This window comes from Rhinolophus hipposideros (genome assembly GCF_964194185.1).
Source record: "Rhinolophus hipposideros genome assembly, chromosome: 20".
NCBI lineage: Eukaryota > Metazoa > Chordata > Mammalia > Chiroptera > Rhinolophidae > Rhinolophus > Rhinolophus hipposideros.
The window spans coordinates 33,752,356-33,891,032 of record NC_138066.1 but is presented as its reverse complement, the minus strand read 5'-3'; the positions used below and the strand labels follow the sequence as shown (position 1 = coordinate 33,891,032).

The 138,677-nt window shown below is 38.1% G+C and overlaps 2 protein-coding genes and 2 pseudogenes across 6 annotated transcripts; 3 read left to right on the top strand and 1 right to left on the bottom strand.

Annotated features, from left to right (window-relative positions):
* Positions 1 to 2,408: 2,408 nt before the first annotated feature.
* LOC308488290 (phosphoglycerate kinase 1-like) lies at positions 2,409 to 3,655 on the bottom strand (annotated as a pseudogene). Its single transcript has one exon. The product of its transcript is annotated as a phosphoglycerate kinase 1-like (transcript).
* A 15,310-nt stretch (positions 3,656 to 18,965) lies between these two features.
* On the top strand, positions 18,966 to 91,029 carry NPEPPS (aminopeptidase puromycin sensitive). Of its 2 annotated transcripts, XM_081027896.1 has the most exons (23): positions 18,966 to 19,495; positions 27,957 to 28,041; positions 53,072 to 53,149; positions 61,226 to 61,347; positions 62,876 to 62,983; positions 64,260 to 64,460; positions 64,917 to 65,013; positions 65,125 to 65,158; positions 65,997 to 66,111; positions 68,458 to 68,622; positions 69,451 to 69,555; positions 69,977 to 70,037; positions 72,476 to 72,585; positions 74,333 to 74,396; positions 76,986 to 77,125; positions 78,576 to 78,710; positions 80,006 to 80,225; positions 82,127 to 82,269; positions 82,716 to 82,772; positions 85,737 to 85,844; positions 86,480 to 86,635; positions 86,910 to 86,957; positions 89,428 to 91,029. In XM_081027896.1, exons 1-23 carry the CDS (start codon positions 19,244 to 19,246, stop codon positions 89,578 to 89,580), a joined length of 2,757 nt encoding a protein of 918 aa, XP_080884022.1. In that variant the 5' UTR covers positions 18,966 to 19,243; the 3' UTR covers positions 89,581 to 91,029. The 2 variants fall into 2 exon arrangements, with proteins under 2 accessions (XP_080884022.1, XP_080884021.1); XM_081027895.1 differs by having other exon boundaries at positions 64,917 to 65,158.
* LOC308488291 (large ribosomal subunit protein eL34-like) lies at positions 47,898 to 48,245 on the top strand (annotated as a pseudogene). The gene has a single exon. The product of its transcript is annotated as a large ribosomal subunit protein eL34-like (transcript).
* Positions 91,030 to 110,941: 19,912 nt separating the features above from the next.
* On the top strand, positions 110,942 to 137,133 carry KPNB1 (karyopherin subunit beta 1; the record flags this gene model as incomplete). 2 transcript variants are annotated; one of them, XM_081029366.1, is made up of 22 exons in its annotated part: positions 110,942 to 111,386; positions 111,487 to 111,545; positions 113,618 to 113,800; positions 116,830 to 117,030; positions 117,938 to 118,090; positions 119,777 to 119,836; positions 120,454 to 120,543; positions 120,898 to 121,008; positions 121,780 to 121,881; positions 123,381 to 123,605; positions 124,427 to 124,618; positions 125,377 to 125,507; positions 126,392 to 126,539; positions 126,878 to 126,949; positions 128,808 to 128,952; positions 130,116 to 130,198; positions 130,553 to 130,660; positions 131,079 to 131,222; positions 131,335 to 131,440; positions 132,114 to 132,228; positions 132,833 to 132,994; positions 134,119 to 137,133. In XM_081029366.1, coding segments are annotated over exons 1-22 (2,631 nt in total). In that variant the 5' UTR covers positions 110,942 to 111,346. The 2 variants fall into 2 exon arrangements, with proteins under 2 accessions (XP_080885492.1, XP_080885491.1); XM_081029365.1 differs by lacking the exon at positions 134,119 to 137,133 and having other exon boundaries at positions 111,007 to 111,386; positions 132,833 to 132,998.
* Between the last annotated feature and the right edge of the window lie 1,544 nt (positions 137,134 to 138,677).

The following is a 138,677-nucleotide window of genomic DNA, read 5'->3' as shown; positions in this document are numbered from 1 at the left end:
TTTGGGAGAGAGGGAGGGAGAACATGTCAGGCCTTGCATGTCAGCAGACACGTTACAGCTGCAGGGCAAACCAGGGTGAAACCGCAAGCCAGAGGCCCCAGGGCAGGCAGCTGTGAGGCCCGCCCCTCGGCTCCTTTCTCATCTGTGTCTCACCCCAGAGGTTTCCTGGCAGGAGTGGGAGAGGTTGGTATTGAGTCCTTGAGCCCTGACTCATTCCCTGACCTAGTTGGGTGTTACCCAGTTATCTCCCAAATATCTCTCCACGGGCGGGTCTTTGTTAGCCACACAACAGTGTCATCCCAGAAGACAGAAGAGACAGAAGAGAAAAGCAGACCACCTATTTATTTCTTCCCCATCCAAGGATTCCAACAACAAACAAGGGGTTTATAGGCCTCATGGTTCTGTGGACCTCCCAGGACATTGGTTATACAATGAACAAAATCATCTCACGTTGCTACACTCACAGATTGGCTATTTTCCAGACTGCTTTATAGAAACAATCAAGTTTAACTTTCTCAAGAAAGAATAAAATTGTTATTTTATTTCACTTGAGCAGAGGAAGGGGCTGGGGACAGAGGGGACTGGGACTGAACACTGAGCCAGGAAGTGACTGGCCACTATCACACAGTGAGTCAGGGCCTATCTAGGCATATAACTCAGGTTCCCAACCCCACCCCAAATTCCATTCTCCTTCCCTCAGCCATGTTACTTATGGATTACAATAATGTTCTGGGCTTTCTGGATTTTACAAAAGTTCTTATAACCCCCAATTTCCTGAGGGTCCAATAAGGAATCAATTGCATTATGCTTATAGGCGTCATGTGTGTCCCTTTCACTATATGTCCTCTGGAAATCTGAGACCTATGTTTGTTGCCTCCTCGATAGGTGGTTGAAAACACTGTAGTTACCTAAGATTCAAGGAAAACCAATGCAGTGTAATAGTCTGTGATCCTGAGGTTAGAGCTCAGAGAGAGAAGATTCCATTTTTAAATCATTTGGTGGTATTCACATCCTATCCTTGTGAGTCACTGTACCTAGTCCTCCTTTATTCAAAGGTCCCAATCTTTCCCTAACTGGGGTCATGCTTCCTAAAGCTCTAACTGGGGTCATGCTTTCCTGGTTTCCAGGAAAGCAGATTTTAGCTTTATCCCTTGGCAGGGAGAAGGGTGTCATTGCATACAGGCCAGAGCATTCTTTCTGCCAGAGCTCCCCATCTGGAAGAAAAGAGAAAAAGTTTCATAGTTTCCATTAAGGCTGCCTAACGGGGAAGAAGGAAGAGTGAGCCATAAGGAGGGAAGAAGAAAGGTACAGGACTGGAACCTCAAGCTCCATAGTCTGAAAAGAATATCAGATCAGCAGGCCTGAAATCCAGGCCCAGCAGCGCTGCACCTTTCCCTTCCTCCTAACCCTTAGCCAGGATTTACTTTGCCCCCCCCCCATTCCTTTATCTTTCACATGTACTTCTCTGTCCTGCCTGTCCCACCTCAGAATTTTCCCTCTAGTCTTTGTTCTTTATGTACCTCTCTTCCAATTTTGTGCTTTCTCTACGGATGACTCTTAGATGCTCCTAGACAACTTCTTAATGCTTCTCAGAAAAATAGCATTGCAAAATTAGGAGGAGCTTTCTCATAACCTATGAGGTACGGAGGATGTTAGTGGGTCCAGGGAGCCTCTGAAATTGAATGTCAATTTAGTGTATATATACGTCTTTCTGGCAAGAAGGCCCATAGCTTCCATCAGGTTCTCATCCCTTCCATCCAGATCCTTTCTCTTGACCATGCAGTTCAGTGTTTTTCAGAATAAAGCTGGAAACCTACATTAATTTTGGAACCCAGATTATGACTTCCATTTTTAAAAACGAACAAAACAGAATAGAAAATATCAATGCCTATCACACATAGTAAGGACATTAGGTTTGATTAATTAATTGATATTTGATTAAAATGTACATATTATTTTTCCCCCAGTTTTGATGGATACTTTTGTTATTTATTTCATAGATCACCAACTTCATCTCCCTCCCTCCTTACAATGGGAATTTCATCTTATTTCCATGCTGAGTAGCGAAACAGTGACAAAGCTAATCAGAGTAAGCTACTCCAAAAACAGAACTAAGCCAACAGCTTACTTTCTTTCAACAGGCAAATATAAATATGTGCACTCTAGAATGCACAATGTTTTAGTCACTAAGAAATTCAAATGGGATCTTGGAGAATGTAGGCAAATCCAGGGTGTGGCAAAGATGAGCTGAGATGCTGTGCAGCTGATTTAAGGTTCCTGGTGCTGCATCTCTTGGCCACTAGTTGAATCTTGCCATGGGGGAAGATTTTAGCTAATACCGAGTAGAGATGCGGAAAGCACTAACTTGACTTAGGGGATGAGCGCAGGAACCAAAAGGCAGGAAAGTACTAAACATTGCTGAGCGTGTCCACCCCAGGAAGGACTTTACCTTCTAGGAGCTCTAAACTGGCACCACCACCGGTGCTCACATGGCTTACTCCTCCGTGTTCCATTTGGCACAGCAAGTGGCTGTGTCTCCACCTCCTCTGATGGTGATGGTGATGCAGCCCCTGGACGTGGCTTTCACCACCTCATCCATGAGGGCTTTGGTCCCTCGGGCAAAAGCTTCCCATTCAAATACGCCCACAGGTCCATTCCACACAATCTGCTTAGCCCTGGCAACAGCCTCAGCGTACTTCTTGCTGCTCTCAGAACCACAGTCCAAGCCCATCCAGCCAGCAAGTATGCCTGAGGCCACAGTGGCTTGGCCAGTCTTGGCATTCTCATCAAACTTGTCAGCAGTGACAGAGTCAACAGACAAGGTAATTTTCACACCATTCTTCTCAGCTTTGGACATCTTGTCTTTGACAGTCTTGGCTCCCTCTTCATCAAACAGAGACGTGCCAATCTCCATGTTGTTGAGCACCTTAAGGAAGGTAAAAGCCATTCCACCACCAATAATCATCTCATTGACTTCGTCTAGCATATTATTGATCAGTTGGATCTTGTCTGCAACTTTAGCTCCGCCCAGGATGGCCAGGAAGGGTCGCTCTCCAAGGCCTTGGCAGAGTAGTTCAGCTCCTTCTTCATCAAAAAACCTCCAGCTTTCTGTGGCAGATTGACTCCCACCATGGAGCTGTGGGCCCGGTGAGCAGTGCCAAAAGCGTCATTGACATATACGTCCCCTAGTTTAGAAAGTGAAGTTCGGAAGGCTTCTATTTTAGTTGGCTCGGCTTTAACCTTGTTCCCAGAAGCATCTTTTCCCTTGCCTTCTTCCTCCACATGAAAGCGAAGGTTCTCCAGCAGGATGACAGACCCAGCAGCTGGGTCAGCACAAGCTTTCTCCACTTCAGGGCCCACATAGTCCTTCAAGAACAAACATCCCTGCCCAGCAGAGATTTAAGTACTATAGCAACTGGCTCCAAGGAGTACTTGACAGGCATGGGGACGCCATCAGGCCGGCCTAGGTGACTCATAAGAACAACTGACTTGGCTCCATTGTCCAAGCAGAATTTGATGCTTGGAATGGCAACTTTGATCCTCTGGTTGTTCGTTATCTGGTTGTTCTTCATAGGAACACTGAAGTCCACTCTCGTAACGACCCGCTTTCCCTTCACTTTCAGCTTGTCCAGAGTCACTTGTTAGAGAGCGACATCTTGACAATATATCAGCAGTGAGAGGCCGGAGGCTCTAGACGGCGGTGGAGACGGCGGCTCTAAAATGTACATATAATGTTTGAATGCTACGTATGTAATCAAAACATCCAGCGCCATTCATTTAATAAATATTAAATGAATGAATATGAAATGAAGCTATAGATCTTCTCTAATCACTGGGGATCTAAAGATGGGAGAGACATGTTTCTGGCCCACAAGCAGCTCACATTTAGTAGGAAAGAGACAAGTCCACAAAAAATTGCAAAAGAATGATAAATGCCACTACAGAAGTAAGCACAAGGTACGAGGTGCAAAGGAGAAAGTATGACAGACCATTTGGGGAGTTCAGATGGGCCCACACTTGAGTTGAGTCTGGAGAGATGAATAGGAATTAACAGGGTGCATGGTAAGGAGATGTGAAATTCTAGACAAGAGGATTTTGATGTGCACAAAGACACAGCATTTTTTTTTTCAGGGAGAACACAGCTTTATTACGCCAGCGGGCTCAGCAGGATCCTTCCCAAAAGACTGAGAGACACAGCATTAAGACAATACAAGAAGGCCCGGGCACTCGCAATATAGCCAAGTGTGTTGTCTCTGTACAGTGGGGTCTAGCTGGAGAAGTTGGAGACTCAGGCTGGATCATGGAGAGTCTCCCACTAAATGTAGAAAATTCTAAATACCTTTAAAAGACAATCACCCAGATCTGCCTGGGCTCTCCCAGTGACAGGGAACCTAGAACTTCGTAAGGCAGCTCATTCTGTTCTTAAGCATCTGATTATGACAAATTTCTTCCTATATTGACGTAGTCTTTGCTTCTCTCTTTCACCCGGTGATTCTCATTTGTCTTCTGCAGCATTACAGAATGAGTCTATATCCTCCTCTACTAGGTTGAACCAAATGAAATTGCCATGTTAGAGATCAAAATGGTTGAATATTGGCAATTTCATAGTGTTAGCCTTATGCTCGACAAAATCAGCTATTTGAGGACAGCTAATATTTATCCACCTTAATCTTCTCTTCCCCATATTTAATATCTCTAAATTCCACCCATTCTTCCTCACCTGGTAAGTTACTGGATCCTTTTCCAACTTGATGTCTCACTGGGCATATATACTTGTTCATCAGTATCTTTTTTAATATGGGGCACTCAGAACTGGTCAGTTCACAACACAGTGAGACTATTGCCTCTCTGTTGATCTGAGCTTGTGTCTTTTCATGAAACTATGACTGCACTGGGCTTAGTGAGACTCAAACCTTTTTCATATAAAATGCTGTCAAGCCAGTCTCACTCCTTCCTGTACAACTAAATGTAAGTCTTCACTTTATCCCTGTCAAATTTCTTGTTGACATTTGGTACTTTGTTCTAATCTGTCAAGATGATTTTAAATCTTGCCTCTATCATCCATTCTACTAATTATCTTTCCGAGCTAGATCATCATCTAAGTTATTGATTTTAAAAAAATGTTTCATAGGACAGTGAAGCCTCTCTCTTTGTTGATATCAATCTTTTAATCAATATCCTTGAAAAGCTACTTTAAAATCAACAAAACTGTGATTACTCACGCACAGCTCCCCAGGCTCATTTTCCTAGCCCCATATTCCTGCTCTTTTACTACCTTTTTCTGATCTGTCCCTGGCCTAACTAAGCAAACCAGACCCACCCAGTTACCACACAACTGCAGATTTCTGTATAGGACTTACAAATACCAGGTGCTTTTGAAGAAATTATCAAGGACCTTTCCCTTTGCTAATTCCCCACCTTCTGTCATGCTGATCTTCCCTACATGCAACTCTGTGGGAGGCTTTGTAATTCTCAAGCCTCATTACCTCCACCAGCCACTCCAAACATGACTGTCTCTACATTCTTTTAGGTGTTTAAACTCTGGCTTGGACTTTGGCATTGGCTCTTCCCATTCGCTCTTTGTGTTTCTCCTCTGACTAGGATAGAAATCTGCTTTGGAGCTTGGCTATTAATCCATCAATAATATGTATAACCTTGCCTCAATCTTTTTAATGGCCACATAGTATTCCACTGCATAGATATACCATGCTGATGGACATGGCTAAAGGTGGTTCCCAAATTTCTGGTTTTATAAACAAAGAGGCCGTGAGTCTGTTTGCAAATACCAAGGTAGGATAAATTCCTGGAAATAAAATTGAAGGGTCAAAAATATGTCCATTTTTATCTTGACAGATAGTGCTAACTTGCTCTCCAAAGATTTGTACCATTTTACTTCCTTGGTGGTTTAGATCTCAGCAACAGAAGCAATTTTGAATTAAATGTACCTGTTCTTAAAAGATATCTTGCTATTATACTATAGGACATTTGAAATTGCTTTTAATTTTTCTTTTCTCCCTACTTCTCCCTCTTATTTTCTTCTCTGATTGCTCCACTCTGAACTCCAAATTCTTTGCACCCATTTAAATAAAGTAACTCTGCGATCTCTGGACCCTACTACTTAACTCTACCTCAGCCCTGCATTTGCACATACAAACCTCAGTACGGTAAACTTGTTGCCATCCAAAGCCATTCTCCTTAGTAATAACAATACTGAGCACTAACGTGTATTAACCTAGTTAATCCCTCAACAACCTAATGACACAGGTACCATTATTATCCCCACTGTGTGGGTGAGGAAACTGAAGTATAGAGAGATTAAGTAGCTTGTCCAAAGTTACACAGTTTAAAAATTGCACATAAACTATTTGAATCTTGACAGCAGGTCTCTAGAGAATGCCTTCTTAACCCATCCCTATAGGCAGACACCTCTAGTCTAGCACTTAGGTCCCTCTCAGATTCTACCCTAACTTTCTCAGTGATTCCTGTGATATGATTCAGGCTTTAACATCTATCCTGATCCTTATCTGGCCCAAAGCCTGTTCTATTAGCAGTTCGGCCCCCACAAAAGTGTTGGGGTGGGGGGAAACAAGTTTGAGGACTGCCTTACTTAGACTGAGGCAGAGGAGAAAGTGTGGGGTGGGATCACAGGCAGAGGGGACATCAGCCAAACCCTCCCCCTCTGCAGAGGTGTGGCCTTCATGTTCTGATCTTTGGGTGGGTCTCCCCAGACAGGAAGGGAGCAGTTGGCTTAGTCTAATTTTCCCTGGAACTCAGCATGCTGTGAAATTCAGGAGGTGGCTGAGGCCAATTTAGGCAAGTTCTATTCAATAAAGATTGACTGGGTCATAACAATGGGCTAGGCATTACTGCTAGGTTAGGGTACAACATAAATAAGTCACATTCCTTAGAAGTGAAGATAAGCACTTCAATTGCCAATTACCTACAGGGTGATAAATGCCTCAAGAGCTAGAGGCCTGAGTATATTGTTTGCAGTGAGAGAGCACAAGAGGAGAAAGGGGAAAAGGAAAGCAAGAATGAGGTGTTTATCCATAAGGGTTGGATTTGAAGGAAACAATCCAGATTAGAGAAAGAAATAATAACTCACTCTTAGAAAGGGTTTCTGGCAGAAGGGAGGAATCTTCAAGAGTACTAGTTCTTCAACTACAGGTGAATACCTTGCCTCTTTATCTAGAATGGTGAGGGGAAGGAAGGAGGGTATGTAGGCAAAGAGCAGTTAGGAAAAGTTCCAAGATCCATAGCAGTGGGGGGCAATGTTAATTACTCCTTTTTCTTGGCAGTTTTTCTGGAAATTGTGATGACAGCTGGTGGTGGGGAAAACCACTGAAATCACCAGTGACCACAACCATTTATCTGTTTCTAGGTGGCTGGCTATCACCTGAGCCATTCCAGATGACAGGCTGTTAGGGATATTTTTTTTTTCTCTTGTTCATTTAAAATAGTGAGGCTTTTATTGTTTTTTTGTTTGTTTATTTGTTTCTCGGTTTTGTTTTTTGAAGGTAGGAGGTAGGGAGGAATGAAGAGAGGTTCATTTTCCAAGAGCAATGAATAAGCAAGCTACCGCCTCTACATTAATCAGACATCTTCTTGCAGGATAAAAAGCTATGAACAAGAGACTCAGCCAGCAGAGAGACTCAGCTTCTGGTTTCAGATCTGGTGCAACTTACTGTGAGCTTTGGAAATTCACAACCTATCTGTACATCCATCCAGTTTCTCATTTATGCTGTGGGAACCATAAATTCTTGTCTCTCAATACTGTGAAAAAGGAAAGAAAGAAATAGTAGATAAACATTCAAAGGCGCAGGAAATAATATTTTGCAGATATGTATTTTATTATCCAATAACTTCTCAGACTGTTCCAGAAAAGTGAAAAGACGATGGCTGATATGCTATTTTTTTAAATGGATGCTGAGTGTTGCTAAGGGGCTTCTCTTGAGTAACTTCCTCCTCTTACAGAAATTCTGGCCATTTACAAATGTAGAAGGGCCAAAATAGAACCTAAGCATTCTACAACTTCTGGTTCTCAATAGACTCCACGTACGCATTTGGTTCTATCTAAATCATTAAAACATGGACCAGTTCTAATGAAGAGCATACTTATGAAGAAATATGGATAACACAAAGAGAAAGAAAAGGCAAGGACAGAAATCAACTGATGAACTACAAGTGGCCATAAAATCTGGAAACATAAGTGAATATCCACAACAAAGGGCGGGTATATGGATGTTACAACACAATACATGTTATGTTCAATAACGTTACATGATATAGTCAACATAATGTCCCTCATTAGGAATGTTTAGTTCAACGCGATGCACCATCCCACAGGGCATGCAGTGCTAGCAGAGTTTCTATTACTCCCTGCAAATGAGTCTGTGATGCTTTGTCTCATATAGTTTATCTCTGATTTTCATTTTCACTGAATAAACCTATATAGCCCAGAAGGGTTCAATCTGTAAAAAATAATCTATTATCTATGTTTCCAGGCTTATGGCTATCTTGTAGTTTGTCTACAAAGAAAAGCTGCAAAGAAAACACTAAAGAATACAGAGAAACATAGAGGGGGAAAGTAGAAACACAAAGGTTAGGACATGGGAACAAATTTGGGGAGGAAATTTCCAAATCCAGGGAAGAGAGAGAGAGAGAGTCCTCAGGAAAATGATGCAACATATCAAGGGGAAAAGACAATGAGAAAGACAGAAGGGTAGGTCAGGGAGAAAAAAGCATTCTTAAGAAGAATTTCCTAAACTTCACAAACTGTTGAATGCAGCCCTTATTAGCCAAAGCTGATGGATGTGAGCATAGTCGATTTTTCTACAGAAAATTAATAGAAAATAATAAGTTAAGACCTAGAAAAAACTTCAAAGATTATCTAGTCCAACATCTAATTTTTTCTTTCTTTTTTAAAAATGTATTTTTCAATTATAGTTGACATACAATATTATATTAATTTCAGGTATACAGCATAGTGATTAAACATTTGTATACCTTACTCCAACACCTAATTTTGTAGATGAAGAAACTAAGGCACTAAGAGGTCCTAGAGAGAGATGAAGGATTTGGGTGGCACTATTGGAAAGCCAGGAGGTCTGATGACTATCAAGGGAAAATAAGGCCTTTTAATTGTTCTTAATATGTAAATAAAAAGCATGATGGGAACTCATCTGCTCTTGAGTGGGCCACATCACATTAGGGAAGAGCTGAAAAGAAACTCAAGCTCTGTTCCTCCTTGTCTTGTTCCATTCTTTGGGTTCAATTACATTAGCCCTGAAGTTTAGAAAGAGATCACGGGAAGATCAAGTGTTGAGGAGGAAAGAGTGCCTGTTCTGAGCCAGACTGACTTGGGTTCTGGCACTGGCTCTGCCAGTTACTAGCCACTGAGATCCCAGGAAAGTCATTGAATCCATACATTTCTCAGTTTTCCAAAATGAGAATAACAACATATACTTCATGTAGGACTTGGGGGATAAGTAAAAGAATACATAGTATAAAGTGTACAGCAAGTCACCAAAGCGATAAAAATGTCCAATATGAAGAAAATTTTCCTTACCAGGAATCAAAGAAATAATTAAAAAAAAAACATCCATGAGATGCCACTTTCACCTACCAAATTAACAAAGATTAAAAGAAAATGAAGCTAATAATGCTGGAGGGTATGGAAGGCGATATCCCCATTTATTGATGAAAGGAGTATAAATTGGTACATTCGTTTCTGGAGGTCAGTTTGGTAATGTATATTAAAGCCTTAGAATTGTTCACACTCTTTGATCCAGGGCTTTACTTCTAGATATTTAGCCTAAGAAAACAGTCACATATAGGGGACCAAAGATCGATCGATCTATCTATCTATCTATCTATCTATCTATCTATCTATCTATCTGTCATCTATCTATAGATTTGTTCATACAGTTTCTTGATATGATAGGAAAAGATATAGTAAGTATGAGTTTTTACAACCTTCCTCTCCCCACAGGGCAAAAAAAAATGTTTTGCTGCTAAATCAGTGAAGTGAAGGGATTGGATCCTGGAGAAAGTGAAATACAGCTTTAAATTAATTTACACTGAAAAAGGCAGATATTTACGGGTGAGAAGAATTTTATCAGAATGTTTGGGGTGGAGGAGGAAGAGATGATGGGAAAAGAAAGGGAAGGGAGGAAACAGGAGAAAAGGGGTTAGTTGGGAGAGAAGCTTCAAACAATTGTCCTATTAACAAGTATTAAGAGAGAAAAAAGAGGATTCTGGGAAGTTTTGCTATATCTCATTAATATAAACCCTTTGTTTTCATCTTGAGAGAGTAAAGATTTACTTTTTCTTTTCCTCTCTCTCTCTTTCTCTCTCCCCTTCTTTTTTTCTCTGTTTCCTTCTCATCCTCATCCTCTTTTTCTTTGATTCTTATTTTTCATTTTTAAGTTCTGGAATGATATTTCTTTAAAACCTTAGCTTAAGCTACTTATAAGCTTGGTTTTATACGGTTACATTTAAAACAGCAAAAATAATTAGAAACACTAAATATCCAAGAATAGGAAATTAGTTTAAAAAGTTAACTAATTTATAAATTAACAAATTAAATAAGTTAACACATATCTATAGCCATTAAGTTGTACTGAAGAATATTTAATAATATAAATACTTGAATAATATGTGAAATGGACAATGATCCCAACATGGTAAGGGCGTGTGTGTGTGTGTGTGTGTGTGTTGTGTATATGTACGTAGAAACAAGACAGGAAGGCAGTATACTAAATGTTAACAGTGATGTTTCTGGAATTACTGATTATTATTTTTCATTAAATTTATTGGGGTGACAATGGTTAGTAAAATTACATAGGTTTCAAGTGTACAATTCTATAATATATCATCTATCACATTGTGCATTTTTGTTTTCTTAATGCTCATCTAAATTTTCTGAATTCCCTACATTGATCGAGTAACATTTTTATAATCCGAAACCCCCTCACAATAAACTCAATAAATGTTTAAGAAACAGGTAAGAGGAGATGATTTTTCTAAAGGACCAAATTATTAATAATTATGGAAAAGATTTCCTTTTCTTGGATTATGTTAAAAGGTGAGATTCTCTTGGGATATTCCTTGAATAAAATTCTATGACGATTTATTCTTCACAGCTGTTGGTTTTTTTTCCTCCCCCATTAAAATGGTTAAGTTTTGATATCTACAGGAGTGGCAAAACCAGGTCTATAACGCCTGCTTGCATCATTTACAGGTGAATGGAAATGCTGAAAGTATATTAAGAAAGTAACAGAGGTGAGAGAAAGAACTCAAAAACGATCATTGGTTTCCTAGTGTGGTAGATCAGCATTTGGCTGCTACTCCACGTAACCTTGCCAATATCACTTGCACAGCAATTTCTCTTATAAAATATGGCACAATCACCACCCTATTTTGAACACGGGTATTTAATCTCAGAAAAAGTATTTAAAGCATTTGAAATATCTGAAGAAACAAGTTGATTTTTATGGAGCCAGTTGATATTAAACTGTGCTGTTTTCCACTAAGGTTAATACCCTGGGGTATATGAAATTTAGAAGAGAGAGAATCCTTTAGGAGTTTCATAGTCTAAAAAACTAAACATGACAGAATGCCAATTGACTCTCAAGAAAAAGATTTTTGCAAACACACGAAGCTATTTTAAAATTCCCTTTTGTATAATCAAACAGTTCAAAAGCCACTGGCTGCCATCTTCAAAATCTGAAAGCAGACTACTGGTGGGGTTGCTAGATTTAGCAAATAAAAATACAGGATGTTCGATTAAATTTGAACTTCAGATAAACAATGAATAGCTTTTAGTATAAGTATTCCCGCCTCCCCAGTGTTGCATATTTTTAGTATGAGCATGTCACGTGAAATATGAGACATATTTATACTAATAAACTATTATTTATCTGAAAATCAAATTTAACGAGGCATACTGTAGTTTATCTGGCAACCCTAGGGAAGAGTTACTTGGATTACTTTGCAGAACCAGAGGCCTCACCTGGCTGATGACAACGTGTCTTCAGAGTTACTACATGGAATTACAAGGTTAGCAATGATCTTGGTAAAAGAAGAATTGAACCTTTCTTCTGCTCCTTGGATTTTCTTCTTTCTTTCACACTGAAAAGTACGTTGAAAAGCATTTAAATGTATTTCCAGTTATTTAGAGTAGTAATGGATAAGTTGTACTAAATAAAGAGGATACTTCAATTGAATCTCTAGGGTTTGTTTGTGTAGTGGCTAAGAGCCCAGGATCAACCATACTAACCATATGAGCCTAGAGAACTTGTTTCTCTTGCTAGGTTTGCTATTCTTAGTGAGGAAGGAACAGACCTGATTTTGTAAAGCAGTTTGAGGACTTTAAAATTGCTGCATGAAAATGTATTTTTTTCTAATGAAGTTCTTCCTCCACCCCTTTCACTAAAAGATTACTCTGATGGTTCTGCTTTATAGGACTTGTCCTACTATGTGGGATCTCCAAGGTGGAAGCCTGCTTCCGATGGAGGCTGGAGTACTAGTGCTCCAGTGGTGGGTTGGAAAAAGCAATACTGCTTTGGGTCTGTTTTAAGCACTCATGCAGAGAGCATTCTTTTCAGCATAAGCTGATGTTCTGCAGCATGGGATTCTATTACCCTCATTTGAGCTGCCTGGTTATTCTAGCAATCAGATCTTTCTGTCTCCTTCCTGTTACCTTGTCTTGACACCAGCTATCATGTGCCCTCTTTGCCTTGACTCCCAGACACACAATTTTTCTTTCATTTTCTTTAAACTCAAATGCCGGAATATTGGAATTTCTAGGACGGGTTCATGGCTATGACAACAGTGGGGAATATGTGAAATCAGGACTGTCCAGTAAAATCTAGGGCATATAGTCCCCCTAATATTTCAATACTTGTCCTCTGACAGTTACCCACAACTATAAGGATATGTGGAAAAGAGACAGGACTAGAAGTCAGAAATTCTCATCATGGCTTTAGTCACTGCTTTGCAGTTAACCTTGGGCAAATTACCACTTCTATCTCTGTCTCGTGTCAGTTTCTGATTCTCTTTTATTTAAAGCCCCCTCTAACAATAATTTAAAAAGAACAAAGCAAAAGGAACCCATTTCCAACTTACTCTGCCTATCCTTAAAAAGATAAGGTTGAATCCTAGTGTTTATAACGTGGCATACTGGGCTTCTCTGTCCCTTTACCAGGGAGAGGGGAAAAGTTAGGGAAAACAAAGGCCTTAAAGAAATTGCCATTTTAATTCCTTGATTAGGAGGATGAAACGTGTGTCTGCTTTCAGGACTGTAATTTGTAAAAATTCAAGTCTGAACCCAACCTGGATAGAACTATAGTGTTCTAGTTCCTGGACAAAATGAAAACCAAAGAAAGTGATTTACCTCATCAGACAGTAAGAATAACATTTTACGTAAAATAGTGACGCCTTTTTTCCCCTCTTCGATTCCTTTGATCCTGTCACCCACCCCTTCACATGCTGATATCCTCTTACATTGAGATGAACAGTTATGAATCACTTTAGCAAAAGAACATAGGGCTAAACAAAGATGTCATACTTTGGCATCTCTTGGCACTGAGACACATCAGGACAGAGCCCAGTAAGAATTCAGGGTTCCCCGATGCAAAGTTCCTAAAACTGGGGCTTCCTCTTCATAGTTATGTAGGTTTAGGGCAAAAAAATATAAATCTCTCTTGAATGTCTGAATTGTGCCTTTTTGCCTAAAGGTTTTATCTTTTTTGGCCTGCCTTAATTCCTGATGTCAGGTCCCTAGGGTAACTGTGCTATGCCTTATTCTCAGTGAATGTATATTTTATACAGTGTGATCGCACTTTGAACTAAAATAGACCATATCTAGAAACCTGCTGGTACAGCTTCCCAGGGCTAAAGAATATGAGCAGTTTGAATTGCTTTTTGTCCCTTTTGCTTCTTCTTGAGTCAATTCATAAAACAGATTTGTTACCTTCAAGATTTTGTTTACAAGGAAAAAAAAAAAAGATACCAGATCCCAAAGATTAGCCTCCATACTGAGACTATTTCCCTAGAAAATGTGGAATATCTGAAAATGAAAGGGTCCTACCTTACAGTCTCTCTTCAGCTCTGGCATTATTAATTTATTGGGGACAAAATGATTTTCAGTTCAGTTCCGTGTATAAGCAGGCCAACAAACCAACTTTTAGCTTCCCCTACACTTTTTAAGTGTTTATTAATCTTGACTCCCAAGCAAATTAGGGAGGCTGGCAGCAGCAGAAATTCATCCTCTGTTATTTAAGATATGTGGCTAAAACTCCTAGGCAGATTGCTCTCATAAAATCACAGCCTGTAAGATGTGATTCCACCAGGCCGGCAGGCCTTAATGTCTTAGGTATCTTTCCTTCACCCCACCCTTAACCCAGGGTTGGACAGAGATTGGAACCATTCTCTTTGCTAGGCATGGGATCAGGTATTGAGTGAGAACTAATTCAGATGTAAATCCTTCTTGTCACTGACTTGAAAAGCAAACAGAAACAGAGCCAAGGGCGGAGAAACTGAGGCTATCTGACTGTTGCCAAGCTTCTGAGACTTCCACGGGTCTGGTTTAGTTTGAGCCCTCATCTATTCTTTTGAATTTGAAGTCAAGGCAACATCATTGCTAAGTCAACTCCAGCATGCCAGTTCCAGAACACTGTAACCTTTAAAGACTTGGGATTCCACAAGAAATGTTGTAGCAGCATTCCAGAGACCCACGCATCAGACACAGACATATGCATTCTTGCCTACAGCAGGGGGTGTTGGCTTTAGTCCCTAACTCACGTTCTGCAAGACTCTGATGGCTAATCCTTTACAAGAGGGCACAGCCAAACAGGCTCATCTCAATTTGAAGACCATCAACAAAGAGCCTGGGTTTAGTCATGTAGTTAGTTGCCAGTCACTTGGGACTGGTAAATAATCCTGGGGTAGTGGTTGTGAAAAAGGAAGCAGAAGAACTAAACAAAGGGGTGGGGAAGCCAGAAAGGAAGTAAGACAGGTGGAAACGTATGACTTTTTCAACTTCCTGATGGAAAGATACCAAGAGAAATAAAACTCTTTCTGACTCTGAGGACCTATCTATGACCACATTTGGATATACATAATGTCACATTACCACCTTCAAACATACATATATATATTATACACATATTATATCCCCTGCTATATTACATATAGTTTTTTTTTTTTAAGATTTTATTGGGGAAGGGGAATAGGACTTTAATGAGGAACAGTGTGTACTTCCAGGACTTTTTTCCAAGTCAACTTGTTGTCCTTTCAATCGTAGTTGTGGAGGGCGCAATTCAGTTCCAGGTCCCTTGCCGAAGTCCAACCAGCAACCTTGTGGTTGAGAGCCCACTGGCCCATGTGGGAATCGAACTGGCAGCCTTCGGCATTAGGAGCACTGAGCTCTAACCGCCTGAGCTACTGGGCCGGCCCAGTATAATAAAAACTATTATATAGTTTTTATCTATCAGTATATATGCATTTTAAAGCACATGGAATTAATCTACTGCCCTTTCATGAAGAACACAGGATGGGTAGGCAAATTCCATCTACTCCCTACATTTCCTATGGTCATTCCAACAGCCATTTTAAGTTACAGAAAAGAATCAAAGCCGGGATCTCACAGCATCAACTTCCTATGGAATGCTTTCCAATTTTCTGTGTTCTTGGTTTTTGGAACCCTTTTACCATCTTCTGCAGGTAAGACTCATATTAGTGGAATCAGAGTTATAATTTCCATGCTTGATTTTGTCACTGAAGGCCATAATTTCTAAGTCAGGGAGGCTAAATAATAACAGTAAAGCTTTGTTTTGATCCAGTGTGGTGGATTTTATAATGGTCTTCCAAACTCTTCCATATCTTTCTTTTCTACTTTCAAAGTTTAACAGCCAGTATGTCTTTCCCTCCTGCCTGAATATTTTGGCTCCCTAATCCAACTCCTTTATATTCTCTTTACATTGAAACATCTCTTTCAATGACTTACATTTACTTTATAAAGTATATACTTTATACTAACTCTTTATGTACCACTCTTGCTATGAATAGCATTCTGACATTAAGAACACGATAGACTTTTTTTTTTTTTTAGAAATTCCCAAGCCACAGGTAAAATAATATTTTTCTTTGAGAAAAGCATATATTATGCACTTACCCACTTTACAAATGGGAAAACTGAAGCAGAGAAATTAAGAAGATTTGCTCTAGGTCACAGTCAGCGATAAGATTGGGACTGTGACTCTCAGACTAGTGCTTGAAAACTAAAGATAAAAGTGCCTAAGATTAGAATGACTTGAATTCATTTTTTTCTTCCTTAAGTTTTTATTGAAGTACACAACTTGCATAGGTATTTCATTTGCAGATTTTCAAGGGTTTCTAAACAGAGAAGCCTGGAAATCTATTAGAAGTAGGGCTAATGATTTTGAGACATTACTGACTTCCCCACTCCTTCTGAAGCACCATGGAGGGAAATGAATTTTCACGAGTACTTGTGTTCTTCATTTCAGTGATTCCAGAAAAGCCTGTCTAAAGCACATGTCGGATTGTTCGCTGGTGTTTTTTATGGGAACTATACACGACCTTTCATTTCCCTATGACAAGTTGTAGGAGATCTGGTTCACTCTGGACTTGTTGGATCGGAACCTCCTGGGTCATGGGATTAGGAATGGGGCCAAATAAATTTTCCCCATTTTTCCTCAGTAGGGTCACAATTACTGCTGCCATGAAGTCTATGCCTCTAGTATTTTCAAAAAATAATTTTCTTTGATTTTATAAAAGAAGGTTGATCTAGTCTTATGTTCACATAGCAGGGCACTGTGGGTTTCTGTGGGGCACACAACTGTACATAAAGGAAAGGCTACAGACTGGGTAAAATATTCTCTCTTGGTCATTTGGGTCAATAACAACTAAGGTGTACTTTGAGCAGCACTCAGTACTGACAGTCATAAAATAATTAGAAGTCAAGCTCTTGCTAGTAATACATCTTGAAAATATATCCATATAAAAACATTAAAAATACAATTAAGGAATAATAGAACAAGTACTAACAAATCAGCAAAAACCAGTACTTGGGAACTGATGGGAAAGGGGTTAGAGTTGAGTGGAGTTAGTCAATGAAAACTTTCCGGTAAAGGTGAGTTTTAAAGGAAGGGAGGGGCATGGGTTTACTGAAAAGAATGAGATCTTTCCAGCAATAATGCATAAGCAATGGTAGAGAAGAGAGAATGAGCAAGCTGTAAGGTCCAAATGGCAAACAAGTTAGGTTGCTAAGACTGGAGAATCTTTGTCAAAGGATAAGGAGAAACAAGTCTGAGAAAATGGGAAGATCAGTTCATGGAGAGCCTTATGGGTTCTTGCATAATGAAAATACATTTTAAGAAGCTGAGATACAGATGTATTGTAATAAAACAAAATAGGAGAGTTAGAAAAATAGGGAAGCTTCTGTAAAATTTTCCAGGAGAGAGAAAAAAAAGGCTGGTTCTAATGTCAGCTTTGCCACTTATTAGCTGTATGACCTTGGGCAACTCACTGAATCTCTGTGTGCCTGTTTCCTCATTTGTAAAATAGGGACAATGGTGTCCACTTAACAGAGTTGTTGAAAGGATTAAATGAATTAACACATGAAAAGTGTTTAGTAAGCACTCAGTGCATTATTCTTCAGTTATTAAATTATATTATTACTCTGTTATTAAAATTGTCATTTCTATGACCAAGAAGTGGTCATAGAAACGCATCCATGTGAAAAAAAAGCCCCATCTCACCTGCTAGTTGGAAAGGATTGCAGGTTTTCTGTCTGTCCTAAAAGGTATGTAGGATTCCGATAATAAGATAGGCCCAGTGTCCAATAGCCACTAGTCACATGGGGCTATTGGGCACCGGAAATGTGCCTACTCAGAATTGAGATGTGTTGTAAACGTAAAATACATACTGGATTTCAAAGCCTTAGTACAGAAAAAAATTTTCATTAACATTTTTTCTATTGATTACATGTTAAAATGATAACATTTTGGATTTGTTGGATTAAATAAGATATACCAATTTCACCTGTTTCCTTTTTAAAACTTTTGATGTGGCTACTAGAAAATTTAAAGTTACTTAGTTGGCTCTCATTATATTCCATTGCACAGCGCTGGTCCAGTGTAACATTCATTACTGAGCTCTGAAATTAAGGGTTTCAACATGAGAAGGTTGTATAAAGACGTGTGGGGATTATGGATAAATCTCCTTGCCCTTAACACTTTAAAGTAATACACATTTACATATGATTAATATATACTTATATTAAATATATATCTCAATTTGCGAGATATCAAAAGAACTGAGGGAGCCACAGCTAGGTTACCTTTTCAAGAGGCCACAATTGGTAAAGGGTCTTCTATTTTTTTTAAAAAGGCAGAAACAGATGAAAACGGGAAAAAGATCAAATATATCTTATTTTGAACATTAAATCATGGAAACAAAAATCTTCTTAACTTGAAATCTCTCCCTCAAAGATCCAAATCGCATTGGTTTAAGTAACGAGGATTATTAAAGGTTTTCGGACAAAATTTTTCATATCCCTTGAAGTTGCTACTTAAAATAACAGGAATAATTATGGCCAAAGAGCCTCAGGTCAGGGCTTTCCACTGATCTGGAGGTAAAAATCCAGTTTGGGCTTTTGCTCTGAATTTATATTTTAACATTTAACCCTGACGGCACTGACTGACTGCCTCGGCTTCAATTTCCAAAGACAGGTGGGGGGACTGGGGCTTACACCTTTCCCTCGGCTTCTCAAACCCTTCTCGACTCCTTCCGCTGGTTCCTTCCAGTCGTCTATCCTCTCTCCCCAGCAGCGCCAACAGGTGCAGCGCAGCAGCCAGCCGCCTCCCGCCCCCAGCTCGCGCCCGCGAACCCGCGCCCTCCGCCCAGCCAGCCGCGCCCTCGCCGCTCCGCCCCCTGCCCTGGCGCGCGCGCGCGCACACACCGGCGGCTGCGCGCCCGCCCGGCGGGGCCGCGCACGCAGCTGCCGCCGCTGCCGCCCGCCCTCCCTCTATCCTCCCTCCCTCCCTCCCTCCCTCCCTCCAGGCCCTCCTCCCCTGCCCTCCCCTCCGCCCCCTTCCCGGTAGGCAGCCAGCCCGCCCGCACTAACTCCCTCCCGGCCCGGGGCGCTTGGGCTGGGTCTCACCCCCGCCCCCCACGCTTCCCCGGTCGCTCTCCTCTGGCGATCGCCCGCGCTCGGTGGATGTGGCTGGCAGCCGCCGCCCCCTCCCTCGCTCGCCGCCTGCTCTTCCTCGGCCCTCCGCCTCCTCCCCTCCTTCTCCTCAGCCGCTCCTCTCGCCGCCGCCGCCTCCACAGCCTGGGCCTCACAGCGATGCCGGAGAAGAGGCCCTTCGAGCGGCTGCCTGCCGATGTCTCCCCTATCAACTACAGCCTTTGCCTCAAGCCTGACTTGCTGGACTTCACCTTCGAGGGCAAGCTGGAGGCCGCCGCCCAGGTACAGCGACCCTCCGGCGCCGGGGGCGAGCTGCGGGGCAAGCAGTTAGGCCGCGCCTGCGGGCTGGGCTGGGGGCCTGGCCGGGAGGGCCTGAGCGTTGCGGGCCTGGGGCTGGGGCGGGCGCGCTGTGCCCTGCTGGGCTGGGACCGCGGGCCACGCTGCGGGAAGTGCCGCGGGACCGGCGGGCCCCCCCGGGGCGCGCACACCTGTGCGGGGCATCCCTCCCACCCCCGGCCCTTCCCGGCTGGATGGTGTTCTGGGAGAGGCCGGATTGTGTTGGCAGAAGCCAGAGGGGTCACGGAGTCTCAACCTCCTGACTCAGTTCTTTTCTCTGGTTCTCCCTGCGCCCCACCGAGGACACATTGGCAGGGGCGGTCATCGGGGACTCTGGCCGCCGCGCGTTAGCGAGCAGGGGAGATTCTAGAAGCGGGGAGAGGGCGACGAGAATGTTAATCCCCGGCAGCCCGGCCGAGTTCTCTTCGCCTGCTCTGGCCCAGGGGCTGGGTTTCCGAGATGATCCGCCCCTCCCCCTCCCCTGCTCCTCAAGTGACAGTGCAGCAGGGACTTTATTCTCTCCTAAGCCCTAGAGAAGCGGAAGGAGGACCCCATCTCCGCTGCTTTCCCGTCTTCCTAGCTTTGCAGCCTTTGAAGCAGGTGGATTTATTGCCACAGCGATGGTTGCTTAGCAGTACCCTCCTCCGAAAGAAGCGATTAGTTGTAGCATACCACTGGTTAAAATATTCCATTACTCCTCATTGCAGTTTTCGGTGATTCATGCTGTCCCCACCTCCCCCCACCCCCTCGCAGCGTTATCTGAGGTATTGTTTGATTTTGGAGACCATTAATAGTGATGTCCAACAAAGGTCCGGAACAGTAGATATTTGTGACAACCATGTTATATGATGTATGATGTGAAGTTTGTAATGAAAAATGGGAACTGTTTAGTAGTTATCTTTAAAATGAATGATGGTAAATGTATTTTGTTTCATTTCTTTTCCTCCTGCACTTGGGGAAAAATTAGTAGGCCTGAACCTTCAAGAACAGGGTGTGTTATGTACCAGTGAAATGAAAGAAATGTAGTCTAGTGTTTGAATGAATTGAAAGTTGGCAGTTGTCTTTGAAAGCCGAGTACTCAGATTAAAAATATATCTAAAAGTATAGAATTAAAAAGTATACTGTCAGATTTAGGGCACTTGTGTGAAAGGGCTCTAGGGTCTGGTTGCCTCAAAAAGGCAAAACTTAACCCTGTGAAACTAAGGTTATTTAGAATTTTTCCATTAAGAATATGAACCAGAATGAGGGCATCTTGGGTCTAAATTCAGATTTGAGAGGGTTATTTGAGAGACTATATTTGTTTAAGCCAAGTGACTAGAGTGTTTGATATATATTGGCAGGGGGCAGATGGGAGGGATTGTAAACAGTAGTGTGTCTTGTGACTTGGCGAAGGAAGAAGGACCTAGCGATGAATGAGTTCGCATTATGTGAAAAGACTAACATTTAAAAAAGATCATTTGTTTCTTTATCCCATTAGGTGGCATAATGGGTTCATAATTCTGAGAGGAGTACATATTTAGAGAAAAATTTGAGGGAAAAATTGTCAGTAAAGACTTTTAAATGATTATTGTATTAGTGACAGTCTTATTTAAGTGTTAGGATAGAACAGCAAGCCAGTAATGTGCTTCTCCTTACCCCTTTTCTACTTACTTTTTCAAAGAAATGAGAAATATTTAGGAGACTGGCTTAGGCCATTGAGTAACCACGTGGTAATATTAGGGATTAGATATTAGCAGGGACTTAACCAATTTTATACAAGGAAATAAACGAATCTTTTTTAGTAACATGAGCTTTTCAAAGCATTTCTTTTCAGACATTCTTTTCAGGCTAGGTGGCAACACAAATGAAAGATGGCATTATAGTGAATTCTAACAGGTGTTATTAAAGGATGATTGGACTTTTTAATTGTATGCATTGCGACCTTGGTAAGTATAAAGAGGAATTAACATTAGTAAAAAGTTAACAGCAAGAAAAAACATGTTAATGTTTTTGAAATTCATGGATTGGAGCAGTAAATTTGAATTGTGGCATTAGATGGTATCTTACCTTTGAAATCTAAAAATGTGGACAAAATTATATCTCTGGAAACCCAGATTTATAACTGGTATTGGGTCAGTTTTCTAATAGTTGAAATTACATTACACAAAGTATGCAAGTTGTTTGGTTGCTTTAGTTGCAGAATTTTATGATAAGCGCAGAGTATTTATACAGGTTACGTATTAGAAATTTAGTGGATTTTTAACCTGGCCTGGGTGTGTACTCCTGGGGAAGGTGAAGAAATTAGTGTGTGCTAATTTCAAAAGTAGTTTGGTCTATTTCAGCAGGTTTTGAAAAGGTGTTATCATGGGCCTAGAGAAATGGGACATTCCCTTTTTTCTCCCTTTACTTTAGGATATTTGAGAGCAACGGATTTTTGTAACTATTTTAAATTCTAACTCTCTTGCTTTGTGGATAATTAATTTAAAAATAAATTACAAGTTTAAGTGAGTGGCTACAATTCCTTGTTATGATTGTGTAGTGGTTTATACAGCAGTCAGGCTTTTTCTTATGGAAATATTATACCTGTGCCAGGGAAATTAACTTCATTCTTCAAGGCCAGAAGTCAGGATATACTAGACAATCCCTGGCCTCCGCCAACAAAATATTATGTTGGTGATGACTAAATTGGCATTTAGAGGAGAGTTACAGATATAGTAGTTTGTTTGGCAGGCTAAAACTTGGCATCAAAATGGATGTTATTGTCAACCCTGTGTTATGGAATTTTCTGCCCAAATTTTGCTTATTTTCTAGGCAGTTATTTTGTTTGTTTCTTGTTACTTTAGAAAATGATAAAGTTAATAATTTGTTCAGCATTGAGCTAGATCACTAAATGGTCTTAAGAGATTAAATTTGAAAGATAGATAAGGAATTGAATTTGTTCAGATTTTCTATTCTGTTTCTTGAAATGTATCTATGAGGAAACACCTAAGAAATTTTTTATGTTAAACTTTATCTAATGTCATCTGTCAATGAATTCTGTGGTGAATTTCCCAGATAAATGAAGCTTACCCTTTAAGGCACTTAGAATTTAAAAAAAACATTCACTGATTTGGATGGAAATATTCCTAAAATGTATTTTTTTTTAAATTGGGGAATATTGGGGAACAGCGTGTTTTTCCAGAACCCATCAGCTCCAAGTCAAATGGTTGTTTTCAATCTAGTTGTGGAGGGCGCAGCTCACTGGCCCATATGTTGGGACTTGAACCAGTGACCTTGGTATTATGAACATGACGCAGGGCTCTAACCACTGAGATAACCGGCTGCCCATCAGGGGCTCAGCTCCAAGCTCAATCAGTTGTGCCTGTTTTTTTCAATCTAGCGGAGGGGAGGGCGCAGTTCACTGGCCCATGTGGGAATTGAACTGGCAACCTTGTTGTTGAGAGCTCAGGTTCTAACCAACTGAGCTAACCAGTGGCCCTGTAAAATGTATTTTCTTAAACTCTGTAATTACTCATGATCTACGTTATTTCTTTTCTTCTTTTTCAAAATACTAGACATTATTCTGAATATCTGTCATTGATACTTATAACCATAGATTACCTAAAACTGTGTTCTATGATTTATTAATTTCATTATCTGTTCTTTAAAGTTTTCTTCTTTGTTTTCCTTACTCTCAGGTTATTACTTCTTGCTGCTTACTGTGCCTTGCTGCCTGTTGTGCAATTTCTTCCCTCTTCTATTTTACTGAACTTGATCTGAAGAGGTCTAAGTAACCAGATAAACAAGCTTGTTTGAGCTTAAAAATAAATTTCTAAGTGAGGGTTTGATGGATTTCTTTTCTGAGTGAAGGGTATGAGCTTTATTGTATGAACTTTGTATCATTTATTCTGGCTTTCCATACAGGCTTTTTTTTTTTTTTAACTTCCTGGTTCTGTATAATTGATATGGTCCAATACAACGTGGATAAATGTGGTCTTAAGTAGTAAATTATCTATGAAACTTCTCTGAACTTTGCTACATAAATGAACCTGTTCTTATTGTAAAGTAAGTCTTATTCTAATCGGTATGTTAGTGGCAAAGGACTGAATCTTCTGATAGCTGTTTTGTTGTTGACGGAGATTAGTTTTCCACATCTTGGACATTTCCTTTTGAACACTATACCAGTATGTAGTTCTTAGTTTACTTGTAATCTCTATAAAATTTTATTTTAAATTAGGAAATATTTTAGAAATACAGAAAAGTAACCCATTACCCAGATTTACCAGATATTAATGTTTTGCCCCATTTGCTTCAGACGATGCATGATGTTATTTGGGAAGTAAAATATCACAAATACCACTAAAGCCCATTTCCATCTCTTCCCACCCCTACCCCCAGAGATAATCTCTCTCTTTAGGTAGGTGAGTAGTATTCCTATGTATAGTTTTAAAGTTTTATTACATATATAAGTAGCCACAGACAATAAATACCAATGTTCTGTATGTTTAACATTTTTACATTAATTGTACTTATTATGACTTTCTGTAACTTTTCCAGTGTCTCTTTTCAGTGTCTCTTTTGTTAGAAAACTTGGCTCAACTTTGTTTACTAATTATTTGCTCCTTATTGTCTTTAGAAATTATAGCCCTATTCCACAAAGACAACACTTATTACAAAATTTTAATGATGAAATCACTTGTTAGGCAAAGTGACTCAGACTTCATTCAGACTGGCTGGTATTTGTAATTGTCACACTGGAGATTTCCTTTTACTAAAATCTCAGGATTTTGGCAATCATAAAAAAACCCTTTGAGTCTTACCATAGTACATGTAAGGTGCATTCCTAAGTGATTGTAGTCAAGACTCATTCAGGAAAAAAAAAGTCTCAGATTACTGCCTTCCTAGCTCATAGGAAACTTCCATTGTAAAATTGTTACCAATGGTCAAGCTGCCTCTTCCCAGGAGCCATTACTTGGCATTGGTTCAGCTGAAGTATAGTCTGTGTGGGACTCCAAGAAGACTTAACCCTGGGTTTGAATCAAACAAGGACACACTAACTTTCCATTCTTTAATAGCATCAAATGGAAAAGTTGAAAATGAGCTTGTTATTAACCCAATTTATATGCCAACTTTAACATTTTGCTTCTCTTTTAAGCTTGGAAACTGAAAATCTTAAGCTGAAATTCCTTTAAATTATTACCTGTGTTTTTGATAGTGGAACACACAGGTAATATTCACTAACATGATGATTTTAATAAGTGAGAAGTCACATACTGAATCATCAGGTCAGTACTATTGTTGGGAAAGCATCAAAAAGAGCAGTGTTACACAGTGTGGTGTCAAACACTGAAGCGTCCGGTTAAGTCTATAAGGGTATTTGGAATTATCTTCCTTGAGTGGTACACATGTGCTGATATCCAAAGTGCCATACATTATTACAGCACATAGTTCTTAAATTTTATATCATTCTGATCAGGCACTTTATAAACTGTTAGGTGAATGCTGTTAGATGACATTTAGAGTAACATCTTTATGATTAGAGCACATTTAATCTTGATCTCTGTGTATCTCTTAATAATAACATCTATTAAGTAATTACTATGTATCAGGCACTAAATGCTACAACAAGCACTTTCTATGGATTATCCTGTTGTTTAAAATGTGTCTCTAATATGAGACAGAATATACTGTCCGATTTGTAAAAATAGAGTGGAGTTTATTACTAAGATAAGTATTTTTGTTTCTTTGGTTCTTTCCTCCCACCCTTTCAGAAATGGCAGTATTCCTGAAAAAAAAAAAAAATAGTAGCTGTTCAACAAGTAACTTGATTCATTAGTATAAACAGGTGGGTTTTCCTCACAGGAGGAACTGAAATATACTTGTAATTGGATGTAGCGCACGGTGCCTTTCCAAAGTACACACTTTCTTTTAGAGTGTTACAGTAGTGGTGAGAAAAATGTAATTTGGCATATGAGTATGTAGTGTTGTACAGGTATCTTTACAGTGGTAGATTAACTGCTCGGCTACCATGAAATTTACTGTAGATGTTGATGGATGAAAATATGGTTGCCTAGATAAAGATTAAGATGCATAACTAAACCACTGTTACTCTGTTGGCATAAATTTCAAACTCTGGAAGGTTTTATTCATTTTACTTTGGAGCACACCCAGTATGTGCTTCATTTCTCTGTTTTTGGATTTTTTTGAAGTCATTTTTTGAACAAGCAAAGATTTTTTTCTTTCTGTTCAATTGCCGTGCTAAAAAAGGCCAGTTGGGACATAAAAGTTTTAAGTACTGTTTAGGTATGTTCTGGTGAAATAAACACTGTAAAGGAATATTACCACTTACTAAATTTAAAAAATATGCACATTAAATGACATTTTTGTTGAGAAACAGGAAGATTTTATTTATGAGAAGGATATTTTTCTAATGAGACAAAATAGATTCACTTTATATGTTAGAGATTTTGACAGTCTGTTATAGGCTTAATAACATATTACATGTAACATGTCTGACAATAGTAGTTTACAATTAATCATGTGTATGTATTGATGGTAATAAAATGATTACTCTTAGGTATAGCTTTTTCATACAGATATTACATTATTCCTGTATCCTTACCTAGCTTTGTGGTCTGTTCAATGATCTCAAGGCATTATTGACCTACATGTGAGGTTTTTTTTAGTCTACACAGTGTTTTTGAAAATTTTGAATTAGTTAACCATCCATTAAAAATTGGGAGGTTGCAAATGAAATCTGAATTTGTGGCTTTTTTTTTTTTAAATTGGAAGATCTGTCAACAAACACTAAATCTGCTTTTCAGTATAGCAGTAATTGGTTGGCTCCACGAAGTGGCTACTCTCCACTTCCGTTATGCATACCTTTCACCTGGAGTTCTGCACTCACCTTAGTTGGCCTCTACAGGCATTTGTTTGTGACTTAGGACATCTGTATTTTTGTTATTTTAGATTTAGACCTTTCAAATGTCTAAAAATGAATTTGAGGTATTTTTTGTTTTTTGTTTTTTGAATTTGAGGTTTTGTTTAATGTAGGCAGTATATAAAAATAAGATTACAATCAAACTGAAAAATGGGCAAGAGTTATGAACAAGCAATTTGCTGAGAAAAACTTAGTGGCAAAAAAAAATAGTGCTTAGTAACCAGCGAGGGAAATTCTAATCTAAACAACAATGGAATACCATTTAATACCCATCAGATTGTCAACAGTTTTTAATTTTTTTGGAGAATGCTGAAAGTGGATTTCTTTATTCTTTGCTCATGCGAGTGTCAGTTGATACAACTCTTGAGTATAATTTGACAATTCTTGGTAAAGAAAACGAGTGCACAAGAAACCAAGGACCAAAATATGTATTACAGTACTATTTTAAATATTAATAACTAGAAAGTGAAAATAACCTGTCTTCTTTCAGGAAGGAAATGGATAAATAACTGGTTTATTTATAGAATGGAATACTAGTATGCAGGAGTTAAAATGAATGAATTAGGTATACATCTATCAGCATCTACCCATCTCAGAAACAGTATTAAATGAAAACAGCAGACTGCAAAAGATTATATGCAATTTGATACCATTTGTATAAAATTAAAAACATTGTTTGCTGATCTTCATACATGTAGCAAAAGTACTAAATTTACATAGGAAAGATATACATTAGCCTTAGGATAGTGGTTAGCTCTAGGGAATGAGGAAGAAAGGAAAGTGCTGTTATTATTTCTATATTTTAGTTTTTTGGACTTGAAGCAAGTAAGACAAAGTCCTAAAACTTTATGTAATATTCACCCCAATAAATTAAAAAAAAAAAAAAAAGAAAAAAACCTTTATGTGATCTTGGTGGTTAGTTATTAGTATCTGTTACATCCAAAATGTTTCTTTGGGGAAAAAAGAATTTAAAGAGTGTTTTATAAAGTTTTGACATAGTTTATGATATCAGCTTTCTTCCTCTATCCTTATAAAGGGTCTCATGATGGGTATGATGTATGGGTTATAACACATAATTAATTGCGACATATAAGAAATGTTTCCTAATTAAAAATTTTTTTCGAAAATAAAAATTAATTATGAAGTGGTTATAAATTGAAAATAGATGGTGCTGCGAGGTTTTTGAGTAAAACACTTTGCTAAATGAGAAAAAATGGTTATAAATCAAGATTTAAGTAGGAAAATTGCTTTTATTTTAGTTCATGGCTGAGATGTTTAAGTTCTGTGAAATACTTAAATATGTATTTTTTTAATATAATTTGAAAATGTGAATTGCTTTGGATTACTTAAAACTCATTTATTTCTACCATTGATGCATAAATACTCAGTTTAGGTTTTAGTGATGTTTGGGTTTTTAAAAATTGCCTGCAACATACATTAGGCTGAGATGAAGGTGTACATATCATTAATGTAGGCTATTTCTGACTGCTGGCTTTTCTTTCCCCTTAGGTGAGGCAGGCAACCAATCAGATTGTGATGAACTGTGCTGATATTGACATTATTACAGCGTCATATGTACCAGAGGGAGATGAAGGTAGGAGCTGTTTTCCATTTTAACTTGCTGTCTCTGTTTTGTGTGTGATTATGTATTTGTGTGTGTGTGTAATATGTACATTTTTAGGGTAAGATGTACATGTTTATTAATTTAGAAATAGGAAAATTCTTTAGATATTCATGGGAAATATTTGAGTAATGTAATCTTGAGATAAAGGAAATGTCACAATTTTAACTCTACTTTAAACATTAACTTACTTTGTGACACTAGACAGATCACGTCTTCATAAGAGTAAAATGAATATAATACCATGTGTATAAAACTGAAAAGTTATTTTAAAAAGTAAGGACTTTGAACACAAAAGGTTCATCAAGGGGTTTAGTTCACATGTGGTTGTCTTAAAGATTTTATTTCCTCTTGAACTATAGATTAAAATTGAGATGATAAATTGCTCATAATTGGGAGAACAATATTTGCTTTATGAGTTCGAATATGAAGGATAGAAACTAGATGATGTAGTTAGTTACAGGGGAAGAATGAATATACTATATTAAAAAGAAACCTGGTATAGAATGTGTAGGAACTCAACAAACATCTTTAAAATGAGAACTATTTTAGACCTTGTAATTACAATAAGGATTCAATTAAGTAATCAGTTTTCGCCTGAATTGTTATTCCCACATAAGCTGCATTTTCAAAAGTTATCAAGTTTGGCATGTATTCACATATATAATGCTGGAACTGACTTGCTTTTTGCTTTTGACTTTACCTTGACATTCCTTGTCAGCATGGTTTATTGATTAGTCTCTACTATTACAATACTTCCTCTTAGAAAGTCTTCTCATTTGATATAAAATAAGTTAGAAATTTGACCTTTAAATTTATGTTTTGTATTGCTGTTTCCCTCTCCTTTACATTATACTGAAAAGAAACATACAAATAACATTTTAAGGCCTGGCAATATTTATTCTATGATTTTTTTCTTAAATTATCTTGTCCATAGAAAGAAAGACAAAAAACAAAGTAAGTAGCAGTTGTGCATATTATTGCCAAGAACTACTTATGTTCAATTGGTTGTAAATGAGATAAACTGGTACAGTTTTTTTTGGGGGTTTTGATTGGGGAAGGGGAACAGGACTTTATGGGGGAACAGTGTGTTCTTCCAGGACTTTTTTCCAAGTCAAGTTGTTGTCCCTTCAGTCTTAGTTGTGGAGGGCGCAGCTCAGCTCCAGGTCCAGTTGCCGTTGCTAGTTGCAGGGGGCACAGCCCACCATCCCTTGCAGGAGTCGACCCCGCAACCTTGTGGTTGAGAGGACGCGCTCCAACCAACTGAGCCATCCAGGAGCTCAGTGGCAGCTCAGCTCAAGGTGCCGTGTTCAATCTTAGTTGCAGGGGGCGCTGCCCACCATCCCTTATGGGACTCGAGGAGTTGAACTGGCAACCTTGTGGTTGAGAGCCCACTGGCCCATGTGGGAATCGAACCGGCAGCCTTCGGAGTTAGGAGCATGGAGCTCTAACCACCTGAGCTATGAGGCCGGTCCCCAAACTGGTAAAATTTTAAATTAAATGACCAGATCCCTCAAATGGACTTTGAATGCATGCGAACTTTAAAAAAATTGTTTGGTAAATGAAAGAGATATCTAATTTTTTTTTTACTAAAGAAAAATGGAAGCACCTTAGCCAAGCAAGCTCTCTTTATTGTAGGTAGAGCACATTTAAATTCAATGTAGGGTTTTAAAATGGTGTCCAGTATAGATAGGTAGAGATAGTAAAAGAAATGTGAACCCTCCAGCTGGCATGGTTTCAGCTCAGATTTCTTTTTTATCTTTCTCTACTAAACTGTCAAAAAAGAAGGATTCAGAAAACTTTTTGAATAAGTATAACCGACTGGTGCCAAGCTCATAATAACCCGAATCTCAAGGAAGCAGCGTTAGAGTTCTCACTAAGAGGGTCAGAAGAGAAATGAAAACTTAGGGGAAGTGAAGAGAATTTGGAGAGAATTCAGATAAAGCATTAAATATTTTTAGAGACATAAAATGTTTTTCTTAGAACCAGCTAAGGTACATTTCTCAACTCATTTCTCCTACAGCAACAGGAAAAACTTGGAGTTGTATGTAAACCCATTTAATTTTAGTGTCCAAGAGAATGGGCGCTATTAATATGGTATTTTAAGGTTTCAGTCAGAAACAAAGATAGATTTGGCTTTCCAGATGTATGTGTATATCTTAATTTTGCCCTTGGACATAGTAGCATTTCTTGATTTTTTTACCTTATGGAAGAGTATAACATGTTGTTTCTTTAGAAACTAGTGGTTGTGAATCTGACTGCCAGCTCCTTCCAAGGCTGTATGCTGATGGCAGGGGAACAAATGAGTCAGTAGGAGAGAGACGTTTTATTAACCCAGCTAATCTCGTGTAGTACCTATTAATACTGATGATTACCTTCTGCAGTACCTATTTATATATCTGTAGCCACCAAATCTTGGTGGTTTTAGGTAAAATCAGAAAGTTATTTGAAGGCGTGAAATTGTTGCTTCTCTATGTAAGTTTTTAATTGATGAAAAAGGCCATCTTGTGATAATGTGCAGTAACTCCAAAAGACCTATTGGCATGTGTCTCTTCAAACTAAGGCACTGTCTGTTAAACGGAAATAATTTATTTTAAAACCTATTTGAGATCTTTGTAATATATTGAAAATGAGAAATCAGTAAGAAAAACGGCTGAAAACTGTTTTTTTACTGTTCTGCATTTCAAGGGTTGGTGAAATCACTAGCACTTAAGCCAGTGCAAGGAGTGCACCTCCCTACATAGTGCAGGCATTAGTATTGTCATCAGCTTCTGCAAGAGAAATACGACACTTTTGAGTGCCTGAACTCAGGTCCTGGCAGGTAAAGAGTCTTTTAATTTATCATTAATAGATGGCTTGGGCATAACCACATAGACAATGATCACTTACAAGTTTTGTACCAACTTTTCCCTTAGTATACTCTGTCAGGTATATGTAGAATTAGCTGTGTAAGAAAAAGTTTTTCCCTCAGTGACATCATATTTCATACAAAGTTCTAATGTAAAGTATCAGATCCACCAGCATCACTTTGGTTTATCCAAATAAGGCATGTCAATTTTAACATATTTATTCTTGAAGTAAGATTGTTTTTTTCAGTGTATGCATATGTACACGTGTGTTTAATGAAAGAATAAAACATCTTAGTCAGAAATACTGCCAAACGTTAATAATTTCAAGCAAAACTATTAACTTGAAAAAAGGAAGTTTTTTCTTTTTTCTTTTTTTTACCATCCCCCTCCTCCGTTTTTTCAGAATAGTTTTTTAATTAAAAAGTATAAAAAGGAATAGTTTCTTACACTTGAACATAAATCTTTATCCAATTATTAATAGTATATAGTCTGACATACAATTATGTGTGGATTAGCAATAGTATTGATAAACCACCATCTCTTTGTAAGAGAATTGCTTATATCCTCATTTTGAAAATACGCAACTAATTAAATTCTAGCCCTCAAATCAGGAAGATTGAAACAGAAGGGAAAATCATCCATTTCTAATACAAATGTATTGAAATGTGATATAGAATTTCATAAAGAAATTTTGAACCTGAGTGTAACTTTAGTTATACTGAGTTTATTTATACTGAGTATAACTTTAGTTATAAAAATATAATAGGGGCCTCAAATCAAAATTACTGTTAGGGTTAAGCAAATAACAAACATGAATGAATTGGGCTGAATATAGGAAAATAGAAATGTTAGGACAGAGGCTGAACCAGAGAGTACAAGTCTCACATAAATATATTAAAATTAAAAAAAAAAAAAACTTTTCTGGTCAAACAGAACATATTTGTGGGCTGTATTGAGTTCTGTTGAATTTGCAACCTCTGAAGAGGGATTCCTGAGAACTGTGATGTGTTATATGTATTCTTTATTCCTTGGGCATGAAGATAAGACTTGAGCATAGCTGTCTCATTAAAAAGAGGAAAAACCCTATGAGATTCTTCTAGGTTCTATATTGAAACTTATATAATGTATAAAATGCCATATTAAATATATTAAGCAAATTGTTTTAGTTTGTTGTGTGTACATTTAAAAGATTCAGAATATAGCACAATAGCTCTTTTTTAGGTAGCTTTAAGAGTTTTTCAAGCACTGAAATGGACTTATGTCTGAGGTCATGTTTTTATTTCTGGTTTATTGACTGTTCCCAAGTATATTGAGTTTTGGGAATTTTGAACATAAAGTCTGTTATGTGCTATTACCATTCTGAAGAATGGGTAAATTAGTGCACAAGCTAACCACTATTCCAGGCTACGCTGAGGAACCAAATATCTTCCCAGTTCTTTTTAGAGCAGTTTTAAGTTCACAGCAAAATTCAGTAGAAAGTGGAGAGGTTTCCTGTATCTCCTCCGTCCCCACCCAGGCACTGCCTCCTCTGTGGTCATTCCAAACCATAGTGGTACATTTGTTAACGGTCGGTGAACCTCCATTGATACCTCATTATCATCCGAAGTCCATAGTTTACAATAGGGCTCACTCTTGGTATTATAAATCCTATGGGCTTTGACAAATGTATAATGACATGTATCCACCATTATAGTATCATGTAGAATTGTTTTACTACCCTAAAAATCCTCTGTGCTCCTCCCCAACCCCTGGCAACCACTAATCTTTTTACTATCTTCATAGTTTTGTCTTTTCCAGAATGTCATATAGTTGGAGTCATACAGTATGTTGCCTTTTCAGATTGACTTCTTTCACTTAGTAATACGCATTTAAGTTTCTTCTCTGTCTTGTCTTTGCTTGATAGCTATTTCTTTTTAGCTCTGGATAATATTCCGTTGTCTGTATGTACTAGTTTATTTATCCATTTGCCTACTGAGGGACTTCTTTGTTGCTTCCAAATTTTGGCAGTTATGAATAAAGGTGATATAAATATCCATGTCCAGGTTTTTGTGAGGATATAAATTTTCAGCTCCTTTGGGTAAATACCACAGAGTGCGGTTCATGGATCTTATGATAAGAGTGTTTTTTGTTTTGTAAGAAACTGCTAAACTATCTTCTAAAGTTGTTGTGCCATTTTGCATTCCCACCAGCAATGAATGAGAGTTTCTGTTGCTCCACATGCTTCCCAGCATTTCTTGTTGTCTGTGTTTTAGATTTTGGCCATTCTAACCGGTGTGTAGTGGTATGTCATTATTGTTTTAATTTGCAGACTCCTAGTGACATGATGTTGACAAATCTTGTCAGATGTGTTCTTGCCATCTGCATATCTTCTTTGGTGAGGTGTCTGTTCAAGCCTTTTGCACAATATTAATTGGGTTATTATTTTTCTTTTTTTTTTTTTTTTGTTTTTTTTTTTTAGATTTTTTTGTTGGGGAAGGGGAACAGGACTTTATTGGGGAAGAGTGTGTACTTCCAGGACTTTTTTTATTTTTCCCAAATCAAGTTGTTGTCTTTCAATCTCAGTTGTGGAGGGTGCTGTTCAGCTCCTTATATCCCAGTCCAGTTACCGTTGCTAGTTCCCACTATCCCTTGTGGGAGTCGAACTGGCAACCTTGTGGTTGAGAGCCCGCGCTCCAACCAACTGAGCCATCTGGGAGCTCAGTGGCAGCTCAGCTCAAGGTGCCGTGTTCAAACTTAGTTGCAGGGGGCAGAGCCCACCATCCCTTGTGGGACTCGAGGAGTTGAACTGGCAACCTTGTGGTTGAAAGCCCACTGGCCCATGTGGGAATCGAACCGGCAGCCTTCGGAGTTAGGAGCATGGAGCTCTAACCTCCTGAGCCACCGGGCCGGCCCGGGTTATTATTTTTCTTATTGTTGAGTTTTAAGAATTCTTTGTACATTATGGATTATAGTCCTTAATCAGATGTGTCTTTTTTTTAGGAGAACAGGACTTTATTGGGGAACAGTGTGTACTTGCAGGACATTTTTTTCCCCAAGTTGTTGTCCTTTTAATCTTAGTTGTGGAGGGTGCCGTTCAGCTTCAAGTTGTCCTTTCAGTCTTAGTTGTGGAGGGTGCAGCTCAGCTCCAGGTCCAGTTGCCGTTGCTAGTTGCAGGGGGCGCAGCCCACCATCCCTTGCGGGACTCGAGGAATTTAACCAGCAACCTTGTGGTTGAGAGCCCACTGGCCCATGTGGGAATCGAACCAGCAGCCTTTGGAGTTAGGAACATGGAGCTCTAACCACCTGAGCCACCGGGCCGGACCATCTTCTCATTCTCTTGACATCATCTTTCTCAGAGCAGAAGTTTTTAATTTTAATGAAGTCCAGATTATCTTTTTTTTTTTTCGTGAATCATGCCTATGGTGTTATAACTAAAAAGTCACCACATAATGACAATTCTTAATCTGCCTTTGTAATAGTTTGCATTATAGAGAAAATCCTTTATTCATATTTTAGAAAATGTTAGTGCCAAAATATTTAGAATATTATTCCCCCTTAAATAAAGATTTAAAAATTCTGGTTAAAAATAAATAAATAAATAAATAAATAAATAAATGAATAAAAAGTCATCACAATTTCCAAGGTCAACTAGTTTTTTTCCTGTGTTATCTTCTAGGAGTTTTATAGTTTTGTATTTTGCATTTAGGTCTAATCCATTTTGAGTTAATTTTTGTAAAGGTATAAGGTCTGCATCCAGATTAATTTTCTTTGCATGTTTACATCCAGTTCTTTCAGCACCATGTGTTGAATAGCTAGTTCCATTGTATTGCTTTTGCTCCTTTGTGAAAAATCAGTTGACTGTATTTGTGTGGGTCTATTTCTAAACTCTCTATTCTGTTCCTTTGATCTATTTATCTGTAATTTCTCCAATACCACACTTGTCTTATTTACTGTATCATCATAGTAAGTCTTGAAGTTGGGTAGTGTCAGTCCTCTGACTTTGTTCTTAAATATTGAGTTGGGTATTCTGGAATGTTTGCCTCTCCATATAAACTTGAGAATCAGTTTTTCATCCACAAAACAACTTTCTGGGATTTTGATTGAGATTGGCATTGTCTTCTTATCCATGAACATGGATTATCTCTCAATTTGGTTCTTTGATGTCTTTCATCAGAGTTTTGTAGTTTTTCTGATTTGGATCTCGTATATATTTTGTTAGATTTATACCTAAGTATTTCATTTTGGGAGGTGATAATGTAAATAATAATGTGTGTTTAATTTCAAATACCACTTATTCATTGCTAGTATATAGGAAGTGATTTACTTTTGTATATTAACCTTGTATCCTGCAACCTTGCTATAATTGCTTATTAGTTCCAGGACTTTTTTGTCAATTCTTTTGAATTTCTATGTGACCATGTTGTTTGTGAACAGACAGTTTTATTTCTGCCTTCCCAATAAGTATAACTTATTTCCTTTTCTTGTCTTATTGCATTACCTAGGACTTCCAGTATGACATTGAAAGGCAGTGATGAGAGGGGACATCTTTGCCTTGTTCCTCATCTTAGCTGGAAAGCTCAAAGTTTCTTGCCATTAAGCATGATGTTAGCTGTAGAGTTTTTATAGATGTTCTTTATCAAGTTGAAGAAGTTCATCTTTATTCCTAGTTTGCTAAGAGTTTTTATCATGAATGGTTGTTGGATTTTGTCAGGTGCTTTTTCTGCATCTGTTGATAGGATTGTGTGATTTTTCTTTAATAGCCTGTTGATGTGATGGAGTACATTAATTGATTTTTTTAAAGTTTAAAGAGCCTTGTGTACTGGGATAAATCCTACTTGGTCATAGTATTCTTTCTATACATTGTTGGATTCAATTTGCTAATAATTTTTTGAGGATTTTTTATCTATATTCATAAGAGATATTGGCCTTTAGTTTCTTTATAATATGATTTTGATATTAGGTTTCCATATAATATGGATAATATGATTTCCATATAATATGACTTTGATTTGATATTAGGATATTAGGATAATGCTGACCTCATAGAATAAGTTAGGAGATATTCCTTCTACTTCTATCCTCTGGAAGAGATTGCAAAGAATGGGTATAATTTCTTCCTTAAATGTTTGGTAGAATTCATGATTGAACCTACCTGGGCCTGGTGCTTTCTGTTTTGGAAGATTATTAATTGTTGATTCAATTTCTTTAATAGTTATACGCCTATTCAGACTTTATTGTGTAAGTTTTGGCAGATTGTGTGTTTCAAGGAATTGGTTCTTTTCATCTAGGTGATTAAATTTGTGGGTATAGAGTTGGTCATAATATTTATTCCTTTATTACGCTTTTAATGTCCGTGGATCTGTAGCGATATCTCTTCTTTCAATTCTGATTTTAGTAATTTGTTTCATCTCTTTTTTTCTTAGTTAGTCTGGCTAGAGGCTTACTGATTTTGTTAATCTTTTCAAAGAACCAGCTTTTGGTTTTGTTGATTTTTCTCTACTGATTTCCTGTTTTCAATTTCATTGATTTCTGCTCTGATTTTTATTTCTTCTCTTCTGGTTACTTTGGATTTAATTTGCTCTTCTTTCTCTAATTTCCCAAGACGCAAGCTTAGGTGATTGACTTTAGATCTTTCTTCTTTTCTAACATATGGTTTCAGTATTATAAATTTCCATCCAAGCACTGCTTTCACTGCATCCTACACATTTTGATAAGTTGTATTTTCATTTTTGTTTAGTTCAAAATATTTTAAAATTCATTTTGAGATTTCTTCTTTGACCCATGTGTTATATAGAAGTGTGTTGTTTAATCTCCAAGTATTTTGGGATTTTTCTAGCTATTTTTCTATTATTGATTTCTAGTTTAATTCTACTGTGGTCTGAGAGCAGGCGTTTATGATTTCTATTCTTTTTTTTCTAATTTTAATTTATTAGTTTCAGGTGTACAAGACAAGGTAATACTTAGACGTCCATCATTTATATCCCTCACACTGAACCCCCCTCCCTCCAATGATTTCTATTCTTTTAAATTAATTAAGGTGTGTTTTATGACCCAGAATGGGGTTTGTCTTGGTGAATGTTCCATGTGAGCTTGAGTAGAACATGTAATCAGTTGTTGTTTGATGAAATAGTGTAAATTATATTGTATGTAAATTATATTGAATGTAAATTATATTCAGTTGATTGATGATACTTTTGAGTTCAGTGTATCCTTACTGATTTTCTGCAGTTGGATCTGTCCATTTCTGCTAGAAGGGTGTTAAAGTCTCCAACTATAATGGTAGATTCACCTTTCTCATTATTTTGTAGATCTTGCCTCATGTTTTTTTGACACTCTGCTGTTAGACACATACACATTAAGGATTGTTATGTCTTCTTGGAGTATTGACTCCTTTATCATTATGTAATGCCTTTCTTAATTTTCCTTGCTTTGAAGTCTGCTCTGTATGAAATTAATATAGCTACTCCCACTTTCTTTTGATTACTGTTAGCATAGTATATCTTTTTCCATCCCTTTTAATATATATGTGTCTTGATATTTATATTTAAAGTGGATTTTTTAAATACAACATGTAGTTGGGTTTTGTTTTCTGAACTATTCTGATAACTTCTACCTTTTCATTGGTGAATTTAGACCATTGATGTTTCATGTGATTATTGATATTGCTGGATTATTCATATCTACCATATTTGTTGCTCTTTTCTACGTGCTGCCCTTGTTTTTTGTTCCTGTTTTTGTCTTTCACACTTTTTCTGCCTTTTGGATTTTAATTGAACATTTTATATGATGCCACTTTCTCTCTTTTCTTAGCATGTCAATTATACTTCTTTTTTAAAGTTTTTTTTAGTGGTTGCCCTTGAGTTTGCAATATACATTTACAACTAATCCAAGTCCACTTTCAAATAACACTATCCTGTTTCATAGGTAGTGTGAGTGCCTTATTACAGCAGAATATTCCTAATTCCACCCTCCTATCCCTTGTATCATTGTTGTCATTCATTTCACTTACGCTTGCGTGTGCACACACACACACAAACGCACACAAGCCAACTTAATCAAATACAATGTTGCTATTAATGTTTTGAACAAACTATTATCTATTAGATCAATTAAGAATAGGAAAAATAAACTTTTTTATTTTATCTTCATTTCTTTTCATTCTCTGCTGCTCTTCCTTTCTTTATGTAAACCTGAGTGTCTGACCTGTATCATTTTTCTTCTCTCTAAAGAACTTTTAACATTTTTAGCAGAGCATGTTTACTGGTAAGAAATTCTCTCAATTTTTGTTTGTCTGAGAAGCATGAGGGGAGTTGTCTCATAGTCACTGTTAGGGCCTGGTAGAACTTCTGGAGGTAAAATAAAAGCATACAAGTCCCTCTGGGACTGGGTCCTCCGGAATTTTTAACTCTCAGGCTTGTCCACACTGAGCTTCCAGCAGTTTGTCAATTATAGTTCAGGTGTTCCTACCCCAGCACTGGTTGCCAGAGGTGGTTTCTGCCCTGGTAAGTTGTGATGCTTTGTGTCTGACTGTCTCCAATTTTTTTCACAGCAGTTTGCCTCTGTGACCTCATTTCTCTGATGATCTAAGGAGAGTTGTTGATTTTTCAATTTTTTCAGCTTTTTACTTGTTAGGATAGAGTGGCAACTTCTAAGCTCCTTACATGGAAGACTAAATACCAGAAATCCAATGATTTTATTTTTATTTCCAATATAAAAGGTTACGTTTTTTAACATCTGTACCTTTTTGTGGACATATGCTTTCATTTCTTTTGAGTAAATACCCGCATCATATGGGAAGCGGAGAATTTTTAAAGAAAGTGCCAATTTTCCAAAGTGGTTATACCATTTTATATTCCCATCAACTGTGTGTGATGGTTCCAGTTGCTCCATATCCTTGCTAACACTTGTTATATTCTATCTTTTTAATTTTAACTGTTCAAGTGGTTGTGTAGTGGTATATTGTTACGGTTTTAGTTTATTTTTAGGAAAAGATGTCCTAAATGCTAACAATGTTGGACATCTTTTCATGTCCTTATTTGCTGTCCATTTATCTCCCAAGGTGAAATATCTATTCAGACCTTCGCCATTTGGAGGTGGGGGATTATCATCTTCTTACTGAATTTTAAGAGTTCTTTATAAATTCCAGATACAAGCCTTTGGACATGTTTTTCAGATACTCTCTCCCAGTCTTTGGCTTGCCTTTTCATTTTTGTTACAGTGGTTTTTGAAGAGCATAAGTTTTTAATTTTAATGAATTCCAGTTTATTGAATTTTCTTTTATAGTTCATGTTTGTTTTGTGACCTACTTAAGAAGTTGTTGCAAAATTCAAGGACATTAATATTATCTTATGTGTTTTCTTCTAGAGTGTTATAATTTTAACTTTTATGTTTAGGTCTTCTATCCATTTTGAGTTAAATTTTATGTATGGTATAAAGAGTCCATCTTCATTCTTTTGCACGTGTATATCCAGTTCTCTCAGCACTATTTTCCTCATTGAATGGTCTTAGCACCCTTGTTGAAAACCATCTGACCACATATGCAAGAGTTTATTTTGGAGCGCTCCATTCTATTCCATTGATCTGTATGTCTCTGTCTTTACGCCCGTACCACACATTTTTTGATTACTGCAGCTGTGTAATCAGGAAATGTGAAAACTGAATTTCGTTCTTTTTCTCAAGATTGTTTTGGCTCTTTGGAGTCCTTTGAGATTCCATATGAATTTTTGGATGTTTTTTTAAATTTCTGCACAAAACACTATTGGGTTTTTAAGAGGGATAGAATCTATAGATTGCTTTGGATATTATGGACATCTTAACAATATTAAATCTTGTAATCCATGAATAAAGAATGTCTTTCCATTTATTTATATCTTCTTTAACTTCTTTCAGCAACGTTTTACAATTTTCAGTGTATAGGTCTTTCACCTCCTTGGTTAAATTTGTTTTTAAATATTATGTATATATATGTATATATGTGTATACATATGTTATTATAAATGGAATGGCTTTGTTAATTTCCTTTTGAGATTGTTTGTTAGTGTATAGAAATGCAACTGATTTTTTCTCTAAGATTTTATTGGGGAAGGGGAACAGGACTTAATTGGGGAACAGTGTGTACTTCCAGGCCTTTTTCTAAGTCAAGTTGTTGTCCTTTCATTCTTAGTTGTGGAGGGCGCAGCTCAGCTCCAGGTCCAGTTGCCAGTTGCTAGTTGCAGGGGGCACAGCCCACCATCCCTTGCGGGAGTCGAAGCGGCAACCTTGTGGTTGAGAGGATACACTCCAACCAACTGAGCCATCCAGGAGCTCAGTAGCACTCAGCTCAAGGTGCCGTGTTCAATCTTAGTTGCAGGGGGCGCTGCCCACCATCCCTTGCGGGAGTTGAGGAGTTGAACTGGCAACCTTGTGGTTGAGAGGATGCGCTCCAACCAACTGAGCCATCCTGGAGGCAGCTCAGCTCAAGGTGCCATGTTCAATCTTAGTAATGCAACTGATTTTTGTCTGTTGATTTTTGTATCCTACAACTCGCTGAATTTATTAGTTCTAACAGGGTTTTGGGTGTTTTTGTTGTTGTTGTTCTTGTTTTTTTTGTGTGTGTGTGTGTGTAAACGTTAGGGTTGTCTACATATAAGATCATTTTGTCTGTGAACAAAGATAATTACTTCTTCATTTCCAGTTTGGTTGCCTTTTATTTCTTTTTCTTGCGTAATCACTCTGGCTAGAACCTCTAGTACACTGTTGAATAGAAGTGGCAAAAGCAAGCATCCTGTCTTGTTCTGGGTTTTAAGTTAAAAACTTTTAGTGTTTCACAAAGTGAGACCATCTTGATCCAGTTGAATCTGTGTGGTTTTTTTTCCCCCCTTCAGTTTGCTCTTATTACTGGTTTGTAGTCCTGTCAATGATCTTTACTAAGGTTTTTCATTCCTTTTGGACCCTGAAATCCAGTTTTTAGTTCTCTACCATTATAAAACTGCTTAAATGTAGGAGTCAGCAAATGTCTTGAGGGAAAATTGAATGAAAAATGTCAGACTTTATCTGTTATTTCATTTTTCTGGGATCTTGGCCTTTAAATCCTGGCTACTTTGGTAGTCCTGAATTCCATTGTTTTGTCTCCCTAGCCCAGTGAGACTGCTGCAAACTTTATGAGTCTGCTTTCTTCATTAACCTCAATGTTCTGCTTAGAAGTCAGTAAATGCAACAAGAGAATAAAGAACCTCTGAATATAGAGCTGATCTTTGTGTGATTCCCAAACACTTAACATTTTCTTTACCCAGTTTTTATAGTTGTTCTGATACCAGCTAAGCTGTCATAGCCAGAAGCAGAAGGCTAGATGTGTCATTTTAAAATGTGAAATGTAATTCATTGTGACATCTGTAGCAGAAGATATTTCATCCAACTATTTGTAGGACAAAGATTACTGGCCTAATCCAGATACAGATTATCATTAGCAAGTATTAAGATAATAGTGTTATGATCTGAAGATTGTTATTAAAGTTTAAAACACTCTTGTAAACACTTCACAAGAATAATTTTTAAAATGTGAATAACTATAAAACTATGGTTATCTTCATCACATGGTATTTAATATATTGTTTTGCTCATATTTTAAAATTATAAAAGAAATATATGCTGGTTGTAATAAAATAAAACTATAACATATAAGATGTGAAAGTCCTCCTTTTTCTTCCCTTTATTGTATTACTTATCCCTCCATTCCCAGAAGTAACCATGTTAATACTCTGATATATGAATTCCTTTATACATGCTATTTTCTCTTTAATTACAGAAGTGAGATTATAATATACATAATTTTATAACTTGCTTTGATAACTTAATGTGGTGTACATCTTTTAAGGCAATATATGTAGATCTGTCTCACAAAGGCCTAGGGTTGCTTTGTGTAGATGTATCATTTTACAAATCCATTTCTTAATGTTGCACATTTTGGTTATCCCTCTCTTTTTTGGCTATTATAAACACTAGTACAAAGGACATCCTTTGTGCACCAGTGAGATTGGTATACCTATAAGTTGCATCAAAAGTAAGGGTATGTTAAATTTTAAATAGATATCAAATTATCTGTGATAGGTATAGATTATCAAATATCCCTCCTAAAAAGTTTCATCATTTTACATTCCCATCAAGAGTGTGAGAATGTTCATTTCTTTCCTGCCATTACACTGGGTGTTATTAATCTATATTGGCATTACACTAGATATTGCCAATGTTTCTATTTTCTAATCTGAGAAGTGAAATACATTGTTTTTATTTGAGCCTTTTATTAAGAGGGTTGAATGTACTTTTTATATACTTAACTGGCCTTTTAATTATTTTTTTTGGGGGGGTGGGAGGGGAACAGGACTTTATTGGGGAACAGTGTGTTGTTCCAGGACTTTTTTCCAAGTCAAGTTGTTGTCCTTTCAATCTTAGTTGTGGAGGGTGCCGTTCAGCTTCAAGTTGTTGTCCTTTCAGTCTTAGTTGTGGAGGGCGCAGCTCAGCTCCAGGTCCAGTTGCCACTTTCTAGTTGCAGGGGGCACAGCCCACCATCCCTTGCAGGAGTCAAACCGTTGTGGTTGAGAGGACACGCTCCAACCAACTGAGCCATCCGGGAGCTCAGTGGCAGCTCAGCTCAAGATGCCATGTTCAATCTGTAGTTGCAGGGGGCACTGCCCACCATCCCTTGTGGGATTCGAGGAATCGAACTGGCAACCTTGTGGTTGAGAGCCCACTGGCCCATGTGGGAATCGAACCGGCAGCCTTCAGAGTTAGGAGCATGGAGCTCCAACCGCCTGAGCCACCGGGCCGGCCCCCCTTTTAATTTTTATAACAATTATACATCTGTAATTTTTTTGCTCATTTTTGTATTGCTTTGAAGGTACATTTTATATATTGTAGATAAACCCTTTGTTTTATATATTGCAAATGTTTTATCAGGTCTGTCTTTTGTTTTTTAACTTTGTTATGATATCTTTTGCCATACTAGTCAAATCTGTCAATTGAGTGAATTTTAAGTTAGCTTTCTACCTCAGCTTACTGAAAAGATATTTTGATTTTGCATTTTGAGTTTGAATTCTCTTTTGTGGTATCTGGCTAGATTTTATATTCTATTTAGTATTTCTGCACTTGATTTAGTATGTGGTATTACAGGTCTACAGATTAGAATTCCTAATTAACATTCTGTGACCGTTTGGTCACTGCATAATCTTGGGACTTATTCCAGAAATATTAGAACTTGCCTAAAAATAATCCTTAATAGGATTTATACTAACTTAATATTGAGTATGAGTCATCTACTTCTCTGCCTTCTCTCCCTTGGAATGATGAAAGTGAGACCATTTCAAACAGAAAACAAAAACTTTCTCATCCTTTTAGTTCAGATATATTAATAGTTGATCTATGCTAGTTATAAGCAAACTTGCCAGTAGTTTAGATTTCTGGAATAGTGTCAACCACACATGAAGAGACTATTTTACTTTATTGTAGAAGTCATTATCAGTTTCTTGTTAGAATTGTACCTTTTGTTATAGATTCTGTCTTGAGATGCTTTGACAATAGTAAACAATACAGCCACAGTTTTGGAGAATAGATTGTTTTTCTCTCTCCATATTTTCCTATTTCCCATTTTAATGTAACTTTACTTTAAAGGTATATATACTCTTCCATCTAAGTACTGGTTGCAGACCAACAAGTGGCTGCTTTATAAACATTTAACATTTTGGTTTATTTAAGTCCTGTTGATGTATACATAAGTAATTATTTATGTAAACATCATAATTATACTAGAAGCAAGTACCTTTGATTGTTATGGACCTTCAAGTACTATTGTGGAAAAAGTCACCTCTGTCTCCCAGATTCTGCCTCTCAACTCACTTTTCAGATAAATTAGCTCACTTTATATATATTATTGGAAGTTTATTATTTATTTAAACCTATCCCTCCAACCATTTTTTTTTTTTTTTTTGCTAAGTGGTCATTTCTGTAGTCATTCAAGGAATTTTATTAAATACTTATGTTTAAGGGATAGTTTGGTAAGTGTAAAAACATGTCTGAAATATTTATCTACAAGAAACTTAAAACCAATTGCAAAGATAATGGAGACAAACAGAACACACATTTTTCAAAAAGGAAGAGTTTATATAACGTTAACATTAAGATAAAACTTTAAATTTCTAATTTCCAAGCTTGTTGGGATTTCTAAGTTTATCCATGAACTGTTCTTTCTGTGCAGAATGGATCCATTTTTAAAAAGTAATGTATAAGTACTGTTAGCTCAAACTAGAGTCAGATGGAATAAATCCTTGCATTAGAAAGAACAAATGATACTGTTAGCCAACCCATTTATTCCTTTTTGGTATAAGTCAAAGATAAAGGACATGAAGTTTGCAATTGTACATACTGGGATTCTTTCACTTTCACTTTAATTGGTTTTGAATGATAGCAAAAGACTCTGATAAGGAGTAGTCAAGTTTCCATATGTTATATTCCAATATAAAGTATATGAGTAAATAATAGTTTTTGAATTTATCTTATTTGTATTTGTGAAGTTTTCAAATCATTATTTAAACACCTTTAAGGTGATTTGGATTGCTTTAGTGACTGTTGTTTTTTAAGAATTTAGATGACTTATCATTTGATTATAGAAAGTACATTTGTCTTCCTAAATTAGGTTCCCTAATGTCCAGACCAGGTTTGGTGCCCAACCAAGTGTATTATTTTTCATAATAATGATAGTGTTTAATAGTACTACTAATAAAAATAATGAGGAATTCATTGCATACTATATGCCAGACACTAAGTGTATTGCATATTCGTATAGACAACAACCCTAGGTACAGAGAGGTTATGTAATTTACTGTAGGTCATAAAACTGGTAACTCATTCAAACTCAGGCAGTTTGGCTTCTAGGGTCCATGGCCTTAATCACTACAGTCTATTGCCTGTCATTAATTTAACCACACCGTATTATAATGATCTGTTTGTGTCTATACTACTACTTATGAGAATCTGGGTTCCTTAAGGAACACCAGCCATGATTCATTCTTTTTCACGTGTGTTCTTCCATGGTATCTGATATATAGTAGGTATTCAGTAAATATTATATGTGGGATTATTTTATCAGCTTTAATTTGTATTTACTTCCTTTTGAGGAATACAATCAAGATACTAACTAATTGGGGGCCCTCCCAGTGGCTTAGGTGGTTGGAGCGTCGAGCTCCTAACGCTGAGGTCACCGGTTGGCTTCCCACACGGGCCAGTGAGCTGCACCCTCTACAGCTAAGGTTGTGAACACCGGCTCTCCCTGGAGCTGGGCTGCCGTGAGCTGCTGTGAGCAGCCAACTGGCGACCGACAGCCTCAGCTGGGGGAGCGCAAGGCTCATACCAGCATGGGCCTGGGAGCTATCGTGGATGTAGGATGTAGGAGCTATCATCCTACACAGATAGACAGTGTTTTAAATAATAAGGAAATGGAGAGTATAAAAATTGCAAATTATGTAATTTTTAGATTAAATAGAGAGGAAAAACTTATTCTGTAATATTATATGATATTATATTACATGTTATTGTTTTTTCCAGTTTTACTGAGGTATGATTAACAAATAAAAAGCATATGTATTTAAGGTATTCAACTTGATATATTTGTATACATATATGTTATGAAATAATCATCACAAGCTAACATATCTATCATCTCACATAGTTACCATTTTCCTTCTCTCTCCTTCTCTCTTTCTCCCTCTCTCCCCCTCTCTTCTGTCTCTCTTTGTTTCAAGATCTACCCTCTTAGCAAATCTCAAGTATATAACACAGCATTGTTAACTGTAGTCACATTGCTCTTCAGTAGATCTCCAGAGTTTATTCCTCTGGCATAACTGAAACTTTGTACACTTTGATCAATATCTCCCCATTTCCCCCTCCCCCTAGCTTCTGGCAACTACCATTCTAGTCTCTGCTTCTACAAGTTTATTTTAGATCACTTATATGTGATATCATGCAGTATTTATTTTTCTCTGTCTGGTCTGTTTCACTTAGCATAATGTCCTCAGGTTTCATCCATGTTGTCACAAATGTAGGATCTTCTTTTTTAAGACTGTATAATAATTCATCTTGTGTATACACACATACCCCACATTTTCTTCATTCATCGATAGACATTTAGATTGTTTCCATATCTTGGTTATTTAAAATAATGCTGCAATGAGCATGGGAGATAATGATTTCATTTCCTTTATATATATACACACACCCAGAAGTGGGTTTGCTGGATCATAAGGTAGTTCTATTTTTAATTGTTTGAAGAACCTTCGTACTGTTTTCCATAATGGCTGTACCAATTTACATTCCCACCAACAGTATACAAGGGTTTCCTTTTCCACATGTCCTCACTATCACTTATTTCTCTTTTGTCTTTATGACAATACATGTGATGATCTTTAATTCTGAGCTGGAAGAATTAGTTGTTCTTCAAATCAATGCTTCTTGACTTCCCCCCTCTCCAAGAACTAATAGGAAATGATAATATTTTCTGGTATACTGGAAAGAAGAGGCTCACACGAGGAGGGTGTCAGAGATCTCTCATTGCTCAGGCCCTATGTGGCTGACCCAAGGGCCAAGGAGATCAGTATTTTGGCAGACTGGTAATTCATATTTGGAACTGCCACAGAACGCTGTTTGAGAAACCTCTGCTGTAAATAGTTTCACATTACAATTATAAGGGATCTTAGCTATCAAAACTCTTAAAACATAATTTTACTTATGTCTTTATATTTTTATATAAATAATTTAATAAATTTGTTATATTTATTTGTATGTTTTATTTGTGCCTTCTCTTTTTTCCCTCTAATCCCCAGATCTTTGTCAATATTATCAGTCTTTTCAAAGAACCAACTTGATTTTTAAATCCTCAATTGAAAGCTTTTTCTGTGAATTTGTTTTGTAGTTTTTTAAAACTTCCCAAAAACAAATTAAAAAAAAAATTATTGAGGTGGATGCCTTGGCTTATTAATTGCTCTTCTAGTATATTAATTTAAAGCTATAGATTTTACTCCTAAAAATTTACTGCTTTTAGCTGCATACCAAACTTTTTTTTCGTATCTTTGTTTTGGGGAAAATTCTCCAGGCTGTGACTGTTGCTGCTGCTGCTCCTCTTCCACCTCCTCTTTCTCCTTTTTTCTTCCCTTTTTTTATAGCTGTATGAAGGTATGTGCAATATTGACATACAACAAATTATACATATTAAAATGTATAATTTGATACTTTTTGACCTATGACTACAACCAGGATAACTCACATATCCATCACCCCACATTTCCTCATGTCCCTTTGTGATCCATTTCTCCCTTTTGCCCCCATCCCCAGGCAACCACTGATCTGCTTCCACATTTTTTGATACGTAGTATTTTTCAGTATCATTCAGTTCAAAATGTTTTCTGATTTCTGATCCATGGAATTTTTAGGTGTACCTGGCGATTTTCTAGATTTATTATGGTCAGCGAACACACTATATGATTTCATTTCTTTGGATCTCAAAACTTGCTTTATGGCCCAAGATATGGTCAGTTTTTAAAATGGTTTGTGAATGCTTTAAAAGAGGTGATTCTGTATTTGTTGGATATAATGTTTTGTATATGTATTACTAAGTCAAGTTTGTTAATTTTGTTTAAATCTTCATTTTTACTGATTTTTCCCCCTGCATGTTTTGTAAATTATTGGCTAATGTTTACATACCATATTTTTTCTAATTCTTTCCCTTTACCTTTTCTAAATCGTTGTGTTTTAGGTTTAGCTCATGTAAATAGCTCATAGTACTTTTTTTTTCTTTTCAGTTCCAACCTGGAAAATCTTTGTCTTCTAAGTAAAGCATTTAATCCACTTGTATTTAATGTAATTACTGTTATTTGGCTTTAAATCTACAAGTTTTTCTTATGTGCTTTCTCGTATCCTCTTCATTAGAAAGGTTTTTAAAATTTTTTTTTGTTGGGGAGATGGTGTCTACAGGCATTCAGGATGGGCCAGCGTTTGACATACCATTGGAGGCTGTCCTACAATACAGCTTCTAACAAAACTAGGCTTTCCCGAACCCCTGGTAATAGAATTGTTTACCTTTATACCAAGAAGGTTGGGAAAGCACCACAATTTGCATGTGGTTGACTTCATGGAGTTCGTGGAGTTCGTGCAGTGAGACCTAAAGTTCTGATGAGGTTGTCTAAAACGGAAAAGCATGTCAGCAGGCCCTATGGTGGATCCATGTGTGCTAAATGTGTCTGTGGCAGGATCAAGCGTGCTTTCCTTATCGAGGAGCAGAAAATCGTTGTGAAAGTGTTAAGGCACAATCACAGTCAGAAAGCTAAATAAAAAAATGAAGCTTTAGTTAAGTAATAAAAACAATTAAAAGGCTAAAAAGAATAATCTTGTTATTTGGATATGTATCAGTACCCCAGGAATTACAGTAGCCATCCCTGACTTTTAAAAAATCCAGTGTTCATCGATCATTTTACCCTTCTCCTGGATAATACAAGGATCTTAGAGCACTTATTCTCTATTTATCTCCCTCCGACTTACGTGCTATTGTTGTGATAGTTTAATTTTTTATATATGTAGTTTTATTTATTTTAAAATCATAAGGCATTGTTATTGTGTTATATGGTATAACATCCATTTAGCTTTACCCAAATATTTACCATTTTTGTTGGTCTTCATTCTAGCAATTCTTCTAAAATCATTCTCTTTTTGTTTGAAGAATATCCTTTGTAGTGTTTAGTTTGGGTCTGTTGATGGTGCTCTGGTTTTGTGTCTTTGAGCATATTTTTGTTTTACTTTATTTTTTTTAACCTTCATTTTTAAATTCCCACTTTATTGAAGTATAATTTGCATACAATTAAATGTATTAATTTTATGTCTATTTTGCAATTCAGTGAGTTTTGACAGATATGTATGCCATCTTCATTTTTGAAGATTATTTTTGTTAGCTATAAAATCCTAGATTGGCAGTTAATTTTAAGTACATTGATTGTTTTATTCCATTGTCATCTTCCTTCCACTGTTACTCTTAAGAAGTCAGCTGTCAGGCTGTTGTTGTTTCTTTAAAAATAGTCTTTCTCCCAACCTCCCTATCCCAGCTGCTTTTTGTCTTTGCTGTTCTGCTATTTAAATACACAGTTAATCTGGGTGATATGTAGTGGTACCATGTTTCCCCAAAAATAAGACCTAGCTGGACAATCAGCTCTAATGCGTCTTTTGGAGCAGAAATTAATATAAGACCCAGTATTTGTTTTGTTATATTATGTTATGTTGTACCCTGTCTTATTGTAAAATAAGACCAGGTCTTATATTGTTTTGCTCCTAAAGACGCATTAGAGCTGATTGTCCAGCTAGGTCTTATTTTCGGGGAAACACAGTAGTAAAGGTGGTTCCTCATTAATGTATCTTGTATGAGTAGTATTGATCTGCACAACATAATCACTTAGTCTATTGCTTTTTGAAGTGATTTATTCATTCTGCTAATATTTACTGAATATATTATATACCAGAAACTGTTCTAGCGTTGGAGATAGAGTCCTGGACAAAACCAAGAATCAACATTCCAGATACATCTATTCATTTAGGAAGGATAGACAATAATAAATATGTAATGTAAAGTAGTGATAAATGCTCAGAAAGAGGATGTACGTTGAGGGATATTCTTTAAGGTGATAGGACAGATCTCTAAAGAAGTGATTTGAGCAGAGACCTGAATGACATAAAATGTGTAGAGAAAGAACTTTTCGAGGAGTTGCAGAAACCCTGAGGTTGGAGAATGCTTGCAGTCTTTGAAGAATAAGAAAGAGGCACCAGCAGCAAAATAGGAGTTCTAGTCATTGTTCTACTTCATGACAACATTTTTGTTGAGTCTTTTTAGACTCAGCCATTCTAGAGGGTATGTTATTGTGGTTTTAATTTGCATATCCCTACTATTGATGTTGAGTACTTTTTCATTTGCTTTTTGGCAAATGAAATTTGGTAAAAATTCATGTATTTTCCTTTATGAAATTGCTCAAGTTTCTGCCCATGTTTTAATTGAGTTGTCTGTCTTTATCATTGAGTTGTAGAAGTTTTTATGTATATTCTGGATACAAGTTCTTTGGTGTGTGTGTGTGTGTGTGTGTGTGTGTGTGTGTGTGTGTGTGTGTGTGTAACTGTGTAAAATATTTACTCCTGGTCTGTGATTTGCCTATTCATTTTCTTAACAGTGTCTTTTGATAGTCACAAGTTTTAAATTTTAATGAAATCTGATCTACCAAATTTTTTCTTTTATGGTTAGTGCTTTTTTTTTCTCTCTAACAAATATTTGCCAACCTCAAGCGGACTTAGCTTTCAATTCTGAATACTATTTTGGGACTTCATTAGAGCCTTTAATCTTTCATTACTCCTTCTGTTGTGTGAAGAAGAATAGACTATATGGCAGCAAGAGTGGAAACAGTTAAGAGGTTCTTATAGTGGTCTAGGAAACAAATAATGGTACATTGGACTGGGGTTGCAGTGCTGGCGGCATTGAAAAGTCTGGGATTAAAGATCTAGGCTATTGAATTTACTTACTGGATTGTGGTATGAGAGACAGACAGACATAGAGGAAGGCAGGTTGATTCTATATTTTTGGCTTGAGCCACTGGATAAATGGTGGTGCCATTTACAGAATATCCAAAACTGTGATTGACCAAGGTTATTTCAAACTCTAATGTATGTTTGCAAAGTAGTATGTTGTCTGATATAAAGTACTTGGAAGAGTATCCCATAATAAAAGAGACTTTTTAAGAATTCAAATATATGACTACTCCCTCTTTTGTAAGAGACTTTTGGAGGAAATTTTGCTCTTTTTGTACACATGTAATATAGTTAATATGTGCATTTGGAAGCATATGCCATAGAATGGAATCTATTAATACAATACTTGATTGTTCCAATTTTAAAACTCTATTCTTTTTAAAATATATTTTCATTTCTTACCAGCTCAAAGCTTTTTTTGTGCATTTATAAAAAAAAGTTAGCTTTAGTAAACCTTTATGGAGACTGTCTTTGATCACAGTGCCTCAGAGCTACCATAATGCTGTTTAATATATTTTTCAGAAAGTTACGTTCTTAAGCATTGAGGTGATTCTTGGCTTTCCTATAGCCTAAGTATCATTTTATTCTTGGGAATCAGAGCAAAGATCTAGTTTTTTGCCAGCAAAAGTCATTGTTTCAGTAGAGAGTTCATCAGTATTGTGTATATACTAAGTCTTGAGTTTCTGTTCAAATTTAGGAGCTAGCTTATAATAGTAGAAAGAATTTTGGCAATAGGCGTAGGAGGGGAACTGGCTCTAGTCTAGCTACTACGTGTATGACCTTAGGCAAATCACTAACTTTATATACCTCATTTTCTTCATCTGTAAAATTGGTTCAAGGTCTTTTAAAATCTGAAATTATAGTTTCTTACTGGTTTTGTAAAGATTTTGGCTTTATAAAGATATATTTGAACCATAATGATATTAGAAACATTGGAAATTGAATCTTTGGGTGATTCATTAAAAAAAAAAGAATAAATTGGGGGCATCTTGTTGCCTGACTTAATAGAATGTTGTTTAATCTGAATCACTGTTACCCATATCTAACATAAGCCTGTGACTGATAAAGCTACCTCTTTTCATAACACTTTCATTGAGGTATAATTCACGTACCCTACAATTCATTTATTTAAAATACACAGTTCAGTCATTGGCTTTTAATATATTCAGAGTTGTACAGCCATCACCAGAATCAATTTTAGAACGTCATCACCCCAAAATGGAAGTGCCTGTGACTGGTCACTTCCCGTTTCCCCTCACCTGTCCAGCCCTAGGCAACCGCTAATCTACTTTTTGTCTCTTTAGATTTGCTATTCTAGACATTTCTCATAAATATGTGGCCTTTTTTGTTTCTATTTTCTTTCACTTAACATAATGTTTTCAAAGTGTATCCATATTGTAGCATATATCAGCACTTCATTTCTTTTGTTGTGAAATGTTTTGTTGTATGTCACATTTGATCTGTTCATCAGTTGATGAACATTTGCGTTGTTTCCACTTTTTGGCTATTACGAATAATGCTACTGTGAACACATGTGTATAAGTTTTTGTGGACATAGTTTTTCATTTCTCTTGGATATATACGTAGGAGTGGTCATATTGATAACTCTTGTATTTAATCTTTTGAGGAACTGCCAGGCTGTTTTCTAAAGTGGCTGCACCATTTTACATTTCTTACTATCAAGCAATGTTATCAACCAATTTCTCTACATCCTCCTTTACACTTACTATTATCTGTCTTTTTTGATTATAGTCATCCTAGTGGGCGTGAAGTGATATCTCATTGTGGTTTGCATTTCCTGATGGGCAGTGATGTTGAGCATCTTTTCATGTGCTTATTAAGGCTACCTCTTTGGCCAACTTTTCATTTGGGATGGGGATGTGATATGGTTAGAAGTTGATCTGCTTAGCTTTTTCTGAAGTGGCAATTAAGTTTTCTGAAGTATCAGTCAAGTAAGCAGTCTCTTCTCACTCCTGGTGGAGAGTAACTTGAATCCTTAATTTAATCCACACATCTGTTTTCATCTTCATTTCTGTAAAATGTGACAACAAAGAATTTTACTAAGAGTAAATATGATTTATGTCTTAGTTGGAATTGTTACCTATCTTTGGGTGGCAGAGAGAACTTTCACTGATACTATTTTTAACACTGAAATCTCAGCTGTTTGCTTAGTCTTCAAATTTTCATGAATGAGACTGAAACATAGAAAGCAATATAGTCACACAAAGGTGAGAATGAAGCATGTCTGAGAATCCGGTAGAAAACCTTTTCACATTTATAGTAGTTCTATTTCCCTTATATCATAAAGTTTTGTGAATTAATGGAGGATGTTTAAGGATTGTTTTTAGAGAACATATTGGACTTAGGTAACGTGGCCTTAAGTAGGTTAGTTTGTAATGACACTCTTGTTAGTAGGAACTTAATTTATTAAATTAAGAATATTTAGTTTCTGGTTCCGGTTAAGATGGTGGAGTAGTTATTTAAAAAAAAGGAATATTTAGTAGATGTTTTGCTCTTGAAAATGTTAATTGCTACAGTCTGGATTTAGTCTTATCGGTAAAGTCAGATTTATTTCAATGTGTGTTTTTTTTCCATTCCAGAAATACATGCTACAGGATTTAACTATCAGAATGAAGACGAAAAAGTCACCTTGTCTTTTCCTAGTACTCTCCAGCCAGGTAAGAGATGTGACTTTTCTAAAATCCCGTGATTAATAATGATATCTTTCTTCTTCCAGAGAAATTTGTTGTTTGTCATTTTTCACCCTCATTGTTTTCAGCAGATTAAAGTTAGGTTCATTGCAACTTTTGGGACACCAGGGGGAAAAAATGGAAAAAGAACAGACCAAAAACTAATGCTCATTCTACCCTAGAATGTAATGCATTGTTTTTCACCTTTCGGTTTCGAGTTTTTAAAAATACATTTACCTAGCTCCATCTATTACTAGTTGAATCCAAATCTCTGAGATGAATGTCCCTCAAATGATTTTGATGTACATCTGGAGACTAGATAGATAGTGTGCTAGTGAGAGTATGGAAGGAAAGATTTGTTGATATGTTAACTATTTATTATTAGGTATAAAAGCACAAAGAAAATAGAAGACTTTCCAAGCTTAAGATAGTGGAAGAAATTATATATGAATCAATTGGTAAAGCACTACGACTTTGATTAATGAGCAAGTGAAAAGCAACAGATAATTCATATGAAAGAAAATGCAAACAATTAATAAACATGTGAAAAGATATTTAGTTTCCTAGTAATGAGTAACATCAAAACACCAGTTATTGTTATACCAGTTTTTGCCTTTCCTGTAAGTTGAAATTAAAAAAAAATTTTCATGATTCTTGATGTGACTGCCTTGATATTATTGGTGGGAGTGTAAATTCATGTAATTTATTTAGAAGTAGTCGGGCAGTATGTTCAAGAGACGAAACAAGTTCATGTCTTTTGACCCAGCAATTCTGGTAATAGGAGTATATTCTAAAGAAAAATCATAAATATAGGAAATGCTTTATGTCTAGAAATGTTTACTGAGACATTACTTAAGGCAGTAAAAAATTGGAATTAGTATGTTTGTCCAACTCTAAGGAAATAATTAAGTTAATTATGTCATATCTGTATGGTGGAATATATATAGCAATTAAAAGTGAGGTTTGTGAATTCTTAACACTGTAAAGTGCTTATTATAAAATAAAATTAAAAAGCAGGATACAAAATTACATATACAGGGTGATGAATCATACCTCTGACACGGTGCAAAGAAAATGATACGTCTGGTTGTTGACATAATTGATGATTTTTAATCTTATTTATACCTGTTTTGGGTTTCCATAATTTTTATACGGAGAATATTTTGCCTTAATATAAAAGTATTTTTAGAAAAAGTTTAAGTTGGAGAAGTTTTGTCTTTTATTTCAGGGCTTGTAACGACCTTTCATTTTGCCTTTTGCTAACTAGGATTTTTATGTGTGAAACTATTATAAAAATAAATGCTTTGCCATAAACATGTATTAAAAGATACGTAAGAATATAACACAAAAAAATTGAGATTCTCTCTCTCTGACTCCTTCCACTTCCACTGTCTGGTGAATCCTTTCAGAAATATTATATATATATATATGAGTATGTGTACATTGAAACTCAAAAATGGGGTCACAAATCTCAGTGGCTTACAACAAATAGTTTTGCTTAAACATGGCCCTGTGAGGACTGGCGATCATCTGCAGCCATATCAGCAACTTGACTGAGCCCCACTTAGCTCACACGTCTTCTCCTTCTAGGACCTGCAGTGAGTGCCACTGTCTGCAGCATGCTGTTCTCACATGGCAGAGAGCAGAAGCTCAGGGACAGGGACAGAGCCAAACCACAAAGACACTGTATGGATGGTGGTGTACTTGATGTCCATTCACATTTCAATTGCCAAAGCAAGTAGCATGGCCAAACCCGAAGTCATTGGGGCAACAGTTACCAGACATTTGATAAAACTTCTAATGTGAAAGATAGAGCAAAAAGCAAAGCAATAAGTATAATAAAAGTATAGGAACTTGGAAGAAGCAAAACAAATGAAAAGAGCCCTTCCACCATGTGAGGACATGACGAGAAGTCTGTGACCGGAAAGAGGGTCCTCACCCAACCATGATGGCACTTTGATCTTGGACTTCTAGTATCCAGAACTATGAGGAATAAATGTCTGTGTTTATGAAGGAAGGAAGGAAGGGAGGGAGTGAAGGAGGGAGGGAGGGAGGGAGAAAAAGAGAAAGGAAGGAGGAAAGGGGGTTCTCAAAAAAACCCAAAATCAATTAATATCCTTAGAGATATAGTTAATATCTCTTCATCAAACAAGGACAGGGCAGAATATCACCAAAAAGAAAGAATCAGAGCAAGAAAACTTTTGGAAATTATAATACAATAGGAATTAAAAAAAACCAGTGGAAGTTTTAGAATATGAAATAGAGGAATCTTCCAAACAGTAGGATGATTTGAGGACCAATCTGGCGGCAGACCCAACATCCATCTAGCAAAAGAGAGGACAGAGAAAATAGGAAGAAGAAATTATTAAAGACACAAAACAAGAAAATTTCCTTGCATTGAGTTTGAAAAGGTACAACATTGAGAAGGACTAACTCAATAAATGTAAAAAGTCCCACACCAAAGCAAATTTTAGGAATGAAGTGAGGCTCTCAAACAGTTTCTCCCCAAGGTGAGAGGGTTGGAAGGAAGGAGGGGAGGCTGACAGATTATCTCCAAAGTTCAGGGATCAGAATTGCAGTAGACTTACCATCAGGAACCACAGAAACTATACTCTAATGAAGCCATTCCTTCAAAATTATGAGTGAATCTGAGTTTCAACCTAGAATTCCATGCTTAGTCATTTAAAGAGAGTAAAATAAAGATATTTTCAGATTTGCAAGTGCAGAGAGAATTTAATAAAGATATAATAGTGGGAGATGTAATTTAGCCAAAACTTCACATTCAATAGTAAGAAGAAAATAATGTGTAAAATTGAAGACTGAAGAAATTGCTATATAAGCAAGGTATTTAGAAATCAGAGTTGCTACTTGGGGCAGTGTGGGGAATAGGATAACATTGGGCAGGGACCTGCAACTTATATATGTAGACCTATATAGTATTATATGAGTTTCAAGCTATGAACTACTACTTTGATGAAATAAAATCTTTAAAAATTTTAAAATCTGTATCATTACAGACTACATTCTATGTTCACGCTGTGAAAAGATTAAAGTCAATAGCAAAAGAGAAACAAAAAACATCCCTTTTCGTGTATTTGGAAAAATTATATATCTGAAAATTAATGAGCCAAAGATGACTTGTTATGGAAATTAGAAAATTCTTAGAACTGAATAATGAAATTACTACATATCAACACATGTGGGTTACAAGTAAAACATTACTCAGAGAGCATAGTTAGCTAAGAAGAAAGACTGAAAATTAATTAGCTAAGCATCAAGATCAAAGTTAGACAAAGGGAACAGGTAACTTGAAGAAAGTAGAAGACAGAAATAAAGATTTAAGGGCAGGGCCGGCCTGGTGGCTCAGGCGGTTAGAGCTCCAGGCTCCTAACTCCAAAGGCTGCTGGTTGGATTCCCACATGGGCCAGTGGGCTCTCAACCACAAGGTTGTAGGTTCAACTCCTCGACTCCCGCAAAGGATGGTGGGCAGCGCCCCCTGCAACTAAGATTGAACACTGCACCTTGAGCTGAGCTGCCTCCGGGATGGCTCAGTTGGTTGGAGCGCGTCCTCTCAACCACAAGGTTGCCAGTTTGACTCCTGCAAGGGATGGTGGGCTGCGCCACTTGCAACTGGAAAACGGCAACTGGACCTGGAGCTGAGCTGCGCCCTCCACAACTAAGACTGAAAAGACAACAACTTGAAGCTAAACGGCGCCCTCCACAACTAAGATTGAAAGGGCAACAACTTGACTTGGAAAAAAAGCCCTGAAAGTACACACTGTTCCCCAATAAACTCCTGTTCCCCTTCCCCAATAAAATCTTTAAAAAAAAATGATTTAAGAGCAGAAATTAGTGAAATAAATATGGAGAAGAGAGGAGCAAAAATATTTAAAAACTTAAAAAAAATAGTCTGATACCAAAACCTAACATGTATAGAAAAAAAAGATAACATAGATTCAGTTTTTGTTCAGCATTAGGAAATATGACACCACCATTTTAAATGAAAAAAATTAAAGATACTGTAATTATCAAAAGAAACCATAATGTGTTTGTTAGAATTCACCAGGTAAGAGTAGAAAGAAACTGCTAGGTGTGTGTGAGTGTGTGTGTGGTATATTTATGTATATGTATAATATACACATGTATCTATTGAATGTTTAATTAGTGCCATGTACTGTCATATGTGCATCACAAATAATAACTTATTTAAATCCTTTTCGAGATAGATTCTATTATCTCCACTTTATAGATAAAGAAACTAAGGCACAAAGATGGTTTAATTAACTTAAATAACTTGCCCATGGTCAGCAGCTAGTAAACGGCAGAGCCTGGATTTGAACGCAAACAGTATATAATATGTGGAGATAGTTTGAAATTCAAATGATATATAGCAAAAGTTTGTTTGTCATTATATTCCTGTCTTCATCTCTCTCAGATCCAGTCCTCAGAAGCAGCCTGTTTCTTATATATCCTTTCAAAATTGTACCATGCTTTTATAAGCATTTGTTTATATACTGTTTAAAAACAGAAGTTAACATGCCACACATAATATTCTGCACCCTTCTTCTTTTCCCCTTATTTATATATGTATAAGATGTCATTTATCATCAATATGTAAGAGCTGCATCATTCCTGGCAAGGACCATTAACAGCAGACATGGTAAACTGAAGTCATTTCTAATAAAAGCAGGCACAAGTCAGGGAAAGTTATGACCTTTAGTATACTATAATTTGACAGAGTTTTGGAGATTTTTAAGCTAATATAACAATATAAATAAGTAATGAATAAATTAGAATTTAAAAACCTTATTTATAGATGTGACTACATTGAATTATTGGATAACTATAAATAACTGTTTGAAAATCATTGACTTCCACATTTTCCCAAGATTCTCTGGGTCAGAGTTATCCAGTCATTCATTCTTTGCTTTAAGAATGAAGTCCTTATTTTCAAAAAATTTTAATAGGTTGTACATTTGGGCTATCTTCTGGTAATGAAGTAAATATTGAACATATATTAAGAGGACATTAGTAACCTTTGTGTTTAGTCTCGTGAAACTTAACAGTCATGTCAACTATTACATAGCTAAGTAAAACATCTTTTCTGAAATTGGCACCATTCTAGAATAGTGAGTGGTTAGGTTACCATAATCATTTTAAGACCTAACATAACCTCAGAATCTTTGGTTAAGGATCCTGTAGAGTGGCATTTATTTGGAGAAACACTAGAAGATACTAACATTTTGAAGAGTGAAAAACAGGATCATAAGAAATGGTGACACAAAAGCAAAGACCTTTTTACTCCCTTTTTGTGTAATCTACCTTTCATTTTTATAGCATTTAGTAGGCTCATTAAATTTTTATCAAAATATTTAATTAAAGATCTACTTCAGCTTTTACAATAATTATTATACTCTTCTAAATGTTAGGTAAATAGGTTTTTGATGGAAGCCCCAAATTTTCAGTTGTTTAATTTATAAATGAGCTTCTTGTATGTTTTTAAAGGGTCACCACCCCAAGCAGGTAAATATTGCATACATTGGATATTGAAATATTGTATGGAATTTGAGGAAGCATTGTATTATAAGTTATGTGTGCAAATAAGTATAAAATTAGACAATCTGGCAATCAGTTCTTAATATAGTGTAAATTTGGTAAGTTAAATTAATCAGGAAGTCCTTTTTTTCCTCCTGTTCTTGCCCTAAAATTCTATATTAATAGTAAATATTTTGTAATTAGTATTGTACAATGTGACACTAATTAAATTTATTAATGATTTTTTTTTTAAACTTTAACTTGTGTTTTGTTTGAATTTCAGGTAATAACCCTTCCCAATACTTTGTATTTTGTTTAGTATGCCACTTTTGGAAGTGGTCACTGTCAATATCTTGTTATGGTTTGATGGCCTTGGAGATTTAAAACCAAGTAAAAGTGTAAGCAGTCTTTCTTACTTAGTTATGAGTTTTATTCCAAATAGCAAAAGTGGAAAGTAGATTTACCATGGAATGAGTTATATAAAAGACACCTTAATGGTTAACCTAGTAAAAACAGACTTGCCAATTCCATTTATGGAATTGTGACATAAAATTCCATCAAGCAGTTCTCTTTAAAGGTAGTAGATTTTTATAATTTATTAGATATTCCTTGTAAACTTTATTAATGTGACTATATCTACTTTTTTAAAAAAATCAGTCAATTCCTAAAGAAAGGAGAAATTTTGTATTGTTTATATAGTTAAATTGTTTAATATCAATCATTTAGAATTCTTTCAGATTCTTTTACTGTATTCATATTTACTGTCACAGTAATCTATCATTCTCTTTAAAAGAACAAAACTATTTATTGTCCCCTTCAGACAGAATGTCTGATTTTTAAAAAATAATCACAAATGTCTATTCAATTGAGCTTCAGTTGTTTTGTTTTCCCAGCATGATTACTTTAAGAATGTGCCACTTTCTGTAATAATGATTTTGTTGCAAAGGTCTGAAATTTTTATTTGAAATTACTTTCACAATCAGTTTGAGGCACATAGGCAAACCGGTGTAATTACTTCATAGACACACTTAGTGTTTTGTCTAGAAATAGATTTTGCAGCTTGTTATTCACTTATTTTGTAGACTGACTCTTTACTACTTTTGGATCTTTTCAAGAAGCAAATTTAATTTTGGAAGGTGAAGATTTGATTTTGTGACCATCCAAGAGGATATGTCAGAGAAAGAGTCAAGAACATTTTGAACAATGGCAGTATCATTGCTCTACAGCATTCCAAAATGGTTTAAAACATTAAGATGTAGGGGGGTGGGGCAAAAATCCAGTACCAGCTTCTCCTATAGACAGGGACCAGAGGCTGTCTCCATGCCTGAGCATGAATAATCAGTGATGGTTCTTAAAGAGAAACCCCCACCCCCCTGAACCCCCAGTCCCGGACACATTCCCCATAAGGGAATTGGCCACTTCCTCCCCCCCAAAAAACCACCACCAACAAAAAAAATTAGGATATAAAAGTTTTGGTATGATTGGCTAATTATAGTCATACTATATCTTTAATGCATTACATTCCCATTCTCTAGATCCTGTTATAAATAGGTACTTTAAAAGGATCAATTGCAAAGTCAACATTTTTCTGGGTTTTTTTTCTTGTCTTGATTTATAAAATGTAGGATAGGATTATTGCTTTGTCATGCATCTGAATTTAGATGACTATTAGATAATATCTTTTTTTCTGTTATGAAAGAAAGTATATATACTCACAAAAACTCCCATTTTGTCCAGGTTTTGCTCTTATACAACAATAGAATATACATTCAGGTTGAATAAATACTCAGTTTTATTTGTATTTAATCATTGATTAAATGTATTTGTTTAATATCAGATTTCAAATGACTGAAATGGCTGTGGGAGTTTTTGCCCTTTTGCTGATCAAATTATCTGTATTCCCTATAGTTCCTTACAACAACAGGGAATTAGTGTTTCATTTGGATTGAACAGATAGTGTCTTGTCGGAAAGATAGAGTTATTGGCATGAAGTTATTGGCATCTAAAACGACCAGTGTACATGGTATAATTGGCAGAGAGCATGAACTTTAGATTAAACAGGCCTAAGTTTTTATTGCATTTTAGTTAACTAACTGTGTGACCTTGGGCAAGTTATTGAACTTTCAGCCTCAGTTTTCTCATCTGAAAAATGGAGACAATATCTATTTCCAAGTTTATAAATATTTTTAAAGCACCATGCACAATAGCATGTTATACATTTAATAATAAATGTTCATTTCCTTTCCTGTTTTTATCTTTACGTATTGGTAATTTGAGATAAAGTTAATAAAATTAAAGAACTTTCTAATCAGTTACCCACCCTAAACATTACTTTAAGTTTTTACTTTAGGATTAGTCTTCCATGTACTTTAGTAAATATTATATTCTCTCCATTGCCAGGAGTATTTGAGAAAGGAAAGAATGATTTAAACATTGTAAATAGCCAACTGAATTAGTATCTTAAGGACCTATTTTTGATAACTTGTACTTAACATTTCCATAAAAGTGGTTTTCATTTATCTTCGATAGGTACAGGAACCTTAAAGATAGATTTTGTTGGAGAGCTGAATGACAAAATGAAAGGTTTCTATAGAAGTAAATATACTACCCCTTCTGGAGAAGTACGCTATGCTGCTGTCACACAGTTTGAGGTATGGTATTCTCCTCTGAAGTATTAATGATCTTAAATTAGATATTCTGACAAAGGTTTATTCTCTCATTTGTGTGGTTATTTGAGGCTAGGTGCCTTTGGCCATAATTATGTTCATGATTTTAGATTTTTATTTTATATTCACCCAATTACCTTCATTAGAGAAGGCAGGGAATTAGGAGTGTGGGTTAGGAAAGAGCATATTTCTATATATCTAGATAGATATATAGATATGTTAGATATAGATCTCTATATATATATGTCTGTGTGTGTGTATAAAACAGCATTACTATTAATTTAGTAGGAAAAGCCACAGGTGTCAAATACTAAGAGGATAATTTTAATTAAGAAACCTACATAGTATAAAAATAATTCAGATATTGAAATTTTATTACGGGTCTGTGTGTGTGTGTGCATGTGTGTGTGTGTGTGTGTGTATTTTTTGGTCTCTACTCAGAAACATCAGTTAATAGCAGGTTTAGCTCCAGTGTCTAGCCCTCAAATATATCTTTGATTGCTTTCATCACTTTGTCCTTTGTATATTTTAGAAACTTTTAAATCTTGTTATTCAGGTCATTCATTTAATTTCCTCTAGTATAAATTCATTTCTGTACTGCTGCTACTCCTAATTTAAGTTTTTCTATGCTACTATTTCTGTTCTTACATTCTAATTACTTTTCAAATGTCTTATTCTTCGATAGAATTTATAATTTAATTTTCTGAGAATGCAATCAGCCATCTAACATTTTTTTCTTGGAGAAATCCTTTTTCAGAAGTGTGTGCTTCCTCTACTTCTGCATATTTTGTTACTTCTTTTCATAACAGAATCTTGTCATTGGTTCTATTTTTTTAATTTTGTTCTGTTTTACTTCATTTCTTTCTTTTGTAACTAATATTCTACTGAACCACTAAATTTTATTTTGCTTTAACAAGTTTGCTGATTTTTTACTTTTTTTTAAAGAAAGAATGAGGTCTCTTTAAGTAGGTCAAGTTGTGACAATTTTATGTGTAGTATATGGAAATGCCATTAAATGAATGACCTGCTTAGATGTGATAGAGCATCTGTCTTTATTCCCTTTGCTGCCATTCCAGATAAAGAACAAAATACATCAAAGATTCTGAAAATATTTTCATTTTTACTTTTGAAATGAAAGCCAGAGAGGCAACCTATCTCATAATTTCAGCTCTGAATCTTTACAGTGTACTGTATTGTGTTAACATTGATGGAGCCATTAAACTTTTGAAATTTATTAAAAACAAAAATACAATTATAAATTATACTATAAATTGTTAAGAACTGTAGCAGACCTAGTTCCTGGATAATTGTTGATTTGGCAATGATAGTAAGTAAACCTTGTGTTTTCTTTAGTCAGTGCCTCGCTTGTTGCCTGGCACTGTAGAAAGTAAATATTTGAACAAGTGAATGAATTATGTAAATAAATAAACAAAAAAAATGAAGGGCAGTTACTTCATGAAATAGTCTGTTAGGTTAATTCAGTGATATTTATATTTCATATTCTTTTTTTAAGGCTACTGATGCTCGGAGGGCTTTTCCTTGCTGGGATGAGCCTGCCATCAAAGCAACTTTTGATATCTCATTGGTTGTTCCTAAAGACAGAGTAGCTTTATCAAACATGGTATGTATGTGTTTGTAAGTATATTTACATTTTGAATAAGCATTTGGCATATTTAGTCTGCTGATTAAATGGGATAGCATGAAATCACCTAACACAGTGCTTGATACATAATAGGAACACAAATGTTAGTTTTCTTTATTTCCAGTAAGCCCTCTATTGTATCTTAATTGCCTTATTTGGAGAGTTTCTCAGTTCATGGAAGATAGTCCTTGTAAACTGTATTAACAAGATTATCGACTTCTTTTAATTTGGAAACCTAAATAAGTTATGAGTTTAATAAATATTACCTGAAAGAAAAAAAAAATCTGACTTTCTTATTAAATGCCAAAAGATATAACCACATAATGAAGGATATTTAGGTTTTTGGCTGATTGTATTTTTGTAATAACGCTCTCTTCGCAGATGTCATTGATCTCATTCATAAATAGAATAAGCATTCACTACTTGAAGTGTATTGTCTAGGACTACTTTAAGACATAGAGTAGCCTAAAGCCTAGAATATGAATCTGGGGAACTTGAAAAAGCCTACTGCACCTGAAAACAACTGGCTTTTGCCTTCTTTATTGGTGGAGAGAATTCCATTGATAGAGTGCCATTTTCTTCTCAAATATTCTTAGAGAGGAGACTAATATGTTAAACTGAAATATGCATTTACAATTTGGTGTGAATTTATCAGGTCTGTTCTTGAATAAGTCTTCCTTGGAAGAAAGAACAGAGAGATCTTGAGGAAACTGAGAGCCTGAATAAGAAAAAGAGGGAGAACACCAAAGGGAAATTTACGGGCTCCAAAGGCAAAGTGGAGTTTTCTTCACAAATATGCTTAGAGCCAGCCTTGGTACAGAAAATACTCTAAATCTAGAAATCTGTACCCTTTGAAATGTAGATTCCACAGTTGCATTTTATTTTTATTAATAATTGTTGTCTCCTATCCTTATTTCACTCGGAAAGTATTGCGATCTGCCTTAAAACATCCCAATACCTGGCATATAATAGGTATTCAGGAAAAGTTTTCTTTTCGCTCACAAATCCTTGGTAGTTTTAACATGTTAGCCCTGAACTTCTTAGTGTGAACGTGTTTTATCAGATCACTTTCCTTCTTCATAGGAAAGAGCTTGACAGAATGAAAGCACTGAGTGAACTGGGTGGGATAGAGAAGTAAGCAGTGCCGGAAAAGGGGAGGGAGAGGCAACAATACCTATAGGTTTTGGCTAGTGTTCGCTGTAAGGTATTTAATGTAAATCTATTTAAATTTTTCCTTTTTTTTTTTTTTTAAAAGAATGTAATTGATCGGAAACCATACCCTGATGATGAAAATGTAGTGGAAGTGAAGTTTGCCCGCACACCTGTCATGTCGACATATCTGGTGGCATTTGTTGTGGGTGAATATGACTTTGTAGAAACAAGGTCAAAAGATGGTGTGTGTGTCCGTGTTTACACCCCTGTTGGCAAAGCAGAGCAAGGAAAATTTGCGTTAGAGGTAAATGTACTTGAAGAGGATTGTTCCAACAGTCCATAACTCCAGGTTGGGGAATTTACATTTCTGATCAATTATTAGTACAGTTATTTGTAATTTAATCTGAAATTTGTCGTGCTCCTTGATTTTATTTTTAATAGAATTTTGGAACTACCAACCTTGGTGTTGCATTAACATTTTACAAGATAATGATTAAGAGAATATTAGAGTGGAATTTATTCATCCAGAGAGTGGGTGGGAAAATATGTAATTATATTTTTTCATAACAAGTTATAACTGGATTAACGTTTGTCCAGCATATACAAAATTTGGGGCTAAGGAAGTCTTTGGAGGTAGGGCTCCCCTGGGTTGGTTTCTAGTAATTTAATACTTTGGCTTGCAACCGGATTCCTTTGTGAATTTCTATATGAGTTACAATAAAATATTTATCAGATGGTTCTTTTGTTTATACTTTTATAGGTTGCTGCTAAAACCCTGCCTTTTTATAAGGACTACTTCAATGTTCCTTATCCTCTACCTAAAATTGATCTCATTGCTATTGCAGACTTTGCAGCTGGTAAAGTAAATTTCATTTTATTGCTGAATTGTAATAACTTTTTTGAATTTTGTGATTTTGAGGAAGAAGTATGTATATATATCAATAAATGTTTATATTTATTTTATGAAGGTGCCATGGAGAACTGGGGCCTTGTTACTTATAGGTATGTTATGATGCATTACCCTGCCTTATCTTTTCAATCACTGATTTCATTAGAGCTTTACTCCTAATCACAGTTGAGTGTCTTCTGCTTTATGATCTGCCATGAATTTTCCGACCTCCCCTCACTTCCGTACACATTTCAAGAACAGCAGATGAACACCCTCTGGTGCTACTATCTGAGAGTGTAGGATTTTAAAGTGAGCATCTGGCACTAGTAACATTTTTAGATACATTTTGGCTCAGTTTCTCATTTCAGTGCCTTCTCTTCCTCCCAGTAGTTTCATAATTATTTATCCAGCTTGAAGAACTGTCCCGATTTAATATTTTCCAGCCAAATTTTTACGTATCTGTCACCACAGTATAAACATCTGGGTTGTATAATTTTTGAAGCAGGGTCTGTAAACAAGTTTTTGCCTTCTACTTTCAATTGCCTTCTTCGATGAGCTAAGTTTTGGACAACCTGCTCAGTGTTCTTTTTGAGACTGTGGAATGCACTTGCCACTCTCCTCCTTTTAATGGAAGAACTGTCTTCTCTCTGTCTCTAGCACAATAATCCCTAATACCTTAGACAAAGTGTTTCTAAATTTTCAGGCAGCTGTCCTATCAACAAACTGATAATGAAACTTGTGTCACAGTTTTATCTTCTGTTGTATGAATTCTGTCGACGTAGTCTTTAATCTTCCTGGAACTTTTTCTATCCTGTATACGCTAAAGAAGTGTTTTCTTGACATCCCTAACTTGACCATCTTATTTACTGTCTGAATCTACCTCCCCTACTTGTGCATGCATGCTTTTATTGCAATGCTTTTATTGTTTAATTTTATTTTTTTTTAACACAGGGAGACTGCATTGCTTATTGATCCAAAAAACTCCTGTTCTTCATCACGCCAGTGGGTTGCTCTGGTTGTGGGACATGAACTCGCCCATCAATGGTTTGGAAATCTTGTTACTATGGTATTTAATATTTTTAAGTGCTCAAATATATTTATCTTCATCCTGCTGCATATTATTTTGGCTAGATAGTATTTCAGGTTTGCCTAGAGCATTATGCCAAAAAATAATTGAATGATAAGAAAACTTTATTTTAAAAGATCCACATTGAAAAGTGTTTATCAGAATCTCTGTTGATCAAGAGCATGTGGACAATCTTTATTCAACAGAAAATACTTCCTAATTGTTCTAGAATTTGCCTGCTAATAGGGGAAGTCACGATACTAATTTGGGGGAGGGAATGAGATTCCTCTTAGGTAGACAGATTCCAGGCAGTGAGATTCCAGGCTAACTGGTTTCCTGAGTCATATTTATTATGTAGTTCACTAGCTTGACAGTAACCTGCTAAGTAATACACTGATCTTCGATTAGGTTGAAGTGTTTTTAGGGGCCAGTTGTTCCATTTTCTAAAATGTTAAGTTTAAATCTGATAGAAGTGAAAGCAAAGGAACTGCAGAATAAGTAAAGTATATTAAAATTTCCAACTGTCTCATTGACATCCTTGTTTATTATAATGTTTGCAGTGAATTATCATTGTCCTCTAGTCTTGACCTTTCCCTCTTACTCTAAATCAGGGGTGTCCAAACTTTTTTCAACGGTTTTCACCAAGGGCCATATGCAGTAAAATACACAAAGAGCTGGGCCACTCACTCGAGATGAAGTACATATTGCCTCACCTGGTTTATTTAAGTAAACTAAATATATTTTTGGAATTTGCTGCGGGCCAACTAACAAGGCGGGCCACAGTTTGGACACTCCTGCTCTAAATAAACACTATATCCATGGCAGCCAATTATGTGAGAGCTTGGAAGCACGTTTTAATAGGTGAACTAGAAGTAACCTCTGCAAAGAAAGAACTGGAGATTCTGGAGCCAGCCAAATTCCCGGATGGCATTTTAGGCTGCCACAGAGCAGAACCTGACTTGGATGTTAGTTGAGTCTATATGTCACAGAAATAAGAAAGTCAGATATTTAGCAACTATGACATGTCTGAGAGATTTTCTGAAGAAAGTCAGCCCTTGAAAGTAAACTCTTTCCTTTTGCTTTGGATGTTTAAATTTTACTTAGGGCCGAAAAAAAATTTTTTTAAACTAAATTTAATGTGGAATTAAGTATGCTATTACCTGTATTCAAATCTGTATAGTAATGTTCTTTTCTAATTAACGCAGCAAGTTTGTTGCTGCTAAACAATTTTTTTGTTCAGCTTTCAGCAGACTTTATTTTTTATGATTTTATTTTGAAACTACCAGTAATAAACTTTAGAGGGGAAATGTATGCATTACTATGTAGCTTTTAAACAACTTTTTATTCGATTTGAGTAACTATCCTAGTTATTGATGCCAATTGTTTCATTAACTGAAATTTAAGGGCTTAGAGATAGGTTAGAGAATAACTAGCTTTGTACCAGATTATCTTAGTGGAGGCTACTAGTTAAAGAAATGCACAAAACACTTCGACAAATAGCCATTTATCACTTAATTGGAAATATTTGATCTTTTCAGGATTTTAAAATGCTGTCATGTTTTTTACCATCGCATTAGTCCTTTAGCATTTATCTTGTGTTGCCTTTTTATATGAGATTTAATCAACTTCAGTGAAAATTAGATTGCAATCTCTTTCTAAAAAGTTGTATTTTTTAAAAAATGTTGGTTTTCCTCTGTGACCCATTATATATATTCCTTGTCCACTCCACTATTAATTCTTATTAACAGGTAAGAATTTTATATTCCATAAATGCTTTATCACCATTCATTACTGAATTACTTATTACCATGACATTTCTGTTAATTTCACCTAATCCTTATATAAGCAGTAATGCTTTTCTATTTATCTAGAAAGTTTAACTCATCTATAAACAATGATGTTTCTCAGTCATTATGGAAATAGTTCCCAGTTCTTCTTGTTTGGTCCTGGTAGCTTTCTGGTTTTTTTTAAAGAAAAATCTTTATTAAACTGAATGACAATATAGGAAATAATATAGGGGAAAAAAGCCTACATTTATCCACTCTCTCCCCTTTTCACCCCAAACTGTCCTACCTCCTTTTATACTTTTTGTAGTAAAAGTTCCTTAGCAATATTTTGAAATGTCCCTCAGGCATCATGCTAATATCATCAGTTGGTCTTCCTTGGAATCTCCTTTAGGCATCTCTTTTTTTCAGAGATGTGACTTGTTTATTAATTGTTTTTAACTGAATTTTAGTCCATCAAGTTGTAAGTTTTAGAGTATAGTGGAAGGGACAGGTGAGTTTGGCATTTAGAGGAATGCCAAGCGTTTTGTTTTCTTTATGTGTTTCTATCTTTTGTTTTTAGGAATGGTGGACTCATCTTTGGTTAAATGAAGGCTTTGCATCCTGGATTGAATATCTGTGTGTAGACCACTGCTTCCCAGAGTATGATATCTGGACTCAGTTTGTTTCTGCTGATTATACCCGTGCCCAGGAGCTTGACGCCTTAGATAACAGCCATCCTATTGAAGTGAGCCATAATTTCAACCATTTGCTCTCATTTTTAATAAAATAAGTAATTTGTTATAGAGATACTTGGGACACGGAAAAGAAAATTGCGTGGGTAATTTCATTTGTTTTTATAGTTTTTATTTCCAGTCTTGAAAATATAACATGGCTGTTCTAATTATGTTTCTTCTTAAGGTAGGCAGTATAATAATTTGATCTTTGGAGAGGCAAGTGCTGTGTACCCATAAGCATTCACTAAATACATTTTTATTGAATATACGGAAGAATCATAATTGTTGGGTAATATGCATAGGGGAACATTATGATTCCATTGTTAGTTTCAAAGAAAATTCTGAACATATTTTTTATTGTTGTCTGTTTTTATATACATTTTAATTCTCTTGACTTAGCTTATTCTTGTTCCAGTTTATTTAAAGGTACAAAGTTCGCTCCAAAAGAACTAGACTTATAATCTACTTTGACGTATTTAAGCAGAGTCCTTTATAATTGTAAGCCATACTAACTAGTGCAAGAAAGCAAATGTTTTTCATTTCTCCCTTTCCTGCCCCTACTCACCATCACCACCAAAAAAAAGATGTATAATGACTTGTCCCCCAGCAAAACAGAGCCAAGATTAGACCCTAAGAGATGATGGAGATCAGGTTATATATTCCGCTGTATCAGTGTTAGTTCCTACACTCTTGGAGGATCATCATTGTACATTATGAGTGAGCTAAAGGCAAAACAGTATCTTTTTAGTCAGAAGGGTTTTCCTAGAAAGCTTTTTATGTAATTCAGTATTACAGGCTGTCTGCTTCCTGTCATAACCCTGAATCACACTGTCTGCCAGGTCAGTGTGGGCCATCCTTCTGAAGTTGACGAGATATTTGACGCTATATCATATAGCAAAGGTGCATCTGTCATCCGAATGCTACATGACTACATTGGGGATAAGGTAAAAAAACAACAACAGTTTTAAGTCTTGTTTTATAGTGAAATCGTATAGTTTTTCATGGAAAAATGTCAGATTTTATTTAGATTAAGTTCCTAAGTAATTTTTTTCTAGAATCTAGAAAGGATATTACCCTGCTCTGGCTTACCTTTATTTCTTTTTATATTGACTCTTGTGATCCCTTGATGAATGATGTACAGGTGTTTGGGGAGTGGGTGGGACGCTGTTATAAAACTTAAAAGCAAAAGTGAAAGGCAAAGAGTATGCTTTCTTAAAAAGCAGTAGACATTAGGGGGATATATGTTTTTCAGTAAATCTGACACTCAAGTGGTTTGAATAAATTAGCTTTTGAGTATTAATATGCAAATATACTGTAAATTCCGAGGTCTGACTCTCCTGGATTTTAAAAATTGTGTTTTCTCAGGACTTTAAGAAAGGAATGAACATGTATTTAACCAAGTTCCAGCAAAAGAATGCTGCCACAGGTAATCTTTAATAGCCTGAGATAGAAATGGACAATGTTGGCACTCCATGTGATGGGTAGGAAAGAAAGTTGACTTATTTGATGCCATTGTTAAGTCGGGGTCCGTTATCCTTTTGGTCATCCTCCAGTAGTCTGCTATCCATAGCTCAGTGTTTTGCCACTTAAAAGAGTCTAAGGAGATCTGTTTACCTTACCAGAGGTTGTTTATTTGGTGATGGTTTTATTGCCCTAAATTAATCATTGGCCATTAAAATAGCTGCAAAATAACCATTTTTAGATGTGAATTTCAATGAGGTGAAGTCTTAAGATTTTTAGCGTATGATGGTCTATAATTTATTGGATATCAGAGTCAAAAGGATGAATAAACTCATCCTTAAAGAATTGATTGGATATGAAAAAGAGCCAGAGTCATAGTTTTGAGTTCTTTAGTGAATAAAAATAGTTTAAAAAACAAGAAGATTTATGTAATGTCATTAGTGTCTAATAGAATGACAAGTTCAGAGAGTCCTGGCCATGGGCTGTTCCTAAGGTTTATGACCTGTGATTTAAAAATACAGTATCTTCTCTGTTCAAGACATGATGTAACCTTGACACGCACCACCCCCCACCCCTGTAAATTTCCATTTTAGTCTATAAAATAGAGAGGCATTCTGTTCCTTAAAGAATGGCTACAAAAAAATGTACTCTTGCAAGTTTAATGAATCTTTGGCATGCATATACAGGCATACCTTGTTCTATTGCGCTTTGCAGATATTGCATTTTTTTTTTTTTACAAATTGAAGGTTTATGGCAACCCTGCATCGAGCAAGCCTATCACCGCCATTTTTCAAACAGGCTCAGATGATGGTTAGTATTTTTTAGCAATAAAGTATTTTTAAACTAAGGTATGTACATTTTTTTAGGCATAATGCTATTTTACACTTAGTAGATTATAGTATAAACATAATCTCTATATGCACTGGAAACCAAAAAATTCACATGACTCGCTTTATTGAGATACTCGCTTTATTGCGGTATTCTGGAACAAAACCCGCAATATCTCTGAGGTATGCCTGTATATAATATATGAGGAAAGAACCTTGTGCTTCTTAAATCACCTGGGGTTTGTTAAAATGTTTCTAATTGAGTAGGCCGGGGTGAGGCCTGAGAGTCTGCATTTCTAACAAACTCTCAGATGAAGCCAGTGCTACTTGTTCATAGGCCACACTTTGAATAGCAAGGCCTACCATGTACCTTTTTTGGTTTGTTTTCGTGATTTATGAAAAACGGTTGGCAGTTCAAATACATTTCAGTTACCTACCATCCATGGTTTTTATCCTCTTGCAGCAGGTCTAGTGCCCTGTTTCTGTCTTCATTTCCCTTAATTCTTGCCTTGGTGATCTCTGCACTGAATTCTGCAGTTGCCTATCAACTCACTACTTGCCTTGCTTCATCTCTTCATTTTTCACACTGAGGCTAGAGGGGTATCTTTCTGAAGTGAATATCTGATTGCATCACCCTACTGGTTAGAAATACTTGGGATGTCATATTCCCTTCCCAATAAAGTCTGTACTTCTGATCTTTTTGTAGTTCATAAGTGTGATGATTGGGTGTTCACGCTTTTGTGTGAGATGTGCCTCCCACAAACCTTGTTATGACATCGGCACATTACCCATCTGACGTGTAAAACAACAACAAAAAAAAATCTGTACTTCTTTGTAAGCCATACAGTCTTCAACAATTCAGCCCTGCTCACTCATTGCCTGTTACGCCCATACATGTGCCCTCTATCTTCAGCTTATTGAACATACTGCTTTTTAAAGTATTTTCTGTCTTATACTTTCCCCTTTGTACATAGACCATTTATTCTGTCTACCTGGAATGAGCTTTGTTCCCCTAATGAACACTCCTCTTCAAGATGCAGACCAAAAGTCAACTCTTGTGAAGGCTTTATTTTCTTTGGATTTTTCTTCTAAGTGCTTTTCCTGTGTCCCTGCCTGCATTATAGTATGCATCCCATTATATCACTGTTTTGCTCACTCTACCATTACTGCTATTTGAACCATATGAGTTTTACTTCATCCTCATCAGCATTGAGTATTTTTTAGCTTCTGTTAATTGAATGCGTATAATGGTTTTATGTTTGTGAATGACTAGTAGTGAATGAATACGTTTCCATTTGTTTGTTTCTATTTCTTCATGTTCAAACTCACCTTTTTATCTTTTGTTATAATTGAAACAATTAAGAATATTTTAGTATATAAGACCAGTTTTTGTACTAGAGTTAGCTTATCAGGTATGCAAGGGGGATAGTAATTTGGCCCACTGTTTGTTACCTGAACCTGAAAGAACCAGAGTTGGTCAGCAATGCAGTGTCAAGAGTTATATGAAATTTCTGGGTTTTTTAGGAAAACAAAAATGTAAACATTTAGATTTTCATTGTTTGTGTTTATCTCCTAGAGGACCTCTGGGCGAGTTTAGAGAGTGCTAGCGGCAAGCCTATAGCAGCCATGATGAATAGCTGGACCAAACAGATGGGCTTCCCCCTCGTGTACGTGGAAGCAGAGCAGGTAAGCACGGAGGTCCCCCAGCTTGTCTGACACCGTGCTAAGTGAGATTCAGTCAGTGCTTCAAGCTTGCCTTTCTGTACTTGACGAATTCCAGGTAATCTTTAAACTAGCCTTTGTACTCAGAATGCACCCAAATGTACATGGTACGTTACAGTGCTCGCAAGTTAACCTTCCACAGCCACACCTTAATCTTAAGTAGGACCGTATTTTATAAAAAAGTACACACATTGGAGGCCCTCTCAATTAGATTGACTACAGGCATTTAAAAAGGCAGTTTATGAAATGCAATCAATCATATTTGGTGGAAAAGGTTATCTGTAAGTTTGTGACCATTCTGTTTCTTTCTAGTCTTCTGTCTCCATATTGGACTGGGCTGTTATAAGAGAAGTCTGATCAAACTGTACATCGACACTGTATCGACTGTCAAGTAGTTTTCATTTTATCTGACTGTTTTAAGGATAATAACATACAAAGATGATTGTTCCTTTCACTTCTGGGGATTTCATTCCCTCAAAAACCATCAATACCTCAAAACTGTTAAACTATTTAATGATTAAACAAAAAGCTATTAGGTCATAATTTTTTCTTCAAGCCCAGCACACTTTTAAGTTAGAATAGAGGACACTAATATTCTACTTCCTCCCAATATTATTGAAATTCAGTTAACTTTTCCATCAAACTACTTTCAAGGTTTTCTTTTCTTTGCTTTGTCTTTTTTTTTTAATCTATAAGCACAGGAAACTCATATTCCATTTTTGTTACAATGAAAAGCCTGTCTGTGACTCTTAATTCTTTTAAAAATAAGAGAGGCTGTAACACCGAATATCTTGATTATGATCTATTTCTCACTGTATAGTCCTAAATTTAAATATTTTTGTTTTATTTATGAATCAATTTAAAAGTCACCTTTCAGCTTTTTCAAGGAAATCTGTGTGATACATAACCAGTTAGTGATGTAGTGTTCATTAGTAGCTTCTCTATGGCGTCAATGTGGCCATTGCTTTCTCACTCAAATTTTTTGGTTTTTCAATTCTGTCTCTTGTAGTCAGTTTATCCATAAAAGTCATTGGCCCAACTTTAATTTTGATTTAGGTGATCTTAAATTTGTAATATCTTATGTTATTTCAAATGTTCTGAGGTATAGTAACAAATGATAAATGAAACAAATGACTGCATTTTGTTGGAGTATTTTAAAAACTAAGTACTTGCCTTTGTCGCTTCTGGCTTTTCAGTTCCCTCCCCCACCCTCACTTTTTTTTGTGTTTCATTGCAAAGCTCATCCTTTAAAAACAAGGTGTATGCTTCTTTCATGTTTATCAATCATTCAAAAAATTTGATCGTAAATATTGAGTCCACATGCTAATCTAATGTTGCCACATTTTGGAAGTGAAAAATACTAAAAACATAACCTTCCTCTATAAAGATTAAAATAATTTGCTGTAGTACTATAAATAGTTATGTATCCCTTTGAAATCCTTTAAAGTTCTCATCTGGGTACATATTTTTTCTGAGTGCCCATATTGCCCAGAACCTGGTCTTTTATTTAGAGTATTGTTGTTTTGAAGCCCAAATGAGAAATAGTGACTTTTCTCCCAATCTATAGTATCTTCATCTTCATCACAGTTGCATTTTGTGTACTCATTGGATTGTACTGGTTTCACCTTCTACTTTGTCACAGAAATGTTGCCCCCTTGAAAAAAGGAAAAAAAGTGTTGATACTACCAAAGCTTTTGTTTTGCTTCTCTAGGTAGAAGATGACAGATTGTTAAAGTTGTCCCAAAGGAAGTTCTGTGCCAGTGGACCATATGTTGGTAAGCAAATGGCTATAAGTGGGAGCTGATAAATGAGTTTGGATACCAGACAAGTAGTGTTCCAACTAACAGAAAATAATTATTCATTTTTAAATATTTTTAATAGAATTAAATAAAAACAAGGAAATAGTAATAAGATAAAAATTAAATCCAGAAAATCAAAAAAAGGGGAGATTTATGAGGTATTTATTTGTAGTACTGTCATATTCTTAAATTTTTGAAATTTTGAAATTGGAGGCTATAACAAATGAAGGATAGGATCACCCAAGAAATGATGTCTCTAGCCTTAATCCTTAAAAGAAGACTGAAACACGTTTATGTGGGTGACTAATTTTTTTCTTTTTAATTCTTGGGTGTAATAAAATAAGTAAACAAATAAGTAAAGCTTAATGATTACTTAGATGTGTTATGTACCAGTCACTGTGCTAAGCACTATAAGTGGCCCTTATTTTACACTCTCAACAACCCTATTAGGTAGGTAATATTATTTCCATTTTACAAATGAGGGAGCAAGGGCACAGCTAAGTTAGTTAAATTGTCCAAGGTCACCTTGAGTTAACTCTCTAATGAGTTAGAGTAGGAATTCAAACAAAATAGTTGGATTCCATGAGTTCATACTCTTAACCACCACTCAACTGCTTTTTCAAATATTTCTACATGTCATTAGACTCTCTTAACCCAGGAAATTAAAGATTAATTGAAAAAAAATTTTCAAGTGTTTTTCTGCACCTTTTTGACTTACATTAAAATAGCAGGTCTCAACAGAGGAGGCATGTATCAGAATCATCAATGTTGGTGATTTTCATCTTACTAAATTGGTTGATTTTCATGTTCTACCCACCAAAACTGATGCACTCTACTAGAGTTAAGAGGTACCCTTAACCTTCCTTAGCATTTTAGAATTACTCTTTCAATAAATATGTCTGACAAGTCATATGACAGGTTTTTATTATCCAGATAAATCCCTAAGTGTCAAAGGTGCTATCTTCTGCCTCATACCTGCCATCTGAATTGTAGGACTGACAGGTTTTACAGGTGTCTCTAATACTCTGACCAAAATAGGTAGTGTTAACACCTGAAATATCCCATATCAGGAGGAAATTTTAACTTGTGGTTTAGCCTGGTAGCATAAAGTTATATAATTTGTTGAAATTGTTCCATTAATGTACTAAGCAATGACTCTCTTTTGTTTGGCATCTTAATGAAAAGTCAGTTTTGCTGTCTGATACCTAGGAGAGTGTATTATATCTGCCTTACAAAAGCTTTGGCTTTTAGATATAACTCCTGACTGATGGAATCCAGCAGCTCCCAGGGTGTGTGCTGTCTATCAGAAAAATTAAAACCAACCCTTCAGTGTTCCAGCAGTATATATACCTGTTAAGAACAATACCTTAGAATTTCTTTTTGTTGTTTTTTTTTAAAGATTTAATTGAGGAAGGGGAACAGGACTTTATTGGGGAACAGTGTGTACTTCCAGGACTTTTTTCCAAGTCAAGTTATTGTCCTTTCAATCTTAGTTGTGGAGGGTGGCGTTCAGCTTCAAGTTGTTGTCCTTTCAGTCTTAGTTTGTGAAGGGCGCAGCTTAGCTCCAGGTACAGTTGCTGTTACTAGTTGCAGAGGGCGCAGCCCACCATCCCTTGCGGGAGTCGAACCAGCAACCTTGTGGTTGAGAGGACGCGCTCCAACCAACTGAGCCATTCGGGAGCTCAGCAGCAGCTCAGCTCAAGGTGCCATGTTCAATTTTAGTTGCAGGGGGCGCTGCCCACCATCCCTTGAGGGACTTGAGGAATCGAACTGGCAACCTTGTGGTTGAGAGGATGCCCTCCAACCAACTGAGCCATCTGGGAGCTCAGCGGCAGCTAAGCTCAAGGTGCCGTGTTCAATCTTAGTTGCAGGGGGCGCTGCCCACCATTCCTTGCGGAACTCGAAAAATTGAATTGACAACCTGGTGGTTAAGAGCCCACTGGCCCATGTGGGAATCGAACAGGCAGCCTTCGGAGATAGGAGCATGGAGCTCTAACTGCCTGAGCCACCGGGCCGGCCTCTAGAATTTGTTTTTAAATGCTATGTGAGGGCTTTCACCTATTTGAAAATTTTTTGTTGTTATTTAAAACAATTTTTTAAAATTTATTGGGGAGACAATTGTTAGTAAAATTACATAGATTTCAGGTGTACAATTCTGTATCACATCATCTATAAATCCCATTGTATGTTCACCACCCAGAGTCAGTTCTCCTTCCATCACCATATATTTGTGAAATTTTTTTTAAAACAATAAAATCATTGCTGTCTCTATTGCTCTGTAAAGGAAAAACAACAGTTGAAGTAAAATCACTGTATTTGTGATTCTATAAGTGAGTAAACTGTTCTTTTTTTTTTAAGACTTGTGATTTTGTTAATAAATTCTCTTCCTTTTGACTAATACTATTCAGGTTACCCGAGAGAGTTTATGTACCATTAAAAATGAGCTATTGGCTTAACAGTTAGACTTGAGCCAGTGCATAGGATACCAGCCCTCTCTCTCCACCTTACCTTCCATTTTTTCCAGTGAGAAATTAAAGTTTTCTACTTGTTCTTCTCTTGCTTAAGGAGAAGACTGTCCCCAGTGGATGGTTCCTATCACAATCTCTACTAGCGAAGATCCTAACCACGCCAAACTGAAAATTCTAATGGATAAACCAGAGATGAATGTGGTTTTGAAAAACGTTAAACCAGACCAATGGGTAAAGGTGAGTCCCGAAATGGCATGGCCATTTTTATCTTACCTAAATTGATTTATTTCTCTCACTTCCTTTATGTACTTTATGGCTGGTTCGAAATTCTACTGCTTCAGTTTACAATAGGACTTGCAAAAAAAAAAAAAAAAATTCTAAACTTCCCTGTGTGAAATTTAAGGCCAGTTTTCAAATAGTATTGTCTACGTATTTGCCCTTACATCAGGTAAGCAAGGATAGGATTAAAGAGGAAAAGAAATAGTAGACTGTGTAAAGTCACATTAACTAAAACATTTGTGTAGTCTTACAACTTTAAAGTGTCCTGTTGTAATGACATGTTAACTTCAACGATGTGTTGTCATCAAATGCAACAACTATAATCAAGAGAGATCAGACATATAGCAATCATTTTGTGTCACTGAAACGTGAAATTCCTTTACCTGGTGTTTTAAAACCATTTCACAAAAATAACAGTTGGTAAATATTATTTTTCGTTACACTATTCTCTGTATCTTTCATAATGAAAGTACCTACTACAAACTTTTCTACCAATTATAGTAGCTTCCTAATAGAAATTATACATTGGCTGGACTTCAGTGCTTTTCTGAAAAGAGCCATTTCTCGCTCTGTTTTAATTTTTTAAATATACTCAGTGGAATACTATATTACCATTTGAAAACATAATCTGGAAGATTAAATAGCAATATGAACATCTTTTTTTATAAATGAGAAGAAAGTTATGTATACTATGATTGTAATTAGGAAAATAAAGGTGTTATTCCCACAGTAAAAGATAAAGGGAATCAATAAAATAATAGTTATATTAGAATTGTGAGGCAATTTTTTACTATTTACATATAATACTAAACTATTTATATCTTAGATTATTGTTTTACCATGAAAATATTTTTGTGTGTAAATATTATCAAAAATATTTTTGACTATAGGTAAATAGCCTACAGAGAATTGATTACCTCACTCCAAAAATCATGTGAACTTTTTTTTAATTTAAGTCCATGTAATTCTTGAAAATCCAGGACCTGACAGTTGTTATTCTCTTGAGGCTCTGGATTCAATAGATCAATGTTTGTAAAGCTAAATCTTCCCCAGAGATTCCCCTGTCCAAATGTTTTTATATATAGTCAATGTTTTCTGTACTTAAAAACGTCCACTGAGATTAGAAATAGAAATGTATCCACATTATTTCTTCCCTTCCTGCCATCTTCTTCCTACTATTTCATGTTGGCCCCCACCAAGTTTTTTTCTTTTGCCTCTGTATTTGCTTTGACAACTGATTTCTATCTTTATGTGTTGTTTCATTTTAATCCCTGTTGGCATATATGATCTTTGTTGTTTTTCATACAGATATACTAAAACCAAAACCCCTTCACACCTACAAAAATTGTAATACATACAATTGTAATAAATACAACTGTTTAAAAATACCTATTGGATATCTTTTCAGTTAAACCTAGGAACAGTTGGGTTTTATCGGACCCAGTACAGCTCCGCCATGCTGGAAAGTTTATTACCAGGCATTCGTGACCTTTCTCTGCCCCCTGTGGATCGACTTGGATTACAGAATGACCTCTTCTCCTTGGTGAGCCTCTCTAAAGTAGTATGATGGATTTTGTTGATTAAAGGATTTTGTTTTTCCCCCCAGAGTATCTTATCTAACTGAAACATAATTAGAAGAATATAGTTCTTCCTGAAGGTTGAATTGCCTTTGGGATTAGAACAAATGACTGATTATTAATAAACATGACAAGATTGAACCTATATAATTTACCAGAAACAAATCCCATATCTCTAATCCTAAACCAGCTTTTTACAAGTATACTTAAACTATCCTTTGTAAGGCAAAAATTCTTTTCAATAGAAATAGATATGAGCCTTGAAGAAATTTCCCTACTAATGTGTATTTTTTTAAAAATATTTACTTGATTCAGAGTGATTTATATTTTTCTAAAACAGTGGTTGTACTTTGCTGGGAAAGTCTAGAATTTTTTAACATTTCATTCCTACTCAATTATAATAGCCCATTAGCTTTAGAATTATGTTTATATTTGGCTTTGTTCCAGAAAAGATTTAAAGCAGCAATTAATAGAATTATCTTTATGACTCCAACATAGGTTAGGTAATTTCTAGATGTCCTTGACTGTGATAAAATTGTCAGACTCCTAGTGTTCCTTTATATTGCATTTGAAGTTTTCCCTCCCCTCTGCAGTAACTGGTTTTGGATTCCTGCTTTGTATAAACACAGATCAGCATTGATGCACAAAACCTCACATCTGCTGATCTCATTGCTGAGAGAGACCTGTCCCAGGAGAGTGGTGTGTTTGTGCAGTTGGCTCCTGTAACAGAAGTTCTTTTTCCTAACTCTCTTAGCTAATTCTGAAAGGACTCTGAGTTTGTAGTGCCTTCCAATACGCGTTCTTTTAGAAATGAGTAAGGGACAGGCTAAAGTTGACACAGTTTGCAGGTCCAGTTTTGAAAGAGCCTCTGTCAAAAACCAAAGCCCTAGCTACTTCTGCAACTTTTCTGAAAGTATGAAAATTTTGAAAAGAAAAACAAAGCCAAGGCCCCTGGAACTGGGCAGAAATAGAAAGTTAACTGTTTTCTTTCTTTATTTTTCGCCCCCCAAATTTGTGGAATTGTAGCATGTTTTTTAAGTGGCTCTTTTGTAAATAGCAAAAAAATAAAAAAGGAATGTTGTCATGATAGGATTTTTATTCTATAAAAGTCTATAGTGTCTAAGCTTATATAGTCTTCTTTCCTTTAAAAAAGCAAAGAGATGACTAACTAGCAGTAGATAATGCCAAAAATTCATGCTTGTATTGTTTTGTTTTGTTTTTGTTTGAAGACTAGGTTAATTTATGTTTTTTCCTATCCCAGGCTCGAGCTGGAATCATTAGCACTGTAGAGGTTCTAAAAGTCATGGAGGCTTTTGTGAATGAGCCCAATTATACTGTATGGAGCGACCTGAGCTGTAACCTGGGGATTCTTTCAACTCTCTTGTCCCACACAGACTTCTATGAGGAAATCCAGGAGTTTGTGAAAGATGTCTTTTCACCTATAGGGGAGAGACTGGGCTGGGACCCCAAACCTGGAGAAGGTAATGGATGTACTGAATGGGGAAAGAATTGATCAGAAATTGGTCCTTTTTCACTCATCTGTGGTTAACAACATCAGTAGCTTTGTATCTTCTATCAATGTCATCTTTGTATCTTCTAGATGTTACTATGTATTTAGCTAGCCAGAAATTAAGATTTAGGTCTTTTAAGCCTACTGCTGAAGTTACATGGGTCACCAACTTAAAAACAGTGATGGTTATGTGTATTCATTGCTAAATATAGTTTGTGCACAAAGCAGATGGTGGAAACAAGTCATTTATATGTTCCAAAGGCCCATTTATAGTCAAGAAAAGCTAGAGAATCTTAGATTATTTTATTTATTATTACCGTAATTACCGGGTACCTACCTTATGTACAACTTGTAAAGGTGCTAAGAGACACAGGGGCCAGTTTTCTGAATTAAGGAAGTTATTTGGCCTTCTACATGGGTTCTTTCCTCTGTGAGAATGTTGAGAATGGTGATTTCAGGACTTAAATATAATATTCTACCATCTGCTAATAACTAACGGTGGTATTTCCTCCTGACCAGTCTTGTTCTAGGAGGCAAACACTATTCTGACTTCTTTTACTCTAGATTAATATTGTCTCTTTTAGAACATTATGTATTCTGTTCCTATATCTGGCTTCTGTCAGATTTTTTTCAGTATGATATGCTTGAGATACATCCAGTTTGTTCATTCATTTTTATTGCTGAGTAGTATTTCATTGTATGACTATTCCACAACTTATTTGGCTACTGTACTATTGCAATCCATCAGATCTGTGTGTGAGTGTTAATTTTTCTTTTTCTTTTTTTTTTTTTAACCACGATTTAATTCCAGAACAATTTCTTTACCCTCATAAGAAACTCCATACTCATTGGCTGTCACTCCCCATTGCCCAGCAACCCCAGTCCCAGGCAACCACTAATATGTTTTCTGTCTCATGGATTTGCCTATTCTGGACATTTCATATAAATGGAATCATGCCCTATATGGTATTTTGTGTCTTGCTCCTTTCACTTAGAATGTTTTCAAGGTTCATCCATGCTTCATCATGTATCAGTACTTACTCCTTTTTATAGCCAAATAATATTCCATTGTATGGATATACAGTACATTTTGTTTATCAGTTGATGGATGATTAGATTATTTCCACTTTTTTGACTTATCAACGCTGCTATGAACTTGTATACAAGTTTTTGTGTGGACATACGCTTTCATTTCTCTTAGGTGTAGCCCTAAGAGTGGAATTGCTGGGTCATATGGTAACTCTAACCTTTTGAAGAGTTGCCAGACTATTTTTCAAAGTGGCCGCACCATTTTGCATTCGCACCAGCAATGTATGAGGGTTCTCATTTCTCCAGGTCCTTGTCAACACTTGTTATTGTCTATCATTTTTTATTCTAGCCATCCTAATAGGTGTGATGTACCTCACTGAGTTTTTGATTTGCGTTTCCCTAATGACCAATAATGGTGAACATTTTTTTATGTGCTTATTAGCTACTTGCATATATTTGGAGTAATAGAGCCATCAGATTTTGATTTTAAAAATCTAAGATTTCAATTTCTTATACACAGCATATTAGTTCTGTATGTGCCCTTTCTCTGAGTCATGGGTGAAAATGGCATACCTAGATGGAGTGACCATTTAGTAAATTCCGATAGTTGGCATTTGTGAGTATAGACAAAATCAGCAAATTGATTTGCTTTTCTAGTCGGTTTAGCACTTCATTTCACTCTTATGATATGATAAACTTAAATCAAGTGTGCTGTCAAGTACTAAGGTAATTGATTCTTTTTGTTCAAGATTATAGACATGGTATAACACAAGATATCCAGGTGGCATATGAGTAAAAATAGGCTTTTTAAATAGTTCTGTGTCTCTCTTACTTCTCAATCAGGTCATCTAGATGCACTCCTGAGAGGCTTGGTTCTGGGCAAACTAGGAAAAGCAGGACATAAGGCAACGTTAGAAGAAGCCCGTCGTCGGTTTAAGGACCATGTGGAAGGGAAACAGACTCTCTCCGCTGATCTGAGGAGTCCTGTAGGTTTTCATAATGAATTACCTTGATTTTTAGGTGACTTCATCATTCTGTGTAGTATGGAACGTATTTAATAGTAACCAAAAAGACCTAAGTACCCACCCACAAATCATATCTGACCCTATTTTAATACATGACATTTAGGTGGTTTGTAGCCAGCTTCTCATTTGTTTGAAGTTTCTCAGCCTATACCATAGTGCTGAAAAGTGATTATCAGCACACAGTCCCCTGAGAAAGCTGATGTGCTCTTCTGCTACTTACATGCCATCTACCTTTCTGGTTGTTCGTATGGGCTCTTAGCTCCTTGCCACAATTCGTATGTAACATCCACATGTAGCTATTTACAAATTTTTTGACTTGTTTTCTGTCTTTTTTTAGCATTAGAATATTTGGAACAAGATACATTTAATCAGATGCCTTCTTTTTTTGTTTCTATATTCTCTGCTAGGTCTATCTGACTGTTTTGAAGCATGGTGATGGCACTACCTTAGACATTATGCTAAAGGTAAGTAAATTTGGAAAGGGCTCCCATTTTCTGCTTTTGAACTTAGATTGAAACATAGTGTGAGCTTTAAGTGGTTAAAAACAGTCCTAAGAAAAGAAATATATGCAGATATGCATATTGAGGCATCAACCATTAAGACATTATGGGAGTTACACCTGAAACTAATTAAAAAAAAAAAAAGACATATGGGAGAAATACATGTCTGTTCATGTATACACTATCAATATGATGTAAAAAGTCATCTAATTTTTTTCACTTCTCTTTTTACTCACAAGTTTATGCATCTTAAATCTGAATGAACTCTGAAATGTTCATTTTCATTAACAAGTCACGTTCTTAAAATTTTTCCCTTCGATGTAAACTTACTTGCGGTTCTGCCCATTTTAAACAAAAGGTTTGTTTCTGTGCTTAGAAAAGGGATAGATGAAGAGGTGTCTCGAGGGTTTGAGTTATGCCAGTGCCTCTTACGAATGGACAGGAAATTAATTCACCTGCCTGCGTAACCTTTGTAGTTGTCCCAGGGTGGTTGGCACATAATTAAACTCTGGCTTAGAAAAAATACAGGCAAAACTTTCCATGTCCTTGTAATGGCAGTGATCCGTTTGCGAGTCCTGAGACTGTGGAACAAGTGCTGTCTCCAGTCTGTGCATCTATCGGGCTAGGAGATAACTTGACTATATTGGTTGCATTGGCAGTGGAAGGAGCTGGGTCTACTTATTACCATCATATAAAATGTGCAAAATGTGCCTAAATACTCAAATCATCTGTGAGACCTATAAAGCCCGTCCACTGAAAGAGCTACACATAGGGGCATGAACAGGATAGGGATGGGACCACCTATAATGGATTAAGAACACTTTCTGATCCCAGGTGGATCAGAATTGCAAATCTAATTTCTATATTTTAGTTTTGAAGAAATCCTATTTAAATTATTAGAATGTTCTGAAAAATACACACTTGATTTGTTTAAGAAACTGCATCTCAAAATGTACTCCTTTAACTACCCATCTTGTACAAGGGTAATTAAGGTATTTCCTTTCTAATAATATAAAATTATACTTTGGGTTTACCTTTCAACTAAATGATATAAGGTTCCTTCTCATTCTTAATAATCTGTGAACCTGTGCACTATAAATCATGCACGTATTTTTTCTTTACATATGAAATGAGACATTTTGTTGGTTTTGTCTATTCCATAAAGGATATGGAACAAAATAGGGATTCTGAAAATCTCATGACAGATACCTTGACATTATCATGTTATGGAATACTTTTAAGAATTTATACTAGTATGTATATTAAGAATTTGCATCTATTTAACACAAGGGAGCTCACAGTAATTCAGCTTTACTATGGAAAGAGCTCTTATGAAGACAGAATCAGAGTTCTTCAAAAAAACAATTGATGAGAGATGAGAAGGATTGTTTTCTGTTGGTAAGTTAGGAATAATGAGGCAGGATAAAAATATTTAACTTTAATTCAAAGTGTATTTGAAATGGGGTGTTATGGTGCCATCTAGTGGACTAGTTTAACAGGTTCTCCTTGGGGGAAAAAATGCTTCCTGAAAGCCAGAGTTCAGATCTTAAGAAATAAAGGTGAAAATCAAGCTGAAAAGGACCTTAGAAATCATCTGTTTACCCCGCTCATTTTACAGATGGGGAAACTGAGAGCCAGAGAGATTAAGGACTTAGTTAAGATCACACAGCTAGTTAGATGCAAAACTGGGACTAGAACCCAGTTCTCCTGACTTCCTATCGATTTTACCACACTGCTGCTCAAAAGAGTCCAAAGGAAAGGAATAGGAAACTGGGAGCTGTGATGGGGACTCCAGACGTTGGTCAGTGTTAAAATCTTCAGGGAGAAAAAAGATCAATAGAGTCTAAATTAAGTTGTCTTGGAGAGGTATCTTGTATACATTTGTAGTTCTAATTTTTAAAAAATATATAATATTTTCTTTTTGATTATGAAAAAGGAGGATTTTGTATATCCAATATAGAAGATTTGGAGACTAGAAAAATATAAAGAAGAAAATAAAACTTACCTGTAATTTAAAAAGTACATATAATGTTTATTCTTCGTTTGGTAATGTACATATAGTAATAATTGATTTTTTTTTCTCTATGTATCTCTATTTTTCTAATATTCTACATTCAGCATGTGCAGCTTTTTGCAGTTTAAGAATGTAATGGTCGGCAGGGTAGCGTGGCCGAGCAGTCTAAGGCGCTGGATTAAGAATGTAATGGTGCATAATCTTACTGATCAGAGACCATTATTAATTGATATTAACATTTTGATGTATTTTCAGGTTTTTATTCTCCATATTAAATTTTTAAAAATCTAGAATAATTTTGCTTTGTCTCTAAATTTTTCACTTAATATATCAAGAGCATGTTTTTTCATTGTTGGTTTTTTTAAGGAGGGCATAGCTCACAGTGGCCCATGTGGGGATCAAACCGGCAACCTTGGTGCTCCCAGCACCACGCTCTAACCAACTGAGCTAACTGGCCACCCAAGAGCATGTTTTAGTCATCAAACATTCTTAAAAATGTTACTTTCAGTAATATATATTCTTGCATGTTTTTCACTATTATAAATCAAATTGATAACCTTCAGTGGTATTAGTAATAATTTTGTTCATATAACATAGAACATTAGTCAGACATCAATGATACAAAGAGTTTGGGCATGACAGGTTTACCCTAGATCTCAAACTGCTCAGAACTGATGACAAACCATTCATATAGTGAGCGCTTACATCTAGTTACTTACTAAAATGGCATACGAGAAGTTTAGTGCTCGAACATTTTGAAAAGTACTTTCTTTTGTTGATTTCATACCTCCAATCTTAGCCGATGAGAACACACACAGAACAAAGTTTCACCTTATTCGGGAGAAGGTCACATAAGCATATGTATAACTTCCAGGAGAGACTTAACTATCTCTATCTTTATTTTTTCACTATAGCTTCACAAACAAGCAGATATGCAGGAAGAGAAAAACCGAATTGAAAGAGTCCTTGGGGCTACTCTTTCACCTGAATTGATTCAAAAAGTCCTCACGTTTGCACTTTCAGTAAGTTTCAATGAAAACTGCTCTTAAAGGGAATTGTTACGCGCTGATCTATGGCAAGTGTCTGATTCAGTATCCTTTTGATCTTCCTTAGCTGTAGAATAAGGCTTCTGCTTAGGCTAGGAAAGCTGGACTGAGCTCTTGTTTCTGACCTGTATATCTCCCTCTAGTGGTGAGAATCAAAACACAGAGGGTGCCCCCCTCCAAAAAAATGATACATTTTAAGAAAGGAAAAAACTATTAAAGTTGTAATACTCAATATATACCGATAACAAAAGATGAATACAAGTCACGTGTATATGTTTTTTTGGCACCCCAGAAGTTGGGAGAGGAAATAAACTGAAAAGCCAACTTATCCCTGTGCCTACTTTCTGTCTCTTCCTTTCTTTACCCTATAGGAGCCTGAGCAAGTATTTGCACAGCACCTTCTTTGTGCTTGTCTCAGTGCCTCATTCTCAAGTTGGCTAATCTTTAGGTTAAACATCCTCTCTTTGCTGGAAGCTTCTGATGCCAGTTATTCCTAAAACAGAATGACTATCTTCAATGCGATAACTTGGGTACCTCAACAACATTTGCCCTTTCTGGCACCAGAAGCTGTTTTGTATACAGTAGACTTTTAGTTCTCTTTCTATTTTTAGGAAGAGGTACGTCCTCAGGACACTGTTTCAGTAATTGGTGGAGTGGCTGGAGGCAGCAAGCAAGGAAGGAAGGCTGCTTGGAAATTTATAAAGGACAACTGGGAGGAACTTTACAATCGATACCAAGGAGGATTCTTAATATCCAGACTAATAAAGGTATGTGAAGATTTTTATTTTGAGTAGCTTGCTTTTCATGGATATTGAGAAACATCCATGATTCACTAGACCCATACATTATAGTCTTTGCTCTTTAAGAGTTTTCTTAAACAGTTATTAGCTTTATTAAAGGGCATCTTTGTCACCTGTCCTGCACCCTCTACTAGAATAATCTGAAGTTGGGAGCGAATATAATGATTTATTTTTAGATTAAATGAAGTTTGTTCTTAGCCTCTGTTGGTTGCACTTACTATTTAAACCATTGTTTTTTCAGCTATCAGTTGAGGGATTTGCAGTTGATAAAATGGCTGGAGAGGTTAAGGTAAGGAATGTCCTTTTTACTTTTCAATCTAGTTAAGTAAAAACACTAACCAAACTATAATCATAGAGTGTTGCTGTAATGTACTTTAGTGTCTCTTGTTTTTGCTTGGAGAAAGACAGCTTAGGTTGTATCTTTAATGCCTGAAAAATTGAGAGTTGGAATCATCTTTAAGAGTGTTGAAATATGGTTGAAAGAATGTGGAACTTGGAATCAGGCGACCTGGGTGTAAAGCTGTGCCCCACCCCGTGTTAGCTGTTAGACTTCAAACAAGGAGTTTTTTAACTCCTGTGATCCTGTCTCCTCATCTGTAAAATGGGGTGATAGGATTGTTATTTAGACTAACATAGTGGAGCTGGAGCAGAGTACGTCCTTGATGTTAATTCTTTTTTCCTGTTGAATAACTTTCATAGGTCTGTTGTATGCAGGGTGAGACAAGATGGCTATGTAGGAACTTTCCTCTTAGCCTTTAAAAAGTTAACAGTCAGTTTAGTGGTAAAGTTCAGCATTTGGGGACAAATCTACACTGATTAGGAAAATCTTAACTTTAAACCTTTATTGCATTTGAGCTGTAATGTTGATTTACAATATGAGCCATTATTAGGAATAAGATTTTAAGATTTCAGATCTTGAGAAAACAATGAAAGATTTGATCTCTGCCGTCATTTAGTTTACATTGCATATTGTATAAACAACTTATTGTGAAGGTAATAAGTACTCTGAAGGAGAAATCTACACATAATGGGTTTGGAAGGGAGGGCAGTGGCCAAGCTGGAGGGCCTTGTAGGCTCTATGAAAATTTTCCTAAGAATGGAAAGCCCTCGGATGGCTTATAAACAAAGGAATGACTTGATCTAATTGGTATGATAAAAATTTCAGCCTGGCTGTAGTATGGAGAATAGATTGAAATGGGGAAGAGAAGATTTTGGGAAGCTAATCCTCCAAGCAAGAATGATATACCATGTTTCCCCGAAAATAAGACCTAGCCAATCAGCTCTAACGCGGCTTTTGGAGCAAAAATTAATGTAAGACCCTGTCTTATTTTATTATAAGACAGGGTATAACATAACATAACATATATATAATATAACATACTGGATCTTACAGAATATTATATAAGACCGGGTCTTATATTAATTTTTGCTCCAAAAGACGCATTAGAGCTGATTGTCCGGCTAGGTCTTATTTTCCGGGAAACACAGTAGTAGCTTGGAGGAGATGGACTAGTGAAAGATATTCAGGGCCTTGATTCTGTTAATCTTTAATTCAACAAATATTTGCTGAGTGGTTTCTCTGTGTTATGAACATGTGGGAGTGGGGGAGAAGGAAGAGTCAAGCATGATTCCCAAGTTTTTTGTCTGTAAATGGTTGGTACTGTTTGTTGAGATGGAAGGAAAGGAAGTCTCGTATCTTACTCAGGCCCTAAGAATCCAACCTTGGTGAGGAACCTTGGAGCAGGCAACATTGTCATCTATGTAAATAAGGTTAATTGATTTTTAAAAGGTCTATACTTAATCTGACGAGTTATTCTGTCTTTGACGACTGGTTCAAAGGAAAGACCCCATCCTTTTGTTGGTTGGTATTTAAGAGTTGCTTTGTTTTCTGTGAAACCTGGTGTACTTCATTAGAAAATGAATTCAATCTTGAATCAATAGGCATTATCATAAATTATAATAAAATCAGAAATAGTTTTGTATGAAAAATGTAGGTTGATGGAGTGTTAATTATTAGGGTACAGCAGCAATTTAAGCTTCTTGGTTTTATCATCCCTTACAAATTAATCTTTATTTGAAGCAACCAAAACGTGTTGAGTCCTTAAATACCTGTGCTAAGTATTATGCTGATTGTTTATATGGCTTGTCTCTTTAATCTTCTGGAGTAAATACCTAGGGTGCCAAAAAGATGTATACACATTTTAAGCAAGGAAAACTATTAAAATTGTAATACTCAATATATACTGATAACAAAAGATATACTCTTAACAAGTCACATTTGACTTCTGCAATTACAAGAGGTTCTCAAAGTGGTTACCATGAACATAATTTAATACAGTTTTTTCCTTTCTTAAAATGTGTATACATTTTTTTTGGCACCCTCTGTTCTTTCTCATACGAATAGACAAGAAAACAGACTTAAAGCAGTTAATTTAGTCAGTCATAAGTTAGTATATGAACCAGCCTAGATTCAAGTCTGAAGCTGATCCCAAAGAACGAGTCTAAAAGAAAGGCTGTAGGTTCTGTCTCTGACTTACTATTAATTTTTGATTAGATTTTAAGCGTATAATGCTTAGGGGAGAATTCCTATAAGCAGGTCCTAGGAGTTGCTTGTTTTCTTTGAGCCTGGGAGTGGCAGTGGTCAATTTTCATGAGTGAAGCTTAGGAATCATTTACAGACCAGTGGGTGTTTTACATGGCCTGTGATACTACTTCCTATTGCTAGTAATGAGCCTACATTCTGGGTTGTTTTATACCAGGCTTTCTTCGAGAGCCACCCAGCTCCTTCAGCTGAGCGGACCATCCAGCAGTGCTGTGAAAATATCCTGCTGAATGCTGCTTGGCTAAAGCGAGATGCTGAGAGCATCCACCAGTACCTCCTTCAGCGAAAGGCGTCTCCGCCCACGGCGTGAACCCCCGAGCGCACCGCCACTGCGCTTCTGCTGCTTGGCTGCGCGGGGCCAAGGTGGAGCGACCCAACAGCTGATTCGTATGCCAAGAATTTGGAGTCTTCTTTCAAACCAGTGGGGGTTGGACAATGAATGTAGTTAACTGGTTCCTGCTCACACTCCAGAATTAAATTCTATTGAAGAAAGAAAATCAGCAATTCAGCAAAAAAAAATAAAAATAAAAATAAAAAATGTAAATATGATAGTAATAAAATAGAGCATAATGAAACTGTGAAACTTCCTGAAGCCTTGTCAGTGGTTAAAAGTATTTAACACTCTCCTGTTAATGACAGATGTTCTGTTTTTATAACCTACCAAAAGGAAATTAGAGGCTTCTGGGTGAAGAGGATTTTTGTGGATTCTGCAAGCATCCTACAAGCCAAGGGTAGTGTCCATTGCTGGGATGGTTATACATGAAAGGCTGATAGCTGGTATAACATAGAGTCTGTGCATAATTCCAAGTGAGGTTTTTCTTTTGGTTTTGTTTTGGGTTTTTTTTTTTTTTTTTTTTTTTTTGGCATGGGGACTGATTAGGAAGACATATTTTCCTGCATAACTCAATCTGAAACAAGGATTGTAGTTTCCCTCCTTGCCTTCCCTTCTGTGTGACCCCTTGGCCAAAAAAAAAAAAAGAAAGAAAGAAAAGAAAGGTGAAAAAAAAAAACAACTTCTCCTGGTCTGGGTTTTTTTCCTCCCCCTAGTTCCACCCCCAGCACCCCCCCCCAAACCCCCCCACCCCCCCGGTGTCCTTCTTAGAGATAAAGAAATAATAAGGAAACATCTTTTGTAGCCACATTAAATAAGAGAAACTGATATGCATTATTTTTTCTTTCTTTTTTTTAAGATGACTTTTAAGAACCCTGAAATGCATATAGGTGAGACAATAGAAATGAAAAGGTTTTCAGCCCGGCCTTCCTAAAGGCGTTATTCTACTGAAAACGGTCTCAGTTGTCTGATAGGCTAACTATCAAACCTCTTTATGACAGTATCAACACTGGCTTCTCCTGGTTCGTTTTGGGCATGTAAGAAGTCAGTGGTAACCGCCGCAGGGCCTATATATTAGTGGTAACTGGTTAAAAAAAAACACAACAAAGACTATAAGCCTGTGGTGTGCCACTCTTTGCTTCAACAGTGTATCCTACTAACAAGCCTCACCTATCTAATCCAGTGAGTTTTAACTCTAAGTATCATTCCTTTCTCTGTCCCTATGGTTTTTCTTTTCTTTCTTTTTCCTTTTCATTTTTCTTTTAAAAATATTTTTTGTGTTATTAACAGGAATTCATATTTGGTGTGGCTTAACTGTATTTCAGAAGGTCATCAGATTGTGAGACTGCTTCCTTGAAACATTTTTGTGCTATTGTTTTAAAAAATAATAATTAAAAAACAGTTGGCGTTAATAAAAATGTCAATGTGAAATTGATGTCCTGATTTCTTTTATCTCTGATAAGAAACTAAAAATTTTCCTATCATTCAGTGGGATTATAAGAAGTTTTACTAATATAGGATTTTTTGAGTCAAAAAAAATCCCGTTCCTGAATTCCTAATGAATAGTACCTAAACAGAAAAATCCTAAAATGCCTTCTAAATTAGTCTGGATTCTCAAAAATCTCTTAGCGCTCCTTAGAATCAGCATTCAGGCGTTGAGACCAGTTCCCATTTATTGAGGCTTCCTTGTACAGGTGCCATGGGTTGTCCTGTAGGCTGTCTAGGCACGTGCTAAAGGCAGCAGCGAAAAGCAGGGCCACAAAAAGACCGAGCAGAATTCTGCTTTAATTAAAGGGCTCACAGAACTTTACAATCAGAATCTCTGGAAATAAATTATTTTAGTTTCAGCATACATGCAAGTTTTGTGTATAACAGTTGAGTAGTTTGAATTATGTTGGGGCAAAGGTTGTGCTGAATATCTTCCATTTTCCCTTCATAACTACTCATCCTGTTCTGTGCCCCAGGAGGTATTGACCCACATGGCTGAAATTAATAGGCTCCTTTGCCCTCTCACTTAAGGTTGTGTTGTTCCAATTAGTAACACTCTCAGAAAATCAAAAGGCAAAAGGAAGGGATGGTCAGGGAATTTTTTTCTCCTGGTTCCTCATTGCCAGGTCACGTGGGTTGTCTATGTCCCTCTACTAAAGACTGTGACTCCTGTTAAGCAGCTCTCTCTGGCTTCTGGGTCCTTCTCTTTGCCCCTTCAAATCGAGGGATAGAAAGGATGACTCCTTTACTAGCTCTGGATTACTTCATCATTCCTTGTTGGTTTCCCCGAACTCTGCCCATGTCTTTGTAAATAGTCCATTTATTAAACCTTCCTCGAGTTACCGAGTTTGAGTGTGGTCTCTGTTTTCTACTAATATCTTGACTGATTTGAGTACCATTGTCCTGATCTTTTAAGATCTTAATCTAGGTTTTTTTTGTATCAGATGTTTTAACTTATTGTCTTCCAAATAGCTCCCTATCGTAGGTAATATACTCATTTTATAGATGAGAAAGCAGGCTCAGAAAAATTAGGTAGCCATACTACAAATGACATTCAGAATCAGTGGTTAACCCAAGCTTGACAATCTCCGAAACCTGTGTTCTTCCAGGTAAATGTCATGTCTCCACAATTAGAAGATCATACAATCAGACTGGACCCAGGCAATAGCTTTAAAGATATTCAATGATTTTCCTTTTCCCTAATATTTCTTGGTTTAAATTTGTAGTGGATATCAGAAGGTTGGGAAGAAAGGTGAATGTGTTGATACTTCCTATAAAGAATTTTGTATTATTTTTTATTAATGTGGAGCAGTAAACCCTTTTGGGAACAGTGGGTGGTATTGGATGAATTCTTAACTTGAAATTTCTAAGGGTGGGTTTCAGGGAGCAAGGAACCCTTTGAAATCATTTGTAAAGGATGTACAAGTATTTCTCTGTAGTATGCAGTTTGAAGGTATGAGAGGAGTTCTGTTCTATTACCCAAACAGGTCCTAGAATTTTATCAGAAAGACTTGGAACCACATCTGTAGGGTTAGTGATTATTTTTTCTCAGCAAGTCAGAAAACAAAAAGACGCTTTTGATAACGTGCTGAATCTGTACTTACAATCAGCATCATTTTTGACTGAATAATAATTTCCATGATGAGAATTGAATCTCCTTTTACTTAGATACTAGTTTTAGGATCTCAGATTTTTTCATAAGACTAGCTTTTGTCTTAGACAATGCAAAATACCCACCCAAGATGGGCCATGCCTTCTTGTACCAACCCTGGTGTATGCAAAGTGGTCAAGGTGTTTGATTTCAAATGCAAGAGTGAGAGAAAGGAGAACCTGATACTATTAATAAAACAGTGGGCCAAACAACTGCTTTCCCTGGGAAACCAAATCAGAGAATTGGTGGTTGTACCAGTACATTTGATGGCAAATGTTGTGATATATGGCAGTGTCAGAGGAAGGAAAGTTGATTAGGTTGTTAATGGCCGTTTGTAAAGATCTCTGCTTGCTCCTGTGATGCTATTGCTGGTGTCTGGCAGCTGTAGCTTTCACTATTGAACTTCTGGTTTCAACATTGGGGTGGAATTAGCAACAGAGAAGGAACATAGCTTCCTATCATAATCTGTGCTTTCTCGGGGAAAGTTGCCAAGCAGCTGACAGCAGACATGCTATACACTAATTAAGATGACAACTGGGAAGAAAAATATAATTCAATCTTGCTATGGTTTAGCTGACCATACCAGTATGGTCGTCTTGAGACACCTACCTTCCCCCCCAACTCCACAACCCCTTAACCTTGATCATCCGTTTGACAAATTGTGCAGGTATATTACACTACAATTTCAATCCACTCTAATTTATTAGGCGACTGATTATCTACCTCGTATTATGTAATCTAATCTTATGGCTATTCTCTTAATGCTTGTTAGACTTGGACTTCTACTCCCCTTAAAGAAGTTAAGGGTGGAGGGGGCTGGCCCGGTGGCTCTAGCTCCGTGCTTCTAACACTGAAGGCTGCCGGTTCGATTCCCACATGGGCCAGTGGGCTCTCAACCACAAGGTTGCCATTTCAACTCCTCGAGTCCCACAAGGGATGGTGGACTGTGCCTCCTACAACTAACTGGACTTGGAGCTGAGCTGTACCCTCCACAACTAAGATTGAAAGGACAACAACTTGACTTGGAAAAAGCCAAAGTCCTGTTCCCCTTCCTCAATAAATCTTTTGGTTTTTTTTTGAAAAAAAGAAGGGTGTAGAAGAAAACAGTATACTGAATGGCTGATGGTTTAATGGGAGAAGTCTCAAGACAAGAACGTAGAACACAAGATAATGGAGGGGAGATGGGGAGAAACAATTTATAAGGAGTACAAAACATTTAAAGTATTTTAGATCAATGAGGATGGATGACATTGTTGCTTTTCTAATAGGTCAGTTCCCTCTTCTATCTGGAGCACTTGAAATTCAGGAAACTGTAAAGGGGTGTTGTAAGATTAAATTAATGTCACCTTTTCAAGCGTAAAGGAGTGCCTCCTCTCACTTCATTCTTAAAACAGTAATAGAGTACAGAGACGGTCTCTACTGGAAAAACAACAAAACAGTTACTGACTTACGTAAATCTCTTGGCTTCAAAATCTGGTCTTCTCTCCCTGGCCTTGCTGCCACTTTTTTCTTATTCCCAGCAAATGGAAGGTTTTAGACCTGTGTATCCAAATATAGTGTGTCTGTATTATATAACAGCCATGTGCAGATACTTAAGTTTAAATAAAAATGAAGTTTCTCAGTTCACTAGCCACATTTCAAGGGCTCCGTAGCCATATATGGCTAGTGGCTACTGTGTTGGGTAGCACAGAAACAGACCATATCCATCCCTGAAGAAAGTTCTATTGGACCACCCTGTTCTACATCTAGTATATGCAAGTGTATTTTTCTGTGTGTAGTAGAAAATGATTACATCATGTTTTCTTTACCAACCTCATTGTAACAATTGGCTCTTCATCTAAGAACATTGTATCACTAACCCCAATACACTTTTTTTTTGCGGGGGGAGGCGAACAGGACTTTATTGGGGAACAGTGTGTACTTCCAGGACTTTTTTCCAAGTCAAGTTGTTGTCCTTTCAGTCTTAGTCGCGGAGGGCGCAGCTCAGCTCCAGGTTCAGTTGCCGCTTTCCAGCTGCAGGGGGCACAGCCCACCATCCCTTGTGGGAGTCGAACCGGCAACCTTGTGGTTGAGAGGACACACTCCAACCAACTGAGCCATCTGGGAGCTCAGGGGCAGCTCAGCTCAAGGTGCTGTGTTCAATCTTAGTTGCAGGGCCGGAGCCCACCATCCCTTGCGGGACTCGAGGAGTTGAACCGGCAACCTTGTGGTTGAGAGCCCACTGGCCCATGTGGAAATTGAACCGGCAGCCTTCGGAATTAGGAGCATGGAGCTCCAACCGCCTGAGCCACTGGGCCGGCTCCCCAATCCACTTTAAAATTTCTTTCTGTTCATAAATGTAATATACATTCATTTTCCAAATTTTGAAGGAAAACAAAAACATAGACAATGATTATTCCTGCTTATAAACCCACCTTCCCGAGATAATCACAATTAACGGACAAGTTTGGGGCATATTCTCCCGGTTAGGTTTTTATACTCTATGCATTCAGTTATTTCTAGTAACGAAGACAGGCTGTGCCCTCTTGGCTTGTTCCTCTTTGTAACCAGCACCACACATTTTCAGTCGTTGCCTCATGAAGCTAAGTGTGCCAGGCTCAGAGCTATGACCCTGAAGTCATGCTCTGTCATGAAACTAAATCACCAAAGAGGACTGGAGAACAAAGTAAGTTGGCAATTACATACCTGGAGAAGCATTTCTTCCTTGTTTAGATTCACTGGTTCGTGAATGTTTTCCAGCCTGACTGCCTGATGTTAAATATCCATTTTGTGGCGTGCACACATTTGAGGAATGTGGCTTTAAGCTCCTGGTTCAGTTGAAGTGGTTTGTGTAATTAATGAATTGGCTCAATGTTCTTTCCTCACTGGAGATGTGAACTGCACTGTATTTGGAACATTTGCAAGCCTATCCAGTGCTGCCTGGGTGTTTAGCTACAAATTTCGGTTATTATCACCATTAACTGGATTTAGGAAGTTCATATGGTTATGGATTTCACAAAGACTTTGGTGAGGAGAGATGTAGCTGGCATGGGGGGAAAAAGTACCCTTTTCACAGATTGCAACCTGTAGGGACTTCAGCTTGCTGCAGTGGTTGAAATGAGGCCACGAGTGCCTTCCCCTAGGCTCTGCTTACCTGCTGAACACCTGCTGCGTGAGCCTGAGTGAGCAACTGTGTTACTTTCACTCCTATACATGCACCATTAATTTGGTGACTAGATGTCACTGCTTCCAACAATTCTATGTGCCATCCATCTGTAAATGACCCAAGTGTGCACCAAACCAAGGAAAGACCTGAGACAGGAATAGTCTGAACAGCTTTAAATGCCCCTCATCTGTGATCTACATTCAACCAAATTGGATGCTGGGGAAAGGTTCTCACTGGTATGTGAGCCTCGCAGAGACCACAGGAAGGGTGAGAACACCAAGCTTTTCTAGTCGGTTATCAGATAATACAGTGGCCCTGTGCTCTAACCTCACAACCTGCTACGTGATGTGGGAGGCTTGTGTTTTGGTCACTAATCAAAGGACTTGGTTATTGAATTATTGGAAGAAGCTTGTCGGTAAAGCCCCTCAGCACTGGACTTGAGGGCAAGGTTCTGACACATTAGTTCCATGGCTGTGGAATCCGGACAGCAGATAGTGGTTATGAAAGCTTTCAGGGCAAAAGGCTATTGCACTAGGAACTGAGGCTACAGTGTCAAATTAGGCAGATTTTGGTCTTACGAGTACAGTCTAGGAGGAACAAGAAATACTGAATGAGTAATTTTCACTATGTTGACTTTAGAATGGGAAGTGCACAGTGGTATAAGAGGATCTTACTAATGAGTCCAACGTAGCCTGAATGTGCAGGAAAGGCTCCCAGGAAGAAATGATATTAAACTGAGACCTGAAAGATGAGTAGTTGCTAGCCAGACATAGAAGGAAAAGTGGTCTAGGCAGAAGAAACAGCATGTGCAATGGGCCTGTGGCTGGAAAGAACCTGACCTGTTTAAGGAACCAAAAGAAATCCAGGATAGCTGGAACATAGAAAGGGCTTGGGAAAGTGGTGAAAGAGGGATTCAGAGAGATAGGCAAGGGCCAGACTAGGGAGGGACTTAGACCACGTTAAGAGTCTAAACTTGGGCCGGCCCGGTGGCTCAGGTGATTAGAGCTTCGTGCTCCTAACTCCGAAGGCTGCCGGTTTGATTCCCACATGGACCAGTGGGCTCTCATCGAGTCCCGCAAGGGATGGTGGGCAGTGCCCCCTGCAACTAAAAATTGAACACGGCACCTTGAGCTGAGCTACCGCTCAGCTCCCAGATGGCTCAGTTGGTTGGAGCGTGTCCTCTCAGCCACAAGGTTGCCAGTTCAATTCCTCGACTCCCTCCAAGGGATGGTGGGCAGCGCCCCCTGCAAAAAAAAATAATAAAGAGTCTAAACTTTAGCTAAAGGACAATGGGAAACCATGTTTCCTCATCTGTAAAGTAAGAAGAATAATAGCTATCTCTTAAAGTTACCAGAAAAAAATGAGACTACAAGTGAAAGGTCTTTGTGAGTCATAAAACATCCTACGAATATAGGAAGCTATGTTGCCTTCTTAAGTAATAGGAATAATAGTTCAAATCTTGTAAGTGGGAATATGAAATAGTATATTAAACCCTGACTTACTCAGGTAGCTGATGGAAAGGTCAGAAGTTTATTTTAGTGGAAACTTCCCAAGTGAGGTCCATGAAGCTGAGAGGTAAACTCAGATGTTTGGAGAAGCATCACCCCAAGTGTGGGCAACTCCACACCGACTCCCAATACCACTTCCAAAGAAATCAGTGTTCTGCCTCCTCAAACCCACCAGAGCAGAACCATGAAGTTATTCTTTCCTCCTGATTTCTTCCAGCCAGAGCTTGGGCCCAGCATCTCTCCTACGTCAGCTTTTGTAGAAACTGTCATCATTCCAAAAACAATCTGAAGTGTTCATGGCAAAATAATTACCGCAGTTAGCACCTGCATTACATTTTAGGAAAAATTCACCAGCTTTCCAAATCTGTAACATTTTGACCTTGCAATGATTCTGTAAAGGGGGCACAACCCGATCGCACAGAACGGATGAGAAACCTGGGGTCTACCTCCCCCAGTCTGACCAGCCCTGATAGACTCCCATGGAGAACCTGATGGTTCATTTGGGGCCATTTCCTCTCTGCCTACAACGCATGAGACATTCCCTAAATACAGAAGGGCAGAGCTTTGGCAGGTGTAGGCATTGGATCACAGCCCCATGGCCACAGCCATCTTTCCAGCTTTGGTGAAGGAAACCAGACAAAATTCTCCAGAGGTCACTGACTATACCATCAACGGTACACACCCGAGGATACAAACATGCATTTTCTCTTTGACCTACATAATGCTCTATTAATCTTTTTGAAAATTGAAATGCCAACTTTTAAAAATCAAGACATTTCACATAAAAAATCCAGATATCCAACTTTTCCTGGAAAATCAGATCTGGCATAAATGTCTGGAGGTGAGTATTGTCTGATGATCAGCATATTATGCCACAGTCCCCACTCTTCCTAGATCCTTTATGGAGGTCCTGTGACAGGCCCAGAATATCTGAACTTGTACCCCTGCCCCCATGTATAGACCAAATCTTAGGAATACTATATTCCTCCTTTATGACCCTTTCATATGTAGAGGGCTTATACACTGTTTGAATGAAACTTTGGGAATGTTTGGAGATCTGTGAGTAGATAAGAAAAGGTTTGGCCACTCCAGTCTATCTCTGATGGATCTTAAGTTTGTTTGCAGCTACTTCTTGAGGGTAAAGATGAAAAGCTTACTCCATCAAAGACGTCTGTTAGGTCACTCCTTTCTATTGTCTCCTCCATTCCATTCTGGCCCCTTTGTTCATTCGTTCATTCAAGGTTCAGACATTTTTTAAAATACTGATAAAGGTGCTGGGACAGTGGCCTCAAATAATTTTTGGAATTAGATGGAGAATTTAAATCCCACTTCTGGGCTCACACCCAAAAGAATTGAAAGGAGGGTCTTGAAGAGATGTATGCATACACATGTTCACAGCAGCGTTATTCACAACAGCCAATAGGTAGAAACAACCCAAGTGTCCATTGACATGAATAGATACATAAAATGTGGTACATACGTACATGGACTATTATTCAGCCTTAAGAAGTAAGGAAATTCTGACACATGGATGAATGCTGAGGACACTACGCCTAGTGAAGTACGTCCATCACAAAAAGACACATACTGTACGATTCATTCCACTTCCAGAAGGGACCTAGTGTAGTCAAATTTATAGAGACAGAAAGTAGAATGGTGGTTACCCGAGGCTGGAGTGAGGGGTAAACGGGGAGTTGTTCTTTTAATAGAGTTTTCAGTTTTGCAAGATGAAAAAGTTCTGGAGCTCTGTTGTTGCACAATAATGTGAATATACTGACAACTAAGCTATACACTTTAAAAAGGTTAAAATGGTAATATTTTTAAACCTCGATTAAAATATAAAAATGCAGTACCGGGGGTCAGAAGACCTGGATTCTGCTAGAGTCTCCAGCATTGACATGTGCGACCTTGGGCAAGACATTCTTAGGAACTCAGGTCGTTTTCTGCAAAATGGGAGAGAAGAGATGATAATACAAACACCAACCTCAGCGCAGGGCAGGTGGACCGGATAGCACCAGGTGAATGACTGAACGCTCTGCAAATATCAGATGTGATCATCATCTCAAATGGGGGTTTCTGTGGTGGCTCAATAAATCTTAGATTAAAAAAAAAAAAAGCCAAGGTCTATATTAGGTGCCAGAATCTTACAGAGGAAAGAACAAGAGCCTACCCTCAAATTGCTCACTGCCTAGTGGAAAAAATAAAAATAGAACTAGAAAAAAACAAACAAACGGGCCGGCCCGGTGGCGCAGGCGGTTAGAGCTCCATGCTCCTAACTCCGAAGGCTGCCGGTTCGATTCCCACATGGGCCAGTGGGCTCTCAACAACCAAAAAAACAAAACAAACAAACAAAAAAAAACCAAACAATATAATGCGTTAAGGGTCAGTCTAACATATGCTGGATTCAAGTATACACAATGTAACTTCCCTATAAAAGGATGAAGGTTGGATATAAATTGTGATATATTATCTGGGTAAATCAAAGTTCTCAAATTGTTCAACAGGACACAAGTTTAAAGCTTTAGAAAATCTTTTCCAGGTGTTTAGTCTAAAAAGGGTGTGTGTGTGTGTGCTTTCATCCACAGCCTTTTGCTTAGACCCATTTTTCTTATTAATATTTTAATTCAACAGTTAATTTATTAATGCATTAATTTACCAGTTGAATTTAACTCAATTCCTGCTTAACCAAAAGAAACCCAGGAGAGCGGAACAGAGACCCCCTGCTGGCTGGCATGCAGTCTGCAGGAGGAAGCCAGTGTTGGGGCCCGTGATCGATACACTGTTTACACAATGATGCCTCCATAAATATTATTCACGGCCAAGCTGCTTGGTCTACAATGATTGAGCTTCTTTCTTCTCCAGTTTCTTTTTTTTTTATTTTTCTGGAGTTAATTATTAATAAAAACAATAGTTCTCTATGTCCCTGTAATGAGTTTATCCTCCACTATCACCAAAAGTGTAACTTTTCCCTCTATTCATTGCATTTTACTTCTTGGAGACATCCCTTCTGGGCGTCCTTTCCTCCTGCCCCAATCTTGACTGATTTTTCTCTAGGCCTGCTGCCAAGCCATTTGTCACCCTAGGATTTCCCTTCATCATCGTCTTGGGGGTTTTCTTCATTTCTCACCTATGTTGAATATCCTGTTTCTAGGACCACATGTCTTCCTGTTTCTTGGTGTATTTTCTCCTTTTGGTGACCACATCCTCCAGTAGTTTCCTAAGGGAGGGTACATGGGTAGGAAGTAAAAATTTTGAGATTTTATACATCTGAAAATGTGCTTACTTCACTGAATTCACAATTTGGCTAATTCCTAAAATTATAGGTCATAAATAATTTGTCTTCCAGCATGGCTGATGAGAAGCATGGTGCCATTCTGATGGTTGTTCCTTTGAACGTGACCTGCTGTTTCTCTCTGGAAAGTTTTAGTAACCTTCCTATTTTCTTACTCATCTGAAATTCCATGATCTCTCTTTCATCCATTATGTTGGGCACTCAGTGGGCCTCTCATTGTGGAGATCTAGGATATTTGGTTCTGGAATGATTTCTTGAATGATTCCTTCAATGGTTGCTTTTCCTCCATTATTCTTTCTACATCTTTTTAACCTTTCTTAGTTAAATGTTAGTCCTCCTAGGCTACATGTAGGTATTTAAAAATCTTTTCATGCCTATTTTCCAGCTTTCTTTTTTTTTTAGGATATTTCCTCAATTTTATCTTCCAACCCCTTTTATTGAAGTTATTGGTTACCATATTTTTAAGATGTTTTATTCCCTGATGTTATTTTTATAACCTTCTGTTCTTGTTTCATGAGTGCAACATCTCCATATCATTCTGAGAATATCATCTTTTTTTTTTAAAGTTTAGATTTTGTATTGTTCTGTTCTCTGTGCTGTTTCTATATTCTCCAATTTCCTTTTTTTCTTGTTTATTTTTTTGGTCTTTGTCTCTTATGCTAGAGACTTTCTTCAATTACCTGGTGATCCTTTACAGTCCATTCTTGGATAAGACTGAGGCAATAAAATTGTCTGGAAGCTCTGTGTTCCTGAAACAGGGCTTCTCAGTTGGTAGGCATTACTGGAGTGAGCTGACTTTCATTGTGGATTCTCAGCAATTAGTATCTTTATTGGGTTGAATGCTGGCCCTCCCAACCCAAAATATGTTCACAACCTAATCTCCACGACCTGTGAATGTGACCTTATTTGGAAATAGTATCTTTGCAAAAGTAAGTTAAAAATTTTGAGAGAAGACCATCCTGGATTATTTGGGTGGACCCTAAAGCCTATAAAAAGTATCTGTATGAGACAAAAAGGAGAGACACAAAGAGGAGAACGTTAAGTAAAGATGGAGGCAGATTGGAGTAAACCTGCTACAAGCAAGGGATACCTGGAGCCACCGGAAGCTGGAAAAGGCAAGGAAAGGAATGCTTCCAAGCCTCTGGAGGAGCCTTTGACACCTTGTTTTGGACTTCTGACCTCCAGAACTGTGAGAGAATAAATGTCTTCTGTTTTAAGCCACTAAGTTTCAGTAATTTGTTTCAGTAGCCCTAGGAAACTAATACAGTATTCATAGGTATTTTCTCTTGGGCTGGTCAGTGTTTCTCCACAGGAGGATCCTCCAGCCTATTATTAATTGGAGGATATTAGTCTGGCTACGAGAATCTTAGGGCCAAGTGTGGAAAGGGGTCCACATCTTGGGGCCTTGCTGACCCTGGAGAGACTGCCCATCTCAGGGTTATAGCCAATTCTTTTTTTCTTTTTTAATTTATTGGGGTGACAATTGTTTGTAAAATTACATAGATTTCAGGTGTACAATTCTGTATTACTTAATCTATAAATCCCATTGTGTGTTCACCACCCAGAGTCAGTTGTCCTTCCATCACCCTATATTCGATCCCCCTTATGCTCATCTCCCACCTCCCCACCCCACCCCCTTACCCTCTGGTAACCACTAAACTGTTGTCTGTGTCTATGAGATTTTGTTTCTAATTTGTTTGTCTTGTTCTTTTGTTGTTTTTGGTTTATATACTACATATCAGTGAAATCATATGGTTCTCTACTTTTTCTGTGTGACTTATTTCACTTAGCATCATACTCTCAAGATCCATCTATGTTGTCACAAATGTTCCTATATCATCTTTTCTTAGTGCCGAATAGTATTCCATGGTGTATATATACCACAACTTCTTTATCCATTCATCTATCGAAGGATAATACAGCCAATTCTTAGAAATAGTAAATTCTTCTCCTGCCGTGTACCTTTTATAGACAAACCACCCAATCCAAAGCTCTTATTCCAACCATCTACTTTATCAGGCTCTCACCCTTCAGTCACTGTTTCTCTGCCTTAATCACTCCAGGGCTAGGTACCAGACAACTAGAAACAGTCCCTATACCCCAGGGTCCAGTGAAATTATTAAACTAGCTAATCCTAAGCCTCACCTGTTCCTTCCTGTGGAAGCCACAATAAAGGCTGCAGCCACCTTGTATTGCCACACAATGGAATACAGTACAGTTAACAGGAACGAACTATTGATATGTGGCACAATGCTGACAAATCTCAGGAATATGCTGAGTAAAAGAAGCGAGGCACAACTGACTATATACTGCATGATTTTATTTATATAGAATTCTAAAAAACCCAAAATGTCAGAAAGCAGTCTGATTAGAGGACAGAGGGTTGACCACAAAGGAGTGTAAATTGTGGTGCTGGTTCTCAAAAAAAAGGGGGCGGGGAAGCCCTGATTTGTGGCACTTTACCAATTTCTGTGGTGTAAATACTCCCATGGTGGCCAATTTTCAGCTGCTACATGCAGATTTGAGATGTACATAATTGCTTCTCCCAAGCTGGCACTCGGGTATTAGTCCACTTCAGCACACAACTACAGAAAGGAACAAAGGTGATGAAAATGTCCTATATCCTGATTGTGATACATCTGTCAAAACTTACCAAACTGTACCCCTAAAATGGGTGCACTTTATTGCGTGTAAATTCTACTTCAAAAATTGATTATGATGTTTCAAATGAAATGTTGGGTACAAAATGCCCAATAAGGGACTGATTTTGTTAGTTTATTGTCTATCCTCTCAATGGAATGTGATGCAGCCATTCAAACAATTTAGAAGACTTTTGCAACATGGCAAAATGCTTTGCTAGATCATGTTCTGTGAAAAAGGCAGAATAGGAAATTTTATTTTTACCATGTGTTTGCCTATGCAAATGTTGTAGGCAGATGGAGAATGTCTGACTTTTTTTACGTTGATTTTTTTCTTTGCATTTGAAAGCAGTAGATAGCGACATGATTGAGAGCCCTGAATCTGCAGCTGGACTGCCTGGTTAGGGTTCAAATCCTAGGTGTCTCTTCCCAACGAGGTGACCTTGAGTAACTAACCTAACCTCTTTGAGCCTTAGCTTCTTGACTGTAAAAAGAGCATAATAATAGGACCTATCTCATAGGGTGGTTGTGAGGATTGAGTTAATATAAGTAAAGAGCTCAGAACAGTACAAAGAGTAAGGGCTTTATAAATATTAAATAGCTATTATAATATTGTCATGAAGCAATGATACTATTTGGACAATAAAAAGGCTTATTATGTGCTATGCATTTTAGAAAATACAGGGATTTATAAGATATAGCCTCTGACTTCAAAGAAGTACTGCAGTGGTTCTCTCCTGCAAGGGATAGGGGAGTGATGTTTGCTACCAGAGACATGTAGCAAGGCCTGGAGGGAGACAGAAGGGTCTGGTGCTGGTACCTAGTGCGTAGAGAGACCAGGGATGCTGCTGAAAAATCCTGTAATGCACAGGACAGCCCCCAACAACAAAGAATTCTTTGATCCAAAATATCAAGAGCACAGAAGCTGAGAAACCCTGAGTTATAGTCTAACAGGGGACAAAATATATGTGTGCATAAAAAAATGTACAAATGTGAGATAATAGAAAATACATAAGTGGTCCCCAGTTCCTGGCACAGAGCTCCTAAAACCCTTGTAATTCCCTAAGTGATAAGAGCACTAGGGCATCTCTTGTTCTAATATTTGGTCTTTGACTCCATCCCTGACACTGGGCTCCTAAAACCCTTGTACATCCCACGTGGTAGGAACCCTATTACTTTCTGTTCTAATGAGGCAACTCTGGGCAGGCTTCTGGATGGGGGTTGGTCACAATGACCAAGCCATAATTAGAAGCGTGGAATTTTCAGCCCCCCCCACCCCCGCGCCCGCAATTTCTTTAGAGGGGAGGGGGTCTAGACATTGAGTTAGTAATTGATCATGCCTACTTGAAGAAACTTTCAATAAAAATCTCACTAGTAGAGGGTCTGGGGAGCTTCCAGTGGGTGAACACAACCATGAAGTGGAAGCATGGTGCACTCCAACTCCACAGGGACAGAAACTCCTGCGCTAGGGACCATCCCAGACCTCACCCCACATATCTCTTCTCCTGGCTGTTCATCTGCATCCTTTGTCATATCCTTTAATAACCTGGTAAATGTAGGTAAGTGCTTCCCTGAGTTCTGTCAGCGGCTCCAGCGGAACCCAAGTTGGGGGTCGTGGGAAGCTCTGATATTGTAGCCAAGTCAGACAGAAATGGTGGGTACTCGGGGCCCACTACTTGTGATTATCCCATGGGGCGGGATCTGATGCTATCTTCAGGTGGTGTGAGAATTGAGTTAAATTGTAGGACACCCAGCTGGTATCAGAGAATTTCTTGATGGGGGCAAAGTCTACACATCTGGTGTCAGAAGTGTTGTGTGGTAGTAGTGTGAGAATAAAGGAGACACACAGGAAGAAAAGAGCTTAGCTTTCCGTAAAATAACAATGCAGACAATGGAAATTTAGTATGTATTCAATTAAAGAAAGAAAAAAATAGAAATATGAGAAGAGCCCTGGCCCAAAATATAAGATTCCCTGTAACACCTGGCCAGGGAGAGAAGCCTTAGTGAGCTTTGGGGTTAGTGACTCAGCGGGCATACGTCAGTGATTTTTCAATTTTCAGCTTTTTCTATTGGTACTTAAAAAAAAAAAGCTTAAGACGAAATCAAAAGGCTTTATTTACTTCTGCGTTGCACTTTCAGAGCCAGTTCAAATATGTTTAGTTCATACTATTAACGCAACCTGATAAAGAGTTGAACCAATTTAAAATTCTTAAAAGTTACATTTTTTAGGGGGTGACAAAAATGTTACATAGTAATATTTTGGTTGTCATTTACAATTGAACTTTTTGGGAAAAATATGCCAATTATTTTAATAGATACAATTTGGGATTACAGGTGATTTCTGCTTAACCCTTGATGCTTTTCAAAATTTACACAGTGAGGAGCATGTGTTACTTTGATAATCAGAAGGACAAAGGAAGAGAATAAAAAAGAATTGAATAAATGAAAGGAGAGAGGCTGAGGGTGTTTGGTCTGTCTCCAGGCTCTTTGGCAAACACAGGAGGGGGTTTGGATTAAGACTCATTAAATAATTTGCTCCACTTCCCTCATGTCTCTCAGAGGCCCTCCTAACTCAGGATTCAGGCTTCTATATATTCTTGCTTTCCCCCCCCTTCCATCTATGTCCCCAGTACTAAGTCCCTTTCTTCTTTGGAGGAGGGGGATACAATAAAGACAATTATCACCTATGTTCAGAAAATTGTTTAAAAAGGTTTGGTTGTGCCAGGTGCTACAGGGTCCTCACCCATGAGCTTACAAATCCTTCTAACTTTATCCCTACCCCTTTTCCTGGATTTTAGAAAACTAAAAAAATATTTTTCTGATCAAGAAAGTAATACCTGTTTATTGACCATTCACATGTTAAACTCTAGAGGGTGGGAGAGACAATAAATTAATGTAGTTGAAAGGACGAATTAACAAGAGTACAACCTTAAAGACAGAGGACAAGGAGGGAGTTTTAGGCAGGGGGCAGCCTAGCACAGCGCTGAGCACTGCTTTAGGATAAAGTGAGATGGTTGGCTTGATTGGGCCAAAGGTCCACGTGGGGGCAAGTATGGATAACACTGGAAAAGAAGTGCCTTTAACAAAGTCACTTTTCATGGGCCATACGGGATTGTTGCATGTCTAGTTACACATGCTTCATTCAGTTACCAAATATGTGAGCACCTGATATGTGAGGCACAATTTTAGCAACCGAGACAGACAAGATCTCTGCTCTCATGAAACTTGCATTCTAGTGGGGCTGGGGACTGACAGGAAAGAAAAGATAATTTCAGGTTTTGAGACACATTCTGCAGACAATCAAATAGGGTCCTGTCCTAAAGAGTATCTACCGAACGCCCTTAGACAGCGTAGTCAGGGAAAGCCTGAGGAAGTGACACCTGAAATGCGATAGGAATAATGGGCTAGAACAGCAAAGGACATAATCAGGAGACTCACAGATCATGGTGCGTTAAAGGATAAGAAGGCTAAAGCCTCGTGAGCACAGGGCAAGGCCAGGGGAGACGAGAATCCTTTTACGATAATATTCTGCTTATGGGCATTGAAGATGAAGAGTAACTTCTTGGCTCCTTTCTCTCCCTTTTGTAAGTTATTTAGAAGAAGTGTGTGAAAAGTCAGGAAAATGGCTATGACGTTTGCCCCAACGTCACTAAGCAGAGGGACACTCAGCCCTGCGGATGTCATAGTCACCTCTATTCTTCCTCAGCGCTAATGAGGCCAAGGTTTAACCCCTCTCCAGGTCAGTCAGCTTTAAGCAGGAGGAGAGCACCAGGTCTCAGCCTGACTGCTTCTCCCCTGGCAGTCTTCTCACATATGTGCTGTGGGTTGGGAGGCGGGGTGTGTGTGTGGGGGAGACCTGGGTGGGTAAACCGCAGCTGATCTCGACCATTCACCAATTCACTTGCTTACCAGATACTGGTGAGTACCTCCTGGCACAAGACACTTGCACCAAGCACCTCACAGAGAGGCTCCTGGTTTTGTTTAGACCACCCAACAGGGCGGTGACATTCTCCCATTTCACAGATCCAAAATGTTAAGTAAATTATTCAGGATCTTACAGCAGGAAGTGACAGAGTAAAACTCACACGGGTTATTCTCTTTAATTTCAGAATTTGTTTATTGGACATGAATATTCCTGACATTCGAAAGTTATAGAGTAACAACAAAACCCATGTACTCCATAGACAACTCAAGAAATACAACTCGAAGCCTCCTTGGTGCTTCTCTCATTCTTAAACGATGTGGCCTCCAATTCTTCCCACTTGAGAAACACTACAAATGGCATCACCATCCATTCCATAATACAAACCAGAAATCCAAATAGGCACCAGTGACATTGACACTTCTTTCGATCAGTCACCAAGTTCAATCAACTTTGATATCTATCTCTATTACCACGATTCCTTCTACCCTTCTCCTTTCTACAAGTATGATCTCTTATTTGGTTACAATGGCCTCCTAACTGGTCTCCCTGCATCTACAACCATCCTTCTTAAAACCTTTCAATGTCTGCTCTTTGCTCTTAAGATATAGACAAAATCACTTTCATAGCATCCAAGGTCTCATGTGGGCTTTCCCCTACTCAATAATCTGGCTTTATCTCAATCCCTTGTTCTCTATTTTGGAGGCCCTGGCCTTCTTCCAGTTCGTCCTTAGAATCCCCAAGCTCCCTTTTACCACAGGGCCTTTGCACATGCTGTTCCTCCCTTCTCTACCTGAATAACACTCTTCTATTTCTCAGCTAAGTTTTCCCTGAGCCCCCTAACTAGGTCATTCCTTAGCATCTGTCACTTTTACAACTTTACATTTGTTTGTGAGATTAACTGATTAGACTATCTTCCTTAATGGGCCAAGAACCACGAACTACTTGCTTAGCACAACATACATGCTAAATAAATAGCCAGTTTTTATATAACACATAACACACCAGGCAGTTTTCCTAGCACTGAACGTGTATTAACTCACTTAAGACCTCCCCAAAACCCTGTATGAGGAAGGTACAATCAACCCCATTTTACATAATAAGCAATTTAAGTCACATAAGCTAAGAAGTGGCAGAGCTGGTAAACATTAATGAATGCCAACTATAATTTTATATATATATAATGTGATGGCTCGGTGTGAGGTTGGAGGGATAGTGGATGGGGGAGGGGGGTTCACAGTGTGAGGGATATAAATGATGAACGTCTAAGTAGTACCTTGTCTTGTACACCTGAAACTAATAAATTAAAACAAAAAAGAAAAAAAAGAAAAGAAGAAGTGGCAGAGCTGGAGTATGAACTCAGGAAGTCAGTTTCTGGAGTCTGTGTGCTACATTCACACTTTGGTGCCTCACTAGCATCTGCTGAATTGAAGAGCGTTGAGTGATTCGATAGAGACTCGACAGCACCATCAGTAACCTTAGTTGAACTAAAAAATCATTTCATTTGGGTTTTGGTAAGGATCTTATGTTTGACTGGAACTTTGCTGCAAAACCTTTATCTTCCCAGCATTTTATTCCAGCTCAGGTGGTTGGAGCGCTGTGCTCCTAACACCGAGGCCGAGGTCGCCAGTTCGATTCCCACAAGGGCCAGTGAGCTGCACCCTCTACAGCTAAGATTGTGAACAGCAGCTCGCCCTGGAGCTGGGCTGCTGTCAGCAGCCCGAGCTTGGCGTAAGCTGCCAAGTGGCCAGCAGCCAGCGTGTGCTGCCATGAGCGGCTGGTGGCCAGCATGAGTGGCCGGCAGCCATCATGAGCGGCCGGCAGCCAGCGAGAGCTGTCATGAGCGGCCAACGGACGACTGGCAATCCGACTGGCAATCGACTGCCTCAGCCGGTGGGGAGCGCAAGGCTCATACTACCAGCATGGGCCAGGGACTGTGCACACAACTAGACTGAGAAACAATGGCTTGAACCAGAGTGTGGGGGGGAGGCGGAAGAAGGGGGGAAAAATCCATTTGCCTTTACTGGTATTATGACTGATGTTGCGCAGAGAAGGCTCAGCAAACTGCTAGAGGGCAGAAGGCACAGAGTAAAACAACGCTGTGGGTCATTTGGAGTACGGGTAATCCACATAAGGACAATTCAAAGATTTTCATGGATGTCACCTCACTTAACCTTCATTGATTCCAAATGAAGTTACAGACACAGGGCAGTTCTTCCGCAGTTAATAGATGAAGCAAAGCCTGAGGTTAGCACTGCTAAGCCATAGGAAATCAACTAGTCACAGGATGGTGAGCCTCCTGTTCCCACACGTCAGCTTCAGAATTTCAAAGGTATCTCTAGCAGAGAAAGAGCTCTTCCTCTTTTAAGGATTAAAGATAAATGGCCAAACTTTCCTAATTCTTGGGTGGCACCTCTCAGTAAGAACAGTTCCTCCTAGGTTTTCCCAGAATGGCTAGAGTAGGGCAATTACTCCATAAGCTCAAGCTTCATGATCAAGAGGTCTATAAGCTGGTGCCTACATCCAATTAACCATGTGTCATATGTAACAATTCAGGAAATTCTTCACGTGGAGTCCATATGCCAATGTCAGGGGGAGTCAAGAAACTGTACTCCTATGCACATTTTCTTTATGAGCACTTTGCTAAGTTAAGGCTTTCATTAGTTTCTTCCACGGCTTAGAACCTAAAAAGGCTAAGAACCACGATCCTTTAAGCCTGTACAAGCATTCTTTCTGGCTCACGGTTGTGCTTTTAGAGGCACCTTTGCAGTATGAGACATTTCCATTTCTTCAAGTACCTGGTAGATACAATGGGGGTCTATGAGGAAATCAAATGCCCACGCCACGTGAACTAGACCTTGTAACAGCACAGGCCTCAAACCCCATAAACAGGTCTGAGGGAAGTGATTAGCATTCACCTCCTTGGAGGGGGAAGCTGGGTGTAAAGCCAAGGGCACTCAGGTGCGCTTGAGTCCAGTCCGGAGCAGGCCACTAACCAGCTGTGCAACCTTGCACAAGTCGCGTACCCTCTCTGGGCTTCAGTTTCCACATCTGCAAATTGGAAATTAAACCGCATGGTCTTCAAAGTCCTAAGCAGCCACAAGTCTGGTACCAATGAGGCTGAGCCATTAAAGCAGCTTCCTGTGGGAGCGGTGCAGGGCTTTAACGGTCTCCCCTCCCCCGCTCAAGCCCGCGAAACTGTTCAACACGCCCCTCCGAGTGACTGCGCTTTCCCAACCGCAACCCGAACACAGCTCCGCCCCCTCCCGGGGGCGTCCCATCGTGCCCCGCGCTGGGCTCCTAAAGCGGCGGGGCGCCTCCCGCCTTTCCGCGGCCCCGACCCCGAACTACTCTTCCCCAATTCTCCCCGGTGCCCTATCCTATCAACGCCTAGTATCCCACCCAATCACGCAAGCCCGGAGTCTCGCCTTCGGTCCACTCTCCTCCCAACGCTCAGCCGGTATGAGCGCAAGGACCTTACCAGGCCAATCCAATCAGCAGCCGGCTCTCGCCTGCCCCACCCCAATCTCAGTCCCCTCGGCCAATCCATGCGCCCCACTCCGGAGCCCGCCCAGCCAACCCGGGCCTTGAAACCAGCGGACGAATGGGTGCAGGGCAGCCCTGCAGCGTTGACCGCCTGGCCAATGGGAGATACCGCGTGGCCACGGCGGCAGCCAATCGATGTGGAGCGCGGTGCCGCCGCGGAGAGGTCCGGCCCGAATATCCCTCCGCCTTCCTCCCTCCCTCTCTCTCCCTCCCTGCGAGCCGCCGTTCACTTACCGCCTCCCTTCCTTCTTTCTCCCTCCGCCACCAGAGCACCAGCCGCGCTCTGAGCTGCCCCCGGGGTCCCTCCCCCGCCGCCAGAGGAGCAGCTGCCGCCGCCGCCAGCAGAAAATTGGGAGGGAGGAAGGAAGGAAAGGAGGAAGGAAGGGAAGCCGGAGCGACTACCAAGAGGGAGCCGGTGAATGGGCTGGTGGTGACCCCCGCCCCCCACCCCACCCTCCCTTCCCACCCGACCCCCAACCCCCATCCCCAGTTAGAGCCGCCGCCCGAGAGGCCGGGCCGACGTCTTAGGAAGAGTCGCCGCCGCCACCTCCGCCATGGAGCTGATCACCATCCTCGAGAAGACCGTGTCTCCCGGTAGGACGCGAGGGCCGGGGGTCGGGCTGAGGTGATTGGGTGGGGGGGGAAGGGAAGCCCTGGTTCCTCTGACCCTGTCCCCTTTCCCACTTCTCCCCAGATCGGCTGGAACTGGAAGCGGCGCAGAAGTTCCTGGAACGTGCGGCCGTGGAGAACCTGGTGCGTGCCATCCCGCCGTCCCCCATCCCGCGGTCTCCCCATCCCCTGCGTGCGGGCCTTCCCGCCCTCCCGGAGGCCCAGGCCTCGGGAACCCACCCCGCCCCATCCCGTCCCCCTCCCCCCCACCCGGTCCAACCTAACCCCGCCATCGGGAAGCCGGTGGGTGTGTCCCGCCCCGGGCCCCTGCAGCTGGCCAATGGCGCGGCGCGCCGGGGTGACTGCTGTCCAATCGCCGCGCGGCCTGTGGGCGGCGGTGCAGCGGGAGGGAGAAAAAGGGAGGGAAGGGAAGTTAGGTTGCGCGGCGCTGCGTGTTCAGCGAGGGTGGGGGTGGGGGAGCCGGGCCTAGGGGCCATGTGGAAGCTCCGAGCCCAGCTGCCCTCCCTGTTCTGACTGGGGCCAGCTTCTCCTTCCTGTCCCGTGGCCCCTAGGATTTTCTCCACCTACTTCTCAGAGTTCTACCCTTTCCCATCTCCCTTGGTCTCTGCTCATGGCCAGGCCTGGCACCAGAATGCCTCTTGACCCATTCCGACAATATTTCTCCTTTTCCTTCCTTTCCCGGGGTATTTTTTTTCTTTCTTTTACTTGGATGAGTAAATACTTAATCTGCACCCACAACAGGCTGAGCTCATCCTTGAGATCGGAACTGTTTCCAGATGAAATCACAGAGAAAAGTTCCTCGTTTTAAATATTTTCAATTTAAGGGGTACAGAAAAAATGAATCTTAAGTCCACTAGAGACCGGACTTCTGCATAAAAATGTGGGGTGGATTGGTTGAAATAACCCATGTGCCAACAGTTTCTCTTTGGTGTTCCTCTCTCCTGTTGGGAGGATGGGGAGCAGAGGGAAGGGTGGAGGATTCTTGACATCTTTAAAGGTAATAGGTAGTAAATCTAAATAACACTGTAACCAAATGTGTTCTTTAGTGTTACCTAGGCAAATAAGCAAAAATAAAAAAAGTGACATCCTATTTTATACAAACTGATTTTTTTTTCTCCCTCTTTATGTGCTAGGTTTTACTAACCTTTTTTTCTTTAACTTTCCATAGAAAGGATTTTTTCATCTGAAAATATTTCCATTTGGGGCATATTCCTGTTTCTTTTAATTTGCAAAAACCTTTTTACCTTATTCCTAACATTACTTAGTGGTACATAATTAAAAAAACTTTTAAGATTTACCTTCTGTGATTGCAGAACTTGTTAATGGTAAGGAACTATCTACTTTCGGTTTTCCTGATAACTTTAGGAAAAGCTTTTAGACAGCTTTTTGCAAGGTAGAGGAGTGTTACATTTTTTAACAATGGGTATAGTTTTGGGGATCTGCATTACAAAAGATTATGCTGTTTAGAAATCCACTATTTTTAGTGGACAACTCAAGTCCAAAATGTATAGGAGACTTGAATGTTAACTGGTGGCTCTTAAATATAAAACCATTTTCCTTGACATTTTTATCTTTTCAATTTTCCCGTTTCTAAATGTTTGCCAATTATTTTCTTATGAATCTGCTTTTTTCATTGTTCACCTCTTGCTGAACACTTAACTAAAATACAGAGGACGGGCCTCCTAAGTCTATATTTTAGATTTATAATTATTTCCCTCTCATACAAGATTACCTGCTTTCATGAGATCAAAAGCCACCCTGAGTATCATTCCATTCGGACTAAGTTTTTTTAATTTAGAAAAATTTTTACACCCAATTGTAACATAATTCATTCAACAAATATTTGTCAAGTACTGTTCTAGGGACATAGAAAAACCCTCTGACTACCAGATTGTCAAACTTGCTTTAATTCTAGAGGAGCTAATGTGAAGAATAGGGCGCTAAGAATGATGATGGTAGGAAAATCTGTAACTGCTTGTTAAATGCTGAGGCTCCTTGAGTAGATGGATGACTTCTTCAATGTATTAAGTAACATTTTTATACGAGTCTTAAAGTTATTTTTGAGTTTTCTGAGTCGTTATGACATATCCTAAAAAATTTAGGTTTTCTCTGTTTTTGGTGTTCCATAAGCTATTCTCAGTTGGTGAAATTCTGAAGAGATAACTTTCATTCACTGATGCTGCTTCTTTTAACAGCCCACTTTCCTTGTGGAACTGTCCAGAGTGCTAGCAAATCCAGGAAACAGTCAGGTTGCCAGAGTTGCAGCTGGTCTACAAATCAAGAACTCTTTGACATCTAAAGATCCAGATATCAAGGCACAATATCAGCAGAGATGGCTTGCTATTGATGCTAATGCTCGACGGGAAGTCAAGAATTATGTAAGTAACTTTGCTCTCTTCGGTCGTATAGCCTAAGGAACAAGAAAAATCTTTTGTCAGTTTTTTTGTCATTTGCACGGCATAGAGTTATAATAGATTGCTGGGACCAAAACTTCACTTGATAAAAATTGTATTTGATTTAAATCTTTCTCAGTTCAGCTTGTCTATTCCCATTAATGGATCAGAATTGTTTTCAGATAACCGAGGTAGACTGTAGCAGTTTGGGAAACTAATTAGATGCCAGAATTTGTAGACTGTCTGGAGAATTAGAATAGTATACAAATTGACAGTTCCCAGAGTTGGGTTATAAGAATCACTTAAGGAATTTGTTATACGCATTTTCCAGCTCCCTCCAGAAATTCTGATTTGGAGTTTGAGGCTCAGGGATATTTTAAAAACTGTCTTCCCAAGCGATTCTCCCACAGTCAGCCAGCACCCCCAACTCTTGTTAAGCTTCTGCTGTAGATGATTCTCATTGTTTGGTGGTTTAGGCATGGTCCTATGTGTGGTCAGAAGGGGAATTAAATGATCTCTTGGGCTTTTCAAGCCTTAAGAGTTTGTGAAACAAGATTGGCGTTCGTGGTGCTTTTATATACTTAACAAATTATGAAAAACTATCTTTAGAAACATCTGGCTTTTGATCAAGGCATTTAGAGTAGGCTGGTGAATTTTGTGGAAGATTGAATGTCCCTTGTTAATCTGCATCATGGAGTTTCTGTGACTTTTTTTTTGTTGAATTAGAAATCCATGGTTCTAACTGCAGCAAAATACATGGACTGATGTGCTTTGCTTTTTTTTTTTTTTTTTTTTTTTTAATGGGATTCTTTAATGGCCTGTCTTACATGGATAAGGCACAAAGGGGGAGTAGTAAGTCAAGCATCTGTGCAGTCATCATTGGTCCTTGGTATTTGAGGGGAAACCAATGGGGGATTTCATGTATACTTGTACAGATAATGGTTACGTACATCATATTTGCTATTTCCTGATTCTGGTTGTGAACATAGGTAAATTAGTGCCTCTTTAGGCAGTAACTTTTCTTTCTAGTTATGTACCTCCTTCTCTCTCCAGTTTCGCATGGAGTTATCCATGATGGGGGGAACTAGGTTATGAAGGCAACTTATTTTCAATCTTCTTTGGAATACATAGAGCTATCTCTGTCTATATTGTTTGCCTATGTAGTAACATTCTAATCCTCCCTTTAGCAGTTTGGTATAAATGAAGGTTTTTCCATCAATCACTGCAAATCCTGCTGGTTATGCTGTAGTGCCCAAAATGAGATGGCATGATTAGAATTGTAATTGACTATTTTTTTTTTTTTTGGCACATCACTCTTAACATCAAAATTTTTCTAAAATTTGAATAAGAATTTATTAGGCATTGTTGAGCCCTTGTGCATGAAGAAAAAATTAGCAGTTATTTGGGCCTTTTTCCCATTTATAGCACACCTAGTAATTAGTACTTTTTCAGTACTAGTGGTTATTTCTTTTTTGAAATCTGAGTCTTGGATTGAGAGCTAGCTTATTTATTTCAGGTCATTGAGTATTACCATTAATATCAGCCCTAATTTAAAAAAATAACTTTCAGTACTTGGCAATTGTACTTTTGTAGCCCCTAAATCACCTCAAGTAATACTAATCTTCCAGAAGCGATTTAAAGGAAGAAAGATAAAAGTAGGTGGGATTCAGTACTCGCCACATATGTCCTAGGAGATGTGCAGTGTAGTATAAAGGCATCTTGGACTGGAATTCTTAGACGTGGGTAATACCTGTTCAGCCCCTGTCATTTTGGACAATTCATCTTGACCCTCCCCCCGCCTTAGGCTTTTGACATACCATTTTTATTAAAGTCCATTCTAGTTCTGGTAGCCCTAGAGAGCGAAACCTTCATTTAGAATCAGTCAGAACTGTTACTGGGTAGAGCTGTTGGGAGTGGGCGGGCCGGGATGATGATATTCTGTATAAGGGGGTAAGATGGGGAGTTCATTATTAGCTAGAAAGCAGGATGCTAAGTGACCTGACCCAGTCAGCAGAGCTGGCCTGAATATCTGACAGCTACTCTTTGTTCTGTATTCATGCCAGGAACGGTTAACTGTTTGCCTTTTAAGTGGACTGGTGATTCTTAGCTCATTGATTGAATTAGCTGATCATGGTAATGATTAACCCTGGGTCCATTGTGGCTTCATCCTTTATCTGTACCTGTGCCTTTACCCTTTACATAAATGTGTGTATGAATACCATTTCAAACAAGACGTGTTTAATGATAAATGGATCTCATTTTAATTGGCATATCGGACTAGTCCTTGGTATCTGTTGATGGTGGACAGAACAGTTCTCTGATTCTTGGACAAACAGAACAAATCTTTTCAGATTGGAAGTTAAATAGGAATTAGTTCTTATATATTGGTGACATCAGTAATTTTGTATCTGCATCTAGTGATATTACTTGACCAAAGCCTTTCTATGAAAGTCACCCAGAATACTAAATTGTCAATGACAGAAGGAAGGTTTGTTCCACATTTCACGAGTGGGAAGGTCTCTTCCTTCAATCAGATTACAGTGATCTACTGTGAATCAGACCCACTGGGATGTCCCAGAGGTGGCCTCATTCTACAATCCCACTTTTCTGTGCACAAAACATGGCTGTGAGCTTCCTTCCATTATTATACACCAAGGAGCAGAGAAGGCGAATTTTGTCATCTCCTCCACCTTTTAATTAATGCTATCGCCCTTCTAACTGCTGCTTTCCTACCTTGTGAACATTGAAGTGAGTTGAGGTATCTGGTTTTGAAGAGTTCCATTTGAAAGTAGGGGACGATTGGTTTTGTTCCTGGGGTCTGGGGCAAGGTGGATTGTTTTCGTGTTTGGTATTGAGGCTGGCTCCTTTTCAACAGTTGACTTGTACTGTATATGACTTTTTCTACTTGTCTGTGTTATAGAGAAAATTCAGAGACGGATATCAGAGGTGTTGTGGTAGGTAAAATGGGTTCAAATAGTATTAGAAATTGATATCTTTTGTCTTGTTTTTTGCAGGTTTTACAGACTTTGGGCACAGAAACTTACCGACCTAGTTCCGCCTCGCAGTGTGTGGCTGGGATTGCTTGCGCAGAGATCCCAGTAAACCAATGGCCAGAACTCATTCCTCAGCTGGTGGCCAATGTCACAAACCCCAACAGCACAGAGCACATGAAAGAGTCAACATTGGAAGCTATTGGTTACATTTGCCAAGACATAGTAAGTGCTGCCTGATATTATCTAACATGATTCCATCTAACTGTGGTCTGCATGGTATTAGGATTGTATTTACCATTCCAAGCTACCGCAGTGTGTTTTGAACATAGGACTGCTTTGTTAGACTTCTATATTTGGATAGTTAACTTACTCTCTCACATTGCTAATCATGCCCTAAAATTAAGAGACTCGAGGATCACAAACTCAAAATGGAAAGCCATGTGTTTGGAGAGGCATAGGTTCTAGACTTTTAAGGATACTCTCTGCCTTGGAGTACCCCTGACCTGATCCCCTTTCTCAAGATCATCAGTGTACCATGGGTGCTGTTTTATATTTTCATTGACTTTTTTACAGAAATATTTTGCCAGCTCTTGCTGTAGTTGTTGGTTTAGCCACTGGAGCCACAACACAGTATGTTAAATGCACACTTCCTAGGACTGTTCTTGTTGCTGAGGTTACCACTCTTGGTGTCTGTTTTGATACACAGACTTGAAGCAAAGAAGTCCATAGCACTTGACCTGGACTTGTACTCCCTAGATGTTCTGCCCAGGTGTTGATTGCTGGCCCTTATGTTCTACAGCTTTACTTCAGTTGGTACACATGGCCTGGGAAAAAACAGCAAGCTTCCATCTCCATTTGCACGGAAGGGGGAAAAAGCCAGCATTACCTCTTGCTTAGAGTCACTATGCTAAGAAGTCAGAGTTGAATTTGATGTGTTTACCTTGTTTTAGTTCAATTTTGGACTGTCAGACCCTGGGATATCTTGCAGGTGGTTTGTCCCTAGATGGAAATGTGTGGGAAAAGATCAGAGGAAGTCTGATCCTCACTCAAGTGGATTTTATACTTAAAAGGACTGCTGATTAGTCATGAGCTCATTATTATATTCACTGCACTTCTCTGCTCATTTCAGGACCCAGAGCAGCTACAGGATAAATCCAATGAGATTCTGACTGCCATAATCCAGGGGATGAGGAAAGAAGAGCCTAGTAATAATGTGAAACTAGCAGCTACTAATGCACTCCTGAACTCATTGGAGTTCACCAAAGCAAACTTTGACAAAGAGGTAAGTGCCTATTGACAAAAAGGTGTAGTAGGTTCAGGAGTGAGAATTAAAGGGTTTTTTTTTGTTTGTTTGTGTTTTCTAAGTTTATGATTTAGAAAGGACTATCTTGTTTAGAAAGGACTTCTTGTTTAGAAGTGTTTGATTCCGTTCTAGGTAAGATTTGTGTGAGATTTAGCCCTGGAATAGGTGTTTGCCTTTTCTAATCAGGCTTTTGGGAATAATGTGAGCTAAAGGATTTCTAAGCTGAGGTTTTTCCTTTTGCTACCCAAAGTGTGGGTATGCTTGTGGGACTTTTTAAAACAAAAGTTACAGAAATTGGGCTGTTTCCATATACCTCCTGAGGAAGGTGCTTTTCAAAATTAATATAGAAACCGTTTGTTTTGCCTGACAGTATACCCCCCTAGTTACTTATTTTTAGTTGTTAAAATACATACTAACATAAAATTGCGACCGATCTTTGGAACTTTTTCATCTTGTGAAACTGAAACTATATCCATTAAACAACACCCCTTTTTCCCCTTCCCAATTCCTGGCAACAACCTTTCTGCTTCCTGTTTCTATGATTACTTTCTGTGTTTCTGTGATTATTCTAGATAACTTATGTAAGTGGAATCAGTGTCTTTGTCTTTTTGTGGCTGGCTTAATTCACTTAACTATTGTCTTGGGTTTATGTATGTTGTAGCATGTCAGAATTTCCTCTTTTAAGGGAGATTAATAGTATCCCACTGTATGTATGTATGTATGTTTATCCATTTATGTGTTAGTGGGCATTTGGGTGGCTTCCTTCCGCCTTCTGTTATGAACAGTGCTGCTGCGAACGTGGGTGTACAAGTACATCTTTGAGACTCCGCTTTCAATTCTTTTGGATATACAGAGGATGCCAAAAAACGTATACACATTTTAAGAAAGGAAAAAACTATTACAATTGTAATACTCAATATATACCAATAACAAAAGATGAATACAAGTCATGTGTATACATTTTTTGGCACTTCCAGTATACTCAGAAGTGGAATTTCTGGATTATACGTGATCTGAAAGTATTTTTTTTTTTTGTATATATGTTTGTTGACACTTTAACTGGGCTTTTTGCTATTTCTTGGCCTAAGAGTGGACAAAGTAGGGTGGTCTAAGAAGCCAAAGCAAACTACAATTCTAATTGCTTAGAAAATGGGTTTCTTTTAGATTTCAAAAGACTTAGGACAGTAGCAAATAAAGTTCGTTATTCTGTTTTCCTGTATCTTACCACATTTATGTGTTTGCCACCTCCCAGGAAACCAATTTTGTCTCTGAAATAAAGCAGATACTTTTATTTTTAAGTCTCTTAAGTTTTAAATACAAAGAAAAAGATTTTTCTAATGTAGGTGGGGTTTGTTTTAACTAACCATCTTTTTTTAAACCCTGTTGCTTACATTTGCCTGTCTACTTCCTCCCTAAAGTCCTGTAAGTGAAGGTCATTTTGGGGATTAAAAGATTAGGGACCTCCTATGAGGGCAGGTCATATAGTAGACACTGGGGGCAAACTGTAGCACTTCATAGTGCCATTACTATGTCAAGGAAAAGCTGCTTGATTGATTGGTCCAGGGTTATGTGGGTCTCTGACGGAGTGAGAAGTTTTCTTGAGGGGATAGTCGAGCATTCTTCATATGTATGGTTTATACTCTTCTAATTCTCTTATTTTTGCAGTCCGAAAGGCACTTTATTATGCAGGTGGTCTGTGAAGCCACACAGTGTCCAGATACGAGGGTAAGTATGAGGTTACTGAAAAAAATCTGTCTTCATTATTCATAGGAAATGCCAACTCTAGCATAGTACTGAAATGTTGGAAATCAGGTGACTTCAGAAATTAGATTTGACTAATAAGAATTTTCTCCAACAAATTGGAGAAGAGGGAAGAACAGGTATTAGAAAGTTAACATTGTGGAAAACTGCTGTCCTCTTAAAAAAAGTTTTAGGGAGAAATAGTTTTTGTTAAGCCTTGCTTACTCAATTGCCGTAGTTTGTTATTCAAGTGATTCTTTTCCATTATAGTCATTGAAATAGTTTTGCTATTGCTGTAGCCTGAACCTTGACCCTTGAACCATGGGAGTAACGTCTGTTCTTGAGTGGTATTCGTTTTGTCCTGCCATGGCTTCCACAGGCACCTTTAATGAAAAAAAGAGAGAGAAGGCAAAGAAAAATAGGGATAGTGAAAAAATTGAAGGTAGAGATTGATTTTAGGGGTATGGTAACATTACCCAAATGTACCTTGCTTGACCCTTTAGGTTATTGACCCCTTTTGAGTGAAGTAGTTACTTAACCTTTATCAAATTGCTTTGTTAGTAAACTGAATGGTAAACCATTTAATCTGCCCTTTGCAAAAGGTACGAGTGGCTGCCTTACAGAATCTGGTGAAGATAATGTCCTTGTATTATCAGTACATGGAGACATATATGGGTCCCGCTCTTTTTGCAGTAAGTATTTCTATTTTATGTATTTGAACATGCAGCTAATTGCAAAGCCCATCATTCTTAGTTGCTGTTTTTGTCAGTTCTGTAATTTATTACTTAATATGATGAAAACAGGAAATTTCTTGAGTTCCAGTGTTAGGTTTCATATATTCATCAGTAGCATGCCAAGAAAGAAAGCTTGTGCTATCTCTGCTGGTAAAAAGAGTGTATTTTAAAAATTTGTTTCCTCTTTCTACCTTTCAGACCTAGGTTTCATAAATCTACATTTTTGAAACTTGAATGTCTGTGTTTAGAGGAAGGGTCTAACTTGAACCAGCACTTATTTGGGGCTTGGGGTGTCGTGTTTTTTTCCTCAAGATCACAATTGAAGCAATGAAAAGTGACATTGATGAAGTGGCCCTACAAGGAATAGAATTCTGGTCCAATGTCTGTGACGAGGAAATGGATTTGGCCATTGAGGCTTCAGAGGTGAGCGTGGGAGACTTGGTTTGAGGGGAGAGCTGTTCTGTGACTAGGCTTTGGAACGTATCTCCTTTATGGATATTATCCTCCTCTGGGAAAGCTTTGTTCTGACTGGACTTACAGGGTGTCTCCATTTGTAGAGATTTTGATTAGCCAAAATCCCTCATGAGGGAGACGTATCAGTAATGTGGCATCTCATGTTTTTCCCAGTCAGGCATGATTCTTTGTAAATGTTGATGTTGGCATTGTAAACACAAGAGGGCAGCAGGCAGTCATAGTTCAACGAGATGACATCTGGTTCTGAGTTATTTTCTTTTGGAATCCTAGTACAAGCATGGGATGTAAAATTGATAGTTAACTAACTCTGGTGAAGGAATTAGATACGTAGAAAGGGGTTGTTAGTTCTGCACTTGCAATCTTTAGATTCAAGCTTTGTTTCCAACCTTAACTGTCTTTATTTTAAAAGACACAATCTTATTTTTGGCATTCTTATGTAAACTTAGTACATCTCTTGATCCAAAGGTCACTTAGATAACAGCTTGTTAATATGAATTGAGCTTGTGAAAAAAGAGTAATTCTTAAGGTTCCCTTGGTCCTTTAAGTCCTAAAAGAGTCTCATTGAAGTAGACCAAAAAATGAGCGCCTCCAAAGATCACAGTGAATGTCACCGTTTGTTCCATATATTTCTGTACAGACTCCTGGGCAGCTCTCACTTTATGCCCTTAGTATCAGAGCTTGTTTGCTGCTCTCCAGAATTTGCTTTATGTTTGTCCTCAGGCAGCAGAACAAGGACGCCCCCCTGAGCACACCAGCAAGTTTTATGCTAAGGGAGCACTACAGTACCTGGTTCCAATCCTCACACAGACACTAACTAAACAGGTGAGTTACCTTCCAAGTCTAGCCAGGTAAGCTATGAAACCTTGTTAAGGGTTGGTTTGCTGGGGAACCATTTCCTTGAAGGAACTCAGCAAGTCTTCAACTAGTTGATGTTCTTTTATAGATGACTCGGGAACAACTGAGCTGGATCTGTAAGATACTCTAGACTCTGAGTTGTTTGTGAAGGAGAACTGGGTCTGAACATTTCAGTCTTGTTCGGGAATGAGCCGCACACACTGCTGATTCCTGAGTGCTACATTGTTCAAACTAGCAGAAGAGACATGCGCAATAAAAGTTGCAGTAAGAGAGAAGTGCTGGTTTTAGGCCACTGAAATATTTGCTAATATCTGGGATATTTTCATGAGTTCATGGTATATGTATACTTTTAAAATACTGACGGGGTTGGATAAAAGAGTTATTCGGATCCTAATGAGGGAATCCAACCCATGAAAGAAATCCATGGTCCTTAGTGATCGTTAACATCAATGAATCAGATTCGGGACAAAAGTAACAAGATTTCGTGAAGATGTGGGTCTAAGTAAATACAGAAATTCTTTTATAAGGAGTATATCTTGATTACCATTGTTCCTTTTGACTTTGTGCATTATAGTCTTCCTTGATGTGTTTGGAAAGATTTTTTCTTTCTGGTGTATGTAAAATATTACCAAAGAGCTGGCAGTGCTCTGAAGCAGCCATGCTGTAACCTTGAGCACTGCAAAGTGTCTCTGTACACAGGAATGTAATTTGTTTTTAGGAAAGTATATGACTCTTTCAATATAGCAATCTCAAAAGATAAGTTGAGATGTATTTGGTTTGAAATGGACTCGGTGTTCCCTTCAATTTTAATCTCATCTTTCCATTTTACAGTTGCTATTTTTTATCTTTTGACCTTAGTATCTATGCTTTTGCATATTTTGGGGTGTGCTTTTCTCATTTGGGAACAAATCATTCTTTAGGTATGTAATTATCTGAAACTACATCGGTATGCTGCATTAAATACTGTGTGTATGAGTGACCACAATAAGAAAAATTTACCTTGAATTCTAATTTTAGGGGAGCTCTGATTAGAATTGTTTAACTTTTGAAATGTTTGTTTAATTTTTGAAATTACTAGCACATCGGAGGCCCCCCTCATGTTTTCCTAGTCTGTAACTCGATAGATTTTTTTTTAATTCGTTTTTGAACTTATAGCTAGAATTATACAGCATATACGCTTTTGTTCTGCCTTTGTTGTGTATGTCCAGATCATCCTTATTGCATGCAGTTGATATTTGTTTCATTGTAGAGTACTGGAGAGGGCTCTTCCCTCCATCTGCATCCTTTTTAACAGAGGCTGTACTGTGATATATCTTTTGAAAGAGATTAAAATATAAAGATTTCATGTTTTATTTACATCCCCAAAGTTTAAGTTCTAATTACATTTGGGAATAGTTAGAACACTTTTTGAGTTAAAGTGATTCTTTGAACGAAAAAAAAAAACGAGTGCCACATTCTTTCTCCAGGATGAAAATGATGATGACGACGATTGGAACCCCTGCAAAGCAGCAGGGGTGTGCCTCATGCTTCTAGCCACCTGCTGTGAAGATGACATTGTTCCGCACGTCCTCCCCTTCATTAAAGAACACATCAAGAACCCTGATTGGCGGTACCGGGATGCGGCAGTGATGGCTTTTGGCTGTATCTTGGAAGGACCAGAGCCCAATCAACTCAAACCACTAGTTATACAGGTGAAACTGAGAGAGTTTGAGGGTGGAAAGTGAGACATTTATTGTTTGTTAAAGCTTTTTGTTTGAAAGTGTGCTTTTATTTTTAAAAAAAGCTGTAAGTTACCCACAAAGGTTATTTCTAGATAGCTATTTGCTGCCAATGAATGGTAAATTAACTTTTTAATTACAAAAGTCACATAGGACTTTTGAAAATTGCCAAAAAGGCCCGAAAAAGTCACCTACAATCCCATTGCCTGGGGATAACACTAACTCTAGGGATTTATTCTTGCAGCCTTTTTCTGTGTGTGCATATGTGCAACAGGGTGGAGATCTTACTGTGCAGCAGCTCACAGTGGCCCATGCGGGGATCGAACTGGCAACCTTAATGCTCCCAGCACCACGCTCTAACCAACTGAGCTAACTGGCCACCCCCTAACTTGTTTTTTCACTTACGCTGTATCATAAGCATTTCATTATTTTTCATGATGTGATTATTCTGTCCCCAGGACAAAAATGGTACCTAATGAAAACTCTTATGGAAATACTGTACTTATTTTGCTATTAAAAATGACAGGAGTTGTTAAAACAGTTTAGTACATAACTCAACCTTTTAAGATATAACCAGATACCATCACAGCTGCCTCTTGGGATCTGTAAGTACCGTAAAGACTGCTTGCTGAAAGCATTCATACCAAACTCTTAATAAAACTACATTGGGATTTGGTGAAGAGAGGAGGACTTTTAGCAAAACCATCTTGATGCTTTGAGATAAAACCTAACCACTAGAAATTCCTCTTCTGAGGTATTGATCTTTGCTTTGCTAATACCTGTTGTATTTTCAGGCTATGCCCACCCTAATAGAATTAATGAAAGACCCCAGTGTAGTTGTTCGGGATACAACTGCATGGACTGTGGGCAGAATTTGTGAACTGCTCCCGGAAGCGGCCATCAATGATGTCTACTTGACTCCCTTGCTGCAGTGTCTGATTGAGGGCCTCAGTGCTGAACCCAGAGTGGCTTCAAATGTGTGCTGGGTAAGGGGTTTTCTTCCTGGTGAGATAAGGGTCTTGCTGAGCCATGGGCAAGGAAGTTGGAGATGTGGGAGAGAAATGCGTCTGCCTCACTGGAAGGATTTTTTTTTTCAGAATAGCATCTCCTTTCTAATTTCTTCAATTAAAATGTGGGGGAGATGTCAACTGCATGAGCCAGTGGGAGCTGTTGACTCATGGTGACTGGTTTCTGAACCATTTAGAACAGTCACGCTAACCCAGGGGGAAAACGGTCTAGACTCAGTTTTCTTTCTTCAGTTGCTTGGGGACAAAAAATTTTGATTAAGGTAGAGAGTTGCTGGCTACAAAAAGTACCATTGCTGAGAATGGGGCAAGCGGGAAGGAAAGTAGGTGGTCTTAAGTGCTGAGTCAGTATGGCCTGGATGCAGTGCATTAGGGACATTTGGGGGTGGGGGAGGAAGCTCAAATAAGGAAGGAGTGGGGCTAAAAGCCTCTCTGTGATTAGAAAGAGAATTGAAGTAGCAGACATTTGTGGTAGGTGAAAGTACTCTGCTACTTAGAGTTGTGAGCAGATTTTTGGGCAGGATGAACAAAATATAAATTATTTAATTTTAAGGATACCTATGAAATTTGAAGTCTTGAGATGATGTTGAGGATTTGCTAGCATTGATTTGTTCTTATATCAGTTGGAAAGGAACATTGCCTGAGGTATCTTAAGAAAAAATGAGGTAGTCCTTGGTTGGGGTTCTTTTCAGCACTAATCTTAACTCTCTGGGTTTAAGGCTTTCTCTAGTCTGGCTGAAGCTGCTTATGAAGCTGCAGATGTAGCTGATGATCAGGAAGAACCAGCTACCTATTGCTTGTCTTCTTCTTTTGAACTCATAGTTCAAAAGCTCCTGGAGACCACAGACAGGTAAATGGTACCACGTAGAAAGGGGTGGTATCTTTGTATCCAGCTCCTTCTGCCTTCTGTGTAGGGGCTATCGAACCTGCCATAGACACATTGTGGCAGGAAGAAGGAATCTTCCAGTAGATTATTTGTTTAAAAAAGAGAAATGTAAATTAGAATTGTTCAGCTTACAATTAAAATTAGAAAATGGTAATTTCTAATTGACCAAGAGAGTCCATTGATTTTGCAGTGTCTCTATTTGATTATGGTATAAGAGAAATAGTAGCTTGTAATGAATTTAGTTGTCACATGAGATCATTGACTGCCATTTATGATATTGGAAGAAGAACTTGGCATTAGATACAGTTGTTTTGTAAATGAGCTTTGAAATTTAGTTTTAAGGGGTTATAAGTTGGGGACAGCCTTGAATTATTTTGGTTTTGTGTGAGCTATACGTAAAGCCACACTCAAAAGAACCTTTAAAGAAGACTGGGTATAAATTCTTCCAAGCTTATCTAGTTCATTTCCACTTCTCTGTTTACGATTGTATGTAAAGGCATCTGTTGCAGATGAAGGAAATTGGGGTATCTTTTTCTTAACTGTTCAGGCAACTTTTCAGTTGTCCACCTGCGTTCTTCATCATTTTAATCTAATTTTCCATATAATTTTAGCCCATTTCTAAAAGGGCCATTCTAAAGTTTAACCAGATTTGGAGACCATGTGAACAAAGCCATTGGCTCAGAGGTTGAAAATTTAGTTCCTGGTTGTATTGTGTTGCCAAATTCAAACCATGTTTGCAACCGTTTCAGTTTCTGGGTTCTTATTTTTGGTGAGACAATGTCTACATTATAACACCTTTGTCCTCTCTCAGATGGGACTTTAAGATTTTTGCTGTGTGTGCCTTATAGACCTGATGGACACCAGAACAACCTGAGGAGTTCTGCATATGAATCTCTGATGGAAATTGTAAAAAACAGTGCCAAGGATTGTTACCCTGCGGTTCAGAAAACTACCCTAGTCATCATGGAACGACTTCAGCAAGTGCTTCAGATGGAGGTGAGAATTAGGGCGTTTCTGGCTATATTGGTGGGCAGGGTGCAGTACTTCTATCGTTCTATTTTCAAGGCTAGTCTCGTTGGTTTATATATTTTCTCAGAAAGATATAAGGCTTATACAAAGAAAGAAATGTTGCAACTTAAAGTTTGCGTTGCTTGTCAGTTTACCCATACATTTGTATACTATATGCGTAAAAGTTTTTTATTTACTTACCTACATTAGCATCTGTAAAGATTATTTAATAGTCCTGGCAAACCCAGCAAAAATGGAAGCATTGAACCGGTGTAGAGCCCTTTTAGAAGGTGTTCATTTAGAACATGATGATCTTTTCTTTGTAGTCACATATCCAGAGCACATCGGACAGGATCCAGTTCAATGACCTTCAGTCTTTACTCTGCGCAACTCTTCAGGTATGATGGTGCCGTGTCACTTAATAGCTCCAGAGGAAAGAATCGTATCCCAGGATGACAAGTTCATGTACACACAGAAATCTGAAATGGTGTAGAAGATGCTGATCAGAAGCTCTTCTCAAAAAGCCTTGGTCTGGTCTGTGATTGATTGGCAGAGTAATTTCCCGTTTTCCTTTCTTCTCTGCCCATAAAGATGAAATTTGTCTTGCACAGTGTAGGGAAGCAAACAGTTTGGTTTGTGATGGTCCTCCCAGCTGTACAACTGTTTTATGTTGCAACTTTTAGTCTTTGGTTTTCATTGGGTTGTCCAGGTGTAGCCCATTCAGATTTGGTTCCCAGCTGTGGTTCACTCTACTGAAAATACAGCTTTGAGTTTTACCATCATCTTTGAAAAAACAGTTACTATTGGCCACTTTGTTATACTTGACATCATTTATAGTACCTAGTTTTCATAGTAGACTTTCTCAGAGGCTGGGATAATTAAAATGTCACTCCTCACTCATGACTGGAGTCATGCAGTGGCTGAGGAGGTATCTTCCTTTTTAACAAAGAACAGGAAAATCCTGGAACTTGTCTAAGGCTTTGGTAGGTACTAGATTTTATTTAGTATTGAGTAATGCTAACTAGGTCATCTTACCTGTGAACTCCCTTCTCTTTCGCATTCCAAACTTAATTTTTAAAAACATGGCTGTTAAGAGTGTTTCTTTATTCATCAGACAAATACAGAAATGATTCAGTAACATTAATTGAAACAAAAGATAAAGAGGGAAGTTTAAGGAATATTGAATTAGATTGACTTCATTTTATCAAGACTTTATTTGTTTTTAGATTTTATTGGGGAAGAGGAACAGGACTTTATTGGGGAACATTGTGTACTTCCAGGACATTTTTCCAAATCAGGTTGTTGTCCTTTGAGTCTTAGTTGTGGAGGGCACAGCTCAGCTCCAGGTCCAGTTGCTGTTGCTAGTTGCAGGGGGCACAGCCCACCATCCCTTGCGGGAGTCATACTGGCAACCTTGTGGTTGAGAGCCCACGCTCCAACTAATTGAGCCACCCGGGAGGCAGCTCAGCTCAAGGTGCCATGTTCAATCTTAGTTGTAGGGGGCGGAGCCCGCCATCCCTTGCGGGACTCGAGGAATAGAACCGGCAACCTTGTGGTTGAGAGCCCACTGGTCCATGTGGGAATGGAACCGGCAGCCTTCGGAGTTAGGACCATGGAGCTCTAACCGCCTGAGTCACCGGGCCGGCCCATCTTCTCATTCTCTTGACATCGTCTTTCACATCGTATTTCTCAGAGCAGAAGTTTTTAATTTTAATGAAGTCCAGATTATCTTTTTTTTTTTTTCCGTGGATCATGCCTATGGTGTTATAACTACCGCCTGAGCCACCGGGCCGGCCCCAAGACTTATTTCTTGACCACCATCTATAAATGAGTTAGGATATAGACAGGGTTTTTTTATTTGTTGGTTTGTTTGTTCTGTTTTTTAATGAGTAAGAACTCTAATATCACAAGTCCTTTAAAGCTGAAATAATAAGACTGGAATATGGAGGCTGCTTATTCCTCTGCTTCACCTAAGTGAAATGCAGAGGAGATGAATTTATAAATCTACAATCTATGAAAGTTTGTATCGTGTTTCTTCTGAATTGGGAAATAGAAGGGATATTAAAATGTATTTTTTGTTGCAAATGATTTATACTGTCAAAGCTTTTGAACATAAAAAGTATGTTTGGCCTTTCCAAAAAAGAAATTCAAGGGATTTCATTGATTTAAAAAAATAAAAATGTATAATGTTCTGATTTGAGGGTTTGGAATCAACAGATCCTGAACCCTTGTCTTGTACATTTGTACATTTTATAGAATGTTCTCCGGAAAGTACAACATCAAGATGCTTTGCAGATCTCTGATGTCGTCATGGCCTCCCTCTTAAGGATGTTCCAAAGCACAGCTGGGTCTGGGGGAGTGCAAGAGGATGCCCTAATGGCAGTTAGCACATTGGTGGAAGGTTGGTGAGCCAAAATTGGGCAGGGAATGTCTTTAGAATGCAAGAGTTGCAATGGCCATGAAGAAATTTTTGACTGCAGAAAGCTAGTCCTATTTTCTCATTTACTGGGGCACGAGTCAGTTCAAAGTTGGATTGAACATAAGTGTAAATTTGTGTATAACTGCCTTGCCATTCTTTAAAGTAAGTGGGGAGCCAGTTTGTAACTCAGATTGGCAACCTTTGGTGGGGGAGAAACTGTTATCTACCTCATGTTTATCAGGTTTCCTTTTCCTCTGAAAGTCTGCTTTATTGAGGTTTGGCTCCTACCAAGGATGGAGGAAGCAAAGGTTTCTATTTTCTTTCCTGGCACTTTGGTACCTCCTGGTTTGGGTTGTAATACATTGGACTCCGTTTGACACATGGTGCCTGCCTGGCATGGGATAGAATGAAACATTGAGGTGTAGGAATTCACGTTTTTCTGGTTGTTACATGTCTGACTATACAAAATTACTTTGGGGAAGTCATGTCTGACTTAAGACTCTTTGAAAGGTCGTTAAAAGCACATTAAAAGAGCACTTTAGAAACCTGGAATGCTTTTTCAGGGGTGGCCTGCCTGTAAGGTGTATTACTAAGGTCATTATCTGAGGACCATTCCCCTGAGGACAGACCTATTTCTGGCAACATGTGACCACCCTGATAGGGCACAGCAGTTCATTTTGGCTTCTGGAGTGGCTGCTTTGGATATGAAGCCCAGTGCGTTTCCTGACTGGCTTAAGTAAGTCCTTGATGGAATTATCTAGGGGCCCTGTTTTAAAGCTGGCTTCCAAAGAGGACATATTTATAAGCAGATGAAGATGAGGTAGACAAGAGGCAGTATTGCTAGCTCAGCCAATTCAAATTAACATTGGCATTCATTGAGGGCCATACCATACCACTTGTTGTGTGAGCCATGAACCACTCTGTGGAGATGTGACATTGTCTTCAGGGCATAAAAGTTAGGCCCTTCTAACAGTTATGAATTTGGCTCATCCAAGACAGCATTTAATGTCTTCATGGTAGATTCAGTAATTAATGTGCTCCATCCAACCTGTTGGGTGGAGTGAGTACATTTTAGGACAGCTAGGATGGTTATTTTTGCTCTCTTCTGTGATACCCTGTGGTGGTAATAGTTTGTTTCTTTACAGTGTTAGGTGGTGAATTCCTAAAATACATGGAGGCCTTTAAACCCTTCTTGGGCATTGGACTGAAAAATTATGCTGAGTACCAGGTAGGCTCTGCATTTCAAAATGAAGTTGACCCTTGAACAACATGGATTTTAACTGTGGCTGCCCTTGGCAGAATTTTTTCAATAAATATATTGGCAGGGCTCTTTTTTTTTTTTTTTTTAACTACCAATCCCTGGTGAATATTGTTTTTTCTGTCCTTTCCTAATATCTCTGATACTATGGTTCTCTTCCTGCTGTATTGGTTGTTAAAATAAACACATCTCAGAGAGGCAAGATTTTTTTGTTCTTTGTCTCTAAGTTCCAGTGATAAAGGACCAGCAGCTAGGTAAAAATAATGCTTTGCGCCTGCAGGCTGCCTTTTCTGTTTAAGAAATCATTTCCTTGATTCTTTGCAGGTTTGTTTGGCAGCTGTGGGCCTAGTAGGAGACTTGTGCCGTGCCCTGCAATCCAACATCTTACCTTTCTGTGATGAGGTGATGCAGCTCCTCCTGGAGAACTTGGGGGTGAGTGTCTACACACACAATCTAGTTTACCAGTATTTGAAGAAATCGTCGGTTGTAAAGATGGTTAAACATCAAGATCCGTGACAGGGAGCTTTAAGTTCCCAGGATGTTGGCTGTGGGCTTACGAAGAAGGGATTTGTTCGTTTTCACAAGACAATTCTAAAGTAAGACTATAAAGTTAAAGGAATGCATGCTCAATGCACGGAACTTGGGGAGGAAAAACCAATAAAATGCAAAGGAAAAATAAATATATAATCCCTAAATCCAGAGATAACCACTGTTCGTTTTTGTGTGTCCTTATGGGTCTATACCCAGTATATTAGTGTTGCTTATTATTTTAAAAAAAAATGTTTGGAGTATTTGTCAACAAAATTTGACTTTTGTTAATAATTGGCTTTTCCTATTTTTTCTTTGTCAGAATGAAAATGTCCACAGGTCTGTGAAACCACAGATTCTGTCTGTGTTTGGTGATATTGCCCTTGCTATTGGTGGAGAGTTCAAAAAATACCTAGAGGTTGTACTGAATACTCTTCAGCAGGCCTCCCAAGCGCAGGTGGACAAGGTAAGCTTAAAGCTATCTTTCAGTCTAGCCCTGACTGGAGGAGTGGGACTTGTGACAAACGTGCAACTAAAGGTGACAATATGATGGAGACTGTATTCTTTGTCTCTTACAGTCAGACTATGACATGGTGGATTATCTGAATGAGCTAAGGGAAGGCTGCTTGGAAGCCTATACCGGAATTGTCCAGGGATTGAAGGGAGACCAGGAGAACGTACACCGTTGAGTATAACACCCAATTGACTTAGTCCATTGTGCACTTAGTGAAATGGGCTGTGTCTTTCATTCTGTAGTTTGCTTGCAAACTAGCACCTATTGCTTAAAGAAAGGGGAGGAGGAGGAACAGTGCGCTAATGAAGAGAGAAGCTTTGGGGATAATACAGACTTTTATTATTTCTCCTCCCCCCTCCTCTGCTACTTTATCTCACATTTCTTGAGCATTGCAAGGGATGGGATATGGCAAGGCTGTTGGTGCTGTTTGCATCTGCACCAACCGTGACAGTGGCAGTTGACCACCCCTACTCTCCCTACCCCCCCCCCCCACGTTGTGCAACTAAATTGAAGGATTGAGGGAATCACATTTCCTCTCACCTGATGTTTCAATTATTGATTGGGAAATATTTGTACTTTACCCCTTTGATATCACAGCCTTGGAGGAAAGTTTCCATTTGTTCTTTCTATGTTACATCTGCTTATAAGAAGAGGAATATCTGCCTCTTGTGTTGACTTGAGAAATGATATCTCAATCTGAGCAAGAATAATTTGGTATAACTATCCAGCTCCTTTCCCAGCCTGACATCTGCCTGATGGTGTAGACAGTTTGGAACTTTTGAAATGGGGTATAATCCTGCCCGATGTGGGACAAGTTCATCAGACCCTGTCTTTCTTTTATAGCGGACGTGATGCTGGTACAACCCAGAGTAGAATTTATTCTGTCTTTCATTGACCACATTGCTGGAGATGAGGATCATACAGACGGAGTAGTAGCTTGTGCTGCTGGACTGATAGGGTAGGTTATACCCCGCTTCCAATAGCGGAATAGAACTTCTCGTGGAAAGTGAAAAGATGTATAATAAAGAATTTTTTAGAGTAGCCTGAATAATATAACCCATGGGTGTCCTGTTTTGAGTTCTCACAAATAATTCATTCAAGACTCTCTGTAGCCTCTTTCCAGACCCTCTAGATTTCTAATTTCTTCCACTAAACTTTTTATGAAGTGAGTTCTCAGGTATAGAAGCAGCATCAGGTCTGTGTCCATCCTGTATTTTAATGTTGGTCAACAAATTGGCTGTTTAGCCTTCTCCACTGAAGGTTTTTGAGGCATCATTAGAAGAAAAAACATTGGTCTTGAGCTCGAAGACCAACGTTATGGTTCTGATTTTACCGTGAATTAGCTATGGAATTACTTAGGTAAGTCATTCTGCTTCTTTAGACCTTGTTTTTTCCCATCTGTTGAGGTCAAGTGTTAATTTTAGAGATAAGTATCTAAAATTTTCTTTCAGTCTTTAAAAGGCAATACTAAGAAACCGATAGGTAGCTTAGCACTGGTTTAGAAGGCTCAGTACATGGTACAGAGACAAGAGCTCATTTTCACATGTGTTTGTTTTACACAGGGACTTGTGTACAGCATTTGGGAAGGATGTACTGAAATTAGTAGAAGCTAGGCCAATGATCCATGAACTGTTAACTGAAGGGCGGAGATCGAAGACTAACAAAGCAAAAACCCTTGCTACATGGGCAACAAAAGAACTGAGGAAACTGAAGAACCAAGCTTGGTAAGAGCTTGTCTCTACTACCTTCTTTCTTCTACTTTCTTGGGAAGGAGGGGCGTTTTATTTAGACTTAGTTCTGACAAGGGCTGCCTGTTGGTATTTTGTTTTGTACTCTTTCCCATATAAGTGTTTCTGAGCCAGGCCTTTGTTCCTAAGACTTGTACTAGTGGAAGGGTCAGGCAACCTCAGTCTTTCATGATGTAGAACAACTTATATAACTAGATTTCACTGAAGATTCCCCCCATCATTATGGTCCCTAGTAAAGTCATTGGGTAATGGCATTTTCTCATAATTTTCCACTTCCCCCCTCCTTCTTTCGCCTCCCCCCAACTCCGGTTCAAGCTGTTGTTTCTCAGTCTAGTGTAGGACACAGCTCCTGGGCCCTTGCTGGTATTATGAGCCTTGCACTCTCCCCGGCTGAGGCAGTCGGTCGCCAGTCAGCTCACGGCAACTCTCGCCAGCTGCCGGCCGCTCACAATGCTACCTGCCACTCATAGCAGCACACAGCAGCCCACGGCCACTCACTCTAGCTTCCAGCTGCTCCAGGCAGCACACATTAGCCCATGGCAGCACAGCAGCCCACACCGATCTCTAGCTGTTCACAGCAGCCCAACTCCAGGGAGAGCCATTGTTCACAATCTTAGCTGTAGAGGGTGCAGCTCACTGGCCCATGTGGGAATCGAACCAGCAACCTTGGTGTTCCAACCACCTGAGCCACCAGGATGGCCCCTATTTTCCACTTTCTATTTCCTTCTCCATGCCCTGTTTTCTTGTGCTTTTAGACATTGTGTTAGCTCTACAGAAGATATCCAAAGTCAGAGTTGTCTGATCCCTGCTTGGAAATGTAGTTTTAATTTCTTCTCACATACTCAATTATCTTACTTCACAGATCTCAATAAAATTGGCTATTTTGAGTTTTATTTTTTAACTTAGCCTCTCACCCTCTGATGTAGGTGCTAATGAGAGCAGGTAAATGGCACTTAGGAAGAGAAGAAACATAATCAGTCCTTGAAGAGCTGACAAATTCAGTTCAGGCCTATGAACACTTAATTGTAGGAATCAGAGGTGTTTGGGTCTATTGGCTATATGTGATCTCAGAGTTTGACCTTTTTTTCGTCTGTTTTTAGATCTGTTACCATTGGGATGATAACCTGAGACCCCCACTGGAAATCTCCAATCTTTTGAAAAACCCGGAAGTGAGGAGTGTGCACGGATGCTGAATGTTTGGGAATGAGAGGATGAGTGAGTGAGGCTTGAAAACACACCACATTGAAAATCCTGCCACAGCAGCAGCCGCAGCCGCCAACAGCAGCGCTGTTAGTGAGCTAAGTAAGCACTGACTTCGTAGGAAACCATAACGTCGGCCATCTTGGAAAAGAAAAATGATGGATTTACTTGCTTAAAAAAAAGAAAGCTATCTCTTCCCAGGAGAGGCTAGAACTAGCTTTTCTGTCTTTTGGCCGGTGTCAAGTGGGATGACTAGTTTGGGAGAGGAGGAGGGACTGGGTTCAGCTGTGGTGCTTTGTTGTAAAAGGCAGCCTGGCCTTTGCTACTGATACGAAAGAAGGAGCCTGGGTCTCAAGCCCACCTTTGGTGTACCTTAGCCACACGGTACTGTATGCGGTACTGTATGCGTGCCGGCTAAAAGGAGGGTGAGGGGTTCTTTACAGTCTGAGAATGAGTGTGTGTGAGTGAGGCGGTATCCACATTCTCAACTTCAAGTCACTGCAGTTTCTTTTTCCCAGAAAAAGCGAGGGTTAGACATTGCATTTCATAAAACTAACTGAAGTACCGAAGTTCTGTCTACTGATGCAGCACAAGAGATGTAAAAAAAAAAAAAAGAAAAAGAAAAAAAAAGGAAAGACGTTCTTTAGGTTGTTTTGTTTCGTTTTGTTTTAATTATCTTCTAGGGAAAACACTGACGAATGTTCAGAGCTCCCATCCTGATCTTTTCATCAAGGCGCCTTTCCTAATAATATGGTTCAACTGTGAATGTAGAAGTGGGGGGGAGGGGGGAGAAAAAGAAAACTCTGGAGTTAGAGCATATAGAAAAAATACAGTTGTTGCAAGTAAAGAATGCAAACTTTGAAAACAAGAAAGCCACAACCCAAACCAAAATTTAAACACTCAGAATTGGCAGCATAAAACTTCTTTTCTGACATGTATCGTGGCAGTCTGGACACCCCCAGAAAATTGTGCCAAAGAGTTTAGAAAACAAATATACAGTAAAAAGTAAACATACACAGAACAAACTTCAGGTAACTATTTTGGATTACAAACAAGGATAAATTTAATGTTTAAACAATCTGATAAAATAACCATTTGGAAACTGCTTGGCCTTCTGTTCTCTTTTATTTGATTGACTACAATGTGGTATTGGTCTCTTGCTGCACTTCAAAACCAACAAAACAAATATATATATAGACTAGAACTCTTAGGATGAAAGTGGCACTTGAAAAAGGTTATATTTTTCCACTGAAGTTGATGATTAATAAAATGGTGTCAAACATTCCTCTGGTCACACTCTTTAATATTTTTTTAAAAGTGTGATGGCTGTGATAACCATAAATCAGACTTAACTAATTTCCCTTTTACGAGGGAACAGGGCACCCTGAATTTGGGTTTCAGAATCTTTCAGCAATAAGGAGGGATGTCAATAAGCTTTGATTCTCTTGGTTTTGCAGTTATTAGGAGTCTTTGCTGGCATTTTGAATATGCTGCTTTCAAAAACACCAAGGAAGATTTTTTAAATGCTTCCTGGTATTTGGAGGATTAAAAAACAAGACCTTATATTCCCACTTTCATTTCCATTCTAGCAAAAAAAATAATGGGCTTAAGTTTTTCTCTTTGCCATTTTCCCCTCCCTGTCCAAACAGCCTTCCATTCACAAGTGGGATTGGCTCGATTTTTGCCCATCCATATGGCAGCATCTCTAATAGCTCTTGTACAGGGTATCAGATATTGTGCCTTTTGGTGCCAGGTTCAAAGTCAAGTGCCGATCTATGAACCAGTGTACAAAAAAATCCAGGTGTTTGAAGGAAAGACGCTCCATTGTGAATAAAGAGTTTGCACCAGCTCTTAAGCCCTACTAAGAAGAGACATAGCCCTCTAATGCCTTGTTTAAATTTTAGTTGTTCCTTGAGGGAGAGGGTGATATACTAACCATTCCTGGTAGATAGGGGTTGCTCAGGGCTTAGGGATGGGGCAGGAATATCGGGGAGAAAAAAATCTGATCATTCCTCAGTGCTACCCATTTCTGTCCTGTGTGGGCTGCTTAGCTAGACAGCAGGAGAATAAAGTACACCAAGAACCATGATGAAAATAAAACCTTTGCGTGTTTTGTTCCAGGGAAGCAGTTGACAAGTGCTGTTATTAATGCTTTCTCCCAGATCCATTCAATGATGGAGAGGAGGAAAATGGGCAGGTTGGATTTGTGGTCTTGGTGCCTCGCAGTTATTCTGCACTGGTTAATGCATTTAATCCTTTTTTCTAGTTACCTTTGGCTCGTGGGTTTTCCGTAGTCGGGGTATGTGTCCTTAATTGATTGTACCATCTAAGGCAACTGGATGCACAGTGCATTGTCCACTCTGTCTGGGCTTTTCCCACCCTAGTCTTGGCACATTACTTCAAGAATGTCGTTACCGTCTGCTTGGGAAGATGTCAGTGCAAATGTGAAGAAAATGGGCATCGGACTAGGCTTTGGTTTGCCACAAGTGGCAGCTGCCTATCTAAATTACATTTATTAATTTTGCTTTTCATTTTTTCAGTTCCCCTCAGCTCCCTTCTGTTGAAATGTTGAAATGTTGGCTGACAAGAGGCAACTGTAATATTGCCTTAGGGACTTGTGGAGAAAGGGGAATTGCTCAGTACAGTGTTTTCACTTTCAGAACCAAGTAATCTAATCACTCTTATATTTAAGAAGTGTGTTAGTCCGACTTTAAGAGATCCAAACTCCATCAGCTTTTGATAGCATCTTGGTTTTCGAAACAACTTCAGTCTGTAATTGGCATTCAGAATGCCCTTGGCATGCCAGTCTGTGATGGCATTAAAGACCTGTTAAAACACTTGAGCCCAACTTTATTAACCAAAACTGATACCACCACCTTTATCTTCTAAATAAAGTCCGCTTTATTTTTATTTTCAACCTTTTGCTGCTTCATTTTTGGTTCCAGATGGTGTCACCTCCTTGGAGGTGAAATGAATGGTTTGAAAGAAGCTGGAGTGTGTGGTGGCGGTGGTGGTAGACGTGTGTATGAGTTGGGGAGAGGAAAGAAATGGATTCTATACAGTGTAATGGGAAATAAATGAAAAATATTTCCTGCAAAAGTATTACACAGGAGATTTCCTATTTGGAGAGTGATTCTGAAGCTGCCAGAGATTGTCCCGTCTTGTGCATATTTTTCAGGCTTATGATCTGGGCTGTTTAATGGCTCATCCAGAGGTTGGCTTTTTACTTAGTTTGCAGTGTGTATTTAATTTCTACTTCCACTTTTGCCCCCAGAACTTGTGAGAACACTAACTTGGGATTTAAGAAATTGGGTCCTTTCCTTCACCATGCTGTTTATTAGCTTAGTGGCACCAGCAGGCTACTTGATGCACTTTTCTTAGTTTATGTTGGGCAAATAAAATGAGGGCTGACCTCCTGCCTTAGCCTCCATGTGGCCTTTTCACATTTTCTGAATGCACACCCCTGTCAGTAAGAAATTTAATCATGCATTCCCCCATGTGTTTATAAATTATCTACCTGTACTACTGTACCTGTATATTGTGTAATCATAAGACACAAAAATAGATATTAAAAAGCAATTATATGAAAAATATAAATAGAAGTTCTAATATTTTATTTCTATGCCAAATTTTGGAGATTACTGGGTAACTTGTAATTCTTATCGGACTGCATTAAATCCTGAATGCATTTGACCAAGAACATTTCTCCATTAAAGGTATACTTAGAGGAAAAGATGATACCAGTTCATTATCAAATGGCAGGGAGGGACTGCTCCCCCCATTTTTTTTTCCTTTTTGACAGTTCTCCATGTAATAATGCCCCATTCCCACATACCTCCTCCCTAACACTCAAAAAGAACATAGGAAAAGGTTATAGTCCCTGGCCTCGCAAGGCTTCCAAAGTGAAAAAGAGTAAACGTTAAGATTTTACATGTTCCATTTTCACAACAACCGTAACTGTTCCGTTTACTGCTGAGGAAGGAGGGGCAGAAAGATGGACTCATCAGACCAAGGGCACATGGATCTCATATTCAGACCCAGGTCTGGCCGATAGTAAAACCTGAGCTTTTCTCACGTTTGTCCTAGACAGATGCTGTTAGCATTTTAGCAATATAAACAAGGATTTGTTTTGTACATATTTATGATACGCCATCCATTACCTTTACAGCCCTATCTAAAAAGTGTTTGAAATTTGTTGTATGCTTAGTTTTTGCTGATTTTCTCAACTTAATGTAAGCTTCCTAACGCAGTGACTTTGGATGTTTTATTTACCATTATCCTCAGCCTGGGGCAGTGCCTGACGTATAGTAGACCTTCAATAAATATTTGTTGAACTAATGACATGTCAGTACAGTTCAAGGAGTTTCTGGAATGGCATACTTAGCCTTTGAAGGGCAGAGCGTCCAGACACCTGGGCCTCAGGACACTGGCTCCTAGTTCTTCCCCCTCATTTGCTGGA

Coding starts and splice junctions, on each gene's coding strand:
- NPEPPS (XM_081027895.1), top strand. CDS start 19,244: ATGTGGCTGGCAGCCGCCGCCCCCTCCCTCGCTCGCCGCCTGCTCTTC. Junction 66,112..68,457: donor TTGGAAATCTTGTTACTATG/GTATTTAATATT, acceptor TTTTGTTTTTAG/GAATGGTGGACTCATCTTTG. Junction 85,845..86,479: donor TCCTCACGTTTGCACTTTCA/GTAAGTTTCAAT, acceptor TTCTATTTTTAG/GAAGAGGTACGTCCTCAGGA.